Genomic DNA, 109,502 nt, shown 5'->3' with positions numbered 1-109,502 from the left:
CTGCATGTTGGGAGACACGCGAGTGTGTGCTCACATGCTGATTTGGATTGGCTATGTACAGACTTGATGCTGCTGGCCACAGCCTGCTGCTGCGCAGTGCAGTGGGATCCGGCAGGCTGGGCCGACGTTGGCACTGAGACGAAGGATTCCAGCCCCAGAACCAGCACCACACTCCTTATAGCCGGTGCGCGCTGATGGTAAATGCAAGGTGAGCTATGGTGAACTCCCAAGCTGAGACACCCATGGGAATCTCTGGACCAGGATGGGTGTAGATCTGTGCCTCACCTGCCGACTCCCCTGTGACAGCCTCAGTAGTTTAGCCCTGGACCTAATTAGTGTGGACACACGCAACTCTCCCTAGTCTTGAATCACACAGATGATGTGTCATTCAAGAATCAGGCACATTTCTGCTCTACACCTACACACGGGAGGAAGAGAGAAGGGCACTATGGTCACTGAGCCTCCCACTGCCATTTTTCATGAACTCCGAATGAAAAAAGAAGTTAGGAAGCAAGTTGTTGCCTATTACCCCTGCAACAGACACAATTTATCCTAAAGATGGACTGACACCTCCCCTGCCCAAATCTTTGTATTTTCTGCTGAATAATGCTTCTGCAAGGAAAGGTTGTTCCTACTGAAATTTTCTTTCCAGCTAGATTCTATTGGTGCAACACAAAGGCACTTCTGAACATTCTGTGAAACAGTCACTTTATTGCAAAATTAATATCATAAGGTAGAAAATTTACATTTCACATAGTTCAGCTCTTGAAAGAAATGTACAAACCATTTTTCCTTTGTAGAAGGGACAGCATGAGCTACACACTGAGGGCAAGACTGGCCAGCTGGGTGAGGGGTGCCAAGCTTGTAAAATGTGAGTGAAAATGTGAAGTTCGTATTCTCCTGAGTATTGTTTCAGTTCAAGGACCACACAACATGAAACACTTCATGACTTTTACCTAGTATATTGTACACCTGTAGGGGTTTTTTGTTTACCTGAGGTTTCTAATATTTAGGCTGTAAAGGATAAGCATCTTGTAAACAATGAGGTTGGATTATAGGGTTGATAGATGACAGTATTCTGACCTTCCTCCGCAACAGGCTGTTTGAAGAATAGATAAGGGAGTAGGTTCTGATAGGCAGAGATCTCATAGCTTCAGAGCTTTGGGAAATTAAATCTTTTCAACTTAGAACTGTTTCAAAGCAACTTGAATACAGAGAAGCCACTCCATAGAGCCATCATTTGGTTTGAGCTTTTTATACCATTTGCTTATGTACTTTGGATGCGTTCACTTCAAAATCTCACAGAGTACTTATTGCTGATTATTGCGTTTAACAATACTATGAATGAGGATGGAAATGCTTTCTTACACTTCAAGTGCTGTGTAAGTACAAGGTTTATTTCACCTATTTCCACATCTCATCTTGTTTGATCATCCCTGTGAATCTCCCACATAGCACATTCAAAATCTGACTCACTCAGATGCCAACAGAATGCTTGGAATTACCCTATTTTCAAATGGCAAGGCTGCAGATGACCATAAAAGTCACAGTGTTTACACTAAAAGCAGCAGCCTCAATCTCCCTTACACTTTTGAGCAAAGAGGCTTTGCATTTAGAAATGCATGCCATCAGCTCTGAGAAAGTTCACTGTAATTTTCTAAAATGAAGTACAAAGGAAAAGCTCAATTCCACTGTTTCATTTAATTTTAACATTAAATTCTGTGTTCGGCAAATGGGATTGGTTACTTTAATCAGCATTAAACTATAATTTCCAAAACCCTGAAAAGGTGAAGGAAAGGAATTAATATCGAGGGATGCTTTCATGGATCTTTGTCTCAAAATACAAACATTACATGGTAAGCATGGTCACAATACAAATTATGGCTCTGCCACTGCCTCACTAAATGAGTTCCAAAGTCCTGATCTCTCTCTCTCTCAACATTCTCATCTGCAACATTATATTTCCTTAGTTCAGAGAAGATATATAGCTATAAAGATAATTTAGTAAAATGTTTGCTCAGGGTTCAGAAAATACCAAGCATTATAAATTATGTGCTAATTTCTCTTAAACTGCAGTAAAGCCCAAGTGAAGTTTTGTAGGAAATCCTCACTGCTTCTGCAGTTAATTTTTTAATAAGGTTATCTACATAAGAGCACTGTGTAGTAAAAGAATCACTCATAGCTTAGCATCTTCTTTTTAAACTATTACTTGTTAGCTCTGCTGAACATGACACTAATTAGTAAGAAATCCAGCTGCATGTCAAGTAGTAGTCCCTATACTTAGAAAAAAATGTAGAAGATCTCTAAGAATTATTTATTGCTACTTCTTGCTTTCCAAGCTTTGGTTGAGAAAACCTGTCCAGAACTCTCCCTGCAGTTAAGGACCGTGATAGAAATGGGTGACAGAAACTGACTGAGGAAATTATTCTTTCCTACAGCTCCAGCTCAGCAAACACTGAGCAGGGGACCATGTCCTTCCTCATTAAGACAGCATTTAAGCATGTGATTAACTTGCAGAATGTGCTTCATTGCCAAAAGCACATGTATAAATGCTGTCTTGGAAAAGGACCGTAAATAGACATAATTTGTCAGCGTCCCTTAGACATGTTATTTGGATTCACGTAACACCTCAACCAAACCACACAGCATTCTGGGTCTGTTAGCTAGTGGTGACTGACCTCGTCCCACTGACCATTCTAATGGACCACCCCTCCGCACTGTGTGATTATTTTACAATATATGCAAAAGTATCTAAAAACCACTCCCTTCCTTCCCAAAACCTCATGAGATGTGGTTGATTAGGAGTCATCCCCCAGTTTTCATTCAGTGATCTTGTGTAAATGCTTTTCTGCATGCTGTCCAGAAAGCGCACATGCTGTCTTGCGAAAGATTCCTGATTTCATAGACGAATACCCCATCACTTCTCTCTTGCAGCATGAAGCTCTTCCTTGGCCAAAGCAGCTAGTCATTAGGTGCTTTGTGAAGAAGTCTGGGCATCATATTTCCTAAAGCTGTGGTTACGGAAAGACTCCCTGCAATGAAATGGATCCATAAATAAAGTTGACAAATGAAAAAGAATCCAAGAAATACCTGCCTTGTGAAAAGGAGCAGCTGACAAATCATCAACTGAAACATGTTATCTGTTGGGAGGTCAGAGGGATATTCCTTCTTCTGCTCCCACTCCACACTGGACACAGTGGCTTTGTGAAGAAGCGTATATTCATAAGTAAAGAACATAATTTAAGACTCTTCAGTCTCAGTCGTGGGACTAAACCCGATTATGTTATCTGGAAGTGGAAGGATCATTCTTACTTCATGCTGGCTCACACGACATGGTGCCATGTGTTCATAACGAACACATACCTATTTCCATCCTGGCTTCAAATGTTGAAGAAATGGCAAGATGTTTCCACTATCTTTTCGTTAGGGCAAGGAGAAGTCTCCTCTAAGGATGCATTAAATGACATAAATCCCCTACCCCAGGAATGAGCAGCCTGAGAAACACAGTTAATACTACATTCAGCTCCAGTGGAAGCCAGCAGACTTTAATCAAGTATGAAGTTGGCAGTGTATGGTGTCCTGTTTTTAGCTGCCAGTGAAACTGCCTCTCTTCCTTGCAAAAATGGGATCTTTTTGTATAGCTACAACAGATAACCCTGCCCTAACTGTACCTTGTGCTATGGACTTTCACTACTGGTTTGTACAGCTCTGGGATCTTCCTCTCAATCATGGGCCTAAGGTTTTCCTTCAGCTTTCCATAGTTCTTTCTAAGCTCCAGCTGGTATTCCCGCTGGTCAGCAGTAATAAGGCGCTTGTTTTTCTCCACTGCTTCACCACACCTAGGCAAAAAGAAAGAAAAAAAGGCATGACATATATCACCTACTTCTGTCAAACTCATTAACTGTGTGTTAAGTAATCTGAATGGCCAAGGATCCAGCTCCTCTGGGCTAGGCATTCCTCTGATAACTTGTCAAGTCCAAAATGATAATGAACTAATAAGAAACCTCTGTCTTTCCCAAGTACACAGGTGGAGATGATATTTTAAAGACATTAGAAATGCATGAGGGAGCTAATAAAAACCAAATTTAATGACTGCAGAATACTGAGCTACCTGCGTGCTTACTGTAAACAGATGCAGTGACAACAGCAGAAAGCAGAGGCTGTATCTTCCGCATACGGGTAATTTTTATCTAACTCAAACTTATCCTTCAGCAGTTATGCTTTGTTTGGATTAAGGAGATGAGTATCTTGCTATGTGAGAATGCTTGTTAAGATTTACAATATGAGTCTACCACTACCAATGTGTCTGCTTGACAGAGAGGGTCAAATATGTTCTTTTGAACAGCTTCCTACATAAAAATGTAATTCTATTAAAAATAAAATCAAGGCAATAGTGTGAAACGCTTGATTTCTTTAAAATGTCAAAAGATAAAACAAATGGAAGATCTTAATTTCTACATAAGTGGTTTGAAGTGTTACAATTTGCTCCCATTTGGGATGCAAAGCCTATCAAAGCACTGACCACGAAGCAGAGATAACAAGTCTGGACCAAGTGCCTAAAGCGTGAAATGACAGGATTCATGATGCTAACTTGCATAATTACTTACACAGTTGTTGCATTATTTGCTTTACTGATGCAATTCAGAATTTCAGTTGTGTTTTACTGACCTCATTATAAACTCTTTGAAGCACAGCCGCAGCTTGTTGTGATGTCGATAAAGTTTGGGGTCTGCTGGAATTTCAGCTAGGAACACTTGTGCTACCTCTAGCGGTCCCTTATAGGAATAACACAGGAAAATGTCAAAAACACCTGCTTAGACTGAAACAGACCATACGTTTGGTTAAGCTGTTTTGTTATTTCATGAGCGGAATTATGAAAGAAAACTGTGCATAGGCACCATAACAGGCTGTGTTTTTTCTCCTTTCCCTCCCCGATTTTTCCTTTGGCAAGCAAAGGCTTTGCCCATCATATTTTATCCTTCCATGTTTTTATTTCTCCTCCAGCCCCACAAAAAAGAGAACAGACAATTCTACTCAGCAGAGAAGAGCTGGGATAGCCCTATTGCCCAACCTGGTTACATGAGAGTAACATAGCTCCTATGTGTGGCATTACAAGATCCCAAGGGAGTTAAATAAGCCCAGCGCAGAAAAGGACCACTCTTTCCAAAGCTTACAATATGTTACTTCAGACTAGAGGCTTTTGTTAATGAAGAATCTGGAGAACTGAAAGTATTTAGGATTTCAGCAAAGAAATCAAGCTCTGTGAAATACCAGGTAACGCCAAGTTTTCTCTCAGCTATGTCTTCATTCTTCCATTTTAATTTTTAAATTGTCTCTTTTTGTTAGCAGGCATACTCATGTTATAATTATTGTATTTCAACTTTCTTTTGGGGCATTCAGGTATTGACTTCATGTATTTTCTGTGAAACTGTGAATTCATGGTGGTCCCACAGCAGAACTGTTATTATTATTCCCATTCCCCAAGGATACACCTGGAGCGAACAAAATGGCTGAAATAGCTAGTGCACTAGGAATAGAAAATCCTTGGATGCATTCACAAGGCTTCTGTGAGTTTCTGCACCTACAACCAAGACAGCACTTCCATAAGCACTTTCACCAAAAACATACCTAATATACAGTATACAATGAATAAATATCATGGGATTCAGTTTAAAGGCACATTGTGACTAAATGTGTCTGACTAGATGTACTTCTTCCAGTGCAAGAGATGAGAGCAAAAAAGAAAGCACAAGGAGGAAAGTATGCAGAAAGTCTTCATCTGGCTTATTTGGATCCCTTACCTGATTTACAGTGGCTCCAACCGAGCCCTGCAGAACCATCTGGAGCATTTTGGCATCTGGTGGTTCTTGGCTGGTGGCCGCAGTTAGTTCCTGTGTTTTCTTCTGCATATCTTCAATAGCAACTTCAATCGGGGTTAAAATAAACTAATGGAAATGGAAGAAGAGATGCTTCATTACCTGAATCAGACATGCAGTTGGCCTGTTCTACATCTGGCAATACCACTATCACTCTGCCATGCTAAAAGCGGTAGTTGTGAAACCCAGGAAGACTATTCAATCTAAATGTCATCTTGGTAGATGCTGCCTCTGATCCAAAGCTCTTTGACATCTCATCATTTGCAAGAATAGGATGTGGATCTGATTCCCTGTTTGCATAAATTCATTATTATTCTAAGTTACTGGCTTCATGTCTGAAATGTTTTTGCACTTTCTACCTTTATAAAGCTTCCTTGTCTCTAAACCAGCTCTGAACACAATTTAGTTCTTTGACTGTACTTTATCAGCTAGAAGTACAGCCATAAATAGAGTTCCACACATCCTCCTACACAGCATTACAAACAGGAGGTCAAAGGAAGAATATACACTCGCTATGCTCTCTTCTCTATAGTAAATATCCATCTTGTGTTTGTCTACCCATTCTATGCCATTTCTATTTATGAAAGTAACATGTGTGAGAAATTCAGCCTTCTTTTTTCTGCCAAGCTTAGAATTTGAAAATCTTCTCCCCCAAAGACTCCTTCAGCCCCAAAGAAATTAGATCTATCATCAAAACCCAAGTACCTCTTCTTTTTGGATGACATTGATTCTAGTTTTGACATAGGGGAAAGCATGCATTGTGGTTAGGATGGTGTTCCTCTTGTATTGCTCGCTAAGCTCTCCTCTGGGGCGCCCATCCATGGTGAAAGGCGTAGTGTACATGAACCGACAGAGGTTGAAGTTCTTCTCAAAATAGGTTACCCTATCTTTCATCTCATACTCATCAAAATATGGCTCCACAAAAGTAATTTGTATGTATGCCTGAGAAAAGAGGGAAAAACCATTACAGAACTTTACAACCCAAGAAGTGTAGAAGGAACAGCGTATGTGAAATATCCCACAGTTCACATTGCCTAAGCATGGTCTGGAAGAGCACAGAGCTGCAAATCCTTTAGGGCTCCTTCTCTTCTTCAGAGCTGACAAAACTTGCCTCTGGGGAGCTTAACCCTGGGGACCACAGCCAGAGCTGGGATCAGAGATCAGAACTTCTAATAATTTTCACGCTCTGTGACAAGCTACCAACTAAGCCTTTCACAGAGGCTTTAAGGACATCCCTGGGCACAGAGATACAGCCAAGTTGGGGTTTTTTTTGGTGCCTTAATGTTTGAGCATAAAAGTTTTAAGGGGATCCCCCTGTCTTCCTTTCTCTTGTATGACAAAGAACTCAACACTCTCAGTAGTACTTTCTCTACCTTATTTGGATCCAGCTTTCTTTTGTCTACAGGAGCAGAGTCCTTAATCACTTCCACAGCATCCTCCCCAAAACACTGGCCATAAAATCCCTGGAAAGGAAACAGAATTATCCTGGAGTGGTTTTAGTCCTTAACACAATGCTAATGATCTGTATGCCTCTAGGAGAAAGGAGTGACTATGACAATTTCTGGACTCTGTACAGTCAGTATACTGCTTCATGAACCACAGCTGGCCAGGGTAAGGCATCTTCCAACAACGATCAGTGTGAGTGGCTCACAAAAAAGCAGAAATCAAGGTAAAGCAACCAGAATGGAACATTGCAGATCCATGAAAAAGATGAAAAGCTATCAAAGCAAGTATCTGGCTTGTTCAAATGAAATCATCCAATATATTACAGACCTGCCCATAAGAGACATGGCCTCAAGAGAATGGATCACTTCCAATATTATGCTGTAAAAAGGGCTACAATGGAAAGGATATACACAAAGGAAATAATCTATGGTACAAATCCATTTGTTACTGATTTTTATATAGCAATAATAGAATTACAACTGTATGGGTTCATTAGAAAGTATAATGTAACAGTGGAGATCATATTAACACAATATGTTTTACTTTACCTCTAATCTGTGAGAAATTTCAGGAAGTTTGGTAATTGCAGGCTCCTTATAAACAAATTCTTGTTCATCCAAGTCCCCAAATTTGGATCCATAGAAACCAACACGGAAGTAAGTTCCAAACATTCGCTTTTGACCCTAATTGATAAAAAGAAAGAGGAAATTTACAATTACTTATTTTTGTATGTCAACGTATTTGGATGCCTTTTTTTCCCAACTGATGTATAAGAAAATGCACTAATCCTACATTTTCCCTATTTCAGAGCTAGTTCTATGTATCATTGATGCTGATGGATTAGAAGCACATATTCATAAAGGAAATCATACAAATTAAGGGGACATTTGACTGAAATCTACTTAGAATTTAGGCTAATCATGAAGTGACTTTTGCAAAACAAAATAATTTATTATTTTTAATTCCATTGGATACACGTTAACAAAATTTAAATTTTGCAATGAAAATTGGTAAGAATTTGAAACTGACTAGACTCAGCAATAAGATTCTTCTGGAGAAAGAGAAGGAAAGGGCAGTATGAGTGCTGAGAATTTAGCCAGGCTTTTGTATTTCTTCTATTTTATAATTAAAAACACTGGCTAATTGACAATAAAGTTATTTTTCTTAAATAGATGTGGCCAGGTACAATCATGCAAGTTCTTATTCTAAGTTTGACCCGTTCAACTCTTTTTCTGTAACTCTAAACGAGTTTTACATTAATCTGTGCTTTCTCCTACAGAGCACAGAGCCTCTTTTCACTGTAGACTACCCTTTGTAAGTAGGCCAAAGCAGATGGAAGCTTTTGTTAGAAAAAGGAAATGGATCTATTTCATATGAACACCAGTCTTAAACAAACAGTGCAACCCAGCAATGTGTCTTGCTAGCAATGCCTCGCCTCATGAGTACCTTATTAATAATGCTGTCAAAGGCCTTCTGTAGCTTGCTGTGTGTCAAGGTAAGCTTCCTGAAGTCCCGATGTGCTTCCAGTATGGGAATGACAATCTTGTACACTTCGTTCACAGTTTCATACAATCCGCCCTTGGGAGAAAAAAAAAAAAAGGAAAAAAATAGAAGAAAAAGAGTCCTCATGCACTCTGAAAAGAAACTAGATCTCTGTTAATGGCCTGGCTGAAAGGGGGATTTATGGGACTCATTCTTTAATCTGCTATGTTGCTTGTTTTAGCTTTCTAAAAACTAGTAATAGTACATTGGTAGTTCTGAGCTGCAAACAACAAACTGGATCTAATTTGGATCTCTGATCTGTTGGGCTCTCAAGCCCAAATTCCTGTGTAAAGCATGTGGTTTCTACTTAGGGACTAGAGGAGTTAGAAACGCAGGTGAGTAGAAGGAAATGGATTTATTTAGCATGTATGGTTCAGGGCAGCCAGAGCTGCATCTGAACAAAAGGAACCCAAATGATATCTTCAGAGATACTAAATCATGCATCCTCTTTAGCACCACAGCAATATGATGAGCTACTTGAGTATTAACATTATGACTCTTTACATGGCAAGTGTACATTATGAGGCTGGTGGTTGTATACTGTGTAAAAGCACAGGTAACTCTCACATGTGTTCTAAAACCTATAGCTTAAGCAAGATCTTCTTCTTAAATGTACTGTCCCATGAAAATACCAGCCAAAAGGCTTGGCTTATGCCTGGGACAATCACTTTCTGCTGGTGCTGTCTGTAGTCTGCACAGTAGAGGTGGATATATGGCTGAGCTAGGCTACCTGAAAAGCCTAGCTTAGACAACCTGGCTGAGGCAAGGCTGGGTCAGCCATAAGATGTGTCTCTGCCTCTTGTTTGCAGTGGTGAGATCTGTGGAGCCTGGTTTAGCAGCAAGACTTTGTTTCGTCATGTGCAGGAAAATAAGCTATGGATCTGGCCCAGATAGCCCCACTCCAACTCCTGGTGATTCTGGCCCTCACTCACCGTGCTGAAGAGCTCCGCTGCTTGTTCCAGCAGCCCTACCAGGCCACTTTCTGAAAAATACCTCCCAGAACATATACCATCTTCATCTGGAGACAAAACATCATCTGAAACAGCAGACTCCTCTAGCACATTGGATGAAATGTTCTAAAATACATCAGAGCAGAGAAATCAGAAACCTAGATCAATAGTCTGAAACCTAGATCAATAGTCTATCATAAAGATTGAGGCAGAAACATTTTCAACATATTTACATGATGGGAAGATGAATGAGATTATACAAGTGCAGCCAGAGGATACACAGTTAAATCCCATTTAGAAGCAAATGTAACATCATAAATCTCCACAGGTGGCAGGAGTTTCGCTACAAGAATCCTAAACTTTCTTTCTTGCCTCAGGTTTAAAAAGCAGACTCCTGTATGTCCACAGACTGGCCCCCACCTGGTGGCTGGATTTCCATGGAGCTGCAATAAGCTCTATTTCCCATGCCGCAGGGGTCACAACCAATGTGTCCTTCAAGCTGCTGGCGCCTGGAGGTGGGAAATTCCAAGGTGCACCCCAGACCTCCTGCCACCTGCTTGAAGAAGTTGAACTTTCAAGTTGTTGATTTGACTTTTGCAAGCAGAGAATAAGTATGACAGACAAAATTGCTCTAAAGACTGCAGTAATTGAATGCTGCTTCTTGTTTCAGCCTCTGCCACATTACACCTTGATACTGCAGAATTTACTCAGTTTCTTGTTAAAGTTACAGATCTTATTGTGTGTTTAAATAAAACTAGATAAAGTACACAGGGTCAGTCACATTTTGAGATTCTAGACCATGAAATATTATGTCTACAGCTCTTCAGGATCTCTTTGAATAAATGACACTGTGTAGAGTCAACATTGAAAGTTTTATAATACATAGAAATACGTGTTAATGAACATGAAAATATAAGTTCATACAGTTCATACTAGCATTTCTAACTTTCAACTGCAGCAGAAATCCAAAGCTTTGATTTGCTAGTAATTACAAGGAGTTAAATTAGCGTCATAGTGTTTCATTTCAGCAGAAACTGGCAATGACAATCTGTCTGAGTGCAGGATAGATGCCAGCTGGCTAGCTAGCCGAGTCCTTAAAGACTTCTTTATAAAATGGCAGAGACACTGAGGGCTATTACTATTGATCGTATTTCAGATAAAGAATTGGCACCACACATCACTAGCAACATGGGACTTTCCTCCCTGGGTTTTGTGGATGTATTTATTTCTCCATGGGTGAAGTTTACTCCAGCCATCACAGTGCCCAGTCTGCACATCACGTCAGCTCCACTAGAAGGGTGAGCACAAAGCTCAGGATGGCATTTGCATGAGTTTACAATATGTCTGAAGTTCAGCCAGAAGGAAAACTGCAGCACGTTTTAGCACACCCATGCCACTTTCTGCCTACAGTCTCATTGAAGATAGCGACTTCAATCAGACTTAGCCTCCCTGGCACATACCTAGGGCAACTCATACAACCCATGCTGCAGCTCAATTTCTGGTTTTCCCTTTCTGTAACAGTAGCCATTAAGGGCTGTTTTCACAGAATGGCATGTGGCCTTCAGTGGCTTTCTTGTTTGCTGGCAAAGGGAAAATAGTCCAGAGGAATGTTTGTTTAGAAAAATAACCAAGAAAGTCACAGACACCAATTATCTCTTCTTTGCCTTTAAACCTGTAATAACTAATGTCAGGCATGTATTTTCATGTTTTACAGTCCATGCACTCTAGTAAGAGAGAGCCTTCATGACTTACTCCTGTTGCTTGCATGATCTTTTGCAAAGTGGACACGCCTCACCCACCTTTTGCCTTGATCCACCTTTCACATTGAAGAATTTTATACGTGCCTTGTATAATAAAGGCAATATACCAGTTACTATGTATATCATCAGCAATTTTTTTGGACCTCACAAGCATAGTTTTCTTTAAGGAAAAGAAACACTTGTGTAAACTCAAGGGGCTTTACTGTGATCCCCATCCCTTATCACCATGTTAGATATGGCTAGGGTAGCCTGCAACCTAGATCCCCAAAACAGCACAGTTGAATTAGGCTACTGCTGAGCCTCGGCTAATTAGCCCTGTGCCTCAGCAGGTAGACACACACTAAGTCCTTGTCTGTGGTAATATAAAGTGGATTTAAAGTCAGTCCATATGCAATTCAAACTCTAAGTGTGCCTTATCACTGGCAAAGGGGATTTAGTGTAAACACGAATTCAGTGAAAGGGAATTTCACTGAATGTGATCCTGTTCTGATTTTGAGGGATAATTTTGATTGCACAGAGGGAAGAAATTAATTTATCTCAGTTATGAAAACAGAAGGAGTCAGTGAGTGAGATCGGAATCTCCAGGTAAAGCCAAGACAGTCTGAGTAGTGTTTCTCTCTTTTAACAAGGTCATCTGAACAAGATCTTCACAGGTGCTACAAAACACAAACCTGTTTGTAAAGAATGGGAGCTCTTCTCTTGAAAGGTTTTGTAAAAATGCAAAGTGTTATTATAGTTAATTATTGTTATTGAGCAAACTGAAATTCAAAATTATGCTGTCAGATAAAGAGTTGTGTAACTGGGTTTCTGGTCATTAAGGCATTTTATTACCTCTCTCCCGTGGAGCAACTGTTCCTTTGGCAAACATGTATTTACACAAGCATTTAGATGAGAGAGACTGATTTGTTGCTTTTAAACTTCTAAGTTTTTTCTTGCCTAGTGCCTTGTAGAATAAACTTTGGTTCTCTAAAATAACTGGAAACATATGCATTCATGGCAATATGCGTAATTTGGGAGCAATGGAAGGAGGAACTGCATTAGGGTCAAGTGTGCAAGATTACAAGCATTCAAGGCAGCCTGGGGGCAGGATGACATTGGGAAGGGAATGCAGATTTCACCTATATCTAGATGATGATAGTATGTAACAAGTAGGGAGAAAAGAAGAAAACTGAAGTTATGAATGGAAGTTAGAATTTAGGAAGTATACAAAACAGATAAGGGATGCAAAATGGCAGAAGTATAAATCCATGGCCAGTTAAGTTTAGCCAGTAAAAAGAGTATATACAGCTATTTTAAGAGTAAAGGAATTTAAGAATAACTCTAGTCCATCAACTGATTGCTAAGGTGAAATTGCAAATACTAAAGCCTAACATACTGAATTCAGTGCAAAATGCCAAGTGATTCAATCATGTTCACGTCTACTATTCTGAAAGGAAAAAAAAATCCAGGTGGTATGGTTATATCAAGGGATGATGAATGTACCAACTACTAGTGTTAGCCATTTCAAAATCACCTGGACCACAAAATGGGTTCCTTGGCAGTTTAAAAGAGCTAAGCAAAAGGGTATTCAGGCAATGAATACTGAATTGTCATATGTTTTAGAAAACTGGGGAAGTTCCAAGGATGAAATATGCTTTGGGGACCACATTTTTTTAAAAGTAAATAAGATGAGCAGATAGTGATAGTTTTATCAGTCTGCATCCAGGATAAAGTGGTGGAAATACTGATACAAAATTTTGCTAAAGAAAAAATTAATTGTATTGTAATTAATCTGAATCAACACCAGACTATAGAAACCTGATACTTTTAAAGAGATTACAATTTCATAAAGGCAATAATACTCAAACAGTAGATGTCTATACAACATCTGAGTTGATTCTGCAAAACATTTTCACTAATTAGTTGGAATGATTCATAGTCATTGCAGCAAAAGCTCTGTAAATGAACAATGGTCTTCACCGGTCTTAGAGAACGATGATAAAGGAGGAATCATCAACATATGGGAATATTTTAAGGGTTCAGTCATTTGTATTTTTAATAATGTGTGAAGAAAAGCAGTAAAATCGCTGAATTTGCACATGAAGTCAGTTCAGATAAGAGTAACCAAAACTGCATAATCTGATAAACTACATATAAATATCTGCATTTCAAAATGGCTGCCTCTAACAACAAAAAGTTATTTTTTCATCTATATGATGTAGAAAAGAATGGTGAAAAACAAAACCCAAGAAAACTCTCTGGAAAAGATCAATATATTACTGAGTAAAGAGCTCAACAACACCAAAAGAACCAGTGGAGTCTTTGGAGAGATAAACTGAGAGGTACTTCCCAGGCCTAAAGAACTTATGGGACATTTTTACTTGACTTTGATGTGACTGTGTATAGACTACAGTGATTGCATCATTCATCAATCAAAAGGGTGTTGGTTAGTAACTGGAGGGCAGTCAGAGGATTGGAGAACATGCCTAAAAGAACTGAGTAGCTCCAATTACCTAGATTATGAGAAAGAAGTTTGAAAGATGCATCTGTCACAGTTGAGAAGTAACAGCCTTAGGAAAAGGTGTGTGATAATGGAGAGATTCTACTTATCAAACAAGAGATTACAGTATCCAACTTCCACTCAAAACAGAAGCTAGATACAGCCAGGTAATAAAGTACCAGTTTTTGTCAGTAAGCATAAATCATTGGAACAACCTACCAAGAGTGGTGACTTTTCCTCCCCATATGCTGCTTAACACAAGAAGGAATACACACACCAGAACAGGCCATCCCAGCTTTATGCTCTTAGAGCTTGGGAGCCTTTTCTTACCTGAAAGCTGACACTGCCCACTGGGAGATAGTTTCGGTCTTCAAGCATGCTAAGGTACTCTGCTACCAGCGCTGCAGCATGGACCAGACACATGGCTGCTTCTGTGTAGCTCTTCCTCTTGGTATGCTTCTCCGCCATGTTCTGCAGCCAAGTCAGCCTCAAGTCAGGGGATGTCTGGTATCCTTTGGCAATTCTAACAACACAGGGCAGAAAGGATGTGTGAACGATCACTTCCTCTCAAATAACAGAAAGAACCTTTATAATTCTCCACCTGGGTTGAATGGAAGGAGACATGCCTGTCTTTATTCTGTATGATTCACTAAGCACAGGGCAAAAGAAATGGTTAGGCAGGGGTAGGCAGGACACACAGAGGTTATGAGGAGAGTAAAACTGCTGAACCCAAGACTCTTCAGTGTTCATCAGTCCCCAACTCCCATCCTTGCCCAAGTCTGTGACTACCTTCCAGTGGCTCCACTGCAACATGTTCACTCCCACAGCCTGGGCCCCCTATGACACATGAGCTGTGCTAAAGCGGGACTGTACGCAAACAGAACAGCTAGAGAGTTTGTCCACAGCTTGTCCCTAAAATGAACGGTTCTGGTGCTAACTTCATTGCAGAATTTCCTCAGTAGCAATTCTAAATGAATTCACCTGTACATGAGATCCATGAGCATCTCCGGATCTTCCTGAAATTCCCTCATTTTCACCGTATCTGACAGGATGCTGTTCAGATTACACAGCAGCTCTTCTACCTGCAGTAATACAAAAATCAACATGCATTTCTCAGATACTTATTTTTTCCCTTCTAGAAAAATAACAGCATCTGCACCAGATGATGTTATCCTCTTTTAGTCCCTCTTAACCCATGAAAATGTCAGGACGCTGAATTGCTACAAGATATGTTTTTCCAACTCTATTCAATGCAGCAAAGACTGCTGACATAGTAGATCTTATACATATACTTTAATTAATCAAAATGAGCTAGAATCTTTTGATCCATTTATTTCTGAATGAAAAAAAAATCAAACCTATGTGCTAATGGAGCTCAGTTTTAGTTGATCTGTGATCTGATAACAAAGCAGATGTTTTTGTGAGTCTTCAGCACAAGCTGAGTTACTGCAAGAATTTTAGCAAAGCATCTTAGAGTTGTCTGAAATGTTTTACATTATTGCTGCTGCTGCCTTATGAACTGACAAAGGGAGAGAAGTTTCCATCATGCTACTTGTCTGAAAACATAATGAATCACATTCCATCTTAGGAAACTCTTACGGGGTACAGTTCCTGCTGGGGTCTAGAAGAAAGTTGTACACAAAGCTAAGAGATGATTCTCCTGTAATGTGATTTCTGCAGAACTTCTTAAGGGTTTATTCTATGGAATTATGTCCTTCATTTCTTCCCTGCTTATTGTTCTGTTGGAAATGAACTCATGCAATAATCCTTGCATCCTTATTTTCATTGCTTTGGAAGACCAAGATCTCGGACTTGCTCCAAGCACATTCCTGTGTGAAAGCTCCTGATAAAAGCCACAGATGTCAAAAAACATTTGACCTGAATGGGAAATGGAGTTGCCTGCATATCTGCATCTTCCTCTGCATAGGCTAGGATGGTTCGTAAGGACCGTCGAAGGAATTCCTCATTAAACTCCGGTGATTTTCCAACCAGCGAGGCTAGCGACATGGTCACCTGCATCTTCACTCTTGCAAAATTCTTTCAGAAGGAAAAATAAAAACATGAAAGAATGATGGCTGCACTGCATCATACCTCCAGTTCAGATACTTCTCTCTACTGCATAAACAAAGCCCACTTTCTCCTGCCCACACTGAGTGCATTAAATTCACTGCTCACATGAGTGGCCTCTGGTGCATTAAAGACAGTCCTGTTTTACCTGGTTAAGCCAAAGTTCCCTAATTCTGACATGTCTGAACTTTAGGGCAAGAATACTTCTTGGAATACATATGCTTGGTTGACACAAGGGGAAGGCAGAAGCACCCCTTTCCCCCTCTGAGCAGGCCAGTGGGTGTGTAGATCAGGACACCCACTGAGGAGAAGAGGAAGCAGGACTGGGAAAAGATTCTGGAAATAAGTCTGGGAAGCAAAAGGCCTCTGAAGGCTTCACCTGGTGATGCACTATACCTTGCTGATCATGGTGTCTCAGAGGCACATTTTATTCCTGCAAAGCCAACACTTTTTACATATTCAGGGCTTTTAAAGTAACAACTAGTGAAGAAAATTCTGTGCAGTATCAGATACTATCCAAAATGCTAATGCATGTCCTTCCATGCTAGGACATTGTGAACCTACATGCATAACATAGGTATTTTATTCCATATGTGTGCTAAGAATAAGAGCCTTGTCCTGAGACCAAGGGGCCAGCAAAGAATTCCCATTAATACAAGCATACAGTAGTTCTGCTGAGGTTGTAATTGCATTAGAATAGAACTAGTCTAAGTTTAAGTAGTTCTGACACAGGAGTGGAAAAAAAAAGTGACAAAATGAAGAGTATTTCTTATGCATTGTACAGTCCTTGCTATCAGAGGCCTAATGCCATTCCATTTGAAGATTTACAGATGTTGCAGAAAAAGTCACATTTTCCTAAACAAAATAATGAACTACTAATGAAACTACTAATGAAAGTAGTTAAAACTACTTTTCCCTATACTTCTAGCACTTATTCTGTCTCAAATGTGCGAAACAGCATAACATATGACTATTTATCTGCAGATGTGTTCCATTTGCTATCACAATTTCAGTTTTGGCTTCAACTGATCACAAAAAAAGGTGGTACAAAACATACTGCTGTTCTCAAAATCTTACACTGGTAGAGCTGAAGCTGTATCTCATGAGGAGATAAAGAGTGGCACAGGCTTGAGTCCGTGTAATATCTATGCTGCTGCTGCAGTGATGGAGAACTCTTTGACACAGGTCAGCACACTGTTCGACCTCCTCTTCAAACAGGAAATCTCCAAACTAAGTGAGACAGAGAAGAAAACATTAATTACTCTCATTTCTGGCCATGAAAACATCACTAGCTTAATGCACAAAAATCACAGGAATCAGACAAAATCTAAAATTCGCAAAAACTACCTTTTATACTTTTTTTTTTTATTTGGACTTCTGATTCCTGTGACACTGTAAGTTCTATTTTCAAGCTTTTCTACACAGAAAAAGGGCTTGAAAATAGTCTTTGTATTTTGAAAAAGAGTGGCAGAAAGGGAGAGAATAAAAAAAATTCTCAGACTCCTATGGCTCCAGGAGCTTTTGAAAACATCAAATATTGCAAAATTCCTAGAAGCATGGAGAGTTGCTATTTTCAGAATATAGAATGGTTGATGAAACACGCAAATAATTCCTTAAGCATAAGGAGCAATTACTAGCTGTTTGCATCAATGCTCTACCCTTCCCCAGCCCTCCAGCATGTTCTCCCTATGCTGTGCCACAAAACTTTCATTGCTCAGCTTTCATGCCAGACCCTCCTTTACAGTGTCTCTACAATGCACTTGGCAGACAGTGCGCCCAGGGGGAAGGATGTCTGTCCTTAAGAAACTCTCGCTGTAGACAGCACAGATGCACCAGTACCATATGTACATACATAGGACTGATAAAGGTGTGTGAACAGAACACAGGATATTATTTCTCATTTGCAGGCCCATTTCCCAGTTCTCAACTTCTCTTCACTCCATTATCTCACTGTTTTATGTCTAATTTATATTACAAGCCTACTGGCACGGGTTCTATAATTTTTATTTGTAAAATAACACATATACCCTACAGTGTAATAGAAATAATTGGAATGATTGCTTCATAAAATACAGAACTGAGTAAGCTTAACTAGAAGATCTATTTCAATGAGATTGCTTCACAAAATTCATTATTGTAATTGTAAGTTAGCTTTCAAAGATAAAGTACAGTGAAAACATAATTATGAGTTCCATAACTATTCAGATATCTACCCTGTAATTAGGTTTTGTCAGCCAATCTGCATTTAACAGCAGATAGGCATTAATTGGACAGGAGTATCCTGCTTGTTATTTGCATTTTAGACTGGTTTAGGGGAAAAAAATATTTAATGGACTTTTCCATTTTGGAACTGTTTTTCTTTGTAGGAGAATGAATCTTAAACAGATTTTAGAGTCCTCATGAAGCACCTAACCCATTATGACCCATATTATAAAAACGTTGTGTCAGATTCTGTCCTCATATACATTTTGAAATATTTTTTTTTAATTGGTGATACAGAAATGAAAGAATGATTAGGATTCAGCTTAGTTTTCAGGCAGAATGAAGATGAAATATGTCAACATCTCAGAATCAACTTAGAATTTTGGAACCTATCTTAGAAGTAGAAACCTAGAATGATCCCCCTGATCTCTGATAAGTTAGCTTTGATGTCTCTGCTCCCAACTGGTTGGAAACTAGTCTGATGATATAAGAATTTAAATTTGAGTTTATGGAATCTATGCAATCCCTGGCATTAAGATTCCTAATTAAAATCAGAATGTATTTGAAATATAATGGGTGGAATATTTTACCTTTATATTAGTAAATTTTCTGTATTTAAGAATAGACTGGTAAAACCACAAGATTATTCAGATTCAGTTATTTCATCTTGTGTCAATGAAATAACCTCACAACAGCTGTAGAAGTCCCTTAACATCCCTATAGATAGACATTTGTACTTACATATGTGAGACATATTTAACGAATGACAAGGAAAACTGGTAAGTGAATGCACACAGCTCTGCTCTAGAAATGCTGCTTCAATAATTTGATTGTAAGCATGAAATCAGAAGCATGTAAAGAGCATACCTTAGCAATGAGTGCTCTGAGTGTAGCAAAGCAGTGAGTCAGGTAAGTGGTGCTCTGATCACAGCCAAGAGAATTTATCAGGACCTTCAAAACTCCTCCCAAAAGATTGTCTCTGCACTCTGCTGCAAAGCTTGCCTACACATGGAGGAGAAAAACAACAGTAACTGCATGAGATAATTCAGCAATGAACTGGCACATAGGAACTGAAGTTCTGCTCTCCTGTCCATGAGACACATCCGGGAGTTTAGAGATTGCATTTTCCATTTGTTAAGATCTGCTTCAGAGGAATTTCAAAACACTTTTGTAGTGATCAGGAAGACAGAGTGGAAAATCTCCCAAACATTTCTCAATATCCACACACCCTCCAATGCATTTTTTAAGCTCAGTCAGCTTCTGCAGTGACTCTGAAGCTCTGTCCATTTTCTGTCCAATCTTTCACATACCTTGGATCAGGAAGTGACCCTGTGGTGGGCAAGCACCATCCTTCCCCTTGCCCCCTCATGCTCTGATTTCCTGGGCATATAGGCTAAATAGGCATACTGGTATGTTCTGATCAAACCCACAACCCAAATAGTGGGGACACTTGGCGCTATAAGTGGCGCCATGCAAAAATCATGCCCAGTACTATTAAGAGTCAAGCAGCTAAATTCTAACAGGTTTTCTCCTTGCTATCTATGAATATGAATGTTGCGCCAGTGGTAGTATTCCCATGTCCATGAATTCAGAGTCTCTCCAAAACCAGGAGACCATGGCTAAGCAGAGTCAACTACCCTAGTACCACTGCTGTGAAGGAACTGTGAAATTTTACTGCATCTGACTCCTAGAAGTTAAGTAAGTTCTGCATGTTACATTGCTCTTAGGGGCATATCTCTTTTCAGAAGGACTCCATGCAGCTGGAAGATATTTTCCTACACTGAGCACTCTGTGGGAGTCAAGGTTAAATCCTTTTGTCTCACAGGATCATACACACAAGTATGACCAAAGGCCACCCAGCAGTCCAGTTCCAAATTACTAAAATCTTCAGATACATTCCTAGCATAAATGCTTTTCTTCCCTCATCCTCTCCAAACTCCAGAATCATAGTAAGACAGGGGAAATGGCTTTCAGCAACAACTAATGAAGATAACGTGGTAGATTTCCCTTTCATTCACAGAAGTGCAATGCCCTACAGTAGAAGGGGCTTGTGGCAAGAGTGTATGGCAGGCAGCAATTTCATCTTTGGATTCATTCTTCTTCATCTTTTTTTTTTCCTCTTCAAGATTATACAAGTTTACAGAAGATCTTTAATTAAAACATTTTGCACTGCTTAAGAAACAAAAGGAGAAATATATCTTGCTTCCCCTGGCTTCTGAGGGAGCAGGGATTGGTACCAAGCCAGCTCTGTTGTTTCCCACCTGGATGATGTTCTCTTGCATATCAAGAATGATCAGGTTAGCTTCAGTTGCCAGGTTTCCACTGATCAGAGCTTCTTGATCTAGCTCAGCTTTTGTCCTGCAAAAAGGAGTTTTAATTAAAGCACGCAGAGAGTACCCCAAGAATTAGATGGCCTGCTGCTTAAACAAAGTCAAAATACAAGTTATACCATTCTGAATGATCCCATAAGATCAAACAATGAAAATAGTGTTCAGAGGTGTTTCTTAAGAACTATGGAGTCAATTGAGGAGACCTGCTATCATAGAAAAGAAGTCCCAAAGGGAAAACCTGAAATCTAGGCCTCTGGATAGTTCAAACAGATGCTTCTGCTTCCTTAATAGCAATCTATGTAATGGTTACTTTGCCCTCAATATCATGTTCAATTGTTCAGTAAGCTGTGCAGTAATTTCTGAATGCATTGCCTGTAGCAGGACACCAAAACCCAATACAGAATAAAAGGTGACTGATCTAACACTTCCAGAAAAAAAAGCAAGAATAGCAGGCTTGGGCAAAGGGGAAATTGCTTCAATGCCATAGCAGCAGTGTTTAATGTAGGCAATTTAAAATGTTGATTCTTGAGACTGTTGACAACATAAGACAGCAGTTCTAACAGCTGCGGGGTCAATACAGCAGTGTCCCAGGCCATTAAAGAGAGGACTGAAAAATTTATAAAAGCCAGAAAGTGGTGGTAAGGCAATGCATTATACCCTCTTACTTGAGACTTAAAAGATGAGGTCTGGAACACAGCTCCTCTGCAGCTGAATGCTCTAAGCATAGGTGCAGTTCCTAACAAAAGTATATTTTCAGAGATCCCTTCTATGTCAGAAACAAAAAAAATGAGGCTTTGTTCTTTTTCCTGAACTTCTCAGAAGAGGGCCATTGCATGGCCAGAAGCTGCTCTCTAGAGCTTGAGATCAGTGCTGCTCTGACTTGGGCCAAAGCTCCTAAGGTGCATTACTGTGGCTGGAACAATCACTCAATCACACTTCTTACAATCACCTTCTGAGTGACTTCAAAATCTGTGGCTTTTCTGCTACATTCACTTATCTTTTCTGCCCAGTGGAGTCTTACCCAAAAAGAAAATCAGAAAAGTAAAGAGCCATCCTTTTGGGAACAACCAGATAATTCTGGGGAGGGCTAGGAAAGGAAGTCAGGGCACTTGTATGACTATTACAATGACTCAAAGCAATGAAGAACAGCAGGGCCTGCCAAAAAGCTGGTGCTATAATCAAGCCAGGAATCACTAAATATGAGTAAGAACTGAACAAATTAAGCAAACAGCATAGCCATTTGAACCACTTCCAGCAACCACTCAGCCTTGCACATTAACCATGCTAACTGGGTCCTCTCTGACACCACACATAGCTTGTAACTGCAACTACAATCCCAAAGCATGCTGGACTCAAGGAGAAGCAGGCTGAGTGGTGACCTGTGCAAACCTGCTGTGCCACGTACTACCTGTAAACACCCTACTTATGGGACATACACACTAAAGAGATCTAAAAAGGATGAGAATAAAGATCTCACATGCAACACATACAACGCTGGGTAAAACAGAAAGACCTGGACAGCATGCAGTTTTACTTATGCAACCAGAAATTTTATTTTAAGTGGTTTAACTGAACTACTGTAAAGAGATGTTGTAGAGCTGCTGCTTGAGGACTTTTTTATTCTGATTTCAAGGAAACTGGCTGGCAGAAAGCAAGCTGCTTTCAGGGCAAAACAAGAATATTCACACAGGATCTGCATCTCTTCCTATCTAGCACAGAAGGTGGAAGGATTCTTTTTTAAAGTTTGGATAAATTCCAAATCAATAATCTTGTGTTCAAAAATGTATGTGATAGTCATGGATGAATGCTAGGCTACAACAATGTAGTTGCTGCTCAGGCTACAACAATGTAGTTGCTGCATAGCACAAGTCAGTGTTCTCAGTTCAAATTCATGCACATTGAAGGATATCATGGGAGCTCCAGCAGCTGAACTCATCAGAGGCCACTGCCTCTATCTGACACACAGTGGATCATCAAGATAATCAAAATTCAAGCAAGTACCTATGGACAAATGACACATCTCCTTTAGGGAAAAGCAATAAATTCCATGCTTACAGAAACTTAGCATGTACCACAAGAAAAAACTGTTAGTAACACACATCATTCCTGAAAATACAGTTTTCCATAAACCTAAACACTGACTTATCTACTACCACTAGTGCCAATAAGATGAAATGTATTGAGACATCATAACTTAAAACCTGCAACAAGAAAAACATTCACTACAGTATCATCTTCCCTTACTCCTGCTTATAACCCTTCCCAATTTTAACATAGCACATGAAGCCCACCTCAACTGATTTAAAGTGGCAAAACTTATACCACAGTATTTTATACAGTGAGGAGCCATAGCAACACCAAAATAAATGTCATAGCAAGCCTCTGTGGAGTATTTGATACAACTTGCATCAACAAATAGTGTTTCCTACGCTGCTAATCAGAAGGAAAAATGTGTAGATAACTATTTAAACTCCTCATTCAAGTATTTGTGATCTCTTTGTTGTCATAGCAACAGTTGGATACTTCTGCTACATAAACATTTTCTATTTCTTTCTCTTTGACAGAAGAGGGAAAGGATTGAAACTGCCAATTTTGTAATAAAACATCCTAGGAGAAAGAACAAAACATAAAAAACCCAAAGAGCTTGGTTCTAATAAAAGCAGTGTATATTTATTACACTACTTACTTATCTTGTCTCTCATTTGCCTGCCGCCACTGAGTCTGCTCCTTTCTCCAGCGCAGGTTTTCATTTAGCCCCGCTAATCTGTCATTCCCTAAAAGTGCAACATGTGTCAGTGAGATTAAAGCAAAAGGGGACATCTGAAGTCTGATAGTTTACTGAAAGAAGGAGATACATGTCTGTAGCAGTCTGTCAGAACTAAAACCATTCAGCTTTACAGCCTCAGGGCTCTAGTAAAAGGACAGGATCCCATCATTTTTTTCATCTAAAATTTTTACAACATTAATTTGCTTAATGTCTTCAAAGACCAAAACACAAATTATTCCATTTATTAAATGAAACAATTTTTTTTCTATGAACAATTTGTTTTTACTGACAGTTTTGACATCATTTCTTGGCTCTTGATTAGACGCTAAGACAATTTCTCAGAATGTCTTAAAACTTCTTATTTGGCCTCATATTCTTCACCTGAGAAGAGCTTAGTCCTAGGGTTAAGTTTCCCCAGCAGTGGGGGAGGAAGCTCTAGCTGGGTTATTCATATGCCATGCTGACGTCACGTCCAGGCGCCAGAGCGCGGGAAGAATCGGTGATCGCGTGGGGTTCGCGCCACCGGGTTTTCTCTCACTGCTATATTGGTAGATACTTTGCCCTGTTCATTGTTATTACTGTTATTCTTATTGTTATTGTTGTTGTTTGTTGTGTTGCTATTGCACTGCTGTATTAAACCTGTCCTTATCTCAGCCCGGGGCTTTGTATTTCACTCCCTTTGTGGGGGAGGGGCAGCGGCCGCGTGGTCTCAGACCCCGGCAGGGGCTAAACCATCACAACTTTGGTGCCCAACATGGGGCTGGAGAAGACTGAAATAAGGACAGAAGGAGAAGGTGTTAGAGCAATCTGTTAGGTGTAAATTTTTTTTTCTGTTTTTACTTGTATTGTTTGATAAGAAATGTTTGCAATGCTGGGCAATTTGCTTGCGTGGTGGGGCTGGATTAATCCTCATCTCCACTCTGTGCTCCTAGTACCGGCATTTATTGTCGGTGGAAAATGTGTCAAGGGTTTTATTTTGCTATACTGGTTACTGTCTGCTTATAATGGGCTTGTTTCGCTGCTTGTGGGGGTGAACCGGTACCTGTTTGCTGCCTGGGCTTTTGTTAAGGGTTTCACCCCCTCTGTGGGTGAGCCAGGGGAAGAGATCCTCTCGGTTTTTGAGAGTTTCAGCTATCCCTGGAGTCTCCTGGCCACTGTGTTCACGGTACAATGTTTTCTAAATGCCTGCCAGATCTTGTTTTGGGCCATGCGGTACTTCTCCAACAATAGCACCACCCGGAATCCTGCCCTGAGGGCAGATAGTTATAAATGGCTAGGTATGTGGGAGAAGATGGGCAAGTGCCTTGAGTCAGTGGTCACCCCCAATGCTTTGGGATTTCACTCCCGAACAAATGCAGAGTCCTGATAAACTGGTGGAGTGTTTGGAAAAGGTGTGCTGCAATCAAACAAGCCAAACGGGTGAAGCCCCAGCAGAATGAAGATCGATGGATGAAATATAAATATGGAGAGGCCTGGCAGATCGACTACATCACACTGCCACAGACCCGCTGAGGCAAGCGCCACGTGCTCACAATGGTGGAAGCAACCACTGGGTGGCTCGAAACTTATCCAGTGTCCCACGCCACCGCCCGAAACACCATCCTGGGCCTTGAAGAGCGAGTCCTGTGGTGACACGGCACCCCAGAGAGGATTGAGTCAGACAATGGGACTCACTTCTGAAATAACCTCATAGATACCTGGGCAGAAGAACACGGCATCGAGTGGGTCTACCACATCCCCTACCACGCACCAGCCTCTGGGAAGATCGAGCATTACAATGGACTGTTAAAAACTACATTGAGAGCAATGGGGGGTGGAACCTTCAAACACCGGGACACACATCTGACAAAGGCCACTTGGTTAGTCAACACAAGAGGATCTGCCAATCGAGCTGGCCCGGCTCAGTCAAAACTTCCACGTGTTGTAGACGGGGATAAAGTCCCTGTGGTGCGCATGAGGGATCTGCTGGGAAAAATGGTCTGGGTTAGTCCTGCACCAGGCAAAGGCAAACCCATCCACAGGATTGTTTTTGCTCAAGGACCTGGGTGCACCTGGTGGGTGATGCAAAAGGATGAAGAGGTCCGATGCGTACCACAAGGGGACTTGATTGTGGGTGAAAACACACCATGAATTAAACCATGCTTTTGTCAATTTTCCTTTGTTAATGCTAATTGCTAAATGGCAGCTGGATGTGGTGTGCATGATATAGAATAAAGGGGTGGATTATGTCCTGGTTTAACCAGGATAGGGTTAAGTTTCCCCAGCAGTGGGGGAGGAAGCTCTAGCCGGGTTATTCATATGCTATGCTGATGTCACGTCCAGGCACCAGAGCGCGGGAAGAATCGGTGATCGCGTGGGATTGGCGCCGCCGGGTTTTCTCTCACTGCTGTATTGGTAGATACTTTGCTCTGTTCATTGTTATTACTGTTATTCTTATTGTTATTGTTGTTGTTTGTTGTGTTGTTATTGCACTGTTGTATTAAACCTGTCCTTATCTCAGATCGGGGCTTTGTATTTCACTGCCTTTGTGGGGGAGGGGCAGCGGCCGTGTGGTCTCAGACCCCGGCAGGGGCTAAACCATTACAGAGGTACACCTTGGATAGTTCAAAGCTAATGATGTTTTTATCCACAGCAAAACAAAGGTCTGCAAGGGAAAGGACTGCAAGTGTGAAAAATATAAGGATTAAAATAATTATGTCTGCAACCTCTTGAAATCGTCTCAAAGGACATGGGGGAGAGGGGTATGAAGTACCAGCTGGTATTCTGCAGCGCTTCATCATTTCTCCTCTGGCTCCTTCACCTCTCAGTAAAGCTTCTTCTAATCGGGCCTTAACATCTCGTGACTTCTGGAGTGCTTGGGTGCTAACTTTATCTGAGCTTTGTTTACCCTGAAAGTAAAGTCAAAGCAATCAACAGTAATGCCTCCATCTTTGGACATGAGTCCAAATTACATCTCCAGACCCATATAAAACAGGAGACCTGTAGAGAGGGCAGAAAGCAATGAATATCATTGGCTAATATATAAAGGCTAATTAAATGTTGCAGATGTAGAAAGAGGTAGTATATGTACTGCTATTAAACACAGATGTGTAGCTCAGTGCTACAGAGAAAGAAATTAAGGTTCAAAGAGAAGGTTGTTTGTTCCATTTCAGACACACCCTGTTAGAGAGGGGAGTCCTGATGTCCAGTCTGAGCTCTTAACTAAAGGGTCATCCTTAGTGTCATGTCCAGTACTTTCAGGAGCTGTCAATATATTGCCCATCAAAAATAGCCTTCAAATCCCCAGGAAAAGAAAAATAATAAAATAATTTAAGCCAACTTCATAGGATTTCCTCAAAGGCTTTGTCTGCATTTTGATTGAAGGCTAGTGTCACTGATTTTATCTGAATTAATTTATCCAGTCATAGCACAGATTAGGCAAGAGCTAATTTAACAATTGTAAATAACCAATATCCCCTGGACAGCTGGAAGGTAAAGAAAAAAAAATTAAACCAAAACAGGACAACAAAGTTAGGCCACATTCACTTACTTTGTACTCAAAGCATGAGACACAAATGAAGAGGAGGTCTAAAATCCTGTTCAGCTGCATGGATGGAAGGTCTGCAATCCATTTCTGAATTAGATTCTGATCAGCATTTTTCATGATCCAGAGGAAACAGATCAAAAGGTTGCGAGTAGTATCGGGACCTAACGTGGCACTCTGTCTGTAGGGCTAGAAGCAGATAAAGTAAATGTCAGCTGAAAGAAGAAAAAGAAGAGCGACCTCATTCAGGTGAAGTAATGTTATTTCAGTTTCAGTGAAATCAAATCTCAGGACTGGACTTTGGTAAGTTTAACCTCCTCCAGGTTATACTGATTGTATTTTTTGAATGTATGTGTGTGTAATTAGTGACAGGACCAGTTGTATGCATGTGAAAGACAGAAAGAAGCACCAGAGCATTGGTTGCTAGATGCTTGTATTTTAATTTCCTTAGAGTAATGTAGAAAGAGATTCTAGAACTGTTTGGTCCCCTCTTGCCATGCAGTTGTGTCAGCCAAATTGTATAGAATATAAAAACAATCATGAAAAAAGAGATAGAGAATAAGAAGGATCTTGAGTCCTAGATCCATGGATTTTGGTGAGACTGGGACAGGGAGGCAGTGGGGTAATCACAGTGGCATTTGCTGATCTGGAAATATGACTTAAGTTGGGTGTGGAAATGGAAATAGGCATGTGGTAGAAAAAGTGGAACTACTTATGGTATAGGAGTAATTACATGACTAGAAGAGGAGGAGATGACAGAAGGAATATGAGGCATTCCTTGGGGCTGGAAGAAACAAGAAGGCAGTTTCTCATGACTGTAGTTATTAGTAGCAAGAAAGGCTAGAAGGAGAAAACAAAGAAAGAGAAAAACAGATACAAGAAAGGAGATTAGCAGAGCACTGGACATACCAGGGACACCAGAGATATTCCAGAGCTCCTGAGGTTGAACTGATTCCCTGCAATGGCAAGGGCCACGTTTTGACTGATTGCACCTGCAGACTCTTGTTCTTCTTCTGGGTTTCCTGTCCGTCCCTTTCCGCTGCGGGCATCTGAAACTAGATTTGAAATATCCGATTGGAATTTCAGGAACAATTGAGCTGTTGCGGCTCACATGTCACAGTCATCCATTGGGTTGAAAGTTAACAAAACAATTGGCCCCTCCATCCCTGAGACTGTGGTACCAAGGCTGAGGTACCAAGTACTGAAAGAGGCACAGTGTTAGCAAGGCAGATTGCAGCCATCTGGAATGGTTGCCAAATTGTTCAAATAAACACAGGAAAAGGACGTGTGTCCAATAAGCTCTAGATGTTCAGAAAAGCTATATTAAAAGGAAAGGCAGTAGCAAAGAGGTTGTCTCTGAAGTTCAAAGCTAAGCCAGTGCTTCACCAGACTTGGAATCATCCAGTTCCCACCCATTTCAGGCAAGAGGATCAACACAAAAGTCATACATGGGTTTGGTGATATTCAACAAAGTATATAAGTCTGCTAACAGCTGACAGAGACAGTATTGCCTGTTGGCTGAACAACAAGTTTGATTTCAGGCATCTAGCTGCTTCTATTCCCTGCTAGTTCTTGACATCGCTTTCAGGAAATAAAGTTATTTATATGTAAGTTTTGTAAAAATCTCTGATTCTGAGCGTCCATTTTCTGTTTTGCATGTCCTTTTTTTTCAGAGGATCTGAGTGACCAGCCAGTCCCAGTGTGTTCAGAATGAGGTCAACAGCCTCTTGTGGCAGAATTTCAAAAAGAAAGATACTCTAAAAGCTCGCCATACTGGTACACCTGGGCTTCCTTATTATGTCTCCTTTTGATCTGTGGTATAAGGATAATACTTAGATTAGAAGAATAGGGTGAGATCTGATTAGCCAATGTATAATAAATGCTTTCATCCTATTAGACTGAAAGTGCTAAATAATACTTTCATAGTATTAAGTTTTCTGTCCAGACATCTAAATGCAAAATATTTTCAGAACCAATGACAAAAATACATTCTTCAAGGAATATACCTTTTTTCTTTGTAGCCTTTATTTTATTTATTGAAGTGAAATGTAGTTTTCTAAGTAGCAGAGATCTACTATCTTACAAAAAAATGTGAAATAGATACTTTCAGCAGTATCATATGAACACACATGTAGCAAAATGCAAAGACACAGGTTAGATAATGTTGTTTTAAAAGGCCTGATAATGTAGAGCAAAGTATAGTTACAACAGATGATAAAAAGATATTTCCTGTGTGATGCCTACATTTGCCCAAGATTAGTTTGGTATCACGTTAATAGCACTAAAGAGCAACAGAAAAAGATAGAAAGAAAACAATCAAATTTCTTTAATTGTGATGTAACACAAAGTCAGTATCACAAGTTTTCATTCCTGTGTTTGTTAAACCTATCTATGTCTCAGTATTTCTCACAGATCTTGCAGGCTGTATTTGCAGCATCATAATATTTATACTAAGAGATAGGCAGGAGTACTTACAGATAAATCTCTCGTCTATCATTTGTTCATGAAGGGAAGACAGTGAGCTTTTTCCTGTCTAAAAATCCAGTTTACTTCTACGTAAAGAAATATTAACCTTACTAGACTGTGGAGAATTCCTGCAATTAGCATGATCTCTTTTATGTTTAATAGATTGTTTAGAAAAGACACTCTAAGAAGCTGAAAAATACAAAGGGAAAAAGGTCTTACTTGTAAAATCATGGAGTTGCGGCAATGAATCCAAAATGATACCAACCAAAGGGAGGTAGAGAGCTGCAATTTTAATCTTCACCTCTTTTTTGGAGCAACGTGGGTCTAGGTCATGGGAACTCAGCAGGCTAAGGATAGCACTGACAGCTTTTCTTTGCACCTTGCTAATCCTGTTAATGGAAAAACCATCCATGAGCTCCATTAACGGGTCATGCACAAATTATTTATAAATCAAAGATTTAAGAAACAGTGGAGGTGAAAGAATACACCAATATTCATTAGATAATCTCTTCCATTCTGAGCACAGACTCACATTCCTTGCAAAAGATAGCTATCTTACATCTCCAAGCCACTTCATCACAATCAAAGAGCACCCAAGTCTTTCAAACTTCCCATAAAAATTCAATATGGTGAAGAGAGGTGCTTAAAGAAAAGCATCAGATTCTGGGCAAAGCTTAGCTAAACTCTCGAGTTCAAATGCAGACGTGTTTTAAAGAGAAGAGTACCTGAAATTTTAAGTTGTCTTCTCAATTCATATATTTAGCGAACACTACTGCAACAAATAGTATATTTTTATTCACTGGGACCAACATACTGCAGATAAAAAAATGACTGGGGTATTGCTACGTTACAGAGCGACTCACTGGAAAGAGTGGGGGAAACAGGACTGCCCTGGAAACAAACTATGACCTTGCCAAGAGTAATAGTGTGACTCAATCCCATTCTAAAATCTGCAAATTGGGATACCCACCCCTCGCTGTCTGCATCCAGCGCTGCTGCCAATTCAGTGAAAAGTAAGCCGGTTAGGAAGTGCTGTTGACGGTATTCGGCTGAGAGGTCAAACATACCAGCGATTTTCTGGTCCTGGAAACTAGAACAGGAGCTAGAGTTCTGCAGAAGTATATTAGAAGTGTTAAAGAATGATCACTGAAATCAAAGCTTCTTAAAGCAGTGGTAGTCACAGCCCATGTAGCTAACAGAAAAATCTCTACCAGAGGAAAAGCACAGACTTTGAAAGAAGGTTAAGACATTTCGGAGGAAAATATCTGAGTGTGAAATAAAAAGCATCTAGTTTCAAATGAGTGGCTTGCTAGGATGCAATCTCATTCTTTCATTCCTTGTGAGCAACTTATTTGACATTTTTTGAGATATGAAATTCCTACCCTGTATTCATGAGTTTGGACAGGACACAAAGTCAGAATTTTCTCCATGTTTACTACTCTTTACATTGCTATTACTGTTGCAGAGCAGCCATCTGGCATCGTATAGCAAGAGGCTGACCCTACACTGAAAGCGACCTTGGTGTCAGAAGTTCCCCACTGTGCCTTCTTCAGCATTCAAGATGTCTAGTATAGAAGTAAGGTCAGGAAAGATGTGCAAACAGTGTTTCCTTTCACCCTGGAAATCCTTGGCTGAGCTTGCTGGCAGCTGGCATAATTTAGAGCAGACTTCAAACTGCTGTAACTTACAGCTATGACTGATATACAGCCAGCCCAGAAATGGAAAGTTGCTGCTGTATATGTGTTGTGAACTTCTTAGCTTCGCCAATCATACGTCTGTGCCACAGGTCACCTGGAATGTTTTTGTCCCCTGATTGGGTGAGCATAAGTCTTAGACTCTACTCCCCAGTGCAGCTACTGGGGTTTATGAGTCCAAATTTTGCTTTTAATTTATATTCTTCAATATTCTCTCCCAGTATTTCTGTCAGTCACTTGGGAATAGTCCCAGAAAACAAACACATGAAGTAGCAGTATACTACACTGTGGCAGTTGTCTTCGAGCATATTGGGTCAAATGATACTCATGTCTCTGAGCAGCCCCATATTTTGGATCCACGTACTTAAGCCCACTCCCATTTCAACCTCAAGCAGTCAGGTATTGGCTGTACTGTTTGTGTGGAATAACGTTAAAGTGTAGAACACCCAGTCAAGTGCATTTGACTTCTCTCCAAGAATTCCAAAAGATTTATTCACAAGGCCACATTTCTTACTGAAAATCTAACTCTAGCTGGGCAGCGCTCCTGCAGACAGATCAAAATTACTGCAAGGGTGGTCAGCTAATTTATTAAGTCATCCAAGGGCCACAAAAGCCTTATTGATTTGCACAGGTTGCACTTCATAGGTTACTCCTAAAGGAGAAAAGGAGTTGATGATGTTGCTCAAAGGAAAGAATGATTAAACTGGTATCTGCCCAGATCTGATGTGCTAGAACTAGCTGCAAGAGCTATGTTGACTTCTTTTCTTCCCCATAAGCAGAACAGTCCTATTTCTAGTTCTTTGGCATCCAGGATTAGCATTAAGCAAAACGATTGGGAAATTCTGACTCTATGACCTTCATGCTTTTAAGACCAGAAAAAACTTCAAAAAAATATTATTTACTATTATTGACCTGTCAGATCCCTTAAGATGAGATATAACACATCTTCACATCCAATCAATCCTTTGGCAATGACACTTGAAGAAGAAACCATTAATTTGAACTGCTCCGTTACTCAGAGTGGTTTTGTCCCTCCCACCATTCTTAGCATCAGTTCCATTCCTCTGCATCCAAGGGCTGTGGCAATCACAGGGCATTGCACTGAAATGCTTTATCCCAGTCCTGACCTCTGCAAGACCACGGTGGTACAAAATAGGCAGGCTACCACCTTTTCTTAGTGGGTCTGTCCCATGGTAAAAGCAAGGTATCATCTAAGTAGAATGTAGAGAGAAGAGCACAAGACTGGCAAAATAGTGTGTGGTGTGCCAGACAACAATTTTTTTATTGAATGTGTTTATGAACTCCATGCCCAGGAAGGTGGTTGGGAGGTCCTGATTTTCAGGAAGTCTAGAGCTGTGTATCGGTATCAGGTCAAGTCTGGAAAAAATGTGCATGCACTGGGAATGACATCCTTGGAGAAATAAGAAGTGATGAGGAGGAGCATTCACAAAAATTGTGGGGAGGTCTACTCAGGAAACCTGAGTGTTTCCACACAGAAAAATCATGAGGTTCAAATAAAAGGGAAAACACTGTCCAGAAAACCCAAGAGAATTGGCGAAGTCATAGCATCATCTGTACCACCGGGTGGGGAGGAACCCAAAACAAAGAATGCTGCTATTTGAAAATGAAAGCATGGTAATCCTGCTCTGAATAACGCTAAGGCTCAGCAGAAATCCATGACTGCAGGATATTGAAAATTGCAGTGTTTTAGTCACTAACTTACATAGTGGTAGCATCTACATCCACTTGAAGAAGTTCAGCTAGAAGGCAAATACACAGAAATTTTGCTCCATGCTATAATTACCCAAAACAGATATCGAAATACATATTTGTAGTTGTGTATGGATGGGATATAGGTGTGCCTGTAAATCAGCCTTCAGACCCGTGTTCCTTTTAGACCTTGCATGTCTACCTTAACAGTAATTTTTGGTTTGCATGTTCTAGAGGGATGCATATCTGTGTCATATTAAGTTTTAACTTGTGTAGATGTGGTTTTGCAGTAGTACTCCCTTAGTCTTTATTATTCTGCCCCTTTTCTTTCAGGAGGGAAGTTGTTCTTCCTGATCCAACAGTGGCTAATTCTAACCTAAGTATCTGAATACAGAGCAACATAAGTCTTTCTCTACATGTGTGCTTCATGTGACGTTCATGCAGTATCATTTAATGGATGCCTACCTGGGAGGATAAGGAGGGGGAGGGAGATGCTGGAGCAGATGCAGAGGTCATGAAGAAGAGGTTCAGATTGAGGTAATGCTCGTGGCTGCAGAGAATTCTCAGGAACTCCAGTCTCATGGAAATCAGGGTGGAGAGTGAATTCAGCTTGTTTGAGAGCTAGAAAAGCAAACCAAAAAAGTGTCATGTGATGTGTGTGCACTATTTTAATTACATGCAGTGAAATATCCTGCTTCCTGGAACAGAAATGGACAAATAGCCCAGCATGCATTAAAATGCTCACTGGCTCCCTGTCCCTAACTAGTTTCCACCCATTAGCTGCTCTTTGTTTGGCAGTGGTGGTGTCTCTCTCCCCACCCCCTAGCTGACTTGACAACATCCCAACAGACAATCAATTGGTTTTTTTCTTCCTCCCAAAAGAAAAACATAAAGTATTTTTTTCCCTTTTGCATAACACAAAGATTAAAATCAAACAACTCTGCTGACTCTGTGGCAAACTACTGCTAGACAACACAGAGCATCACTGGTCTTGTCATTTCCCTTCATATCAACAATGACATCAGTGGAGTATTGCACATACTATAGTAGCCACCTTGTGTTCTCCTACCCACCATCAGCTGACAGAGGGCCTTCCTTTGGCAGAAAAACTAGACCAGATGTATCAGGTCACAAAACAGGAGAAAAACTTCCCCCCCCCCTTCAAATACAACAAATAATTTCTTAACAATATCCTGCATGATCATTTATCTTTAATTTTAGGAGGCTTTTAAAGCAAGAAGACAGAAATGGATCATTTTGACTGAATCCTCCAAATCTAAATACTGTCCTCACAGCACTGGAAGAGTCCAAAAGAGATCAAAAGCTGCTCTGTATGGTCTGCAGACCCTGCTGCTAAGGGATGTAAAAAAGTAAGGGAAGTGGCCCCATGGATGCTCTGCAACAGTGCAAGATATGACATTTCTAAAAGAGTCTTAACCTCCACTCAATTTTTTTCTGCAGACCACAAATCAAGAGGTTTAAAGTCTCTGCATATGCAATAGGAAATAGGAAATTTACATGGCCCTTTAACATAACTCAAAGGATCTTGATGGATAAATGAATCAAACACAACTGAACACCAGACTGGCCATAAGCCAAATGCAATCCCAATCATGCATGGTGCCTACCTGATTACAGTAATGTTTGATGAGATTAAACACAAATCCCCGGTCCATTAAAGAAAGAAGATCATACAAGAAAAACGCCAGGCTGATATTAATTTTTTCTGCTTGCTCACTTTCCTTTTAAAAAAAAGAAAAAAAAAAGAATTGCAGTAATGATGTATAAAACTTATATAAGGAAGTGGAAGACTGTTTAGAATAATTTAAAAATAGTGTAGGGGAGAGCTCCCAGAACCATCTCATGGAACGTACCATACAAGATTGTTTCATTCTTCAATTTACATTATCTTGTAAAAATTACACAGAATCGCTCCTATAAATTATTTCAACTGTTGTAGCTTTCACAGAGGAATATCACAGGATGAATGAACAAATTCATCTACGCAAACCTTTGGGCTGACAACAATGAAATGGAATTTGAAACCTGTTCTGAATTCCCTATGGGCTGCAATCCTGCATATGCCTTTTCTTTTTATTTGAACATCTAACATTAGAGAACATTGGTCTAGATACATACAACTTGAAATACTGTTTTAAAACATTAATAAAAATCTTCACTGGCTGTGCTGATGGAATGCCAAGTATTTTGTTTAGAAATTTGAAATGTAAAACTGATAGTGAAAAAAGAGTAGTAAGATAAACCTGTGGGGTTTACCATTGAGCAGCTAAGCTCTTGCATGCTTAGAATTGGCCTGATTACCAGAGATACGCAGCCTCCAAGTAAAAATCACAAAGAACTTCACATGCCCTTTAAAATAAAGCTATAGTTACTTCAAACACGCCAATTTAAATCATAAAATCTCAGCAGCATATGTAGTACACCAAGAGGAATTTGTGGAGGTGCCTGAGGGATCTGCATGTATTTAATACTCAGAGCCCTCAGGTGGGTTCACTCAAGACTGACAGAGGAGATTACTGAGAAAAATGTTGCCCCATTTGTGTCTCTGACTAGTGAGAACAGGTGTGCAGCGCCTCAGGGTGGTTACAATTTAATTTTAAATTTTTCAACCTTTTTGTTGCTGTTCAGGAATATATATGTCTATATTTCCTACTATCCGGAATTTACACAGCAAAACATTTTTCTACTGTGAAGAAGAAATTAGTTTCCCACTACCTTGCTGGGTAGGCTAAAATATGCCAGATAAATCGCTGTAGAATCCCAGGGCAATCTGACATGCTCAACCATGTATTGAAACATAGATTATTACTGCTTGGATTTGAAAATCAGACACACATTACTTACTGCTGCTCTGTACAACTAACCAATGGCCCTAATTCTGCAAACACTGCAGTGGGATTTTCACACATAATCAGGTTCTATACACTCACTCTATCAAAATTGAATTGAATTAACAGTCCATAAAAATCTGTGAGGAAGCCATAAAATACTAATCTCTTGGCAAAAGCATCAGTTCCGTTAAAACATTTTTAATATAACAAATTTTTATTACATAGTGTACTTGGGAAAAAAAAATCACTGATGCCTTAAGTAAACATTTCTGTGGAAACCATTTCCCTGCATATGGCTATCACAGAAGCACACCAAAGAATCGAGCAAAGGGTAAAGCTTCAGGAACAACTTTCTGGTGGACAGTGACAATCATTTCTGCCATTCTCTGCCCCCAGTTGTCAGCTCTTGGCCCTTTTGCAGTTTCTGCTCCTCAACAGCACAGCGGGGCACACTCAGGAAACTGAGCTGGTTGAAAAGTGAGTGACCTGGCAGGCCAGCTCTTTGGCCTGATCTGCCCTGTGGCAGAGCCACTGCTGGGCTAGCACTGTGCATTTGGCAGCTCTGGGGCATGAAAACAAGTCAGCTGCAACACCTGAACAAACAACAGTCACCCAGTGCCTATCTGTGGCCTTAACTTTGTCTACTGGCCAGCGCAGAGTGACATCAGTGATGTAAGCTGACACTATTAGTGTTAAAAATATAATTTACATTTTGTGATCCCTTCAACTTTATAATGTTGTATCAGTACAACTTCTTAAAATGTATCAGGAGACAAAATTTACTGGGATTTAGGGCTTTAATTTCATGTGGCCCGTGCCTCTTTAAAGAGATATGGCGTTAGATCGTTCATGGCTGGATTTTGCAAAACTCAGGAGGAATACTGGCTTCATATTGTACAGCCCACTGCTGTCAGAGAAGTCAAATGTGGAATAAAACACTATGCAGTAGAAATGAGGGTGACAGGAAAAGGGGATAAAAGGATTAAGCCCTGTTTGAGCTGCAGTTTGATGCCCTGGCTAACCTGGCATAAAGCATCACTGTCACTGAAAATGGGTGTCCAACCTTTCCTGTCAATGGGAAAGGGGATTCCCTTCCTGCACCCTGCAGTCACACCAAGAAGCAGGCTGGGGAGCTGAGCTGAATAAAAACAAGCTGCCCCTTGCACAGCCACAACTCACTCTTAAGCTCCAAGTGAGAATATCGCCTCAGTTTTGGCCTAATTCTAGTGATACTGCTGAAGGTGAAATGAGAGTAAATACAGCTCAGTGTAACACAGGGTGAGTAGCAAGGATCCACGGTGCTTATTTCATGCATTTACCTTCTGTGGTTTGACTAAAAGTGCAGCAATCTCTGAAGTAACCACACTAACTATAGTGGTAATATCATCTTTGAAGCGATCAGAGAACCAGCTTCTTCGTGGGTTGTCTTGCTTCTCTATGTTGTGAACATACTGAGCCATACTCTTTATCTGCAAAGCAGAAAAAAAATATTTAAAAAACATCCAAACTGGAGGTAAAATTACTGATTTAAGTTAATCCATGGGAGTAAGACTCCCTCTTCGTTTTTCCCTGAATGTAATCAATCACTCTCATCAACTCAGAGCCCCACATGTACTGGCAATGACAACAGAGAGCCTAACAGACTCCGATTCATGTTCACACAGTTGGCTACTCTCAGCACCTGAAATCAGAATCACCCTCCCCAATCCCTTGCATCTGCAGCTTTGAAATGCTGCTGTTTGCTACTTTTGCCCTTCATGATGACAGACAGAGAGTGACACTTCTGGAATTAATTCTTATTTCTTGACCTGATGTTGGGTTGCTTATATGCTGCCCGAGGAAATCAGTATGTTTTTTCCACTGACATGCATCACCTCAGGGGTTTGTGAAACTGAGTTTGGGGAGCATTGTCACTGTTCCCATGTTGTTAACAAAGTAGAAAAGACAAGAACAGGTATTCACAGAAAAGCAAGGGCTCAGTTTGATGTCTGTCTTTTAGCCTTCTGCAAACTGTGGACCACTATGCATGTAGTTCATGCACGACTTTGCCATCACAGGTTGTCAGTGGGAATGGGGGTGAATATGGAGAATTCTTTAGTTGTACTTCCATTATTTGGGATCTCTCATTCTCACACTGGGGCTGAGTAACTGAAGAGATCACCAAATCTGTGCCTGGAGTACCTGCTACATTTCACCATTAACTTATTATAAAATACCATTGGCAAATCTTACCAGGAGCTCAAAGAAGAACCAGGCATACTTGAAGACAGATTCTCTCACCATACCTGTGCTGACCACCATCTGCAGTGCCAGCTCCTCATGGAAATGCTAGGTAATAAACAGAGTGTTGGTAAATGCTTTTCAAGCAACTCATCTTCCAGTTTCAACATCCCCCCCTCTTCCCTATGGGAAACTCCCTCATACTGGAGAGTCAGTAGCTGGATGGGGATGTGTGGACATCCCTGCAGGATCAGAAAGCAGATTTGACCAAAATGACATACAAGGAATTCTGGTGGCAAACAGACTTTGCGATGCATTTTTCTGCGGATCCAGAACCCTGGATAACTAAACTGGGAAATGCCTTTGGTCTATCCTCAGGCTGTGGGCATGACAGGGAGCAGTCATGTTCCCTGGTCCCTGCTAAGCATTTCCATTTAGCAGATCCATTTTTTTTGAGAGAAGGTAGAAGTAAGACTGTCTCTGTGGTGGCAGAGAACAACACAGCAATAACCACAGCAGAGCTTGTACAGAGGTCTATAGTTGGAGACAGTACTCTTTGCAGTGAGATCTGACCATAAAACACTCAATCCCAATGATCTAAACATTTAGAAAACTCAAATCTGGACTAAAAATTTATTGCAATGTCTATTTTCTGTTCCTAACACAAACAATAAAGCTAATGGGAATCCTAAACATATTTACATTGAATTTACATTTACATTAATCCATCCAATATTCAGATTGAGTGTAAACCTCTGTGCTTTTTGGCAGAAATCAAACCAATAAGCAGGAGTAAGAAAGGAGAGTTTCTTAACTGTAACTCAGATTCTGAACTGCTCATTGCAGGGTTTTTCCCTTTCTTCGTCATTGAATTGCCATCCAAAGATAATGTTGCTAATGAATGCCAAACATAAGATACAGCTCTGGAAATATTTATGTGATATGATATCTTCTATGTTGTTAAAAAGCTATTTCTGAATACATACTCAAGATAGGAAGGAATTTCTTGGTTCTAAAGGCTATAAAAAGGGGAAAAGAAAAACATTCTTTCCAGAAGGAAGAGATGACAAACAGTTCTGAATGCAGTTTACTGTAACATGTAAAGGCAGGTATCCAAGGGTAAACAGCAGTGGGAAAAGACAGAGGCCCTAACACCTTGAGAAAGAGAGTAGAGGGAGGATCCAGACAGGCTGCTACTTGTCTAAATCTGACCTGGAAAAAGGATCTAAAGACTCTGAAGCAGCAGCAGAAAAGTTTGAGTAATATCTACCCACTGATTCAATATTCCATCACAAACTCATTATTTGATAAAACTGGTTGTTATTTTGTTCTCTCTCTCCCCTCTCCTCATTTAGAAGCACTAATGACCAGCACTGCCTCAGGAGGGTCCAGGTTCTGTTAATGTGCTCCTTCACGCTTAGGAGTGGGCTACCTTTTTATTGGATGGTCTTGGGCTTGCACAAATGCTTGGCATGTCATTTGTTCCTTCAACATAGAAAGACATCCGACTGGAGCTGTGATCCATAGGCTGGAGGGCATTGCCGGAAGAAATACATAATAGTAAGTTAATACATAACTTAAGCTAATTAACAGAGAACAAATCAGCACCGGTGGTTTTTTTTTGGAAGGTATACACAGATGTTTACCTAAACAGCTCGTCTCCTTCCTTCTGCCCATCCCCCTTCCCAGTGGAGGCCAAAGACCATATGAATGCCGCAGCCGCAGGGGCGTGCAAATGCCAACACTGCCATCACGTGTCCAATTTCAGCACTGCGGATGTACTTTGGAAGCGCTACAATTCACCCTTTCAAAGGTAACTGTCCCTTAAGCTTAGCCGCTGGCTCTACATCTGAAATTAACTAGCATCTGGGAGTGTCTATTCCATTAAAAGCAACGCCAATTTAAAAGGCAGTGCAATGGCAGTAGCCAATTCTAAATTTCTACATTTATCAATGTGATGAAGCTGTAATGTCAAACATTTTAATTTTGTATTAATATGGAAAAAATATGCCTTAATCTCTGTTTTTCTGGGACAGAGTACATTTGAGTAAAATTGATAAAGCTATTAAGTTCCAATCTACATTATTAAAAATTGCTATGAATGAATACGTATGCCCATATAAACAAATCAAATAGATTGGGAAAGCCTGTGTATCTTACTAGTTCTGGTTTAATTTGCTGAAGACAAGCGCCCATTCACTTTAACTGGAGAGGCATGTGATCATTCAATGGAGAAAAGACTCAAAATGTTTCTGAAAATAACCTACCTGAGAAGCAGTATTTTACGTATGTAACACTCAAAGAAAAGGAGGGGGGAGATATGGTTCAGAGCTCAGCAGACATGCTGCAGTGGAGCTCTGCCAGGGCTGCAGCTAGGAGCAGGCTCCCTGCACAGGGAAAAAAATCCTGCTTTTATCAGAGGCACAGCTTCCCAGCTCCTGCTGAATGGGGAACTCTAGATTTTGGTTTCCCCAGAGAGCAGAGCACAGACATCCTCATAAAGCCTGGGATGCTGTAGACCAGCAAGAACCAGCTGCAAATCAGGCAACCAAAATCCTGCTTCTTGGGTGTCGTCATCCTGTCTGTCCCGCAAGCTATTGGTGTATATGTAGTCATGGATGAGAAAGAGGAAATTTGTGTTCACTCTGTGGTTGAATTAAGTATTTGGGAAGACCCAGTTACAAAATAGGCACATGGCATCTGTGCTATAGCAGATAAAAAATCATGGGGCTGCTGTCATAGAAGTTGTCTACTTTTTTTTTTGACAGGAAAACATTTAGCACCAAACAGGCTCTGTGATTTAAAAAAAAAAAGAAAGAAAAAGAAAAATTGCTAAAAAGAGCGAGAATAAATTATCAGTGCATTTTAGGAAAACTATTTCCCTTCTGAGAACTCTATCACCCCTTTCAAAAAGTGAATCTGTTCCCAGTGTAATCTATAGTAGTCTTTTCTCACACTGACTCTGTGCAATCTAGAACAGCCCACATCACCAGATGTGAACTGAATGTCAGGAAGAACATGAGAGTGAGACACATCAAAAAAACCAAATCCCTCTGTGGAGTGTCTAAGTCTCAAACAAGAGAGAGTTCTTACCTCTTGCTCTCTTCACTGGTAAGAGACATCAGAATTTAGCAATGGCATTTAACGTGTGCCTATGCCCTATCAGATAAACAGCAAATGCTTCTGGTGATACATACAGTGCATTTACAAGAAGCAAATCCAACCCTCAAAGAACAAATGTAGATTATTAGGTGTTGGCCCATACGAATCTCCAGATATTTGACTTTGTTCTCTTACCTTGGATGACATGATGTTTTTGACCTCTTCATCAGTAGCAGTTTGCGTAACAGCGATGTCAGGATTGCTGCAGCTTATCACTCGGCTTTGCAGGAGTTTACTCCCAACAGACACTGCTGAAGTGCGTCCAAATGTGTAATAACGAGACTCTGTCAGAATGGCACTGCTGCCTGCACCTGACCATAGGGAGATGTTTGAACTAAGACTAAAGGACATATATATGAGACAAACAGGAGATTCAAGCCAGCTTTGCTCAGTGCTGTTATACCATCAGCATTCTGAATAGCATAAAGCTGCTGAAAATCTCCCCACCAACTGCTTTATTAACAAATTACATCAGCATTGAATGACAAAGTGCAGTTTTACAAGTCAACAGCTCACAGGGTGACTGCACAAGCAGTAGCAAAAGATTAACAGGGCTACCTAAGCAGCATCACTATTACAATAGCTCTTTCTACTTCCCATCAGCTCTTTTTAATTTGCTGTAGATTAAGACAAGATTCACAGGCCTAAACACAAAATGCCATCTTCAATAGATAATATTTAACACCATGTTCAAAGTATCCAAGGAAGCAGGAAGCACTGCCAGCAGGAATTTCACTAAATGATTACCTGGTTTTCAGCTTCCCCATGGACCTTATTTTTCCAGGATAAAGAATTTCCAAGTGTAGGCAAGCTCAGAGATTTTAGCACATCCTAACAGAAGTCTAAATGTCCCTCAAGGGAGATTTAAATGAATATTTGAAAGACAAAAGGCCCTACACAGCTTTAGCTCCCACAGCACAGCGGCTGTGGTAAGTCAGTTAATATATAGCAATTGATCAAATTAATCCTATAGGCTTTATGGACTGCAGCAGAATAACAGAATGGTTGAGGTTGGAAGGGACCTCTGGAGATCATCTGGTCCAACCCCGTCCTCCAGCAGGGCCACCTAGAGCCAGTTGCCTAGGACCACGTCCAGATGGCTTTCTAATGTCTTCAGGGTGAGAGACTCCACAACCTCTCTGGGCAACCTGTGCCAGTGCTCAGTCACCCTCACAGGAAAAAAGTGTTTCCTGATGTCTGGAGTGAACCTACTGTGTTTCAGTTTGTGCTCATTGTCTCTGGGTATCACTGGAAACAGTCTGTCTCTGTCTTCTTTGCACCCTTCCTTCAGGTCTTTGTATACATTGAAGATCCTCCCCGAGCCTTCTCTACTCCAGGCTGAACAGTCCCAGCTCTCTCACATTTTCCTCATTGGAGAGATGCTCCAGTCCCTTCATCACCTTCATCATCCTTGGCTGGTCTCTCTCCAGTATGGCCATGTCTCTCTTGTACTGAGGAGCCCAGAACTGAACACAGCACTCCAGGTGTGGCCTCACCAGTGCTGAGGAGAGGGCAAGGATCACCTCCCTCAACTTGCTGGCCAACATACAAGACTTCATCCTCTGATGACATTCCTAATGCAATGGAGAAATTGGCAGAGCTTGGCCCTATGCCACTTGGCAGTAAGTTAAGTTTGCATGGAAAGTAGTTTACTGATGTACAGGCCAGTGAGAAAGTGGCATGTTAAGGCCATTTGAATTTCTACAGGAAATTCCTCTAAAAAAAAGCCTCAGTTCAGCAGATCTTTCTCTCTTTCATCTTCACGAAGCTACAGCATTGCATATAGCTGTGGAGTCCTCTCACCTCAACCCTGCCTCTTAAATGAATGACTGAGAGATAGATATTATGGGGGATAAGTCCACATTGCTCTTTGCAGCACTGAGGTCCCTGACCTTCCTCTGAGAAAACAATATATCTAAACAGTGCTGTGCTTAAATCATATGCAGTCTGGGTCTGAGAAGTTGTGTTTGCTATTTTATAGGCCAGTTCCCTAAGTCCTCCTCTCAGAAGCACCATGCTGAATAGCATGTATCAAGAAAAAAATAATACTTTTGCAACACTTGCACCAACATTACCTGGTTTGACTACTTCTCTTTGAGGGTCTGGCAGACGAAATACATAGTAGACATAAGATGCCAGGAGGCAGTTCCTCCCATGCTGGTCTTTGCTCAGGTCTTTGCTGTTGTGAAGACTGTTCACTATTGCAACCACAGATTCAAAGGCAAACTGTGAGAAGTTGGCTGTGAAACAAAGGCAAGAACTAGTCTCAGCACTGAAGGACATTCTTTGTACCAACAACAACTAATCCTAACATGCTTTAATTCAGTCAACGAATTAGAGCTCTAGACAGCAATTGATATACCTGACCAGACCCAAGGTCTACATAGGCCAATAACCACTCTTCCATGGACGCACTGACTTTCAACTCAATCACTGTTACTCCATCACTTCATGCTACATAAAAGCAGACTGTAACTGTTTATTACCATTTCTAGCAGCCTTTATGCATTTCCTATAAGATACCTACTTGACAAACACTATACATTATACAAGCTAGCAGGCTTTTCCACAAATATTATAGCGGATGACAAGTGTCGCTTACCAAAATGAAACCGGAAATAAACTTCACCACTGTCTCCAAGTATGCCTTCCCTCCAGAGTTAACACATGTGATGGACAACTGGCAGCCTCAGTAACAGAAAAATCTGTGTGCATTACTATACACTCTCTGTTTTTGTGCTCACCCAATTCTGCCCAAAGATATTCGGGCAGAGGATATGGTGCAGTCAGCAATGTCAGCTCTAGAATAAGTGATTTTCCTGGTGTATTGCTTGCAAAACAACTGAATTCCAAACAATCCACTTTCTGACCTATATTTCCAGATAAGGAAACTGCTACAATTTAACATACTTCCCAATGAGTCTGAGCATCTTACATGTAGGGGGAAAAGGAGAGAAGGCAGGAATTCAGTTAAATCTGATTAAATTGTGCAGTGGAACTGTGTCTTGAGAAGCACAACTCCTTCTGAAGTGGACTACCCCAAACACTAAATCTGAGCCTGGATATTTATTTTCCCCACTTTTCTATGTTGCTTGCACTACTGCTCCAAGGCTATGCATCAGTAAATACCTGTCTGGCCAGCTATGACCATGGGTTGTACAGCCAGCTGGAAAAGTTTATCTAGTACCAAATGTAAAAACAAGACAAGAGGTTCAAGGCGTGAAGAATTCAAACAGATAATGCTGAGTTTCAATTCATGTTCCAGTGTAGCCTCTGTAATCTTCTGGTCCATCAGTCGAATGGGGAATGTCACTTGACTTTCCAGAGAATGGCACAGAGTAAAGAACTTCTCCAGGTGATTGTCCTGTAAATACAGTGCACTCACAGTTAACAAAGTTGATATAGTTCAGGCTGCTGCTAGCTAAGCAAAGCCTGATTGTCCCACCTGATGGGAGGAAAGAAAATATTTTCACCCTTCTGGCTTGCAGTGATCGTTAGCCCTAAAGATCAATTTGTAAAGCAGCTGTCATGGCCTTTTGTTTGTTCCTTTTCATCTGGCTCAAATTCAGACTCTGGTTAGATCAGATTAAAAGTTAAAGCCCTCACTGAAGTGATTGCTTCATTTCATGAAAATACTGTTCTCCCTCTCTGTCAAAACTCCATTATGTCATAGGTTTATAGTCCCTCTGCCACCCACAGCTAAGTTCCAGCTACATGCAAGTTATGTGCCTTATGAGTATGCCCTACTTGTATTTAAAAGGCATGCTGCAAAGGGGTGATGGACCAGCTTCCGACATAGGGCCTCCAGTTGTTAGGATATAGCTACCAGGGTTACATATAATGGGATGATGGGTAGGAGACACCGTAAAGCTGCAAAAACAAAAGAAAGCTGCTCTACCTCAAACCAGTATCCCAATAAAATGGACAAAGCTTCAATTTCCTATCACATTTAAACAACCAGAATCATAGAGTTCTCATGCAGCATTAAGCTTGTGTCCCCAGACCACATAGCTTTGATGGCTGAGCTGACTAAAGCATTATGGCAGTATAACCTGTCCCTAGAGGTGGGGAGGTGCTATGTCTCTGCAGATGTGGACACACTGTCTGAACCAGCCTTGCAGAATAGAAGATGTAGACCGCAGAAACTGGCACTGTGCCCTGCCAATGTCTTTCAAACACAGCCTGAGCAAACCCTTGCTGAGCTGAGAGGACATCAGGCTCCCTATTGCTTGATGTGACTTGTTGCTGAGAGTGATCATTTGTACCAATAGATTTCATTTCACCAAAGGATTTCATTCACTGAGGATATCAGGTTATTTCCATAGCTGTTACTTGTTTTTAAACCTGTGTGGGCTTAAACAACTCCATTTCACAAACCTCCTAAGTAGGTCTGGACATCTGAATTCTCTCTGAAATGGAACTGCAGCTGTGTGTTGCTTCTGATGCATTACCTGAGTGTGAACAGATGAAACAGCTTGCACTTCAACATTGAAAACACCCTTGTGTCCTTCAACCCACTTGATAGGTGGTGTCTGAGATGGAACTTTCTGTGATAGAAAAGAAATGTGGGAATCATCATCTTTAACGATCAGACAGAAAGCCTGTTTTCACAGGGGTCTATAGGGTATTTGCGCTGTTCACTTTATTTTAGACATCTGAATTCAGTGCCACACAGAGGACCACAGCTAGGTATCTTCTTGTTCTCGTAGACTAGATGGGGAGAAGTAGATGCACTGAACAGGGAAATTTGGAGCACTTCAGCTGGATGCCTAGCACAGACAGTGCGAGTGTATGTCCTATGATGGGATATTTTTAAGGTTAGAAGTTCCCAGTTAAAGCACTGTCAAAGACGCTCCATGGTGATGTGATGCAGTTTTAACCCTCTGGACAGTTTCCTACTTGACATATTCACTCAGAGGTGCTCCAGTAGCAGCACCTGATTCCATTTCTCCTCTCTCTTCCACACAACCACAAAAACCAAGCAAATCATCCTATGGAAGTAAGCACATTATTGATTTGACACCCTCTAAACAAATGTATCCCTGACTAGACAATTTACAAGGATTTTCTTGGATAACTAACTTTAAAAAACACAATATAACAATATAAAATAATAACACCGGTGACAATAATAACAACATTGTCCTCCAGAGCTTTCCCCACTTAAAAGTACAAAAAGAAGGCATTGTCTACAAGCAGACAGCAATGTTAGTTTGTAAAACACTTATGCTGTTCTTCCACACTAGGAAAATATTATCTTTTCCTAATTTTCTTTGTTACCTCAGGAGAGTGAATTGAATAGTGGAAAGGCAGCTTATCCAATGCAACAGGAAGACAATAATGTCCAGTTTGAAGACGATCATTTAATAGAATCGGCAGCCACTGAAACAAATGAAGAGAAAACATAGCAATATTCATGACTATATATGATTAGGGCTATCTATCTGATTTGTTATGTACAGTCAACAAAACAACAAACGAGATATTGACCCAAGCTCCTCTGCTCTAACCCATTCAACAGTAATCTCTTTGCATTTTAAATTCACTGATAACTACTGTAGAAAAATGTACAAGACTGCTTTACAAACCATCCCTTTTGAAGAAACCAAACACAGAGCTTTTCATGTGTGACGTATATTTAAAATCTACCAGAAGTACTAGTAGAGTTCATGTTTTAATTTAAAAAATCATGTATCTTGAATAGACTGATCCTCGGCTTTAAAGCAAATCAACAGAGTTTAATTTTTGCTAAGGATAAATTGAACATCTTGGTAATGGTCACCATGAGGATGAGGGCCAGAATGATTCATCATAACTCTGTATTGATATTTGGACACATTTAATTTTTCTCCTATTCAAGTCTGAAAGAGGCTGTGCATTTGAGTATCATGGGGCAGAAACATTTTGTATTTAGGTGAATAAAATCTTGAAAATTAAGTCCTCACCTATGTGAAGTCTTGCTACTGAACTACAAACTAATTTACTTCTTACCAATCCCATTGACATTGGCAGGACTATAACTGTCCATAAAAGAAAGCCCATTTGAAAGGATTCTCAGTACTGGGATCAAAACCAAATACAAATTTCACAGCAGGAACATGTGAAAAGCACTTGCTTGTCCGCACAGCTCAATTGCTGACCGTAGCACTAGGACGTTTTCAAACCTGAAGTATTATCATCATCTATGCTTTCCTCTTATTTTAAAATCTCTCCAGTTAAAAATATCGACTGATAAAGGTCAAAGAGAGTATGCTACAATATTTCTTAAGCTAAAACATGCTAGTATCAACATGAAGATAAAACGTATGCAAGACAATTACATTTTACCTTCTAGATTATTTCTGTTTTAATTTTGATGTGGGTAAAAGACAATTTAGAACATAAATGATATGTCATATAAAATCTCAGTGAAAATATTATATTAGTTTTTACCTCATGTAGATGTCACCTTATATTAGATAACAGTGAATAATTGTAGTTGCATATGTTTTAGGGTTTTTTTTTGCATTAATAGAATCTGACAGAATTAGGTGATATCTATAAAGCATTGCTGTTGCAAATAATTAGGTGAATACTTCAGTTGTGTTAGGTGAATTCATCAATTTCAAAGACACTTAACAATGTAAAATTATAGGATGAGCGTATAACATAGCACAGGTTGCATATGGTTTCTGTGAATTAACGTTAAGACCTTCTACTGGTTCTGATTTATTACCATAACCAGAAAGGGAATATATGGCAAACTTCTTGACAAGCAAAGAGTCTGTTTGCATGGGATGTAGATACATACACAGATGTGCACACACACTTATATATCACATGGAACTTACTGAATAGCCAAGGAGGGTTTCCACAGATGCTCCCTGCTTTGGCTGGCAGCTGATGTGATAGAACGTGAACAATAGATGGTGTTTCTCTGTGAGTTTTGCTGGCAGCTTAATTTTCACTTCTTCATAAAAGTCAGGGGACCTGTTTAAAAAAAATGCCAAGCACATTTCCAATGTAAGTATGAGACTGAGCAGAAGGCTTGCCAGTAGGCTTTTAGGTGCTATAGTTATAAAAACTGTATAAATCCTGAGAACAGCCTCAGAGCCAAGTTAAACAAAGTACATATATATACAGCTGTATTTATGAACTATCTACAGCTTTGAATCAGGAAGAGCGTAGACGATATCAGCTGGAATGTTTCAGCTTTCACCCACCTCTATACTTTCAAAAACATTCAATCTTAATTTTGGGTTCCAGCATATTTATTGTGTAAATTGTAAATTCTGAGTGCACATTAGTGAGAATGAGAATGTCCCTTCAGCTCTTTTGGATCTGTGAATTCATTGGAGTGAATGCTGTTACAACGTTATTCTGCTGCTTCCTCCTCCTTAATCTTCAAATTAGGAATATTCTCAACTAACCTCTGAAAAACTTCAAACAAGAAAAGCAATGGTTGCTTATGCAATGGTCACTTATGCAAATGGATGTAGCAATCCACATTAGATATGACAAATCCACACAAAATGTAAATGTTTAGAATGGATTAGTACCAGCATTCCTTGATGAACTATGTAGGCTAAGAATTATGTAAAGAGGTCATGATTAATCCTTTTTAAGTCATACAAATTGTAACAATACTTACTTATTATGATATGTGATAGCTGTGTATATTTCCTGCACAAATTCTGGACCTGAAGATTTCCCAAAAATTACCTACATTAAGAAGAAAAGAAAGTAACAGCAGTCAGGTCTAAAGCATTTGGTTGTCATCAACTTGTATAAATTTTAAGACAGTATCTGAAGGCTGAAGATGACTCTTCAATTTTATCTTAGCATGTTGCCATGAATGTCTTATTACTGAGCATCTTTCCCACACATTATTCAGGGTAAAACACCAGGAAAATGGAGCAGAGGTCATTTTTGGAGCCACTGACTAACTCACATCACATTCTCCAGTCATGCACTATAAAGTTAGGAATTGCAGTAATAAAGTTATGGTAAGCCTCTTACACATTGCCTTTAACTAAATGCCAAAAAGTTAAATTAAAAGTATTTTTAGGAGTTTGTTTTTCAGTTGTAGCCTGCCATTTAGGGTGAATCCATCTCACCTGACCTTACAGGTCCGAAGTTCCTTTATATTAAACAAAGAGAAATAGGCATTTTTTGGTGCTTGATTTGCTTCCCTCATTTCAGACACTGTCTCATGGTAAGGTCCTGGAATCCAGTAACTTTAAAGGGAGCCCTGGGTGATGAGCTTAGACAAGGATATCTGTACAGCACAACTCCATATGTATTGAGATGAAGCTCCCTCACACTGGAGGGGGATGCCGGGTAAATTGTCTGTCCTAAGCACTTGTCAAAACCCAACTGTACTATGGGCAGAGTTTAAGGAAACCAACAATGCAGTATTGTGTAAAGGATGGTGTTACATTCACATGGCACAGCTCCAGTTCTGGAATAAACATGGCTTGGGAAAACACTGTGCTGATGCTCTGATTTCAGTTCCAGAGCTCATGTGGAGTAAGGCTGTGAGGTATGCACTATGCAGTGTCAGCATGCGGATAAAGACTGGCTGGCTGACAGTTCTTGCTCCAACATATTGCTGGACTAAAGTTCCTCAAAGTAATATCTCCATTCATTTTTTTCCCCTTCTAACACAAAAAATCACAAAAGATTTTATCCCAATGTCATTCTTAAATAGCCAATCATGCTATCTGAAAACTTCCCAAAATATTCAGGCTGAAGCAGACGTCTGGGTTAGAACACTTCAAACTGAACAACTGAAGCTTGGTAAAGCTGAAGAGAGGATCTTACAATGAGAAATGTTGAATAACCTGAGCATAGACAGTGCTGCCTGCTCTGTTAGTAGCGCACACATACGCCCTCATACACAGTGTGTTTCAAACATGGAAAAATCTATCTATACTGCATGATTGTGCACCCGTTCAGATTCAGGCGATGAAGATCCCAACTTCTACCTTCCAGAGTTATACCTGAGTATTTGTGTACACATAGTGCATATGGAGGAGTTACACTGGAAGATAGACTACATCATTCTTAAAAGGTCTCTGAAGCTCCGTGAATTTTACCATTAGAGTTCCCAACACACCACTAATTTAACACTATGCCACTCTTCTGAAAATAAGGTAGGAAGACTTAGGTAAGAGGGAGTAACACGCCTCTATTCCACTCGAGTGTTTCGTGTTGTGGGTAAGGACTAAAGCCCCTGCTTTCTGATGAGAATGACAAGCTTCACAAGCTCTCTGATGTTAGGCTTCCTAAGGCCCCACTAGAAACCGTGGTGATGGGAAGTAAATAATGAATTATCTCTTCAGAGGTTCCTTGAGAATGCACGTAAACAAAAGTCTGCTAAGAAATCTCAGCATTTATTACCGGCATTGCACAGGATGGGTCTTCACCACACATAAACTGGATCTTGATGGTAATGTTTCTTGCAGAAGCTGGTCGGTTAGCAAAATTCAGTCTCTGAGGGTAAACATAGAGGAGATTTCTGGAAGAAAGAAAACAATAAAATGGGTAAATTTATTTTGTGTTTCAAAATAAAGTGCACAAACTAGCATTTTGCTGATTCCTCTCTCTGTCCTTCAGTTCCACCTAGATAGTGAAAGCTTTGCCAAACTCCATTTCAAAAGTTCACAAGGAAAAGGTAAGTTCTTGTTGTGACACACAGAACATCCTGTGTTTAAGGTTTCTCATACAGTAAACTGCATCTTTGAGAAGGCAGTCTTCCTATCTCTTTTTAAAAAAATATGCAATTCCCAGTTACAAATGAATTAATATCTTTGCTTGATATAATGAAAAGTGGGAATCTCTTAAGAAAGCAGCTCCCTTCTCAATTGAGAAGAATCAGATTTTGGTAGGGGTAAGGAGTCACTCAGAGGTGATAAAAACAAGTAAACCAGCAAATAAAACCAACAACTGAAGTTCATACATTCCTATTTTATAGGAACAAAATGGCATCTATTTCTAGATTATGCAAATCAAAACACAGTACCAATGAACCTGAGTAAATACAAATAAGAAATTTTGAACTATAATTCTAGAATCTGACATTTTTTAGTAATGAATATAATAATTTTTTAAAATACAGCATACTTTGCTCTTTACTAGCTTGTGTACATGGACATATCACTAAACTTAAAAAGCACCTTTAATTTCTGTGGGGAATTTGGCAACATAGATGGTCTCCCAAGTTCAAACCCAAACAATTCTGGTAGAAGGTCAAAGTGCTAATAGAAAGCTTTTTCTTCAGTGAAATCTATGGTGAGTCTGAGATTTCAGCTAGGCCTGGATTACACACATTCTGGCATCATGATTATGTCTATTTAATGTTTCATTTTCCTGGTCTGGTATGTGATTCTCACTGTTTGTTCTCTGAGAGTAAGGAATGAGGCTAGTGTTGGTGGAAGCATGCTGTCTCCCAGTGAGAATGAGAAGGACTCATGGGCCTTCATGTTTTCTTTTTGTCTGTGACAGTCTGAAGCTACACATAAATTTGCCCTGTCCTTATCACAGATATCTCCTCAGCACCATTGTCATCTGAAAATGTGGAGCAGCTTTGAAGAATGTTGTCATTAAGTCAGACAGTTCATCTTCCATTTGTGGTATCGCAAGACCTGGAAAACTGTGGTTGATTCTTCTTATTGCCATGTGTCACGATGTGACAGTACTCTTCAACTACACAGTCCAAGCTACTTTGCTAACCAACACATGCTACGTGGGCCATGGCATGCCTTAGCAAATAAACTAGCATGTAACTTGCCGTTCCCTTCATTCACAATAGCACTCCTGCCTGCTGCACTAATGCACTTTTTTCCTTACCTCCTTAAATGCCATTTCTGCTCTGCCAAATTCTCTCAAAGATGATATTAGGAAAAGCTAAGTGAAAGAGAGAAATATATTGGTAACCCCCACTGAATTATGTTTGGGAGAATGATGTATTAAATGAAGGATATTATCAATATTACATCTGCCAGAGGTGAAGAAATACATGTAGGGGAGGCTGCATAATCCAGTCATTGCTTCATTAATCTACAGCCCAGCAGAAGATGCCACAAATCCATATAATGACCCTGAGCACTGGATTTTACATTTAGATGTGACTTGAGATGAAAGATATAAAATCACAAACACAGAGCTCTCTGCTGACTACACAACCAAAAAAGCATTATTCCGGCAAGTACGGTACCAAAGAGCTAAAGCTTGTACTATTTATGCTCAAGCAGTTTTAGGGATCTTGCTTACATGTGTATTAAACCCATCAGCACTGAGGAAGAACAGGGGCAAATGCTGACTCTGGATATCCTGCAGACATGAAAGTGAGGACTGATTTTTTAAAGCAGGAAGGTGGGGAGCTGATCAAAAGAGGTTCCTTCACACAGGCATGAATTGTAGACCCATTGCTGACCACTGTGTAAATGCTACTGCCTGCCAGCCCCCATACCCTCCAAAAGACTGAGAGGAAGCAATGACAAGGAGCAATTCCACATGGCAGTTAGCAGGGGTGTCAGGGAAGTACATACTGTTGTCTTTTAAATAATAGGACAGCTAGCATGCCCATAAAGATATGGTGAGCTCCAGGAGGCATTGTGTCTCCCTTGAGGCTCTGCACTGAGCAGAAATATTTAATCAACACACCACAGCAATTACTTTTGGTCAGTGTGATTAAAATTCTCCCCTCACTCCCCCTACAGAAAGTGAAGGGCTCTACGTCCAGATATAGTCAGATGTGCTTACAAAAAGCAAAAGAGCTATTCAGGAATCAGTATGGGTCTACAAAAACCATGACAGAGCAGCCAACTTCACTGAGACCAGGACAGACAGGACAGCAGAGTCGTGTGTGAGGCACAGATCCAGACAGCTTCTCTGGGTTGGAGACTGACCCAGCAGAGGGATGGTAAGATAAGAGGCTGTTTCAGAATGAGCTACTTGCTGGGAAAGCTAAGGGTCCATCGAGCCTGACACAGGACACCATGCAGCAGTTCTTACTCAATTTTGCTGACCTTCCTACACATTCATGGGACTCAGCAATGGTGATTTGATCACTTCACATGGCAAAATGAATGCAGATGTATCTTCTATCAAAATAAAAATTTATGCAGAGTTTCAAGTCTGTGACCCTTTTCATTGAATAATTCTGTTTGTAATTATTCGTTGTGCATATGTGTGACATAATAAAATCCTTTTCCTTTCTACATTACACAATGTGTGAAGTGTCAACAAGTGCATCTTAAACTTCTAATGAACATTAGGCATGTTCACTGATGACTGTGACAAGAACGCCATACATAATAAAAGCCAATAGAGGTGCAAATAGTCACTACTGATACAAACCACAAATGTTCTACAGGTGAACAATGATGAGTGGGTTAACATTGCCATTTAATACTTATGGTACTGGAAACAAAAACTGGTACAACCATGAGTTATAATTTTCCATCTTTGTTGATTCGTCTACACTTTCGTTGGGATGGGTGGAGAATCTTCAGAAAAAAATGGTTGAAAACTTTCATGCAAATCATGAACACTTTACCAAATATGGAAACCCAGTCAGTCACTGCCTAGAACAAATGGCACAATGACAGAACTTCAACATGTCACGTTCAAGAGGACGTATATGTGTCATATATTCTGAATCTTAGTATGGATAATTTGGATAACAGTTTGAGTGATTTTTCTCATGTTGCTAAAATTAGGAAACATCTAAAGAGTCAGTGGTCAGATCCTCATTAAATTTAGGCTGGGAATGATTGCCACTTTATTCTGTCCATTAACACTGCTGTTAAAACCTAAATAAATTTTCTATTAAAGTTTTAGTCAACACCAAAAAAAATGTTGCTAGAGGAACTGAGTGGAAGGCTGACTCAAAATATCAGATTTCTGCAGATTCAATCACAAAATTATGACAAGAAAATAGATATTTCTAACTTTAAATGTGACCTAGAGCTTAGAGTCAAGTCACACTAAAATTTTAATAGCTTTCTCTCCAGGAGTCATAGTTATTCATTATATATAATTGAACTGACCTACCATTACTTCAAATATCAAATATTGCAAACAAGTAATCAATGACATCATGTATTTGAAAACCAAGACCAAAGGCAAGTAACTGAGATTTTGTGAATTGTAAAAATCACCAACAAAATAATTTCTTACCTATCATATTGACTTCCTGGTGTGTAAATGTAGGGAACTATTTGACCCGTAATTGCCTACATCATCTTTTTCAGAAGTTACTCTTAAAACTGTTTTAAAGTTTTCAAATATGAAAATCAAAGGGATTATACCACCTTCTGATGTCTCTGTCCTCCATGCTTTGCAGTCATCTACCAAACTAAACCCACTGTTCCACTGATAATACCTTCACTTTCCCTGATGGTTCCAGTATTATTAAATCCTGAATGGCACTGTTACTAAAGTCGATGAAATGAGTGGATATCCACCAGGTATCAACTACTGCAACATCAAGACACTGTAATGACAAGATGGTAGGCCCTACATAAGGCATTGTCAGTTGCCCAAATGGAGTGTGAAAAGCTGAAAAAAGGAAGAGAGCAACTATACCATAGAACTGTATTTTATACATTCATTCATCATCCCAGGACCTGTGATTCCTCCAGCTGTGTAAATAGGTGTAAAGCTCTATCCCAAAATAGTGTGTGAATAGAGCGAAATTTCTGACATGTCAGATTTTTACACATAATAGTGAACCTATTTGAAAGATGATGATGCAGCTGAGAATTGTGGTGAGATAATTTTGTCCTGATATATTTAATTAATAAATGACACAGTGAAAGAGTGCTAGTAAATACAAGACCGTATATTCCCAAAATACTGGTAACATGCCACCCTGAAGTTACATATCTTAGATAATGTGAGGCAATATTTCATATTTCCCAGCATATTCTTGTTGCCACAGACACTATGCACTCCTAAAATTTCACTTAAAAATGCTTAAAAACCTTAGTGAATGACATGGGATTCAGCAGCATGCAAGATCTATGCAGCTAGAAGTCAACAGGTGGAACTTGGATTTGTTTTAATTGTCTCACTGATGCATTTACACACTCCCTGATCCTGATCTGGGAGGCTGAAAGCTATACTGACAAATTGCATTGCTTTTGAGTGATGCCTCTTCTCTAAACTGTACACCTCAAAGTAACCATTTATCAAGCAAGAGGAAAAAAAAAATCCAGTGAGAAAACTGATGTTCTTTCTCAGTAAGTGCCCTGCAGACCTAAGCTAAAGAAGTCACCTGTTCTTACAAAAAGAGAAGCCACCTACTACTACCAATAATCCAGCACTATTAACAATTCTCGGATAAAGTTACTGGAGCATTTTAACTGCAGTGTAAAGCAAATAAATGGTTTGAAGAAGAAAGCACAGTGTCCTGATATTAGCAAAAAGATCTGCAGGCTTGGAAAGGAATGTTTTTGTTCTAAAAGTCCTGATTGGGAGATCTTTACAAAAGGACAATATTCAGCACCCTACTACCACACCAAGGGCAGTATCAGTGATCAGAGTAGCTTCGTTTTTCTTAAGACATTCATGCAAGACCAAAGCATAAGCCACTACCTGCTGAAGTGGAGCTCCAGCAAAACCAAATTAGTAAAGAAGATGCTTTCATTCAAAACCATCTGGAAAGGCAGGCCACTCACACTACTTATGTCTTTTGTGTTTTCAGTTATAGCTTCTTTCTTAAGAGGAAGGTGAGCATTCAGTTTTGCACTGATCGTTAATGACAATGAATAATGGGCAGTCCAGTTTTTCTGGGAAAACATTGCATTAAATACTTAAGTGCTTTTATCTCTACATCCTAGAGGAGAAGCAATAGTGATACCCTTTACAAAATGGGGAAAAAGAAGTGGGAAAAAATGGCTTCAAGTTTGGGGAATTAAATCACAGCAAAAATGCCTAGCATTGTTTGAACATAGCATATGAACATTACTCTAAACCTTCTAACACTCCTGCACAATAGGTATCTTGCTGTGGATGTGAACACGTAGTTGGAGATTTTGAGATACAATCAATAAGCCAAGGCTTTGCAGAAAGTCAGTGGTAGAAGTGGAACTGGATTTAAGAACTGTCATTCAGGCCCACATTCTTTATACTTCAGGAAGTTGCTTGAACTGAGATACCTACAGGTTAATTTCAATCTTCAATTCCTACAAGTCTCTGGAAGACTCAGTTTAGCTTCTTTTGATTTGTGATTACTTTCTATTGTTTAAAAAGCTTTCCTTAAAAGATTTTTTTTATAACAGTGTTCTTTTGTTTCCACACAGTAGACCAAAGAATGAACTAATACTGAAGCTGAATGGCATCAATGGCATCAAAAATACAACATCACATTTGTCTGGAAGGCAAAACACAGTATTTATCAGTATATGATAGATTTTAAGTAGTATAAAAGTGCTCAGCAGAATGTGAAAGTAGGTTATTATACTAATGATTTTCACACAGAGAGATAACAGCTATTCAAGACACAAATTGTCAAGATTTTTTTAAAACACTGTTGTTGCATTTTGAATTATACTTGCTCAAAAGTCTGCTGAAAATAGTTTTCAAGAATCTAATTTATGATATCAAATTACAATTAACTGAAATACTTCAAAGAACCCAAAAAACCCCTCTAATTAAATCACTTGCATTTTATTATTTTTTTTAAAGACTAATTACACATTTCTTTAAAGGTTTTGCTGTCATCTCAAAGTTTAGACAAATCCAAATTTTATTCACAGTTTCTGCTCAGTGACTACACAGAGATCACCTTGAAATGGTGGCATGTTTTCCTCTCTGTCTTCATTACATAATTAATGAAGTTTGTTATGAGGAGCCAGGTGTAATACCTCATCTGAAAGCACTGTGACAAACAAGCTTCCTATGGGAGAGGGACATGCACTCCCAGAATCCTGTTTGTGAGGTTTTTCTTTTCATTGTTTCTGCTTTGTTATGCAGTATTTGACAAAGTAATTTTCATCTGAGTAAAAAGCAAAGAAAAATTAGGAAACCTCTTACTGCTGAGACAGATGCCCAGGAAAGATTACAGAGCTCAGAAAAGAGCAGCAACTATTTGCGTTGGTATGAAATCATGTGTACTGAGGAGCAGAATAAATCAGACACACTCATGTCTCTGAAACTCTAGTAGCTAGGTTAAGCTGTTTCCTTCACCTGTGCACAACAGTGCAATACTAATCTCCACTTTGTTTACTCTGAAAAAGAAGTTAGAAGTGCTAGCATTTCTGACGAACACAAAACTAGAGCAATGGCATGTAGAGGATGCACAGGGCTACCACGCTCTCTCCAGATCCCATGGGCAGAGAGGCAAAAAGGAGCAGATAATGGTGTGATGGCACTAACGGGAATAACAGACCATTATATACCAATAGCTGTTCCTCACTCAAAACTAGTGAAGGACTGGGTAGAATGATTGCCACCAAAGCAGAAGGCCTCCAGGTCACACTGCAGACTACAGCAAGTCTGAGCACAGTTCCAAGTGGTTTGCAATTAAATGAAACAAAACAGCAAAGGAAAGGTTCCTCCTGCCCCCTCCCCAAATCCCCTAAGCGTTAGGAACTTCCCCTATCAAAGACAGGACTTGTGCCTGGTTAAGCAGAGTTACTGCTGAAGCGATGGGACAAATCCTTTTTCCTCAGCACAAACATTTCATATGGCCGTAAGCAACATCATTTTCATTTATATTTACTGAGAAAATAAAATTTTAAACAAACTTTACATTATATGATTTTTCCTATTAAAAATAGAAGGGTATTGAAAGAAATAAATCTTGAAATGTTTTGACATTTTTAGGGAACCATTTTTATTAAAGAAATGTAGGTACCCAACAAAAGGAAGTGCTCAGTTTCACAATGCACAAAGTGGTCTGGCTGATCTCTCTGGCATAAATCTGAATTAGCATCTTTTAAAATAATGGCGTTACACCAGTATAAAATCTATCAAGAGCTAAGTTCAAATACTATAAGAGAAGACTCTGCTTCTCCTATCACAAAGGAGAAAGCTATTATCTAAAAAAAAGAAGTAGTTTTTCCTCTGAAATATCAAATCTAAATTTGGAAAAATCCCCAAACCCAAGTAAATAAAATCTTTGCATTTCTTTTAAACATTCAGGAAAAAAAATGAAGTTAGAGGTTTCATTAGTATTTGTCTGGACATGTATAGAGGTATTATTATGCCAGTAAGAGCTTATCAGCCTGTATTCTTACAAGTTTTCATTAATTTGTTATTCAAGTACATTCCTATATGTAACCCTCTCCTACATTCATGATAATGTTAATAGAAAACAGGTAATTATTTGATCCATTTTTCATTCTTTTAATATCTAAATCTATAGCACTGGTAAAAAAAAATTGTTTGCAGACTTACAATCAAAAATTAGGAAACATTAAATCATGTGTAACATATTAGCAAGCCATGACACTCAGTTATGACTAGCACATTCCTTAATTAAGACAGGTTGGTTCTACATTTCAGCCTAGAGGAAAGGGAATAAAACCACATGAAATACTTAATATCTGCTCTATTCAAATTCAGAGTTACTTTGCACAGATTAGTATTAGGCTCAAAACAGTATTCACCATGCAGAGAACTAAGCAACAAGAATTGCATGACAGTTAAAGTGAGCAAAGGGTAGGGAGGATCTACAGAGGGATCTGGACAGGCTGGAGCGATGGGCCGAAGTCAACTGTATGAGGTTCAACAAGGCTGAGTGCCAGGTCCTGCACTTGGGTCACAACAACCCCACGCAATGCTACAGGCTTGGGGAAGAGTGGCTGGAAAGCTGCCTGGTGGAAAAGGACCTGGGGGTGTTGGTCAACAGCCGGCTGAATATGTGTCAGCAGTGTGCCCAGGTGGCCGAGAAGGCCGATGGCATCCTGGCTTGTATCAGCAATAGCGTGGCCAGCAGAGACAGGGAAGTGACTGTCCCACTGTGCTTGGCACTGGTGAGGCTGTACCTCAAATACTGTGTTCAGTTTTGGGGTCCTCACTGCAGGAAAGACATTGAGGTGCTGGACAGTCTCCAAAGAAGCGCAACAAAGCTGGTGAAGGGTCTAAAGAACAAGTTTTATGAGGAGCGGCTGAGGGAACTGGGGTTGTTTAGTCTGGAGAAAAGGAGGCTGAGGGGAGACCTTACCGCTGTCTGCAACTACCTGAAAGGAGGTTGTAGTGAGGTGGGGGTTGATCTCTTCTCCCAAGTAACAAGCGGAAAAGCAGACAAGAGGAAAAAGCCTCAAGTCGCACCAGGGGAGGTTTCAATTGGATATTAGGAAAAATTTCTTCACTCTAAGGGTTGTCAAGCATTGGAACAGGCTGCCCAGGGAAGTGGTTGAGTCACCATCACTGGAGGTATGTCAATTAAGCCCTGTAGATGTGGCACTTTAGGAACATGGTTTAGTGGTGGACTTGGCAGTGTTAGGTTTATGGTTGTACTCGATGATCTTAAAGGTCTTTTCCAACCTAAATGATTCTGTGATTCTATGATTCTGAATACATTGGACTATATTTCCTAATGACACTTCTGCTCACCAAACGGAGCACTGGTGTGACTGTGTGGCAAAAGCATCTCAGATGTGGCTAGGTGATTCTGACTTGTGGGAAGAGGAAGTGCTTCAGTGTCACTGTGCAAACACAAGTGTTACTTCCTGGACCCCACCAAGTTCCAGACTCTGCTGTTTCATAATGTCTGCAGAGCTGCCTGGCCTGACTTTCTGAGGAACTATTGCTGGAATTCATAACAGTTTCATTTGGCAACTCCCCTTTCTCACTCTAAACATGTTTGGTGTCATAGGGCAATCGAAACATGACCTAGCATTTCTGCATTTTTTTCACCATTTCTCCAGTGTATCTGTCTTTAGGGTTTTACTTGGGTATTAATTGATTGATTTTCCAGTTTACAGCATAACACTACTTATGTCATGTCAGTTGTCTCATCACTATTGAGTCACTAAATAAGGTAAAGATTAATGAAGGCAACTATTCTTTTTAGATATTCTCTTCATTATTACAAGTCAGGCTGGACAGATGCTACTTTGTTTTGTTACCATGACTTTTACTTAGGGTGAAAATCAAAACAGAGCCCAAAAAGCCTGAAGAGATCAAGTATGCTGGGTGTGAATTCCTGCTCAAAGAGTGTAACTGTTGAGCTATAGCAAGCTCTTCTTCTGATGTGGGTGCATGTATTCAATACAGACACCCTAGCAACTGAAGAATAGTGTGAAAACACCCAAACTTGCTTCAGGAGATGCACAAATTAATTTTCAGCATGGTGGCTTTGATATTCATGATGTCTGGCTGCAGAAGTTTACCTTGGTGAGAACTAAAGAGAGAATATTCTGTGCAGACTCAACTCTTTCTAACTCAGCAACACAGCAGTTGCTAATGCTTTTCATTTTCAAAAGCAGACCTTTAGGCACTATGAGGGTGCACTCTGGAGTTGACATATACTACTCCTTATTTGGGCCAGACAATGAATAAGAAAGTTAAAATTCTCTATTATTTTTTTATTTTTTTAAAGAAAGGCATCATTACTCAAGTTCATTTACATTTACACTTTCAATTGTAGAAGAACTACTTTCCCTATAGAAATGTTTGCATAAAACCCCTAAAAACGGAAAAAAAAAAAAAGACATTAACTTCTATCTTTGATACACAAAGAAGACAGAACTGGTGCTGAGAGCACAAAGAAATTACCCTCAGGGGTTTGAATATCACAGATTTACAGCTCAGCCCAGGAATAACTCCTTCAAAACTTTTAATGAGGGTCTATTCAAACTGGCTTACTTACTCATTTCCCTGCTGACACCACATTGCAAGTTGTTACTGTAAGATAAGATGCCACTTCCTCTTTTTGCTTTCCTTAAAAGCTGAGACCCAAATCCAGGTGTCACCAACAGCCTCAGTGGCTCTCCAGTTTCCCATGAAGGTGTGGAGCATCTCCCCAGGATAACTCAGACTTTCATCCTTGCAGTTCTGAGTTGTACTGAACCACAAGTCTTGTTCTTCCCCTCTCCCCTCCTGGGTGGTGTCAGATGACTGGGTGGGAGCGCTGATTCTTTGCTAATCTCTGCTGCAAGAAGTGAATAAGCTCTACATCCCTTTAATTCAGCTTCTTCATTCTGTGATTCCTTACTGATAGTCACATCATTTGCCACCAATGCAATTTAGTACCCAGCTACTGTTTTAGGCATCAGAAAAGTCCCTTAGAATAGCATCAACTACTGTTGTAAGAAGCATTCTGCTTTACTTCCATACCTTCACCAACACAATGGTCACATGAAAACTAGTATTTCTATATCTAGAATACTGTCATACACGCGTTTTGGGTCATTGCTAGTTAGCTATTACCAATATCCCTGCTCACTAGCACTACTATGCTGCACAAACATGATGAAGCACATTCTTTTGATACTAATTTTTTCTTGGAGGCTCAGATGTGCCAGACCACTAAGAAATTACAGGAATTCCTCGGCTGCATGCTATTAGACACTGTGATCTCCTTGAAACAACTAGAATAGAACAGATCTAAGAAAAGAAATGACATAGCCTAGAGTCCTTGTTCATGGTGAAAAAGTACACAGAGTGACACATTACTTCCTCAGATGCTCAGATGACTCAAACTAACAGTAGAAACCACCCAGCACAAACATTTACCAAAACTGTTAAAAATTATAGTAAGAGCTACTGAAAAAAAAACCCACACAAGAGGAAAGATATATATACATATATATATATATATGCACCAAGTCAATGAGAGCTGTTAGGGTTTTTTTTGACATTTTAGAAAAATTTTCAAAGGACAACATAATTAGATTAGTAAATACACTATAAAACATCCTGCAGGCATTTTATCTTGCAATGGCTAGTAAGATTAAATCATCAGCCTACCATATAGTCTTTGACATCTAAAAAAAATTTTTTTATTTTATATTTCTGAAAAAAAATCTAAATAACAATTATTTTTGAAAGTGGATCTTAAGAAATTAAGACATTAAGATATTAAGAAATTAAGAATTAATAATATGTTATTTCTTACCTATAAATGGTATGGGGAACATACACTTCTCTAATTGGGAATTCCAAAATCTCTTTGTGAGGACGATTACGGTTTTCTGGAAATGGCTTCACTGGTAGTAATTCTGCTGTCAGGCAATAACCAAGGTTTTCTGGAGCTGGGGAAATCTCCAGTTTAAGTGTTCCTTTAAAAAAAAATCACAAAATCTCAGCAAAAATATGAAAAGTAACCAACGTATAATAAAGCAAAAATGAAAACAGTATGTGAGGTTACATAGCAATAGTGCAGAAAAAAGAACTGCATCTTCGGCTAGAAGGCTGCATGAGAATGGAATCACAGGTGTAGAAAAATACACATGAAGTAACCTACACACATCCCTACACATCAGGCCAATATACAGCTCTTTATGTCTACCCTGTACAGTTTCAAAGAAACAGGAAAGAAAGAAGGAATACTATAATGCTGGGTTGATGTTCTACTATCTTTCACACACAGATAATATAAAATTTTTTCTGGGAGACAAAAGATAAAAGGGCTGCTGTCTAATACAGTTCTCTCACCCCCCCAAACTCCCCTAAACTTCTGCTCTGATTAATCTCTGCCGAAGTAGACACCACCCACCAGGAAAGCCAGGCTTGCTGTGATGAGCAGTTAAACAGTTAATACTGATAACATTTACCCAAGTATAACCAGACTTTCAATTTAAATTCTCTGTTGTGATAAGTGGAAACTGTTTGTGAAACTCAGACTTGTCATTTCTGGCCATCAGCTAAAAAGGCAAAACACTTTTGCACTCAGTTCATATTTTTTAAGGTTCCTTTACAACCCAGAAAAGCTTGAGCTGTAATTTATGTGAAAAAGGAAAAATAAGCTGGTCCTGGTTTTGACAGTAGCCAAACACTATCTCCGCTTCTCTAGTTTCTTAACTAATACTGATGCAAACACCCAAATAAGTTGAAATGTGTACATTTTTTAATCTCCCTCTGTAAAATATGACCCATTTAAAAACATTGCAGGGAAACAGCAAGGATCTTAAAAATTTGCTTTAAAGCACTGTCTTCAAACCATTAGACATCCATTAGATACACTGCAAATTATGGAGGAAAGCAAATAATTTTAGAGTATCAAGTTAAATATAGATCTCAATATTCACTCATACAGAATAAAACCTCAAAAGCATCTGTGCTCAGGTAGACACTGGGAACCCAGGAAGTTCCACAATAGCACATACTACAGACTTAAAACACAAGTTAATTATATTTTGGGGTTGGAATTTACAGAAGAATTTAGGGGAGAAAAGTACATCTACCCTTTTCCATCAAAAACAAATTATGTACCTGGTAAAGTCTTAATTCTTCTCTGCAAGGAAGACGATCTTTTGAAATCAGCTAAAAATTTGAACAGGTCTTCATCACTGAGCCTGTCTCCTTCCTACCAGGAGAAAGAACAAAAATCAGTACCTTTATAACAATACTCCATAACACTGAGAAAAGTTTTTGAGTGAACTATGTCCTTGAGGCATGCAAAGCGAATGGGTTACTGCCTACTTGACAGCAGTTATCCTCTGTCCCCACACAAACTAGTAACTCACTAGTAACTTTTCCCAACACAGTTCACATTACATAGATGAAAAAATGTCTTAGGCAATCAGAAATAAACAGTATCCAGTACCTGTTTAAAGAAAGTGCTGAGGGTCAGAGAGATTGTTTTGAAGTTTGATACTGGATAGCTGTCCTCTGAGCTGAGACTTCTCTCAGAAAGTCTTCTTGCCTGTAGCAGTGTTGCCCTCTTGTCACTAGTGGATCCTTTCCCTTCAAAGGGAAATTAAGTGAAACACCAACTGCTTGTCTTGCTTCAGTACAAAGACGTACACTAGAAAACCACAACTTCTCACCAACATCAGAGGATAGAGTGAGAGTACCTAAAACATTCCACTACTTTTATTTCAGACTATGTGAAATAGTGGAATGCCAGGACACACCTAGTGAAGCAACATAATTTCTGCTGCAGAGCACAAACTTATTCAAATTTTTAGTTCATGGGTAATAAAGTACATTGGTCAATGTTGTTGAGCAATGGTCCTGTATACTCTAGAAACTAAGATGATATGTATTTTGATTGCCCTGTATTGCAAACGAACTCCACATGGCAAAAGGACTTTTACTTCTACAAGACCAGTGTTCAACAAAAATTTGGCCTAAAACATGGAAGAATATTTAGCATTGTCCTGATTTAACCAGGATAGGGTTAAGTTTCCCCCAGCAGTGGGGGAGGAAGCTCTAGCCAGGTTATTCATATGCCATGCTGACATCAAGTCCAGGCGCCAGAGCGCGGGAAGAATCGGTGATTGCGTGGGGTTCGCGCCACTGGGTTTTCTCTCACTGCTATATTGGTAGATATTTTGCCCTGTTCATTGTTATTACTATTATTCTTAGTGTTATTATTGTTGTTTGTTGTGTTGCTATTGCACTGCTGTATTAAACCTGTCCTTATCTCAGATTGGGGCTTTGTATTTCACTCCCTTTGTGGGGGAGGGGCAGCGGCCGCATGGTCTCAGACCCCGGCAGGGGCTAAACCATTACAAGCATACATAAAAATAAACATGCAGAGATGAAACAGTGAGCATATTAAATTGTGTTTGTAGCACTGAAAAGGAAGGTGAGAAGACATGACTTTGAATCTGTTGTTCACTCCTGATGCCAGTGTGAATGACATTGTTTCTTATACACAGTCCTACCAAAGAGTTAGAAAAGTTACACAACTACCGTTTAAACCTTCGGCCTCAGGTATTTCTCGTTCAAGTGTTGAAAGGTTGAAGAAATTAGTTAGGCTTATGGGAATCCAGGCAAATGGCATTCTGTATTTCCCCAATCGCTGACAGAAGGATTCAGCTTGGGCTTTCAGTTTTTCAATCTTTTCTTTTGCCTAAGACAAAGAAAACAATGACTGATTAAAAACCAATCAGTTATTTTAATGCTACTATAGATAAAAAATGGAAATTATATATTTACAGTTCAGTAAATAATTTGCATTCTTACCTCCTGTGTTTTATTGCTACATCCCTGTCAGGATCATAGCTGTTTTGATTTGTACATTCATTTCTCATTTCTTTTCAATGAGTTCATTTTCATTATAGAAAGGGAGAATGCAGATCTTTTTGCAGTGACCCTGAAGCCCAGCATGAACAATCACCATGAAACATTAACAAGTCTACTTCCTTTGTCAGATACAGAAACCATATTCTCCTGAAAGCAATATTCTAAAGGTGAGAGACATGTAGAAGTCCAGCAAATACTGTCAGTCTGCTCCAGGGAGGTAAATGACCAAAAATTCTTGAACAGAGCTCATGTTATCTATCGATAACAGCACTAAACTGGCCATGTACACAGTACAACAGGTTGTTTGCCCATCCAAATCAATAACATGTCTCTGAGGCACAAATATTTCTGCTAACTCCACGTTGCATTGTCATCTCATTTGCTCACCCGTCTGCTTCGTGACTCAAGACTCTGTCAGTATTGATTTCCAAAGGGGTCAGTAATGAAAGTGCACCTCGCCTTCTCCTGACTTTTTCCCTTCAGTCAGACACCAGACTGCTTGCATCATGGATGCACCAACTGGCTTCTTCTGCAATGTTCTTGGGATTTTGACCTATTCCAAAGGGTCTGCTCTTTCTCTGTTTTTTTTCTTGTGCATGCATTTTTTGATCTAAACAGTCTTTATAGTTATTTACTTACCTTACCAGCCTCACTTTCTTTAAGAACCATGTACGGTTCTGCACAGTCTCCAATTTCTCCTTGCTGAAGCACTTTTTCTATCTACAAAAAGCATCAAAATAAGACACACAGAAAAAATATCACCCAATTAGTAACATGTTGCTTCTCTAGCAATATGAAAGTGCCTGCCTAAATGCACAATACAGAATTCTTAAAACTGTCTTTATGGAGTAGCTGATACTAAACCTTCTCCTAGTTTTCCATCTGGTTTGTTAGAACGCAGAAAATACATATGTGACAACACTGTCAATCAGGCACTACTGCATTTTCACTAAAATTAGGAAAATTAACACATTTCAAATGAAGTGGTTCAGGCTAACTCAGATTCAGAATTAAATTAACAAAATTATGCAAAGTGGACCAAACCAAAGCCAAAAAACCTCCACAGAATGTGATTAAAATTTTAATAAATGGCTTATTACACTTACTTTAAATTTCCCTTACGCACAGATAGGAAATTCTATATACTTAGAAGAACTAGAACACAGGGCACCTTAGCTTGGGGGTGAGATCATAGAATCATAGCACAGTTTGAGTTGGAAGGGACCTTAAAGATCATCTAGTTACAACCCCCCTGCCATGGACAGGGACACCTTCCACTAGATCAGGTTGCTCAAAGCCCCATCCAACCTGGCCTTCAACACTGCCAGGGAGGAGGCAGCCACAACTTCTCTGGGCAACCTGTTCCAGTGTCTCACCCCCTTCACAGGAAAGAATTTCTGCCTTATATCTAATCTGAATCTACCCTCTTTCAGTTTAAAACCATTATGCCTCATCCTATCATTATACTCTCTGATGAAGGGTCCCTGCCCATCTTTCCTGTAGCCCCTTTAAGTACTGGAAGGCCATCATGAGGTCCCCCTGGAGCCTTCTCTTCTCCAGGCTGAACAACCCCAACTCTCTGAGCCTGTCCTCACAGGAGAGGTGCTCCAGCCCCCTGATCACCTTCATGGCCTCCTCTGGACCCCCTCAAGCAGGTCCACGTCCTTCTTATGTTGGGGGCCCCAGAGCTGGACACAGTATTGCAGGTGGGGTCTCAAGAGAGTGCAGTAGAGGGGGAGAATCACCTCCCTCAACCTGCTGGTCACACTTCTCTTGATGCAGCCCAGGATACAGTTGGCCTTCCGAGCTGTGAGTGCACGTTGCTGGCTCAGAGTCAGTTTTCCATCCACTGATATCCCCAAGTCCTTCTTTGCAGAGCTGCTCTCAGTCCACTCATTGCCCAGACTGTGTCTGTGCTTGGGATTGCCCTGACCCATGTACAGGACCTTGCACTTGGCCTTGTTGAATATAGACACAGACATACACGATATATGAATATATACAGATACACCAGTGGACAACTGCACATGTACTATTAAAAACTATCAGAATTCATCTTGGCTACAGGAAACTTGTGTTTGTCAGCTCCGCAAACTCAGACAACAGGCATAGCTGGGAACAGGAAGAACAATGTTGAAGTAGCACTGTAACATACCTTTATTACTAGATATATATCTGATGAGGGATACGTGACAGAAAATACTGCCGATCTTGCCTGAGTAGACAAGTCAATGGAGGGGGTATGAGAACGCAAGAATCCTCTTAATGAATCAGGGTTGAGGTCACAATGAAAATTTTCTGAGATCTTGAAAAGAAAAATAAATTAAAAGAATTAAAGAAGAAAAGAAAAAGAAAATGTATTGAAAGAAAAAATGCATCAAATTTTGTTTTAAAATTAGTTAAAATAGTAACTGGAACTATAAAATAAACAATTGCAACATTGTGACTTTGAATAAAAAGAATCCTGCATGTGTGAAACACTTGCATGTTTTTTGTAAGTTTTCCTAAATTATTACTCCTGAGATAAAAACCCAAGCCAACTGAACAAAAATATTGTATGCATACTTACCTTTTTTCTTTCTTTTATATCATAGAGAGCTATGCATGCAAACAAAGGTTCAATCTCTATATCAAACCTGTTAAGGAAAGACACACAGGACACTGATTAATACTGCACTCTTATGACTCTGTATAACAAAAAAAATCAAAGGGCTGTATTTTGACTGGCACTTCCACTAGAAAGTAAGGAGAAATATTTAGTTCCAGACCACAGCTCTCTCAGAGTCTGGAGGATTGTTTTGTTAGTGCATTTTATTAGATGATTTCATGAGGAAAAGAAGGGAAGTAAACTGCATGCAATGTATTTTCTAAATCTGTCAGAAAGGTGGTCTCAGATATCAGTTAAAAACCGTTATACCTTCCTTGATTTTTTTTTTTTCTGTTTATCAAGTCCCCTAGCATGTATGGAGACCAATCTAGTTTATTGGAAATATATAATTTGGGCTCATTCCCAACTCCTTTTCACCCTGACAAATTAAAGACTTCTGTAATGATGTATAGAAATGATACTACACTAAGAATGAACAAGCAAGCATGTAAACATTTGCTGAACAGGACACCTGCAGTGGTGTAGCAGGGTTGGCAGCAGTACACTGGTATGAACTGAGAAATGGTGAGCAAGGCCTGTGAAGGATACTTACTTCAGAGTCTGCAGCTTCACCAAAATCCTGTTGCCCAGATGTTCCTTTGGACGATCTGGCACCGGCCGTATCTCCACTGCATCTTCCTACCATTAAACAGTTATTCTAGTCATACTTGATTAAAACAATTGTAAATTTACATATTTACATAAAACCTTTATGGGATGTTAACTGGGCCACTGCTACAGACTAGCACCTTCTCCCACTCAGCAGGTATTTTAATCTCTTCAGAGATGAAAGAGAATTGATTCTGACCCCCATCTGGCATTTACACTGAATATTTACACTTCTGGCCCCCAAGCAAGTGTTACAGTGAAGGGTAGCACCCTGAAACTCAAGTTGCACCAGGGAAGGTTTAGACTAGATATTAGGAAGCATTTCTTTCCAGAAGAGGTTGTTGGGCGTTGGAACGGGCTGCCCAGGGCAGTGGTGGAGTCCCCATCCCTGGAGGGGTTTAAGAGTCAGGTTGACATAGCGCTGAGGGATATGGTGTAGTTGGGAACTGTCAGTGTTAGGTTAATAGTTGGACTAGGTGATCTTCAAGGTCTTTTCCAACCTTGATGATTCTGTGATTCTGTGAAACAACTGTATTACCAGCACGTGGCTTGACCCACACTGAGAGGGCTATAATGAAGCCTCAGGCAACATCACAAGTCTGAGTACAACGCCCTGAATGCATGTTCAAGATAGCTGACAGGAGCCCATGGTGACATGCCCTCACTGTATATTATCCAAGGGAGATGTGTACCCAGGCCACAAACCCCGTTTTTCAACTGCGGTGCATCTTTAACCTTAAACATGCCGGCATGGCCAGCTCAGGAAGGCTTGTGGGCCAGTCAGCCCCCAAGCTCACCTCATCCACGGAGGGATAGAGGGCGAGGAGCTCGGCGTGTCTGTTGGTGCGCCGTGCCTCCTCGTTCTGTCTCTCAAACTCCTCCGCACTGACATGTCGCAGCAGGTTTTCCAGGCGGGGATCTGGCTGCAGGCTGCGCAGGTCAAAGTCGCAAGAGGTGAGGGTTGTCCTCGAGGCCTCTTCGGGAAGTGTGTGGACAGGTCGGGGACCCGCCTGTTGGAAAACAACAAAATAGGAAGCTGTGGCTTGGACACCGATGCATCATGAAACGTCTTTTGCTTCTCTGGCAGAAAGGGCCTTAATGCTACCTCTGCCATGAGGCCTAATGGCAAGCATGGCTCTCCTCTTGACACCATTACAGACATCCTAGGATGTTTCCTTTGAGGAAAGCTGCTATATTTGATCACTTTTCCCAAAGTGAAGAAAATGTACCTGAAAGTTTGCATCTCCAGAATCCAATGTTTCTGATTCAAATGTTTGTTTTTGAAGTGTCTTGTGAAAATCTTTTCGGGATCCCTTGTTTTTCAGGCTACAAGTATCTGAATTCCCTTGGTTCCTTTCACAGAGAAGCCCGAGCAAGTCAGGACAGCATGAGGAGGAGTTAAGGGAAAATAAAACAGAAAAGACAGATTTAAAAGATATTAAGCAACTGGAAACATTGTGCAAAAGAGCAACACAACTTTTATGCAAAAATGTGACATCTCACAATGTTTAATTGTTTTATCACACCACTGCTACTTTATAATTAATACTAGGAATGGTTTTAAATGAAGAAAATTCAATCAGATCACTTTTGTATAGACTGTGAGCCTGACACAACAGCAAAACCCGACCTAGGTACAAATTCAGATCTGAGCTCCTCATCAGACATGGTGATTATTTCAGTGACCTTAAGAACCTGGATCAGGATCGCTTATCTCTTGGCTGGCTCTTTGCTCCTGCAATTGTACATCAAAGAGCTTACTGCTCTTGTCCTGGACCTAGCTGGTATCCCATGTTGATCACATACAACAATCTACACCTTTCAAACAGTGCCTGTTCTTGAGGAGGGCTATTACTATGGCACTACGTAACCCCCTCTGCTAGCAACTTCCCAAAATTTTGCAGCAAGATACCTATTTCAAATTACATTTTTGCAGCAGATGGAAAAAAAAGAGCATGTACCCTGAAAAAAGAGCAGACGCATCCAGAGCTGTATTTCTTCCACTTCAGAATGCAATTTGTTAAATCCTGTGATGGCCTTTCTGCAACCAGCCTCCTTAGTAACACTATCCTTCATTCGTTTTCCTTTCTGTAACACTCCCAAAGCATCTAAACATCTGAGTACTTTCACAAAGATGCCAGTTGTGCTGGTTTAGGCTGGGGTAGAGTTAATTTTCTTCATAGTAGCTAGTATGGGTCTATGGTTTGGATCTGTGCTGAAAACAGTGTTGATAACACAGGGACATTTTCGTTATTGCTGAGCAGTGCTTACACAGCATCAAGGCCTTTCCTGCTCCTCATCCCACCACACCAGTGAGCAGACTGGGGGTGCACAAGAAGTTGAGAGGGGACATAGCTGGGACAGCTGATCCCAACTGACCACAGGGATATTCCATACCGTATGGCATCATGCTCAGCATATAAAGCTGGGGGAAGAAGAAGGAAGAGGGGGATGTTTGGAGTGATGGGGGACGTTCGGAGAGATCGTGTTTGTCTTCCCAAGTCACTGTTACGCATGACGGAGCCCCGCTATCCTGGAGATGGCTGAACATGTGCCTGTCCATGGGAAGTGGTAAATGAATTCCTTGTTTTGCTTTGCTTGTGTGTGTGACTTTTGATCTATTACACTGTCTTTATCTCAACCCACGAGTTTTCTCACTTTCACCCTTCAAATTCTCTCCCCCGTCTCACCAGGGGGGAGCGAGTGAGCGGCTCTGTGGGGCTTAGTTGCTGGCTGGGGGTAAACCACAACACCATGATAAACAATTATTGATCAGGGAGACACCTTTTCATTACATTTTGGGAGTAACTGAATTATATGCTCTGATGTGTTTTAATTTTAATTATTTGCATTTTAATAGTTTATCAGTTCACTGCGAATGAAAACTGAAGTCATAAAAGGTACAATCCCAGCTCTCCTTGGATGTGACCTTGTTTTGGAACCATCTTAATTCAGAATGAAAGACACAAATTCTGCATGAGTTTACTTTAAGACATTTCAGCATCCCAAAGAGGTTTTGCTGATTATTTTTTCACTACCTCTGGTGGCAAACAAATGATTAGTGGAGAGATTTATGTACCTAAGAGCATACTTTCCCTGTGGTGTACCAGCTACACCAGAGATGCCTTTCCCCTAAAGCATTCCTGGAAAATCTATTTATCTTGCTTACTTATTTTGAAAAGTACAGTAGCAATTAAAACTCACCAAGAGGCAAACCCTACTTTTAGCACACATATCAGTTTAATGGACACACACTGAATTAAGAAAATGGGACAAGGAAAAGGAACAAAGGACAACTGAAAGAAGAAACTGACAGGCACAGGAACAAGCCTCCCATTTAGTCTCTGGCAAAAACACACGGACCACACATCTATGCCCAGCCCCTCTGTCATATACCTCTCTCCCTGGGGCACGAGGACCACCTCCACTCATTCCATCCACTGAAGACTCTTCAATCTCCTGTTCTGAACCTTCACATCCATGAATGGATGAAAGTCACTTACACGCTCCCCTCATCCGTAGCTCACCAGAGCATATGTTCAGCAACCTGTCCCATGAATCTTTGTCTCCCAAGTAGGCAACTACAGATTTCCAGCCTTTCTCAAAACAATGGAAAACTTTCTACAACTACTTTTTCTCACTCTCTCTTGATGTTTTTTCTTCCTCTCATAACTGTTTTGAGAATAGTGTCCAAGCATAACATGAGACTCCCAATAACAATCTATCACTGGTTTATTTGACACTGCATCATCTTTTACACTGTCTTGTTCTTTGCAATTTTTACTAAATTGCTTGTTTTGTTAGACACAGCCACCAAAGTTCAGGTCTCTGGCAGGGCCCTTCATGTTTACCGCAGACTCAGCTGCTCAATAAAGTTTTTGAATGCAAATTTGCCTTACCCAAATGAATGAAATAGTAAAACACATGACAAATCTTTTCACGCATGTGTATTTCTATGGCTCCATTCACATTTCTACAAGCACACTTAAGTGCAAAAATAGCCATGTTCTATTTTTCACCTCACCTACTTTACTGTTTGCTCCCTACTCATGTTCACAGACAAAGCTGCACACTGCTCTTTACAGCGTGGCTCAGAACAGTACTGCATGAAAGAGCAAGTGCCTGTGCGCTGAGCAGTGCAGGTGGAGAGCCTGCAAAACCCACTAGCTTATTTTTAGTGACTCACTGTGGAACAGTTCCGAGAACTCAATCAATTTCATCAGCACCCCTGGAGGAAGTTTCTTAATAACCCTCAGTGGCTGCTCCGTCCCTGCACAAACTGCACAATTAAACAGTGCAATTCCTTTACAATCACCAGGAGTCAACCCACAGGGCACTGACTTCAGGTCAAAAAAACAGAGTAGCAAGGGCAGGCGAAGGGGCACAATGAAATGGCAGCAAATGTGCTAGCACTCTACCATCGGCTGCTACTACTGCTTCTCAAGAACAGGGCATGAGTGCAGGAGAGGATAAACAGGAAGCGGCACAGAAAAACAGAGCTCCAAAAACCTCTTCCTGAAGAATGGAGTGGGTGATGGGGTAGGAGGTGAGTTTCACTGGCACAGCACATCCCTGAGAGTCTAGGGACAGACACTTCCACTCAGAAAGCACTGACTGAGAGTTCCCTTCACATTTAATACATGAAATGGAATGAAATGAAAAAAATTAATATAAAGTAAAATAAAGTAAAAATAAAGTAAAAAAAATAAAATAAAATAAAATAAAATAAAATAAAATAAAATAAAATAAAATAAAATAAAATAAAATAAAATAAAATAAAGTCACTTGAAATGACTACAGGTCCAATTCTTCCAATTCAGTGTGTTGAATTACACTGACTCCAAATGCAGAAATCACTTACTGATGCAAAATAGTAAAGTTGGATGTTACACTAATAATCCCATTAATACAATCAATCACTGCTGGAAAAGCCCATAATGCTTGTTTTTTTGATACTAGCACTCCATTTCATTCTCAGACACCATTAGAAATCACATCACGTTGAATTTTCAGGGCATAGAAGGGAAAATGAAGAGCATACAAATTTAATCTTTATCCCTGTTATCTTCCCTTTCAATGTGATCAAATAGTAGTAGTATTCCTGATTTAGATAAATCATAATTGCAGACAGTTGATGTGAATTTCTTCCCAATTAATTCCCAGAGTGCCTGATAATTAAGAAGTAGATGCAACAGTATTTAGCTATAGCTCACTGGCTCAAACAAAACAATGTAGTTACATATACTACTGAAAAGTCCGTTCTTGTCTCCAGCCACTGATTCACATAATTATTCTTTAGGATTACTTATAACAACATGCATCTCCTCTCTGACAAATAAGATGTAAGGTATTTTCTATTTTATTTACTTGTATGTAGCTTACTTTCGATTCACAATCAGCCACTCCCGGATATAGGACTGAACACAGTCTCTGACATGTGAGTCCAGTTCAACCCTGGGGAAAAAAAGCAACATATTGTAAATATTTTAGTACCTTGGTCATACCTTAAGGACAAAGAAATCTATCTAAACATGCTGTTCAGATAAAGGCCTCTCTATTAGTCTTCTGTATATTTATTTGACTGCTAAATTATTGTTTGAGGTTTAAAGAATTTTGTGTACTGCATGAATTCCCTGATTCAGGCTTTTGTTACTGTGTTTATAAATTAACAAATATACATTTAACAGAGGTAACCATTGCGACACTATGCATTTCATGAATCTAAGACCAATGTTGCTATAAAATACAGCAAAATAAAATAATACCAAGTATCCATCTTTGTGATTTTTAAAACTTGATAAGAAGTGTCAACTTACAGAGACATTTTTCCAGAGGCTTCAGCTCCTGGACTCTTGTAACACATAGTCTCTTGTATGTTTTTGGTATAATTTCCTCCTTCTCATAGAAATGAAGAAAATTCTAAAAAGGGACCTTAAGCTTTTAATCACTTAGCATAATAAAACTTTAAGATCTAAGAATATGTTATAATTTAATGTTATGATTTTCAAATGAGTCTCATTTAATGCAGGGCCTTGTCAGTGCTGCCTGATAGACTGGATACTGATTGGAACTGAAATATTAAAAGCTAAAGTCAATGTTTGTGAATTTGCTGTCATGATGTTGTAGCATAATTCCTCTATCCCTATTCTAAAAAATTTTAGTGACCTGTGCCAAAATCACTTGTTACGTCCTCCAATCCAAGTGAGTAAAAGAGTAGGATACACATGAAATGCAGGAATGGGTGAAAGGTACGATACTTTTCAGCACCCAGAACTCTTAACAGATTTGCAACCAATTACCAAGACCAGGTAACAACCAATTTGGGTTCACGCGTGCACTGCAGGAGGGAACCTTGGCCACTACCATACTGCTGTGTGCCCCTGCCACCAGCAGATTGACACAGCACACAGTCACTTCCTGCATGTGCTTCAGGTGGGATATATGTCTGCAAGCAGTCAGCACGTTAACCAGATTGGTAGGTGGTATCTGTTTCCTGCTCTTGGTTGCAGGAAGACACCACAGACTGCATTGCCTGCAGGTGAATCTTTGGTGTATGCCTCTCCTGTGCCCTCACCTTCCCTAACGAAGCCTGGCATCCTTGGCCAAGATTTTCTGGGAAAACACTAATATAGATAACGGCTGTGTGAACGGCTAAATGGGAAGCTGCTGTGTAAAAAAATCTGCTGAACGTGTATTTGTTGCTACTGACTATTTGAGCTTTGCCACAGACTCCTTACAAAACCTTTAATGTCACTCTGGTGCAAATCAGGCCTAAAACTGTACAGTGTGAATCTACAGGTTCTCCTACAGGAAAAACAGATAGCTGATGTTTTAAACAGCAGGCATGTTGGGAAATAACCTTGGAAACAGGGGAGAAATTGTCATCTTATCTTTTAAATCTCATTTTAAAGTTGGATAATTTTTTACTATTTGTGTTCATCATTTAAATAATTTGGAATCTCAAGCACGAAAATATTCACTGTCTCCCACATCCATGCTCTCTCCCCAACCCACAGGGATTAATTATAAAGATGAGAACATTTTCTGTGAGTAACATCAAGTGAAAATCACCTTTCGTGCAAATGTTACAAAATCCCCGAGGAGCTATGTGACTTAAAGAGTTCTAGGTGACCTAGCATGGCACTTCATCTCTATTGCCTTTGCTCTCCTGAACTTCCTGAGAGATGCACTGGGCCAAGAAGGAACTTGCAGGCTGAGATCTCACTTAGAGAGATGGGTTCTCAGCTAGCCCACAGCTTAGTCTTATTGCATTTGGTATGTTGGGCAGAAAACACTGAACAAACACCACCGTTGCATAGGGCTCTAGTTTATACATCTGGCCAGTTTAAATTACAGCAAGCTGTAATAACTTTTGCAGGAACAGAGTGGGATGCAGGTCTAACGTGTGAGTCAGGACACCATAAGCTAAGCCTATCTGTTCCTTCAGTGTTCAGATTTAGCAGAGCAGAAAATATAGACTGTGCCGTTCATTTCCTGAATATACTGGAAGGAGTCAGCCCCCCATCCCAGACACATTGCACAGTTAGCCATCTTTGCAAACATAGCAGTTTGGGGTTAACCTGGTCCTGACTTCACACTTACCTGGCTGTTACTGGTTGCAAAACTCAATTGCCTTTGTGGTTCTACTTGAAGGTACCATTTACACCAAAACAACCCTGGAAGACTATTTTGTATACAATGCATAGGACTCTCCTAAACCATATCAGAAAATTCTCCAGTGCATCCCTTTTTCTCATTCTGAAAAATTCTGTTGTCCATAGTTTGCCTGTTTATCAAACCAGCTTAAATATTTCCAGTATGGCCAAGCACCAGTATCAACACATGCTACCTATTTTAATTTAAAAACTGTTGAAAATAGCAGAAAAATTTCATTAATGTCAGCCTGAAACCAAAAGTGACTCCTACATTAGAAATGAACACTTATTTTTTCTCCAAACCTTGTGAAGTATGAACTATTTCCCCCCATTTAAGCAAGAAAGGTACTGAGAAAGAGATGCTCAGTGATCTGATCAATGTCATGTAACACATAGCTGTCAAAAAAAAAAAAAAAAGAAAAAAGAAACAAGAAGACGACCTCAATCTTATGCTTACTATATGATCAGAATCAACTTCCACCTCTGGGACCACAGCTACAAAATTATTTTTCATACTACCCTGCTGCCCTTCTTTACTCTTCTTCCTGGTCTACACCTACCTCACTTTTGCTGCTACCAGCTAGCTCAGAAAGTCATGTAAGTGCTTGCATAATTTTAAGTGTGCAAACAGGCCTATCAGAATCAATGGCACAGTTAAAATGTTTAAAGTTCAGCAAGTGCATAATGGCTAGACAGATGGCAGAGTGAGGTGTCTGGATCAACAACTTCAAAGCTATTTTTAAACCTGCATCATTTCAGAGGGAGAGAAAGCCTCCTTACCCATCTTCTGGCATAGAGGGTTGCAAAGTCCTGCACTCTTTGGGTGTAAAGACAATGTCCAAGTCATCTTCAGGAAAGTCACCAAGTTCTTGCGCAAGTTCTGAGTCCAAGTTGTTCAGCCGCGTCATTAGGAAGCCTTCAAAATCTACTGGGTCTACTGCGTCATAGAAGGAAGGCTAAAGGAAGAAATAAAGAGGCGTTTATTTTAGCAACAGAAGGTTTTTCTTAATAGTGTAACTTAGGCTTATTTATTTAATTCTTGTCATTGCCCCGTTACTTATTAAACATTGGAGACAGGCTTCTAACCTTATATACAGTGCTACTGCATTTAATGAAGGGAAAAGTTGCTAATGAAATATTCAGCTGCAAAAAGAAAGCGAACACAGAGAGAAATGTTTTAAAACAAAACCACCTAAATCCAAATTTGCACCTATTTTCTAGATGCTGGTAGAAGGAGGGCTGACTGAGGTATGTCCTGGATACCCTCAGATGTGTTCTGCTGGATTCCTGTGCAGTGCACTCAGTGTCCCTTATCCAATCCATGGTATTAATCAGTTATGAAAAAGGCAGCAGTGAGTAGGAACAACAGAGGACAAGGGCAGGTAACCAAAATGATAGTGACAGGCAGTTCCAGCTGGCAGGGAGCTGCCAATGGACCCTACTGCACATGTGACGAAAGACACTAGCAGTAACGAGGCCAAGGCAGTCAGCCTTGGGAGTTACACTAAGGACAAACTATAAGCACCATGACTGCCATCATGAAGATAACACTCATTCGAGGTGCTGTGCCCAAAAGATACTATTAGAAATGCTGTGTGCTTTTGACTCCAAACGAAGTTGAGGGCAAGATATACCCCAGATCAGAAGAAACTATTATTTTCCATCTCTGAGTGTTACCGGCTTGCATATTATTGGAGTTCTAATTTTACTGGACTTTTCAAGTGTTAGTACAACAACTACATGAAAGATTACATGGAACCACTAAAGTTATTATTGCAAACCTTAGATATCAACCGTTTCTACAGCACACGGCATTACACCCTGATAGAGAGGAGTTGTATCTGATTACATCTAATTAGCCTGTCTTACACAGAATGTCCAAACAAAGTTAGAGAAGTACAAGCTCTGCCACTCATACACACTATGAAGCCGTCTGGCTCTTTTTATTTGCTTAGCCTGAAAAACAGAGGCAGAAAATCTTGTTTGATATGGTACCTAGAAATGTTCCACAAACACATAAATGTGACTTCATATGTTAAAAGTATATGTTATTCTATGTATAGATAAAACTGAAAATTATTTTACTTGCTATATAGCCAGCAAAAGTAGTCTGTATATGTTTAGAAACTAAAACATCTGTCCAGTCGAGTACAGAGTTCAGGATCTCCTGTTGTTAATTTTCTTGACAAGTAACAAATAGATCTAAAAGCTACAGCTTTAGAAAACCTATAGTTTATGTTCTGTAAGGTCCAAAAAGGCTGAGGACACCTCAGTGCAGTAAGAGCACAGAAAAATAGCTAGAGTGTTAGAATAATAGCACTGCATAACTTATTTACTAGGAGGAAGAATTCTAGCAAAAATTAGCTATCAAATCATCCTTGTCTGTAAAGAGCAAGGATTGCATTGTACTGATTAGCACAAACACCTTTCACAGGACTGCCTTCTGAAGCTACCAGCAATAAACAGTCTGAACATAGATCAGATAATCTACCTCTATGGTGTTGTTGATGGGGTGTGGGGAAAATAAGGCACTTGGTGTCCCTAATATCAACACTGCCTTTATACTCAATGTTACTGTGGCTACTGTCTCATCCAACGTGCGTTCTGGAGCTATTCTCCTTATACTCCAGTGTTCTTCTCCACAAATAAAATCTGTGGGCCAAAATCATGAAGTCTTCACTCATTATTACTGATTCGTACTCATGCAAGGCTCTCATGCAAGTTGACAGTATTTTCACCTGAGCATGAAGTGATCTTTGCACATAACAGTGTTACACCCACAAGATCAGGAATTTTAACTCAATAGGACAATGAGGAATTCCACAATTTATGAAATATGCAAAGGTGCTCAATGGTGACAAAGCTCTGGGGAACTCTGAGCTACAATGGCTCACACATTATATGCCACGTCAGTCACTGTAAATAGGAATATAAGTTAAAGCTGAGTTTTGGAGACTTTTTAGTGTTCTGGAAATATAAGTGATGAAGTTATTCAACTAATAAAAATCCAGAAACATTTTGCAGAAAGTGAAGAATATTTATAACAAATGCGCTAAAAACATCTAGGAGAAGCAACCCAATTTAAACTTTTGAAAAAAACAGATGTGGTAAATATTACTGCAAATGATGTAGTAGAGATCTTTGAACACAACCAACCACCACCCCCCGCCCCAGGTTCCCCTTTTATAGGGAAAATGTATTTATTGGCCTCTGCATAAATAAAGTCTCTGAGCTCACCCCTCTGCCTGCACTTTTAAGGGTTCGATTGAATTATCTGAAAACACCTTTGGGAAAACCTCTCTCTTTCTTTGCTCTTTTTATCCAAAGGGAAAACCTAAAACTAACAGTAAATCCAGCATGTCATGAGGCAGTCAGCTGAAGAAATACACTGTGCTGCTAATAATTTTTTAGGTTAAGCACTATCTCTGGTTTGTACATAGTGTAGTGCTGAGCATACTGGATCAATTACTATGAGTAAACAGTGATCTTTATTTGCTATTGATTTTCTGTTAATTGTTAGCATAGTATCCTTAAAGTTCACTTACTGCACTGCCAGTAGGTAAAACATTACATGTTAGTATATATATATATGAATGAAGATCCACTAAAAAAAAGAATTCACAAAAGATTAACGTAAAACACAGCTTAAAGTATACAAAAGCATATTACACCTTTTCAGTTGCTGAAGATGTACAAAAATAATTTTGTTTAATACAATCTAATTTTTGATTAAGCATTGCACTTCCTTCCAGAAATCACACTTTTCCATTCTGACAAGTCAAACCCATCGCATTTCATTATGTCTTCCAGATTTTTCTAGTTGAAGTGTTAATAGTCTTTAATCACCAAAAATGTGTGCTTTTGACTATCATAAATTAGACATGAATGTAAAAAAGATGGTGGAAAAGGTAAATGCAGATGGAGGGTAATGGTCTCCCTAATGACTTGTACAAATTATCAAAGAAAACAGAGATACTGTTTCAACTAAGAAGCCAGTGCTCCTTTTCACACATCATACAAGTGTGCAAAACAATTATTCTACAGAAAATGCCACAAATCATTACTGCAAACATACCTTTTTAAGGATGATGGATTAGAGGCATGCAGATTGTGACAGCACACAAAATGGCAGCTACGGCGTAATATTCAGTAAATGAACCGTTACCAAGTTTCTCAAGAGCAAAAGCTGTTGTCTGCATGTAGAAGAAGGGATGTAGCCTCCCCAGGCTGAATAACCGCAAGGAACAAGTTAAAACACCACAGCATTTCAGATTAAGGAAGTGAGTAGTGGCGGGAGGCCCTGACACACAGGAAGTAAGGGCTTACATCTACTGTTTTACATTTTTCACAAGCACTGGTGCACAAAGACTTTTCCTGCTTCTACTTATTGGGCCTCACAAAAATAAAAAATTAAAAAGGTAGGAAGGGGAGTAGCCAAATCTTAACCAGTTTTATTTATGGCAAAACATATTTGCAGAATACCCATCCTCATGAAAGGCAATTAAAAAGAGCTGGCATTTTTTCCCTTTGTCATAAGGGCAGTGTCATACAGCCTGACTTCTTTAGAAGGGGATTACACATGGAAGGCTGAAGATGATTTGGAGACACGTAACAGTTGACTTAACTGTATATATGCCAATCAGGGCATACTTCGGCACTTCTCACTTAATATGCTTACTCTTCATCAGTGAAAAACAGGACAGTGTGCTGTCTCTGCTGCTAGCTCTGGAAACTGTATAGTAAACCAAGCTAGCTGAGCCTCTACGTTTCTTTTTTTCTCTTTATTCACTGACCTCCTTTTGCCAATAATCTGTTATCACCACACAATGCTTTTACTTGATGGAGCTGAATGTTTCCAGCAAGGAAAGGATGTAATATACTCCAATACTTACTAATTAACTTCGATTTATAGTAGTATGCACAAAGACTGTCTATTTCAGGCTCTAAGGACCATTCTCAGTTTTTTTGAATGCGTAATTTCCCCAGCTCACCACAAGTATTTTCTTAGCAGCTTCAGGCAGAAGCCAGTGGAAAGCAAGACAACTTAAGAAGATCACTTAATTTACCCTAAAAGCATTAAGCAATGTAGATGCCAAACCTGTGTAAAGAAGATAAACCCAGAACTTACCAGATGAAGAGTAGAAAAGCCAGGGGTACTTAAGCTTCGTTGGCAGAACTGTGCAAAGCCTGGTTGGAGAGTAAATTGCTTTCTTATTTCTGCAGAGGAGTGCCTTTAATTAAGCAGAGAAAAACCCTTATAACTACAATTATCCCCATACACATTCTAAATGGCAGACTTTAACCAATTTAGACTCCTGTCCCAGTGTTTAGAAATGTATTTTGGTTATGTCCTAGACTCCTCTTGTTTTGTAGTCAATACAAACCTCAAAAAACATTTGCAGTCTTAGATAATTAAATTCTGACACTCCTCCCACAGATCATTATCATTATATTGCAGTCCTCACAACTGGGAAAGGCTATGCAAGAAAGAATAACCTTAAGTGAAGTGTGACTGCAACCTGTACAGAAATACTTGCAGATTCATTTCTGCAAAGCAAAGATACAGGATAATAGAGCAATAGAGAATAAGCAGTAATAGAGAAAGAAAAATGAACATCACTGAGGCAAGTATTTCAATGAACTGTAATTGACCTAGGGATAAAAACAAGACAGGACCACTCACTGAACAGTAAGCCCAGACTTATGTTAATAATGCGGTCTGCCGTGAAAAGCACAAGACAAACCAAAGCATGAGTTTAAAAATCAGCCTATACTGTATCAGCTGAACATTTCAGGAGAAGACTTCTTAAGTGCTAATTAATTCATTTCAATGGGAACAGAAAGAGGTCAATACTGAATTCTTCAGAAATCCCAGAGTGATAGTACAGGTGCATGTACTCAACCTGAAAATTCAGTAATCAGAGTAGCTTGGTAATTTTTCATAGAAACAAATCAATTAATACTTCATATGATTTAAGAATAATCAGCCATAAAATGTTAACAAAACATCTACAATATATTTCACCATGAATGTTTAGGATAAGATTTTTGAAAGAACAAGATGCACTTAGGCAGATTCCAAATTAAAAAAAAACAAAACAAAACAAACAACTCTGCAGCCCACCAGGCCAGCCAACTGAGAGACAGGAAAATACAGAGGTAAGAAGATTTTTCCCCTCTGTACGAGAGTCATTTCCAACTCCAGCAAGCATTGATAGGCATCTTAGAATTACCAGACGCCACAGGACAGTTTGCCTGTTTAGTATGTCCCTTCCCTCCTCTGTGCCCTCCTGATTTCTATGACTACCATACCTATTCTATGACAGTTAATCTCTTACTAGTGCTCCCCTTAACAACCATAACAAAAACCTAAATTCTGCTCAATGCAGTTCTGCTCATGTTAAGAGATGGGCATCTCACAGAAGGTATTAGGACTGACTTCTAAAATAAAAGATGCATAAATAATAGTTGCTTGTAGGTCAAAAGGCCATGCCAGGTGTGAGTGGGACACTGTTCCAATCTGAAGGGTGCAGCAATTGCAGACAGAGCAAAGCCAGATTTATGGAGAAAGAAAAGAAATTCATTTGGAAGAGAAATTCCTACTCATCAGTGGTATTCCAAAAATCAGACAGGATGAAATGGATTTTTTTAAAAGGTTATTCAATAATTATATATGCAACAAGCCATGTAGGGAGAGTGAGGAAGTCTGTGTGTTCCTTAGATTTTTTTTTGCCCTATTTTAAAAGGAAAATCTGCTTGTATATCAAGGTTATTGTTACTCATCTTCCCACTACAAATAAGCTCTGATCGTGAATGTATGTAGCAAGGTATAAAATAAACTCCAAATTATTCAAAAATACTATTTCCCTTCAAACTGAGTCAGTTTCTACACCATGCACAAGTATCTGTTACCGATGTAAATGACAGATATAGTAGCAGATGTTGGGTTAATGAATGTAAAAAACTCTGTTACAGTGTATTGCAGAAGTTGCTGCTGTAAACAATGATATAACACATCTGAATTACACCAGCTATGGGGTCATCAGGCTCTTTGAAGGGGAAATGGTATGAATTTTGATCTAGGAAAGAGGAAGCATGTGGATAAAGGGCAAATCTGCTGTCTGGTAAAAGCCTGTGCAAGCCCAGCTAACAGAGAGGAAATACATTTCTCAGGACTGCTGACATTAGTTCCAGAGTGTCCCCAATACTGAAAGAAAGAACCTGTAAAATAAATCAGTCCAATGGAAGAAGAATCCTGAAATCTATAAAGGTGACTTTCAAATAGTTTCAGAGTAGTTTGATTGATTGATTACATGTTTTTCATATCACTGAAGGAAGAAAGAAAGAAATAGGGTAAGAATAACATAAGACAGCAAAGTTGGTTTGAACGAACTCAGAAATGATTGTCAGGATCTACTAGGAATAGGTAAAGGAAAGACACAGCTGCTGAAGATGCTAAACCAAAAGCACAAGTTGACTACTGAAAAGGTGGGTGTTACAGAGATCAGTACGTAAAGTTTTGAAAACCTGAGAACCAAGGTGTAAACAGAGTTCCTTCTAGATGGCTTTTCAATAATGTCAGAATGGCTGTGGTCTGAGAGATGCCTGTTTTCTGATCAAACAGCTACCTCAGACACTGTCTGGGTACCCACAGGAAAATGATGGTCCACATTAACCTAGTGCATGTGGTGTCCCAGCTTTTATGGAGGCTGCAGTCCACCTATGACATGGCCTTACTTTTACCCTCCCTGCCTGTACAACAGCCCTGTCTGATTCTGAGAAGAGCTTTACAGTCATCCTTAGCAGCAGCAATGGTCTAGCTATTGCTAAAAAACAATAAGGAAAGAAGGCAAGTGATTAAAGATCACCACAAAGCAGTCACTGAAAAATCTGAGAAAAAAAGGCAACTGTATCTCTAGAAAGGAGGGCTCAAATAATCATGGACCAGTGAGCTCACCTCTGATAGTCAAAAAGGTAGTAGAGCAACTCATAAGTACCTGGAACATCAGGTCCCAAACTGTGGTCTCCAGTTGAAGCAAGGGGGCCATGAAATCTTACTTAACAATAAAATGTACACCACCTTAGTAACACCTGTTTATTAATGGTCCAATGATGAAGTGCATGGTGGGCAACTAAAAAACTGTGGACCGTAGTAAGCTATGGTCCAGAAAGTTTGGCAATTATTGGACTATTATTGGCAGTTATTAGGTAATGATGAACTATCAATATGGATTTATCAAAGGGCAGTAATGTAAAACCAATCTAATACTTTTCTGTGATTGATAGTTTAACTAGGTTCAGTAAGGCTTTTGATAGTGTCCCTCATGACATTCCTACAAGCAAAGTAAAGAGACAGTGGCTAGATGTAATCATCACAGCTGTTTTCAAAACCGGTTAAAAAACATATTTAAGGCATAGGCATCAATAGTTAAAAATAAGATTGTGAAGAGATTTCAAACAATATACTACTCTAAGTGAGAAGCAAGTTAATTTTTCCGCAGTCTAGTTCCAGTCCATATTTTGTTTTACAACACTGATGTTCGTATAGGTAACATAGTAATAAAATTTGTGGATCACATCAGACAGGAAGGAGTTGTAAGTGCTCTGAAAGGCACAGCTAGCACTCAAAATGATCTCGTATTTTAGAAATAGTCTGAAACCAGCCAGTTAGATTCAATAAAAATAAATGTAAACCCTTCAGAAGAAAGAAAAAATCAAATGCAGAAATACAAAAAGGGAAATGAACTGAGCCATGCCACAGAAGAGGCTCTGAGAGAGTGTACTGGGACACCTATCAAAGTACTATAAGTGAGGAAAAAGAGAAATTATTTATTTAAGCCAATGAGACAGTGCTTAGGCTGATGTACACACTTAGAACACCACTGAGTAATATGCAATCAAATTTAAGAGGCTTCAAAAGAGAGCAGTCAGATTGTTAAAAATTTTGGGAAGGATGACTCATGAGGAAAGATTGAAAAAAACAGATGTGTTACAAAAGACATGACTGAGGGGACACAGCAGTTGTCCTTGACTGTGTAAAAGGTACCAACCTGTAAAGAAAACAGTGAGCAATTCATGTCCACAAAGTGAAGACGAAGAAGAAGTCATCTGCTTAAACTGAAGTCAGAAAGATTTAATAAGTTATTAGGAAAAATGTTGCTACTGCTACAGCAGCAGGACACTGGAAGTGGCCATCTGGTGATGCCACAGTTACAAGAACACACTGGTGGTGTAGATCATGTCTCTGAACTACCTGGAGAACAGCCCCTGGGCAACTGCAAGCCTTTCAGAGACCAGCAATGAGACTCAGCAGTGTGTTAATAGCTCTTCAGACCTCTCGTGTTGGTACCTGTCCCTTTGTTTAGGATAAAGAGGAAATACTAGCTGAAAAGAAAAAGGTTAGATTTGGGGGAGTTTTTTTACACAAAAGTCACTGCTGAAATCAGTTAGTCAGTGTTTACATGGCACATTGCAAGATAGTGTAAGCCTGTGGAAAGATGGGAGAGCCGAGGGCTCTTCTGGACTGTCTAGATCCTTGTCTGCTCCATGGTGTTGGAGCAAAATACCAACTGGAATTCATTGCGCCACTCTGTGTTGTCTTGGCTCTACCTGAACAATGATGCCACACTCCTCTGGTTTAAATCTTGAAAAAGCTGGAATTCACCAGACTTCCCAATCCACCCAAATGGGACTGGAGGATAGCAAAAAAATCTAAACCAAAACAAAAACTGGTGCTGCTTAATCAGAATTTCACCAGTGTCTGTCCCACTGGTAGATGCAATCCTCCAGCAATTCTCCTGAACTGCTAAGAAAAAGTTGAGACATAGTCTGTATTGCACAAATACTCTCCAATGCAAAGTGTACAGTTTGCATAATATATTAAAACAGCAGTGTAACTGAAGTAACAGACTATGCCTGGAGGTTCTTAAAATTAAATTTAACTTGTAGGTCAACTTCTGAGATGTTTCTCAGGGCAGAGCTCATTGCAGGATTGGGAACTTGGAGATTTGTGTTACTGGTTGTGCCTAGATGAGGTATCAGGAAAGGAAGATAAAATAGTCTTTTATTTTCTCTCTCTAACATATGTTAGATTTGTGGCTGAACAGTGCTGGGTTCTATATTTAAAATTATATGAATGCTTATAATGCATAAAGCTGGTTCTGTAGTTTTACTGTAAATTCTGCTCAACAATATAGTTCTTTGAAATATATAGTTTAAAAGCAGGCACAATGGGTATTTTGCTAGTATGTCGATAATACGAAAACTTCAACCCAGAACAGAAATCTAGAAATAAAAGAAAACAGAAAGAGAACAGTTTTAAAGATCATCTATTAACTGGAAATCAGAAACTTCATAAGAAAAAACCTGATTTTTAAAGTATGCTTCACACGCCTACTGGATCAAGTTATCCAAAGTTACCTACTATTAGAATTCACCTACTAGAGGGAGGCAGGAAGAGCAGTCCTTAACACCCTTACAGTCCTTTCCAGCAGACTCTGAGGAGCAATGAGTTGTCTTTGGCAAGAGCTGCATACACACTTAGACAGCAAGGAAAGATAAAAAAATGAAATAAAGAGAGACTGTAAGAACTATCCTCAAGGACAGAGAAACATTTCATATTTAAATGTATACAGATGGCAGAATCATAAAGTAGAATAGTGAAAACCTTTGCTTAACAGGTAAAATATTCAGTCTTGGCTACCCTGAGGACTAATTCCTTTCATCTGATACTGACACAGAAAACTCTCAACTAGCTTTTGTTCCTTTCCTGAGCTTAACATGAAACTTCTCTAGTTACAACTAAAAACAAGCAACAAAAAACTCTGGGAGAGAAAAAGGTAACAATTACCTACCATCCACCTACTTCACTCCCACACACAAACACATAAAGTTTTGGGCAACAATCCAGATCTTTAAGTAGCAAATATGGGAATCTTGCTTTTTCTACCCAGTGGAACTGGCTGTTTTTCTTCTAAGTTTCTAATCAGTCCTTAAGGCATCAGACCTCTGCTTTGTTAGTCACTGTTTACAGCAGTGGTCCATCTGAACTAGCTGCTATTTCCCTGATGGCTCAGGTAGGCTATACACCCTCTGGCGTGTCACCCCTGCTTTGGAGTCTACCACATTAAGACTCTGTATCAGCTAAGGAATAAAGATCATATTCAATTTGGTTGAAATTTAACCACAATCTTCTCAAAGGAGATGGTGAAGGAACAAAGAAAGAAGTCTAGGAGAGGTAATCCTCGACTTTATTATGCTGGCAGCTTGTTACAAAGTAAATCGGGCAAGAGGTTAATCTTTGTCCCAGGTCATACACGCCGTTCATTCCATGAAGATTTTTCACTGCTGCTCAGTTTTGCTATTTCTGCCTCATGAAAAGACATAAACACACACAAAAATTCATTTTCTAATCCTGGCAATGGAGGAAAAGGACAACCATACTTTCATGTCATGCAATGAAACTGAAGATTTAGGATTTGGTCCTGATCAACCATGCTTTTATGTGCTTTTTAATCACTGCTCTATGGATAATATGGAAAAGCTATGATACAACATTTGAGAAGACATTGTGCATGCATTGTTGACTGGTTGGCTCTTGCAATGAAAGTGGTTTTAGGTGTAATGTTTCATATGATAGTTTAGTGGTACCTCCTGGAAAGCAGAGAGTATAAATCAATCGTATTTGTCATCCTATTATAGACTTAAGCTGATCATGATAGTTTATATATGCAATACAAAGTTTCTAATGAATAATACACATATGCTAATTAATGATGCTAACAGAAGATAAATTTGTGTGAAAACAGCAGAACTCTTTTGTTGTTCCCATTAGCTTAAAATCTATCAGCATACAGCAATATATACACAAATCTTTCATTATGAATGGATTAACCTCAATTTATCTAAGGATAATTTTCTGTGGTTGGTTCGGAGCAGTCTCTGCTTGAAGTACTAAAGCTCACATGGGTCACTCATTCAATCTTCATTTCAAATGAGATAGCTGAAGAAATGCTGTCTAACAAATGTGCCCCTGAAGTCTCCACAGGACTCTACAGGTCTCTATTCCAGGGCAAACATTGTAGTTTGGGCCTACCTCTTCTTTTTTTTTTTTTTTTCTTTCCCTCTTTTGTTTTTGTTTTTTTCTGGCTTGTTCCTTGGTAAACTGTTTAAAAGTCTTCCAATTCCTAGATCCTCTACAACAGGACAATTTCAAAAGCATTAGTGATCATACATGCCATCTTCCTTTTATACTGTGACTTGAAATAGAACTGTATCAGTTTATGCTTTTAGATTTTTGTTTTGGTTGCACTATCCTACCAACTCACAACAGGGTGATTATGAAATAAATGCCAGGATTTGTTTTCCAGCTCACACGTATTATCTGAGCTTCACAAGGATTTCACTAAGAAAATGCTACTGTAATGCTGATAATTTTATAAAACCTGTACGAAGTATAATAATTTATGTGCTTTATTTTTACTTTCTTCCTAATAAACAATTATTAATAACTGAAAAAAAGTCAGACATTAAGAGCAATAATAAAGACCATGTAAATGTTTTTCTAGGGAATTTTTTCTTTTTGCTTCTACAAAATTGTTTTTATTTTTATCAGGAAAAAAATTTGTACATTGTCTCATGACTGACAATTTCAAAAAAATTCACAATATATTCACAGATCGTTCTTTAATACTGTGAGTACTTCAGAAGTCAAAGGAGGAGATCATGCAAATGGCACAGAACTGGAAATATAATTTGTCTTAACATTTTGGCCCCTCATTGCCTAAGAATACAGATTTGTGGAGTTTCAATGTGACCTTTCTGTGACAGGAAAACCATGAGTTGGTTTTTTTCCAGTTACTTCTTAGAATAACATTTTTTCTTTAAAGCTGTAAGTTTAACTAGAAAAACTAAAATCTTTTATTAGGGCAGTATACTTCAAAAAAAAAAAAAAGGCCCAATTTCAAGTACATGAAGATGTACTGCCATTTTTAGAACAGGGAATTTTGATTCAACTTCAGCGGGAGCCAGAGCAGTAACTAAAATACACCTGAAAGCTGAATCTTCCACTCACACTTTTAAAAATACGAATGTCCACAGAATCTGGCATATGTTAACAACTCTGCTGTTCAAAAGAATATATTTTTATATCTGCTGGCTATCACTACAGATACAAATTCCACAGAAATTATACTACACACCCTCATAAACACATTTGGATGATGCAAGACATTTGATGTTACAAACTGAATTTCAGTTTGTGATTCATCTGGAAAATTTCAAGCTTGGGGAAAGGTTAAATTTTACTTTAACAATGTTCTAAACATGAGGTTTTGCTATTATAATGATAAAAAGCTCAGATCATGTGACAACTGAAATAAAATATACTCTTACCTAATCTAGTTTGCTTGACTTTAGGGAAAAATACTAATATCGAGTCCAGGTGTTCTGACTCCTTTATAAAAAGTCTTCAGGCCATTATTACTGAAGCTCAGGAAACTGTGATTTATCATGTGCAAGTATTATTCTATGAAGGTCACAGGAAAAATATTGTGGACTTTTTATATGAACTTGGCCCAAAAGCTGACCTAGGCCTGGACCTATTTTTCTGTAACTGCATTCATGATGGCAAGCATTTAGTGTATGTTATCAGGTAAGCACCTTCCACAGGCCCTTTTTCTACTGCTACAGAAAACTGTATAGGCTGGTGTGTGTTTTTCAGAACAAATTAAAAAAAAATCAAGCCAGAATAGATAAAAGGACAACTATGCTGAACTATGCCCATGAACCGTAATTTTAAATGACCATAAAAACTAAAACTGGTAAAAGTGCTGGTTCTCACTTCATGTTTAAAAATAAAAACTGTTTGGAAAGATAAATAAGATAATTCATACGCAGGACCTGTTGGACATAAAGATGTTTCTCATTTGCAATATTTTTCTTGGGTAAGCTTAGGGTTTCCTGTACTGTAAAAAAAGAACCTCATCACAAGTTGCAGCCTAGACTTTACAATGCATATAGATGCCTGAAATCTAAGAGGGACATAAAATCTTAAAAAAGAATTTTAAAATGCAGCTTTTCCACTCAGAGCCTGAAGTCCATTTCCTGCTCACCAGCCATTTTCCAGAGACACAGCAAAAAGCTCAGTACTCTCATCATGTAGCAGGGATTATGTCTGATTCCAGTGATTGCACAGATATGCAAGTACAGTACAATACCAGACTTCAACAACTGTAATAGAAAATAGATGGTTATATTTTAAACACAAAGGAGTACGCAGTCTGATGAAGAGATTATCTTCCTGATAACAACAGCTGTCAGTAACGTCTCAACAGTAACAGCAGTATTATGTTTGCATGACCAACTGTTCTCTAAAGGCTTTGTTTCTACAGCTGCCTACTTGCTGATGAGGAGTACACTTAGGAGTAGGACCCTATGTTACCTGCGCCTGTAATGCTTCATACAGTTTTGGCTGGATGGGCCTGTGTTTGTCGTCAACCACCTTCTTAAGTGGCTGCTATCACCTTGACTGTGTAGCAGGCAGACCACTCCAGAAAAGATAATCATAAAGTTTGGGATAAACAATAGAAACCAAAAGTAAATCACTGTGAATGACCAAAGGCATTAGTATCCTCTGAAAAGTAGTTAAGAGGGCATTTTCTTTCTCCTCTCTTCTACTTCCTAAAAGATATATTTTAGGCAGGAAATGTTGTAATCTTTTGCACAGTGTACCAGAGGAAAATGCATTTACTTTTTGTGATGGACAATAGGATGTCAAATCTAGTAAGAGCGTCCTCAATAATCTTTGAAAAATGAGCAGGTACTTACTGGAATCTATATTAGGACTATGAATTAATACCCTATGGCATAATCTTGATATATGATACTGCTTTCTTGCTCAGCCTACTCCTGTAACTGATTTACAATTCACCTCTGCTACAGGAGGAAGCAATGTTCACACACTTCCCCATCGGAACTAGAAACATCTTAAGGAACACAGTTTTGCACAAACATAGCTTTGTGCATTGCTTGCTTTTCATTCTATAAGAAAAAATTACTTGTATAAAACATGACAGAGCTTGCAATCTAAGCCCAGTCCATAACAAATATTATAGCAGTGTTCCTCCCCTCATGAAGTTGTCTCTCTTATGGCCTATAGCTACGTTCTACTCATATGGTCTACAGCATAGCTTACTCCCAGGTATAATTCAACAGACTGTGTGAATGCAGACAGGCTTTGATATAGTTGGGCCTAAATGCAACAATTGTCATGCCAGAATGTGAGATGCAAATCAGTTGATATTGGTTTGAATTACACATAGTGACAAGCCAAACTGTATACCGTTTAAATTTGTCGTTTGCTCAAGTGTGGTCGTAAAACATATTTAGAAGCACTGCACTGACATAGATTTAGTCTAATTTGACTGCTCACTGGAAACACCCTAGCATAGGCAAATTAATTATCTTTAGGGCTGATGAAAAGATAACCTCACAGGCATTAGGAAATTCCCTGTATTATCTCTAGAGCTATTTACAATAGACAGGATCCACCCCTAGTCTGCTTTAGTATTCTTGAGTTTGTGGTAGATTTAGAAGGTCGTTATTCCTGCAGGTTACATCTCTCCCTTGGAGTGGAGGAGTACCTGTAAAAATGTCCCAGACGAAGAGAGACAGGTTAATATACTTAAGGAAACAGTCATCTGAGGCATTTAACGACTGTTTAGTTGTTCACATGCAGTGAGCACTCATAACGGATACAACAGGAATGAAACCATGGTCTCAACTCCTTATCTTTTCTGCTCACTCAGATTGCCTTGAATCCAAACAGTGGTGGGATGGGAGGTAAAGCATCTATGTGCAGCAACTGCAGTGGGGACTGGCCTTTATGAGTAGCGTATGAAGGAGCAGAACTCCCTGTCTTCTCTCCCTTCTCTGCACTTACTTGAGAGCCATGTACAATCTATTCCTTATGCTGTATACAAATCCAGACGACACCAAGACAATGATGCTATAAAAAGCTAGGAGAAATTAGCTTGCAGTAAGTCAGGAAGACAGAATTGTCTTTTTCTGGGCAGAAGTAACGCTTAGGAGACTGGGTTCTTCATATGTCTAAAGGAAACTTATGTCTAAAGCCAGTGAAGTACGAGTTGGATGAGCAGACAATGAGTCGGACTGAAAACTGGCTGAACAGCCAGGCCCAGAGGGGGGTGATCAGTGGCATGAAGCCTAGATGGAGGCCATTAACTAGCAGTATAACCCAAGGGTCAATACTGGGTTCAATCCTGTTTAACATCTTCATTAATGATCTGGAATGGGGCGAGTGTACCCTCAGCAAGTTTGCTGATGACACAGAACTGGGAGGAGTGGTTGATGCATCAAAGAGTCATGCTGCCCTTCAGAGGGACCTCAATGGGCTGGAAAAACGGATTGACAGGAAAATCCCCTCAGAGAGGATCTTACCAATGTATACAAATATCTGAAGGGAGAGCGTAAAGAAGATGGGGCTAGCCTCTTTTCAGTGGTTCCCAGTGACAGGATCAGAAACAATGGGCACAACCTGAGACACGGGGGCTTCCACTTGAAACACTTTTTACTGTGAGGGTGATTGACCCCTGGCACAGGTTGCCCAGAGAGGTTGTGGAGTCTGTCTCCTTGGAGGTCTTCAAAAGCCATCTGGACATGGTCCTGGGCAGCCAGCTCTAGGTGGCCTTGTTTGAGCAGAGGGGTTGGACAAGATGACCTTCAGAGGTCCCTTCCAACCTCAACCATTCTGTGATTCTGTGAAAGATACTTTGGTCAGTTTACAATCTACCCCTGTAAACTGGAAATGGGAGATAGATGCTCTGGCAGTTGGGAAAAAAACCATGTTCAATTCAGCTGAAAAACTGGAAAAAAATTAATATAAAAGTTAACGAAAGGTGAAAAAAGTATAATGATATTTGTGAAAGACAAGCACCCTGGTATTTCCTACAGACAAATTAGAAGGCTCTCAAACAAAACCGGTATGCAGGAACAACATTAGTCTGACTTACCTCAGTGCCTGGTAAGATCATGCAACAGATTCTCCTGAAGTTATGTTGAAGCATATGGAATACAGGGAGGTGATTAAAGACAGCCAACATGGCTTCATCTAGGACAAATTGTGCCTGACTAATCTAGTGGCCTTGTACAATGGAGTGACTGCATCAGTTCCCTGCACGGAAAAAGAGCAACTGATATCATCTACCTGGACTTCTGTACAGTCCCCCACAACTTTCTTACCTCTAAACTGGAGGGATACAGATTTGATGGATGGAGTGTCAGCTGGATAAGGAACTAGCTGGATGGCCCCAACTAAAGAGTTACAGTGAATGGCTCAATGTCTAAATCAAAACCAGTAACAAGTGGTGTTCCTCATGAGTAAGTACAGGCATGAATACTATTTAATATCTTCATTAATGACATACATAGTGGGACTGAGTGCAGCCTCAGCTAGTTCTCAGACAACACCAAGCTGTATGGTGCAGTTGACATGCTGGATGGAAGGGATGCCATCCAGAGGGACTCTGACAGGCTGAAGGGGTGGGCCTACATGAACCTCATGAAGTTCAACAAGGCCAAGTACAAGGTCCTGCAATCCCCAAGATCAGTGCAGACTGGGGGATGAATGGATTGAGAGCAGCCCTGCAGAGAAGGACTTGGGGGTATTGGTGGGTGAAAATCTGGACATGAGTCAGCAATGTGCACTTGCAGCCCAGAAAGCCAACCATATCCTGGGCTGTATCAAGCAAAGTGTGGCCAGCAGGTCGAGGGAGGGGATTCTCCCACTCTACTCTGTTCTCGTGAGAGTCCATCTGGAGTACTGTGTTCAGCTCTGGGTCCCCCAGTACAAGAAAGACACAGACCTGTTTGAGCACATCCAGAGGAAGGTCACAAAGATGATCAGAGGTATGGAACATTTCTTCTATGAAGAAAGGATGAGAGAGTTGGGGTTGTTCAGCCTGGAGAAGAGAAGGCTTCAGGTAGACTCTTTGTGGCCTTTCAATATGTAAAGGGGAATTATAAGAAAGACGGAGAAAGACTTTTTAGTAGGGCCTGTTGCAACAGGACAAGAGGTAATAGTTTTAAAGTTAAAAGAGGGTAGGTTCCAATTAGTTATAAGAAAGACATTTTTTATGATGAGGGTGGCAAGACACAGGAACACCTCCCTGGCAGTGTTCAAGGCTGGGGTGAACGGGGCTCTGAGCAGCCTGACCTAGTGGAAGGTGTCCCTGCCCATGGCAGGGGGGTTGGAACTAGGTGATCTTTAAGGTCCCTTCCAACCCAAACCTTTGTATTGATTGTAAGATTCAAACCTGATCTTTATATTCCCTGCACATGCAGCTCCAAGTAATCTCCAAAAAATTTAAAAAATCAGCTTCTCATTTATTTTTATGGAAGTCTAAGAAAACCAGCCATTTACATAAACTGTTACTAACAGATTTTTATACATAACATATGAAACTTATATACATCCTGCTTTTTTATCTTTAATCTGTTATTAGTGTTTAACATTCTCCGTACCAAACACAAATCCACTACTATTTCACTCGTGTAGTATGTAAGAAGTAGTCTTTTCCCATAACAATTACAATTTTTTAACCTCTCTTAAAAGCCATAGTGCACTGTATATTTATGGTATGGCTTGTCGATGAATTCAAGTGTGTTAGTATTTGATCATCTGATAAAACTGTCTTGAATATAAACACTAAAACATTTATTAAGTTATCCTCACTTAGATTCTCAGGGTGCAACTCATTAGAGTAAAGCAGGATTCAACCCTTTCATCAAGTATGCTCTCCTCTGTCACTCTCTTGAATTAGGTTGACCCAGTAAAAATGAACACGGGATTTTTAATCCCACCACTGTCCTGACATTACATAGTATAAGGCTATGGCTCAACGGTCATACTTGATAAGAAGGATGTATCTATAAGCAGCTTTTTAAAGTTGATAAAGTATGAATGTGTGTTTTAGGTATGCATCAAACACAAGGAAAACGCCTTCACTATTAGCAGACTGGTAATTTTATTCAGGTTTTTATAATATATTACTTTACGTAAGAAACTGACTATGAGAGTTTACCACATCTTTTTAAAAATGCAATAGATCTTTATACTTACTACATAAATCTATTGTACATACAAAGAACTGAGGTTCCTCTTGCAGCTTATTTAATATATTTAAAGTTTAAAAAGAAAAATTAATTAAAAAAATATCTTGGTCTGTACAATGGAGTCTGGACAATGTTTTTAAGTAATCAGCATTTTATTATATCCATAAGACAAGGGTTTTATTGAAATTCAATCAAAAGATGCTGGCCTCAGCCCCATAAAGGGGTTGCACTGAAGAGAAATCTGCTATCAGAGTACATAGGAAATGGCCTGTTCTGCCACTGAAACCATGTTGCACCTGACCCCTCTGCAACAGTCTTTGCCATTTAGGCAAATTTCTTGGGAACCTTCAGAACTGAGACTTTATGCAATATAAGATTTAAGCTGACCTTTTAATTTCAGGTAGAAATAATTTAAATGCATTGTCCTCATTAATGTAAAGTAGAATTTATGGTACAATTTGAGAATTAGCTCTTTGACTTTTATCACAGGCTTTTTAAAATTTGAAATCTTTAGCTAAATGTTTGCTTTAATATTGGTAGGGTCAGTTGTTTGTTTTTTTAAATATAAATCTATGCAGGTAAACTCATCCTTAAGTACACTTCTTAAAACTAGAACAGGAAAAGAAAATTTGTTTGGCAACTGGACAATTTCAGGGACAAGGAAATGAAATAAGTAAATGCTAAAAATCTGTTTTATAACACTTGTAAAATGCAGACATTGGTTGTCTGTAGAGACAGTTGAGGAATATGTCTATTGGGAGGGTTTTTAATTACATGAGTCACATGACTAAAAGTTAAGTGATATGTTAGGGAGCTGAATTGCTGCTCTTGATAGTTTTCTGTTTTGCAATTTATGTGTTGAAATGTTTTGAATGTACAGCACTCGTGGCCAGGGCCCCAGGTAGCTGCCTAAAGCATGATTTTCTTCACTTGAAATCAAAACAACTAACTACTACTGCAAGATCTATGTGGAAGATAAAACAGTAAACTACACTAGCTAAATAAAAGTAATAAAACCAGAAAATCTCTTCTGTGAGTGCTGCGTTTATCCTAACACACTGCTGGGACAACCTGAATAAAATTCAGCTTCTACGGTCTCTCAAATGTACACTGCTCAGCTGGTACATGTTAGAGACCACACTTTTAACAATGATAAGTTCTTTTTTCTCAGCAGCTTACAAAATGATTTTTCAACTTTCTTGATTTCTGGTCATAAATACTGTGATTGGAAAGTAGACACATAACATGCAACCCAGATACTTTCTAATTACTATCTAGGACTCAACTCAACAAGGATGATCTGCTTTTTCATGACCTGTGCTGGCTTCTGACCACCACAGACACCTAACACTCGTAAGGGTCTATTGGTGTTGCACATTAATGAGGGTTTTCTTTCCCTTCCTTTGTCCAACACAGGAGGCCATTTGGAAAGACAGTTACAACTTAGTTTTAAGTGATACTTCAGGCTTCATTTTGAAGAATGAATAAAGTTGGCCCAGAATTTAATCTGTCACGTAATAAAGAAAATGTTATTTGAACGGGATGTTTTCTGAGGTTGTTTTCAGCAACTTAGCTCTGGGTAATACACAGGTAAGTAGTAGGAGTGCTGCCTAACATGAGGGACACTAAAGGCTTTCTCCTTCACTTCTACATGAGATGAACATCATTATACGTAAAAGTTATCCCACTGAAACAGAAGGAACTACTCACATACATGCATTAAAAACATACGTGCAAGTCTTTGCAGGATTAAAAAAGGCAGGAAGCAACAGGCTGGTGCAACAGACACCAGATGAGTGGAAGGAAGAATGAAGTGATAGGAAGACATGGTTCTGTGGGCAGATTGCATATACAGCTTACAAGTTTGAAGGCATTTGAAGGCCTAATTTTAACGTTTTACCTTGTTTTAAACAAATGTGATGCTTATCATGTAACAGCTGTTCCTGATGCATCTGCAGCTCCAGTGCTTATGATTGGTAACTCACACTAACTTTGAATCATGACAAGACCACTAACATAACATTTTGGATCATGTCATTGCTAATTTTTTACAGAAGAGTGTTTAACACAGTTCATAAAGTGGTCAGATATCTACCATGCTTCACTGAACACACCAGGATACACCTTACATAACTAGTAGGGAGGCAGCTGATGTCATTGTACTGAGGAACCAGTACAGAGCCTAAAATTCTGCTGGCCCTCATAAAAACATAGCTTAGTCAAGTCACTGGCAAGAGAAAGAGTGAGAAAGAGATGAACTTGCATGCTAATTTGTAGTGATTGGAGAGTAATTATACAGGCAAACTCCTGTAAACGATGCCTTGCCAGTAAAGTCCAGCTTTCATGAAGAGTTGCATTTTGAAGAAGTAAACTCAGGAACTCTAAAGAGGAACAAATTTTTATAGCTGTAAATTAGCCTTTTGTGTACAGGCAAGAAACTGACCTATTGTTCCTCTTATTCTGAAAATTCCTTTAAAAAAAGAAAACAGCACCACATTAAGAACACTTTTGTGAAGATCCGTTACTCTACTGTCAGTAGAACAAACTGCACTTGAGTCACGTAAAAATGACCTGTTCCGTTTGAAGAAAGGGAAACATGTCACTCTGCTAGCAAATGTACGTAATTTCTACCATACTGTGTAAAAGAGAATACTCTTACTTGCAAAAGAAACATGTAGATTGTTCAATTGGAACCATATTCAGAACAGGATGAATAATATATCTGAACACTTAACTTGCTACAAAAAGTACTGAATATTTCACTATTGAATCAAAAGAAAAAGAAATTTAAAAAATTGTAACAATGGTTTAATTTCACAACAGTTCTTACTAGCAAAATTTTGTGAGCCTTTGTGAAATGAAGCCAGATTGTTATGATTCCACTACTTTGTAAGGCTTTAGTCATACAGATGAACAGCGACCATCACCACAGCTGGGAAAAGCTGCCAGAAGGCTGACCCTAAAAATAGGAAGAAAGAAAATAACCCCAAACCTCTAAGCATCAGCCAGTTATGCTCTTTGTTCAAGCAAGTCTCCAAATGATCAGGAACTGTGGCAGGATCCCACTGTGAATTGCCCATCTCAATATGATGACTTACTCTTGTGAATATTCCATGATAAATTTAAAATTAATTCCCAAAGGATACAGAAAGGTACACTGAAGTGTATTCTGCCATGGGAAAGGCACATCACAGCAGAGCTAATTTTATCCTCTGTGACTGCAAACCCCATGTCTTCCAATAAATTGCTGAGGAGGTGGAGCTTCTCTGCATATTTTTCTCTCTGGCACAGAGACTTATTCTCAGTTTATATTACCATTATGCTATTTGTTCTTTTACGTGGCAGCAAACTCAGTTACCTTGTACTTACATCAACACCCTGGAAACACAGTTTTTGTCTCAGATGACAAGACTCTTGAAAATGAGGTCTGTGTTTTCCTTTAACCTAACAATATGAAAATAATTGTCTTGCTTTTTGACTGCCAACACAGGGCACAGACCAGCTGAGAGTCAGCACTTCCCTGGGAAAAGACACCAAAGTCTAGCAGACAGCAAGCTCAGCCGCAGGACTATGGTGTTCCAACTGCTGAACTCCAATTTATTTGGTTTGGGGAAGGAAGGGGGGAAGTAGATTTATTTTAAATCATCAGGAGGATTTCTTCTTTTCATAGATGAAAGGGTGAAAAAAAAATAGTCCCAGGGATGTATGTCATTGCAATACTGTTGCCCTGCATAAACCCCTCATTTCCCAGCAGCGCTCACGTAGGCACCAGGTCACTTTGCCGCTTCGTGCGGTGGAGAGACCCCAGCCCTGCGCCCCGCCGCCAGCGAGCAGCCCCTGCAGAACAGACGGGGAACGAGGTCCCGGGGTGAGGCTGGACGTTTCCTCCCTGACAGAGGACACGACGCCGTAAGCCGGCTCCGTCTGCGTACACCTCGTCAGAGCTGACTTTGCCGCAGAAGCGCGCCCTGGGGCTGCACCGCCCCGGGGCCGCGAGAGCCCCGGCGGGGCGCGCCGAGGGTCGCCGCTTGCCGGCCGCAGGAGCGGCCAGGCGGGGGGTGTGTGGGGTGTGGGGTGCCCGCCCGAAGGCTGGGCGGCGTCGGCAGGGCCAGCCCGGCTATCGGGAGCCGGCAGACGGCTCCACGCCCCGGGGGTCTCCCGGGGAGGAGCCGTCCCGGACCCGCTCCCGCAGCCAGACCGCCTGCCTTGGCTGGGTCTCGGGCTACGACTGGCGAGGCATCGTTGCGAGGGACGAGGAAAGCCCCTTACCTGTTGATTTTCAGGGCGAACGCCCTCCTGTCTGCGGCGGGTAATGTCGCCATGCGGGAGAGCGGCCGCGAGCGGCGGCTGCCGACGAGGACCGACGCCGGCTGTACGCACGAAGGGCGGCTTTATTTTATTTATTTATTTTTCTTAACAGCATGCCGCGGGCTAAAAAATCGACGGTCTTCTGACGGTTCTGGGTGGCAACTTCCGCATTTCACCTTCCTCACCGAAATCGGCCGGAGGGGGAGGGACCTGCCCCTGTGCCCAGCTGCCTTCTCACCCCGCCGGCCGGCAGCGCCCGGCCCCGGACCCCCGGGCCTCTCCCCGGCGGCTCCCACGGGCTCCCGTCGCGGCGGCGGCGCACGCGGGCACCGGAGGGGGCAGGAGCTCCCCCTCCCTGGGGAACACAGGCGACCCCCGAACGGCCCGTAGGTGTTTCGGAGGGAAGCAGCGGGGAAGGCAACCGTTTAGGCGAGCGCAGGATGGGAAGGTGCCTCGCACCCACGAACGCGCACAGCTGCGGAAACCCTTGCGCATCCTCCATCCCGTTTTCTTTTGGAAATCGCGGTGCGGGTGTCCCCCCGACACCCCCGCCCGGGGGGTCGAGAGCTGCTCTGCAGGAGCGGGCGAGGAAGCAGCGGGGCACCGCTGGGTCCCGGACCGGCCCCCGCCCCGGGCGCTGCCGGTCCCGCCCGCCCTGCCCCGGCGGAGCAGGCAGGACCAGGCAGGGCAGGGCAGGTCGGGGCAGGGCTGGCCGGCGCTCACCGCCCTTCAGGCAGGGGAGATGGCCAGGGTCCTTCCTCCGGCCCCGCTACGCACGGGTGCAGCCGTTTGGGCAGGTGGAGACAGTGAGGTGCAACACGTCGATAGATGCCTGCTGAGATGATCACCTGAGATGATCTTTTCCCCACACAAATGTGCGACCGGGATGTTATGTTTCTCTTACCCCTAAACTGCGTGACAGGAAAACTCACACATACTAACACCAGATACCGGACTCAGCTTTGCACAAAGCGGGCCCCACTCTTCACTTGCACCCACAGCTCAACTTTTTAAAACGGCCAGTTTTATGGAGTGTCTTGTGGTTGTGTTACAGAGTGGTGTTTCCTGACTGGTGGTTTTCTCTGAGCCTTTGTGCAGATTTGACTGCTTCTGCAGATTAGCAGAACTCAGACTTCATTTGAAAGGGGAAACATAAGCCAGACATGGTTTCTACAGATGAATCCTGGGTTAGCAGAGGCAATTCAGTTTTAGGTTGTCATGTTTTTATTAAATCCATGCCTTGGTGGCAAAAAAATTAGGATTCACCCATTGAAAGGTAGCCGTAGCTTGTCTCTCCATTCTCACTGAACTGGAGTCTCTAGAGGAAAACAGCATGATTGAGGCAAGGAATGGAAGATTTTCAAACAGTGAAGGGCTAAAATTGTGCTACTAACAATTATCTTTTACTCTGCAGGATTCATCATTGTTTAGAGCACTGTTAAGTATGGGTGGTCTTAAATATGAATGTTAATCCCTACAGTCTTTGCAGAGCACTGGCTATGTGCCCTTAGGGAAATGCAGAAAGGCTGAAGAGGTGAAAGATTTAACAGAAAACACCAGTAAATAAAAAGAGTTGAAAATGGAAACAAATATGGATATATTTTGGGGAAAAACCCCACAAGGATCTACAGCAGAATAAGATCTCACGTACAAGCGTGGTGGTGCAGCGCCCTCTCCTTGGGCTGCTCAGTGTGATCCCCCCTCCTGGGCCACACACCAACCCAAGATGGATTGCAAAAGGCAGCGGACCAGAGCGTTAAGGCCCTCCCTTAACGTACCTGGCTCCTGCTTCCCCTATCTCTTGGGAATGGTAATGACAATCAATCACCTCCTGACAGCCTGGTACAGGGGTCATGGCCCAACGGGAGTGATACCAGAACTTCAAAATCTAACAAGTTCTGGGCCTGCGCAGCTGGTGGAAGTACCAGAGTATTTCCTCATCAGAGTTGAGCTGAAATGGAAAATTACCTGATAAAAGTCAGTTATCTCGGACCCTATAAACAGCGACCCTAAGCGAGACCCTTTGAGCTCTCCTGGATCACAACAGGCTGCGACCAGCACCTCCCCTGTGCTGGGACACCGCTCAGGCTTCTCCAGGTTTGAATATCATCTGCGCACAAAGGTGACAGAAGGCCAGGGTGAAGTCAGACTTCTTGACTCTCAATTACCGCCTGCTGAGAAATAGCAGTGCATTGCGAGTATTTGCTCCAAACTTGAGAAGAGGGAAATCTTAACTATAGGCTAGCCTCTTCCATCCACCTCTCTACCCATCCATGTGTTTAACTACGCACATTTACCTTTACAAGTGTGGATATTAATACATATTTAATTGGATATCCAAATATTTGCCTGCTGTTTGTGTCTGTGTATGTCTTGTGTTTTACATATATACATACATACTTTGACTCAGAATACCTGGTAGTAAGTTAGTGTGAATCTTGGCATTGTTGAATCTGCAGTCAAGTCGTTATTTTAATCATATTTTACCAAATGACTTTGTTAATCTTTAAATCAATCAATCATTAAGTGCTGCTAAAATTTAACCTTTGATTTACCTCACACCATTAATGAAACTTAAAGTGTTATTAAATCATAACTATGTGAGATACCTTCATCTGTGACAATGAGCCTGAGAACTTCAGAAAGAAAATATTAAAATCTACTATTAATAGAATGGTACTAACTAGCAAACATTTGCATTGGGAAGAATAAATTAGACATGTAACTGCAGGGAATTTACCCACCACACCCATCCTTTCTTTACATCCCCCAGATAAAGCTAAGGCCACTTATGTACGTGTAATTTGAACTTAAATATCACTTAGTTACAAATCACTGATACGTAGTCGTGATATGGCATGTGTGCTGGTGACAAGAAAACTCTTGAGTATCAGAGATGCTGGCTGTGGCAAGGCACTGCTTCACACCACCTTCTTGTCTACGCTTGCATATGTCTGTTGAAAGATGATCACTGCCTTCAGAACTCTCTTCAGTGCATGAACTGGCTGCGGTTTTAATAGATGTGTTACTGCTCTACAAGAAACTCGAAGTGTGCAACCTGCCTTCTGACAGGTGTCTGCGATCACATTGTGTCAACAGTGGAAAGAAACAAGAAAAATGTAACCTTTTTAAAATTTTAATAGACCCATGTAGTTTAAATGGAGACACCTATTTTTGAGAGCGTAATTTGAGATGCACAATGTTTTATTTTTTCCTGGATCAATGTTATACATTTCTTACCAACTCTACTTGGACTCAAGGACCTCAGCATCATTGAAAGCTATGCATCCAAAAGCCAGCTGAAATATTTAACATCTTGGTCTTTCTAGTATACTTACTCTCTTTGCTCTTACAGGAAATTGGTGGAAAGTGGAGCTGCTTCTCTCCTTTTTGCTTTTCAGAATTGTGGCTTAGAGATTTATATTAAACGTGCTCTCCTTAAGATGCCATGAAATAGCCATGAAATAAACACCAGTTGATAAATTTTCTATGCTGTCTAGACCACTGCAGGACAGGCAAGAAACACTTCTTAGGTACTCTTTGCACATGTCGAGGTGGGCTATCTCAGTTCCACCTCATTCTATCTCCTGTATAAAAGAAGGGAAATCAGAGGGAAAAATGTTTGCAGTTCTCCACTAGTACAGCAGGTCCTTGTTATCACATGAAATTGCTTTCTGGTAGCTTAACTGTGCATTATAGATAACCTGTCACTAGAAGAGCTGCTCATCCACAGTCAGGTCTTTTCTGTTTCTCAAAATACTGCTTTTGAAAACCATAACCATTCTTTTCAATTACTTAATTTCAAAAGCTTCCATGAAGCGCTATGCCTCTGTTTCTAGCAACTTACAAGCTAAGGAGAAGAAATGTAAGCAATGAAGACAAAGCAGTTAGCTCCGTTAATCATTTTGTACATTGTCTGGTTGTAGAGACAGTAAGACAACAGCTCAGTATTAGATAGGTTTCACACCCATCTTTCTGTTCACAGCAGGTCTCATGAAAGGAGTTTGATGTTCTCCCTTTGTTGAAGTCTGTGGTTGGGTTTTGGGTGTTGCTTTTTGTTTGTTTGTTTAAGAGAGGAATATGTTTCTTTTTCTAGCTGTATCTCCAGAACTGCTAACTACTCAAGAAAAAAACACTTCATTTTTCCCTGAAGCTGTATAAAAAGAGTCCAGGCTTCATCTTAACAGATTGCCAAATTTGGTCACACAAATCGAGCTAGCAGCAATGCAAATAACATCCCAATCTGCACAAATATACCCATTTATGAATGCTACAACTATTTATTTTGCAGTTTCATACATTCTCGGTAAGCATGGACAAAAGGATTACTCAGAAATATTTTGTCACACGCAGGAAAAAATGCCAGAGGAGACACACAAAAGTAAGGCTTCCAAAACTGCTAGTGTAGTCCAAACAATTAGATAATTTTAAGTTTTCATCTTTTTTGATGAACTGAATTATCAGCAGTCTACTTCAGCATATGAGCAGTAAAACTCACTAAATATTCCTTTTCATCTATTATGTCAGCAATTCGATTGCCTTTTTTTGGGGAAAAAAAAAAAAGAAAAAAGGAATTTTATCAAGAAAGGTTACGTCATTTTCACTCATTAGAGTACTACCAGATGAGATGTTGGTAAATTGATTTTTTAAAGCTATATTATCTTTAAGTATTGTCAATAGTACTGCTCCAGCTTATTGTTAAGCACTATTGTTTGAACTCCTGCAACATACAAACCTACTATATACAAGGTTATGAAGTCTAATCACAACTTCAGAACAAGAAGTAGAACAAGATCTTTCCAGTCAGGAGATTAAAAAAATTATATCAAACCAGGTGCTGATGAAGGCAGCACAAAATCAAAAGTGAAGAAATCAATCCACCTCAGAACAGAACATAGTTTTCCACACCTACCTTGTTTGGATGGCAGCAGCTGTTGGTGGGTCCTGTATATGGTACGGCAGAAAGCATGTTTACATTCACCATTTCCTCATCCCCATCCTCCTGTCGCACACACATGCATCCCAAACAGTGATCCTAATCATAAAGCTGCACTGCCCTCTAATTCCTCTTGGGCTTCACATGCTGTCACCACACTTTGGTCTTCCTCCTGCAAGCTGACCTGGAGGTGGTGGTTCCAGGCCGGTTGGTTGCTGTACCTGGGCAGGCAGAAGAGCTACAGGCCCCGCCACAAAGAGCAGCTGAGAGGTGGTAATGACAGCACAGGTTGAGTGTGAGCATCTGGGCAGCATGGCTACTGTTGCATATTGTTTTGAAGGAGTTCTCAAGCTGGGGTTAGGGAAACACTGGAAGAGACTATAATCGGCATGTGTATATGCCACCGACCAGGGGAAGGTTTTTTCTGTTCAGACACATATGTCCAAACATCTTTTTTCTTAAAAGAGTAATTTAGTGGTCACTTCTTTGCTGGCAGTGGTATCACTGTGAAGAACCCTATTGCATGATAGAATATTACAGCATCACGCCCATGATTAAACACAACTTTGTATCCCAGGATAGTCACGGATTACAAAGTCCTGTGGAAGCTTTAAGTGTCACCTGCTTATTTGTAGAGGAGGTACCTTTGATGCTTGACCAGCAACTGAGTTAAGTCCCTGTGAGTTTTCTCAATATATTTTATAATTCTAAGTTTGCATCCTTGGCAAAGGACACCAGTGGCATATAACTTCAGTAATGAGTAACTGTTATCTGATTACCTCATAAGAATATCTGGAGGATCATGCCATCAGGAAAACTGTGGTGATCGGAAAACTGTGGTGATCTCAGCACCTGCCAGTAAAACACAATGCCTGTTAACGTTTGCTCATATTCCATCTTCCTACAAGATGTATAATGCAGCCAGTGCAACTAGACACTCTCTCCTTAAAGGAAGCTGACATGCCTCCAAGTTCAGTGCTCTTGCTGGCATAGATCTTGACTGTAACCAATAAAATCTAAGTGATTTATTCAACATTGTTTTAAACTAAATGTTATATGAAATTTAGTAGGCTAAATCTCAGAAAAATAAGTGTAATTTTCCATTACTCCTACTGATGTATTAAATAGATTGGCAATGAACTACTGAACCTTCCTTAAAAAAAAAAAAAAATTAAAAACTCACTCCTAGAATTAAGTTTCATTTCTGTGTTGGTAAAACAGGAGAAAGGGAACTCAGATCACTTTGCAGCCTTCTGTTTTTCCATAGAAGACTTGACTCAAAAAAAAAATAAGGCTATGTGAAAGCACATCTTCTTTCTCCATTTGTTTGTGCAAATTCTTCTGGAGAAGTAAAAATGTCACTGGTTAGATCCTCAACACAGAGTTTATCAAAGAGAAACATTTCTTTGCTCACCTTTGCAGTAAACAGAACTTAAGAAGAGACAACACTGATAAAATTTTCCCTTACTGTCACCATCCTCTTACATACAATTAGGCAACTTGCTAGATGGTGTATGTTGATATTTAAATACTGACTATAAGACATACTTTTATTCTAATGTTCTCAGTTTCACTATGTTTCATATTGTAACAGCATATGGAGCACATAAGTCATAAAAAGCAGCAGTGTTAAAAAGCTGGTGCACTGACTGAAGTAAGATGTTCCTTCTCTTACGCAACATGTGAATAATACGCATTCTTCAAAGAAAAATAAAGTCCAGTTGTCAGAAGAAGCTGTCAATCCAAGTACAGATAAGAAAATAGATAGTTCAATATAGAAATAGCTAAACACAGGTAACAGGCAAGGGAGAAGTAAATGTACCCAGGGGAGTATGCAAATCATAATAAAGTTATGCCCCTGATTACCAGCTTATATTTTGCAATATATGTGGGCCTGCTCAGCAGCTACTGAGCTGATCACAAAACTGAACTTCATTTCTGTTTCCGCATTGTTTTGCAGGTTAACTATCATTCAGAAAATCTGGCATCATTGTATGAATTTGTAGCAACTCCTTTCTCTGTAATGCTGAACTACATTGTACTATATAGACTAGTAGTACCATAAAGGAACGTCCTTCTTCAGCAGCCATGATGCTTTAAGGCTCTTACATTCTGCATAATATTGAAATGCCAGTGATTTTCTTTCCTGTTGTTTCAATCAGACCATGCTCCCCTTGCTACTGTATGAGGAATCAGTAAGTTGCAATGCTCTTCAGTGCATCCTCTTCCTTATTTTCATGGCTCTTACAGTCTTCCCCAATTCTCCTCAAAGAGCGTGAAACATTTTTCCATTACCCAGATCAATCTGAGGCAAATGGCGTTGCTTGCACTGAGATCTTCAGTATTTGGGAAGGGACTAGCTTATTTCTATTGCAGCCACCTAAAGTAATTAAATATGGCTTCCTGGTACCCATCAACACTTTACTGCTTTCCAATCTTGTATGTCTGGTCTACAAATATCTTAGAATAAAATGCTCCAACTGTGCCACCCAGATTTAGGTTTGCTATGCTCATTTTAGCTGCCACCACCATAAAATATGCATGTTTTGCATTTATCTTTGCAGAGTAGGTTTTATTACACAGTTCAGTACAAATGCAAAGACAGTTAATACAGCAAAATTCTAATGTTTGAATATAAACTTTAAAGAAACCAAAAGGAAACCCAGAAACCACAGTATTTATTTTAGGTAATTTTGTTCAAAAGAAAAATAATGAGCAGTGTCATGTGAACTGATGAAAAGCAGAACAGCTTAAAGGATGAGGACACCGGTTTCATCACCTTTTTCATCCCCAATACCAAATGTCTCACTGACATATAAATGGAATTTCAGTATTACAGATAGTCTCATTTTTGAAAGACAACTTACAGCCTTTTATATGCTCTGTGATGCTAAGCTGCTAGTTCCCAACACCTTTCTGATTTTTTCTTTACCTCAGAGCTTTCTTGCAGTGAAAATCTTAAAAATTTCTTAATCAATCTCTTACTAACAGAACTATGTAAAGTTGACCAGTCTTGGGACAGCAAACCATCGATCAGGGTTCTAACAGACACAGCTTTGAAAAACTGATCAGGTTTTTCCTTTAAAACAGGATGTGTCATACAAGGGGATGACTTGAGTGGCTGAAACAAGACCACAAAAAGATGCATTTTACCATGTATTAGTTCTAAAACTTTACAAATCAGCAGACTATATACTTACACTCTTTAATGAATGGATGAGATTTACTGCCTTCCACGGTTAAGGAAATAAAAACTCTACAACCAATTCTTGTCAGCTATCCCTATCTACTAACCTTGCTAAACTTAAAAGTTTAATGCTTGTGCCGCTGCTGATATTCCACAGAGCTGGCAGAGGATTTAGGACAACATAGTTATTTTAACTACAACCAAAGCAAAAAAATCTGTTTCTCTCACAAATCAAGATTTTAATAATTTGCTTTTGAACTTATCTGGACAATCATGTACCTATAGGCTCGGTTTTGGCGCCACTCCTGTTTAACATCTTTATTGATGATCTGGACGAGGGGATCGAGTGCACCCTCAGTAAGTTTGCAGATGACACCAAGTTGGGTGGGAGTGTTGATCTGCTCGAGGGTAGGGAGGCTCTGCAGAGAGACCTGGACAGGCTGGAGCGATGGGCTAAGGCCAACTGGAGGAGTTTCAATAAGGCCAAATGCCGGGTGCTGCACTTGGGCCACAACAACCCCCAGCAGCGCTACAGGCTTGGGGAGGAGTGGCTGGAGAGCTGCCAGTCAGAGAGGGACCTGGGGGTGTTGATTGACAGCCGGCTGAACAGGAGCCAGCAGTGTGCCCAGGTGGCCAAGAAGGCCAATGGCATCCTGGCTTGTATCAGCAATAGCGTGGCCAGCAGGGACAGGGAAGTGATCTTATCCCTGTACGCGGCACTGGTGAGGCCACACCTCGATTACTGTGTTCAGTTTTGGGCCCCTCACTACAAAAAGGACATTGAATTACTTGAGCGTGTCCAGAGAAGCGCAACGAAGCTGGTGAAGGGTCTGGAGCACATGTCGTACGAGGAGCGGCTGAGGGAACTGGGGTTGTTTAGTCTGGAGGAGGCTGAGGGGAGACCTCATCGCCCTCTACAACTCCCTGAAAGGAGGTTGCAGAGAGCTGGGGATGAGTCTCTTCAACCAAGTAATGAGTGATAGGACAAGAGGGAATGGCCTCAAGTTGCACCAGGGAAGGTTTAGACTGGATATTAGGAATCATTTCTTTCCAGAAGGGGTTGTTGGGCATTGGAATGGGCTGCCCTGGGAGGTGGTGGAGTCCCCATCCCTGGAAGTGTTTAAGAGTCGGGTCGACATAGCACTTAAGGATAAGGTGTAGTTGAGAACTGTCAATGTTAGGTTAATGGTTGGACTGGATGATCTTCAAGGTCTTTTCCAACCTAGATGATTCTGTGATTCTGCTGGAATAAATACAGTTGTATCTCCAAAGACAAGATGAATTAATGGATTAGATCAGTTATCTGATCGTATTTTTCAGACCTTTTACATGCTTGTTATAACCAGAATGACTAAAGTAAAAGCAAACTGTTTAGAGTGGAATATCATCAAATATAATCGGTATTACAGGAATGTGTTAACCTACACAAGAAGATTCAAGGATAAATACTAAGTATATTTACTGCCATACAAGCCAACAAGCCAGCAAACAAGATGAAGCCCAACATACTTAGTCTGTACTCAAATCAGCGTTACTGGGCCTTATATTGAGAGCAGAGAAGCACATCTGAGTTTTGAGGAGCATGCATATATAAGCATGCATCTGGCAAATCTTTTCTCCATGCCCCCCGCAATACTATTACATTTACACCTTTTGACATGAAGAAATGGAAGATGTATTACCAGTTTGCTAAACCTAGGGTTCACAAAAAGCTAGGAAGTTCACGACACAGTTAAAATTAACCATAGACATGTCTTATACACGTCCATGCCTCTTCATGGTACCTAATGGAAAACAGAGAAAATGAACACTGAATTTGTAGCTTAACTTTATTTGATTATAAATAAAAGA

General features: G+C 40.0%; 1 protein-coding gene across 3 annotated transcripts; it reads right to left on the bottom strand.

The window, feature by feature from the left end:
• Nucleotides 1-691: 691 nt before the first annotated feature.
• On the bottom strand, nt 692-99,761 carry DOCK8 (dedicator of cytokinesis 8). 3 transcript variants are annotated; one of them, XM_074812028.1, is made up of 48 exons: nt 99,490-99,761; nt 81,218-81,320; nt 76,870-77,045; nt 73,817-73,888; nt 69,664-69,787; nt 69,232-69,444; nt 68,379-68,464; nt 67,748-67,814; nt 67,334-67,483; nt 65,818-65,898; nt 64,846-65,005; nt 63,752-63,891; nt 63,418-63,511; nt 62,102-62,264; nt 50,428-50,545; nt 48,677-48,747; nt 47,877-48,015; nt 46,327-46,428; nt 45,498-45,593; nt 44,176-44,410; nt 43,122-43,286; nt 41,182-41,357; nt 39,317-39,412; nt 37,897-37,992; nt 36,984-37,133; nt 34,441-34,554; nt 33,278-33,433; nt 30,379-30,518; nt 29,628-29,797; nt 27,852-27,997; nt 26,949-27,131; nt 26,172-26,307; nt 23,339-23,426; nt 20,584-20,680; nt 19,190-19,324; nt 17,198-17,350; nt 15,932-16,090; nt 15,035-15,135; nt 14,384-14,576; nt 9,797-9,940; nt 8,769-8,900; nt 7,871-8,005; nt 7,250-7,339; nt 6,582-6,818; nt 5,802-5,945; nt 4,669-4,775; nt 3,672-3,839; nt 692-3,032 (listed from the first exon to the last, which is right to left on the bottom strand). In XM_074812028.1, exons 1-48 carry the CDS (start codon nt 99,540-99,542, stop codon nt 2,969-2,971), a joined length of 6,318 nt encoding a protein of 2,105 aa, XP_074668129.1. In that variant the 5' UTR covers nt 99,543-99,761; the 3' UTR covers nt 692-2,968. The 3 variants fall into 3 exon arrangements, with proteins under 3 accessions (XP_074668129.1, XP_074668130.1, XP_074668132.1); XM_074812029.1 differs by lacking the exon at nt 99,490-99,761 and adding an exon at nt 80,165-80,316 and having other exon boundaries at nt 81,218-81,298; XM_074812031.1 differs by lacking the exon at nt 99,490-99,761 and adding an exon at nt 80,165-80,221 and having other exon boundaries at nt 81,218-81,278.
• Between the last annotated feature and the right edge of the window lie 9,741 nt (nt 99,762-109,502).

The sequence above is a fragment of the Strix aluco genome, chromosome Z (assembly GCF_031877795.1).
Source record: "Strix aluco isolate bStrAlu1 chromosome Z, bStrAlu1.hap1, whole genome shotgun sequence".
Classification (NCBI taxonomy): Eukaryota; Metazoa; Chordata; class Aves; order Strigiformes; family Strigidae; genus Strix; species Strix aluco.
This window is presented reverse-complemented; position numbering and strand designations above follow the sequence as displayed.

Excerpts from the sequence above, each read along its gene's own strand:
- DOCK8 (XM_074812028.1), bottom strand. The coding sequence starts at position 99,542 with ATGGCGACATTACCCGCCGCAGACAGGAGGGCGTTCGCCCTGAAAATC. Across the intron at positions 67,484-67,747 it reads ATATAAAAGAAAGAAAAAAG|ATCTCAGAAAATTTTCATTG; the intron begins GTAAGTATGCAT and ends TTTCTTTTCAAG. Across the intron at positions 45,594-46,326 it reads ATTCAATTCACTCTCCTGAG|AAAGTTCCATCTCAGACACC; the intron begins GTAACAAAGAAA and ends TTTCTATCACAG.